We start from the raw sequence: 144,179 nt of genomic DNA, 5'->3' as shown, positions 1-144,179 counted from the left end.
CCATGCCTTTGAGAGGAGCATCTACTGCTACAGCCTAAATTTCTCATCTGCAAACAGGACCTGCCACAGAGGGCAGGGAGTCGCTACCTCTTACCACGTGAAAATGATTAAAGAAATAATCATGATCTGCACTGTCCAAGTTATGGCCCTTCACTTCCCAGATGAGTTAAATTAGTACAATTGCAGCCTGATTAAACCACATCTCCTGCATCTTAATTTCCTTCTGGTGTATCTGGTTCAATCAGGCTCCTTTCCAATAGATTCACATTTCCATTTAGAGTATCACACCAGCCTTGCAGATCAAAGTGGACATTTATCAGAGTCCTTTTCAATGAATAGTTATATTATAATGTAGCTCTCAAAAACTAATTTAGGATACAGCAGCCTACATAGATCTTGTTTTCATAGCAAGTTGCTTTTAAATAAATGTCTGATAATGCTAAGAAAATGAAAAATGGATTTGCATAAGATGGGGTTTTTTTAAGTCTGGTAAATGTATGCAGAAATATAGTTATCTGATGGGATATATGAGGGAATTGGATGAACAAAAAAGGTCTCTTCTATCTATAAAGATATGTGGTGGTAACCAATTTATGAGAAATTATATATAGTTCTGTGTACTTACTGATGGAAACTTAAGAACATAAGTCAATGATAAAATCACAATTAAAATCTCCTTAGATTATTTTTCAGGGAAATGTAATTGTATTGTTAAGTAGGTTTTAATTTCCACACTACTTAGGCACATAGCAAAAAAGAAAAAAAAAGAAAGAAAAAAGTTATTAGCATATATAGAAAGATGTAGAATTACCTTAGGAGGGTGTAGAATTTTTTTTTTTTTTCTAGGACCCCGGCTACTTAATTTTGTTGGATTGTTGAGCATTTTTTACCAAAAAAAGTCACAGATGTTTGATATGGGAAATTATTTCTTAGTTTGTGAAAGATATGTAACACAAATACCTTAGGTGTTTAATAGCATGAATAAAGCCAAGGAGACACATAGCTCCAGTGAAGATTCAAGGTTTGTTTCATTAGTTTGCTCCTCAGATAGGATGGGGTGAACCAGAACTTCTCATGAAGTGTGAGTCTACTGTAAAATCTTGGTAAATATAAATCTCCAACAGCAAGAATATTCCAATGCTACTGTCATTAGCTTAGTTCTGAAACAAGCAGAAAAGGATGCTCCAGGATAACAGGAGAGTATAATTAAGTTGCACAGATTTAACACACTAATTACAAGCTAATCATAATGATTTACCTATACCGTAGCTGGAGGCTCACAGAGATGTTAGAAAATGCATTATTGTTATTTTTACTACTACCCAAAAAATCTGAAATATTCTGCATCTGCTTTTGAAGGGTTCTGAGTTTTCTGTTTCCTATTTCAAAATCAGGATGGGATTTCACAAATACAAATACATTGCTAACAACTAAAATCAGTTAGAAAACAGTTAACAGAGAAATGTGTTGTTAAATTTAAAATGTATTTTTGCCGTTATTGTATTACTACTACCTTCTCTGAATTCCAGCTGATCTTTTCTGTTCCCTTCTAACTGCAAGCACTGTTTCACTTCCAATTGTTAAAGAACAGAAACTGGGCAGCTAAAATTAGATGTTCAGTGTTAGAAGTTGAGTTTGTTATACACCATCAGTGTATGCTGCTCACATGGTGAGAATGGCTTTGTTAGTGATGTATCTCAAATGTAAAACTGTCACTTTCTACACAGTCATATAATGGGTCATCTCCAATTTACAGTTTCACCCTGTTTCAGGGATTTATAAATTGAAAAGTTGAATGTCTCTCAATGATATCTGTCGTGTTGATTTCTGTTTTTGTGTGTGTCCAAGTCTGATCTCATACTAACCTAATATTTTTATTGAGTCTAAAAAATAAACAAATGCTTTGCAGTTTTTGTCTTAATTTGTTAAGATTAAAGGTTGCACAGCTTTTTACCATGAGGCTGAAATTCAGTTTCATTTCTAATAAATAAGTTAAAGAAGTTAAGACCATCTCCGTGATCCAGACAACCCTTTAATCAGAAACATCATACACAACAATTAAAAAAATTCTACCAATTTCAGCAGAAGAAATCAGAATCTCCACAATCCATTGAGGTCATCCAACCAAAGTGAGTCCCTTGACAGGCTGTTTATCCCATCGTATTCCTGACTTGTGTCTGACCAGCAAGGGTCAGGGACATCCAGGATTTACTAGAAACAGAGGTCATTCCCTAAAGTATACCACATGCTATTTTCAGGCCACTTGTGCTGAAATAGAGAAAGATATTGTCTCAGGTGAGTCAGGGATTTAAAAGCCAGCTAATATGTCAGAGAGGATCTGTGAGGTTTGTCTCCACTGAAGAATTACTGCAGGGCTAGAAGCATTTGCTTGGTGTTATGGCCAGCAGTGAACATTACTGAGATCATCTGAAGATACTCTTTGCCTTCAGCAGCAGTTCACACCTTGCTTCTCACCTAATATCACATTTAAAATCAGTAGACCTGGGGAGAATCTTATAATGAATTGTTTGTCATGGTCAAAACAGCCTCTGGTGAAATATCCAAGAAACATCAGTAAGTAACTCTCCAACAGAACCACAAGTTTTAATGGGTGGGAACACGTGATGGCAACCAACTGTGCCGTATTTGACAATGACTGCCTTAGGTCAAGCTCTTTGCCTATGATGTGTATAGTATTAAATAATTTGGCTAATTATACTCATGCCTTTACATTCAAGTTCTCATATAATTAAGTAGTTCTGTCCTGAACTGATTGAGTTTCCACTGGGCTATTCTTCAGATAAGAACAGTTTTCAGAATAAAATTGGCACATGCATCTTTTATGAACTCCAGAGATTTCCTTTTAAGAGAAAGAGAAGGAACTAATGGTTGAGTTACTTTTTGTTTGCCAGTAATTATATCCATGAGACCAGCTTTGTCTAAGTATTAGTGCTGGATACCATAGTTCATTTCTTTTCATAGGTGACCTCATAAAGTACGTGTTTCTGGGATGCTGAAGAAATTCTATTGCTTGCCTACAAGAAATTTGAAGATGTGACTCAAAGATACATTCCTGATACACCAGGGAATGTTGGGAATTACACTAGACATTAACAAGATGGTGAAGGGTATGTTGAATGACTACCCTGTGCAGAATAATTTTTAATCACATATATTTATGTTTTGTCAACATACATTTCCCCTGACCTTTGTCTCTCAGACACACCTAAGTTAATAATTTAATGTTTACTGATATTAATATTGATGGCATCATACCTTCTACAATCAGGGGATAAACCAAGGTCTTCCAAACTGATAGGCAGTTTGTGCTTTCAAGAAAATTTAGGGAGAGCTGTCCATCAGATGGTAAGTGCTTACCTCAGGCTGTGTAAAGATGACTAAATTAAGCATCCAAAGAAGTACTCAGAAGTACTCAGAAGTACTAAGAAGTACTCCTTTCTTAAAAAATCCTGACCCCCATGTGACTGCAGGGTAGATATCACAGCCGGCAAGGTGCTAAAATGTGACGTACCTGAGCCTCTTGAGAAGCCCACGAGGTGAGAAGCAGTGACACCTGATTTTACTGGGCAGTTCTGCTGTGTATGTACACATGCACAGTACTGATTGATGATGATACACTCTGTTCATCTGATTAGTCACGATACAAGAGCCACAGGGAAAAATGTGTGGTCATAGGGATGAAGTGTTTTACTTTAGCAGCATTAGTGCAGATTCAAAAGGGAGTACTCTTGAATTATTGCAAATGCATCTACAGCATTAAAGCTGAGGGTCCAACACAAACCAAAGGAGTAAATGTACGTTCCTCTAATATCTACACAAACATAAACCCATAAGCTTCATCCTAAATTCAGTTTTAATTGTAAACTGTTCAATAACCATCTGGTATTTCTACGTGTCCAAGCCTACATATCCAAAAGTTTATATATTTGGCATTCCCTAAGAGCAGTGTCTCACCCTGTAAGAATATCTGAGCTGTGCAAGAGGAAAAAAGAGCTTCTGTTTTCAAACCTTATGTGCTGGCATAAAGCACTAAATTAATATTCAGACGCTATATTTATTATACCTGACAAGAGATAATGAGGTGTTATTAATACATAATAAGTATCATACATTAGGAATGTAATGAAGATGCAGTCTCTGACTTTAAACCAATTATATCATTTCATTGCTTTATGTTGTGAAATTTGCCCAATTTTTCTAAAGAGTTCAAAAGGAATAGAATCAATACTTCTTGAATATTTTGTTTTGTAGATCTGATCAAAATGCTGCCAGTCTTTCTTGTGAGTCTCAGTAGTATTTTCTAACTGAACTCAGAGAGAGATACATGAATATATTGCAAACCTATTTTTGCTTTTAATGGAAGGAGTTTTTGCAAAAAAAAAGAAAACTGAATGTGGGACAATACATTCAGCCCAGAAGGTCTGAAAGCCAAATGGTGAATTCGAAGCTACACACAGTGTCTTATGGAAGCCTTATTTCTGCAATTTCTGTGCTTGAGAATGGCAGTATTGTGGATGAGAGAGAATACCCCATTTCCCCACTTCTTGCTCCTTGTGTAGATTTTTCAATATTTTCTTTCATTAACCTTTAATTAAGATTTTAAGACTCCATAGCTCATTGGGGCAGCTCCAGATTCCAATAGTAGGTAAATATTAATATGATACATCACTGTCATTCAAACCTAATATTCTTTCCTACCTCTGTTGGTGTCCATATTAAAAAAAAAAAAGCATCCAATTGAAAGTGTTATATTTAACCAACAAACAAGCTTGCCTGTGGTAGTTCAAGCTAAATATTGAGAGGAGGATTTGTCAAGCCTACTATACTGAAAAGTTGCTGGAAAGGAAGATGCTGCTTGAAATAAGACCAAGAACAAAAATGTGTGATGGGCTAGAGTTGCTGTTAATAATTATTTTTACAAGTGTACATCAGTGCATCACACAGTTACAAGCACAGTCATGATGCCATGACAGCTGTGAGGAGCAGCAATGTCTCAGACTGTGGGCGAGCTTTATCTCCAAAGATTCCAAAGTGAGAGGGGGTAAAATGAGAGAGAACATTGCAAGACAGAGAAAGCCAGGGCATTTTCTGTCACTGAATCAAACTTCTCAACCTCCTTCTGTACCTACTGCCTAAGTATCTGAGGAAAAAAAATATAAATAAAAAACTGTGCTAAGCAAAGTAATCTCCAACTGATGCTGAAAATGTCTGAGATGCTGCAAAGCTTTAGAAAAAGAAACATGGTAATTTAAAACAAGCTATACAAGGAGTATGGAGTGATTCAGCAGTCTCTTGTGAATCAAAGGTCTCACTCTTCTGAATAAATGATTTTCATTAATTTTTTTTCCTGCATGATTTTAAAATGAATGAGTCAGCCTATTAAGGTCAAACAAGGGAAAGGAGGTACTGTATGCTTAACTTTCTCTGCTATCTATGCAGTTATTAATCCAGTGCAGAAAATAAAATCTTCACAAAACCTAGAGACACACACCATTTGACAACACCATGTTTTGAATTAGTAGACAATATTCTATTATTAGACAATGCCATTTTGAATTTTTAATATTTTTTTTTTTTACTTTTGATTTAAAATTTCAGCAGAAACAGTTTGAACAACTGAATAAATGAAATGCTAACTCATTCCTAGAAGCTATTGTCCTGCACAAATAGAAAAAAAATATATTTTAAAAAGATGTGAATATTTGGGTTCCCTAAAACTTTTCTCTCAGTGAAAATTTCAGTGGCCTTCAGTGGAGTCTGTCCACAGAGCAGTCAAAGAGTTCCAGTATCTGCTTTTCCCTCCATTTGTGGAAATAGATGCCTGGGGACAGCTTCTGTCAAGGGAAATAAACCTAACCAGCCAGATAAAAGTGGGCAAGCAGGAAGCACATTAAAAGTAGCATCTTGCACTGTGAAAGGAAAGTGATAAGAGCTGATCCTCGCTTTCTATGGCAGATGATATGTCTGTAAACGAGCATTTGGTTAATAGCACCTTATCTCATCTCCAGAGAACCTGTCTGGACAATATGATTGCAGTTTTTTTTAGTTTTGTAGCAAAAGGAAAAAGAAACAGTTTTCTGCATTGGCAGAGCTTGGACTACTCTTTGGGGAAGGCTGGCATCATTGCATTTAAGCAGTGGTTTTATTTGTGAGGGCTTGCATGTGCAGGAGTTCTTGCTCCTCCAGGCAAGCTCGACCAGCCTGGGTGGGTACCTGCTGCCTGAAGCCTTGCTGCCTGCTGGTACACTGCTCTGGGAATTCAGGGGTGCTCAGCATCACTCTCCTCAGTGTGGAGACAGACCACAGCAAAGGTTTCTGAACAGCCAGAAGTGTTTAAATGGGAAGAAAATCTCATACCACTCCGCATGTGGTCAAATATGTCCTGGTCAGTTATGCAGCCGTTTTTAATTTGGCACCTTTTGAATACAAAGCAGTGGAAATTACATACAAAAGAAATGTGGACCTTTGTGTCCACATTTGTGTGCCATTGCCAATTTGTAGAGCAATCCTTGCTGCCTGTTGTAGTTTGAACTGCTGAGGCTCTGTACTCTGAGCCAAGGCAGAGTGAGTGGTCCTGATCCCCCCCTGCGGGAGCCCCAGCAACAGCTCAGCAGGGCACTGCCTGTGCAGGTAATTCTGGAGTCTCTGAGTCATTGGATTCATAACCCCACTGAAGTCTTCTTGGAAAACAAGATCTCATTTTATAGCACATAATATGCCTAAGAAGTGGGCTGTTGGGAATTCATTAACATTGTAAACTAAAGGGGTTTGCAATGCTATAAACAGGACCACACGACAAATTTTAAAACCATTTTAAAGCTTAAGTTCTCTTGAGTTTTCCTCTTAGTACTTTAGAAAAAGCTCCTGATGTCTAGGCAAAGAACAGTGAAGTCAGATGACCGAGAGCAGCCTTCTCTATTGCTGAAATGAGCCAGAGGTATATAATATATGGCTAGTCAGGGTGTCTGGCTTTTAAACTGGTACCAACAAGAATTATTCTTGTCCCTTTGGAGGGATAGATAACATCATAGCTGAGATTTTTAAATCTATCCCCTGCTCATCTCTCAATACAATTTGTGCTGCTCTGGTTTTCTGTCTAGACCCTTGTGAGCAGAGTCCAGCTCACTGAGCATTAGTCAGTTAATGTCATCCCTGTCTCTCTGGACTGTGTTTTATCTTGAACTGCGTGTGAAAAAGTAGACAGCGTGAGCTAACCCGTACTTATCAAGGCTGACAAAGCAAGAGGAAATTCTGTTGAAGGAAGACATGGAAATTTAGCATGCAGATGACAGACAGAAGATATATTAAATTCCCAGGGTTGTGTGGCCAGTGATGTCTCTCTTTCTCTGACAGATCCCCATTTGTTATTTTGCTTGTTGCCCTTTTGACGGTAATTTGCTTCTTCATTTTGGCCATTCTCAGGCCTCCTGATGACAGGTACATGAGGAGTGCAGAATATTTTTCTTAGCCTTTCTGGACTCCTAGGCACTTCTCAATGAGTAAAGAGTAATGAGAATTCAGTCTTTTTTTTTTTTTTTTCCCTTCTGAAAGTGCTGCTTGAATACTGTGAGGAGGAAAAGCAAGAGCCTGGTTTTAATTTCACACACTCACATATGTGCATGCAGACACACACACAAACCCTCACAGAAGCAAGAGAGTTATGCCTGCAGGGTTCAGGCTGAGCTGAAGAACAAACTGTTTTAATGAATATTTCGATCAATCTTGCCAAATTGATTTAGAGTGTGAGTACAGTCTGGGAATTTTTCTCATTAGTAGTGAACTTCATGTTAGAGGAACATGCAGTGGTGAGCTCATTAGTATCAGCCCGCCTGTGTCAGACGGCGTACACGGTGACAGGATGACACAAGTGATGGGAGACAGAGGCTGTGCTGCTGCATGTTAAAAATATCCCTTGCAGGGCGGCTCTGAAATATTAATTTTACTAACATAGTTCTTACAATCAGTTACCAAGAATTAATAGAAGAGTGAGTTGGGTTGAAAGCACTTCCCTAAAAAGAAATCTGCTGGCTCCTTCAGCGAAGAGTGAAACAAATACTGGAATACCTGCCTTGGATTAGCGTCTTGTTTGCTTCAAGAAGAGGAACATGCAGCAGATGTGTTACACAGGAAATCACAGCTATTTCTCTTTACTGAGCAGAAGCATACACAAAATTGCCAGGCTGGCTTTGCCTGTAATACACCTGTGCTAGCAAAATAACGCTGCAAAGAAATGAATGAATGAAAAATAAAAGCAGCAGTAGGAGCAGAGATGAAACAGGCAGACCTGTGATGCCATGATGGAGTGGCACTCAACCTCATTTTCCCTTGACTGGAGCCAAAGCATGGCAGCAGCTCCAAGGAGCCCTGGCCATGACAGAATAACCTGCCAGCTGAAAACACTCCCTCCTAACCCCCCTGAGTTAGTGGTTGCCTTATGGCCTGAAGCATTGGACTTTATGTCCTCTATAAAAGCATTTTATGCTCTCTAATGTAACGAGGTAACTTCTGATTGTACATAAAAATGTCCACTCTTTCTAAATCCTGCTGCAGTCTTGACCCCAGTGATACCACATGGCAACAAGTTCCAAAGGTTAATTGTGAGTTTTGTAAGAATGTCTTCTTACACTTTAAATCTATTGCATTTAAATACTTTTGAATACCCTCTTCTTCTATTGTAGAAAAAATGGATGTAGAAGTACAGACGCCCTACAATATACAATTCTTACATATATCTCAGTATTTTCCTTCTGCTATGGTTGAAATAGCCCCAAACTCACCATGAATTGAGTATTTTCATCTCACCACCTCTGTCCTGTCTTTGAAACAGGTAACTCAGAAATCAGTGCATCATCCCAAGAAAAGTTCTTTATTTTAGCCATTTTCGTCACTGGCGTTATATATAAAGGTGGTCCCTTTTTTGCTACATCCTAATATTTATGTCTTCCCTTTCACTGACTAAGACACTTAGAGCAGTATTCAGGATGTTGCTTTATTTATTTTTTTTTCTTTCTTTTTTCCTAAATACATGTTTGGAATTTTGATATTCCAGGTGTGAATTTATGACAGGTATGCAAAAATTATTTTATCAAGGTTAAGGCAGTGTACTGATCTTTCTGTTCCAAGATCAATGTAGCAAACAAAGAACAACCTTTATACTTCATGTCAGTGATGAAAATGGTTAAAATATGTGGAGGTATTCTGTCAGAGGTAGTTGCTTGTTTGGGATGACAGCCCGTGGGTCTCAGCTTGTCATTGAAGAGAGACTGAGAAATAAACCTATGTATTTTCCAAACATCTGCAAACCAAAGTTAGCTCTTGGTCTGAATTGTTTGGATGGCACTGATTTCACTCTTCAATTAAATGCTTCCCGATCTTTCTAAAATAATATTTCTTATACTTTAATAATCAAAAATTAATTATTGCTATTGAGTGTTCCTTGACTATTATTCTGACTTTTTTGGTTTTAACTTTAATAAAAATGTAACAATGTCACCATTTTCTGGTTTTTCACTGTATAATAATCCTCATTCTCTTTTATCTCTGTTGCTGCATTGTAATGCTGTGCGGTTTTGCAATGTTTTACTACTCATGTTATTTGCAATTGTTAGTGTCTGAGCAGGTTCTGGTGCAACTCCTTCCTTCCCCCTGCAACAGACAGGGATTTTTTTTTGTGTGTTATTAACTTTGCATTTGTCTTATTTTAAGAGCACCATAAAAAGTTATGTACTAGTTTTCAACAGTAAAATATTTATGCACACTGGAATTATTTATGTACTGTTAATTGACATGAAACAATTTGCAATTCTTTTTTTTTCATCGTCAAATCAGTAATTATGTTGTAAACAACCGAATCATCTGCACTAATAACTTAAACATTACTGTACATAATTTAATGATCAAAGATTTTTTTTCATCTAATTTAATTCCCTGTGATTTTAGATACTTACTTTCAAATACAACCAGGTTTAAGAGAACACACCAATAATTAATTTTGAGACAGGATCCAAATCATTAGCTTTGATTTATAAGTAAAACTATCTGGATTTAAGGATATTCAGAATAAATAATTTTCTTAATAAAGTATTTCTTTTCTAGAAGAAGCATACAGGGTGATTTTTTTGCCTGTGTACTACTTAATGTGAAGTTATCAGTATGATTTCAGACATGCTCTGCATTCTTCTTTCACCTGTCAACAGACTAGCTGATGTGTTTGCTCAATACAGATATGTCTTTAATCAGGGTAAAAAGATGTAGCTTGACAGAGTGTAATTATTTTAATTGCTTTGGAAAGAACTAAATTATAGAAGAAATTTGATTTTCAAACTTAAGTGTGTTCTAGAACTGAACTAAGATTTCAGACACCTAGCAAAATTTTGAACTCTGAGGGTTGTTGTTTCAAACACAATAAACTTTTCTAAAAGGACCCATCCAATAATGACAAACAATTCTTACACATGTGAACACTTCTTACTTTGGAAAGATTTGGTTTCCAAGAACTTTTAGGGTTTCTGTGGTACAGAATAAATGCCAAGAAGCTTGTTCATGCAATCTTTCCATTCCTGTTTGTCTATCCTTAAACATTTTGTGTCAAAAGGGGACCTGTGTTCATTTGACAGTCACACTAAAATGAAAATAGCTTTGATGACTGACATCCCCCACCCCTCCAAGATGTTTTAAATTGTCAGAGAAAAACAAACTAGAAAGGAGTCTTTGGGCTTCAGGTTGCAAACAATAATTGTTGAATGGTGGGATTTTTGATAAACTTCATGTTTATTTCATACTGGGACACACTGGAGCCGTTGTCAGATAGCCAAAATTGTGCACCACTTTCCTGTGTTTGCTAGGAGCAAAGTCATCCTGTTGCAGGCCATAACTCAAGGGGTTTCTCAGGTATTTCTGGCTAGAGCATGGACATGTAAGAGCAGAGCACACGGCGGGCAGCAGCCTGCCACGCTCGGGGAGCGGCTGAGTTACACCCCAGTGCCCCAAAGCCAGCAGCCAGGTAGAGCTGCAGCCCTGCAGGGGCACTTGTGCCATCTTTGTTTCTATTCTCATACCCTAAATGAATGTGTATCATTTTCACTTTTTGACAGCTTAGAAAAAGCCACACTTTAAAACAAGACACAGCTGTCCTCAAGGCCTGGGAGGCTTTTCCAGCCTGCAAATATTTGCTCTTAGCTCCTGCTCTCACCCTGCCCACAGAGGGCTTGGCCCTCAGCTAGCAGGAGGCTTTGTAGCTCTATTAGTTGGCACCATCAGAAGACACAAACAGGTTTTAGTTTTTTGTCTTTTCCACGCTGTTTTTGTGTGAAAAGAGAAGCTTGGGAATTTGCTGTTTGACATCCTCGGATGCCAGGGAAGGCACCATTTTTAGACTTTATGGCACATAGTTCAGGCTATCACTTAGGTCACACAGCTTAGCATTTTAGTAGTCTTTTCCTCTGAGAAAAAAAGAAAAAAAATTGAAATCTCTGCATTCAGAAATAAAAAAAGAGAAGCAGGAGAGCACAGAAATCTATCCCAGAGAGCTTATTCCCCTAAGTGAAATGGAGTAGGTGAGAAGTATTTTTGATTCTCTTTGACACTTTCCCACCAATTTATTTGATTTATCGTCTATTCATGAGAAGACAGGACCTGATACTGTGTTAAGGCAGGCTGCACAGAACAAAGATTTACTTCTAAGTAAAACTGACATAATTTAAATAAGTACAGTTGGGAAAAAAACCAAAAATCAAACCAAATCAAAACCAGACAGCTTTTTAGATGCAGTAGTTTTAGTCTGGGGTTTTTGTTTGGTGGTGCTTTTTTTTTTTCCCCACATCTATATTTCTAATCAATACTACTTATAGAAGGGCTGTAATTTCTTTATATTTTGCTCCAGATAGTTAACAACTGGAAAAGTTCTCATATGCTTGAGGGACTATTTCCACTATTCCGTGGACTGAAATTGGCTGCAAAAATAATCTTAAAGTCATTTGAGTAATCTTGCAAGTGTTAGATGATTTCTTGGTACAGAGACTGATGGAAAAGGTAGCACTTTTGTTCAAGTTGTCAAGTGACATCTGGAATCCCTAAAGTACTTGTTAAAAATCAGTTTCACTGCAGATGCTGCCATATAAAAGTGCTTTTTTTTTTTTTTTTTTTCCAAAGAGAAATTATAAACCCCTTACATATTATCCAGTCACAGAAAGAGTCACTTCTGTAATTATTAGCTTTTCCCTGCATGGAAACACGGTATGGAATGCTGAGGCGTTAGAATTGTCAGTGCCTTTTTGAGTGACACAAGCGGAGTAATCTCAGTAGAGGTTTTTGTATGTGCTTTGTTTGTGGTGGGAGGCAGGAGCATAAACAGGTGAAAAATCAGCAGATGGGGAGGCCCTGTTACTGGTTGGTTAAACCCTCTGGAGCCCAGCTGGCAGAAAGAAGAGCATTTCTTCATGAAGGTGATTTTTCAAACCAAGATGCATCAAACTAACCTGGGTGGTGGTGGTGAAGAGTCCAGTGTCCTTCATGGAAATACAGTCTCACATCATGTGATGGGCTCAGTCACTGGGTGAGGTGTACACTAATTGCAGAAAAGGTCCATTGTAACCAATTAAACATTAACAAGCCGCTGTTCAGGCCTTAGCAGGGCTGAATCAAATAACTGCCTTGAAATGAAGTAGTTGTCCTATGACTAATGTTATTGAACAAAAGTGTTCCCTGTCTTTGCCTTTCCCTGGCTCTTCCACATGTTTTCTACAGATCCTTGGGCATGTCTGGCTGAAACTCATCGAGGATTACAAGTGATTCAGGCTGTGATAAAACTTTGTGGAAATGCACTCCTCAGTGAGCCTGGCAGAGGTGCTCAGGACAGGACACCTGGGCACCAGACCAGGAAAGCCTGAGAGGAAACAGCCAACAAATTACTGCCTCTGCAACAAGTTTGAAATGTCTCACTCTATTTCTTTCACATATTAATGTTGTATTTAAGGCTGCTCAAGCTTACAACATATTTAACTGAAAGGTTAAACGAGAGGCATGGAAAGATCCCAAGAAAAGGGTTATCTCTCTTTACAGTTATGTCATATGAGTTTGTGTTACCCAGTTGCAAATGTTTCTATGGTGCAATTTATTCACAGGAAATACTTAAAGCGTCATATAACCCTTACTTCCTTTTATTTATGCAAGACTATTCAATACAACATCTGCATCCATGCTTCCTAATAGCTTCATTTGTGGATCTCTGTAAGTAGTTATTTTTTGCATTGTAAGATGTACACAAAAGGCTTGTTGTTGACTATACATATAATTTCTTATAAGTCAACATTTCTGTAAAGAGGTTCTATAGCAAAACATATTTTGAACTCTTTTTTTCAGGCACTAATTTTCCTTTCTGTTTAAGACACATTTTTAAAATTATAATGTGTCATCTGTTTGGGGTTTTTCTTAAAAAAACCCACCTAAACAATAACAAAGAAAAAGTATACACAATCCTTTAGATTTAATGAGTAACTGAATAATGTGGGTCTGGAGTGGAGCTGAAATACTATTACAGAAGAATTGCTTGCTCTCCCATCCAGGGTCAGAGCAGCCATCTGAGGGTTTTTTCCATGCAAAACTATAAAAGCTAAAGAAAATAGCAAAATAAAGGAAAATCCAACACAAATTATGTTTTAGAGCAAGCTTAAAGTAACAGTTTTTCAAAATATCACCCATTTTCAAGTAAGGACTAACAAACTGCTGTTTTTAAAGCCCAGACAGCCAGTTTTGGTGAGACAGCTGTGAGAAGTGCCTGGAATCCCACACTCAAAGTGCTGTTCTTACCTGGTTTTTGCAGTAGAGCAAGAGATAAGCCAGGGTTTAGGGCTGATCTAAAACTCGGGCTTAGGGCTGACCTAGGTCAGGTGTAAGGACAGGGAGATGAGAGGTGGGCTGACTGGGAAAGAGCTCTGACACATTCAACGTTGAGGTAAGCATGACTGTGGGGAAGGTTAGAAGGGAAAATAAATAAAAATAATTACCAGCAGAAATGTGATGTGCTGGGAGAGAAAACAAATTCCAGGTTTCTTGGCAATCCTGGCTGCAGTGACCTAAGGGTGAAGCTCTCAGTGCCCCTCATGACCTGTGTGCAGCCAGGACAGAGCCTGCTTTGAGTTTCAGCTGTGAAATACCGTGTGGTGTGCCAGAGTTAACTGGGGAATGGAAGGATAGGGATTTCAGGGAACAGGTACCTGCTTCTTATGGAGAAGAGTTGAGAGACTGCAACTTAAACCTTCATTTCTCCTTAAGTGTGTGTGCAGTGGGATGTGCTGTTCTGGGCACAGCATGGGAATTAACAGCATCCTTGCTGTCGGTTTGGAGACTTCACAGTGTTCCACCCCTACCTTTCAGAACATTTAATTACATCTCTCAGGCAATAGAAAGGACTTTTTAGGATTATTAGATATGCTATTATGTTATTAGATATGCTTTTGAATATATGGGCAGAGCTGTCATTTTGTAAGTTTGTCAGATATCAAGAAACAACAGAGAATGAGGGGGAAAACATCAATTCCTACCTCCATATCACTCATACTGCTCAGCTAATTACCCACCACTTGTAACTAGGAATTTAGAAGCATGAGTATTGTTAAAAATCCTTGGGACTGTTTGGAGCAACCTCCAGTTGCCATTTGAAAGCTGTGGGCAAATCAGGACATCCTACACTGGAAGTTTGATCCCAAAGAGAGATCCCAAAGAGCCCTGGGTTCTGGATTTCCAGTTTGCACTCACTGCTGGTGAATGGATATTTGCAGAAGCGTCTTTATAAGTTAATCAATAAATAAAAATGTAATTCATAATCTTTTAAAATTGTCATGTCTTTCCCAATTGTACAGCTTCTACTTCTACCACAGTCAGTGATGTTATATCACTATAGAAAGACTTCTCTTACAATTGTATTTTACAAGGCAACTGAGTGCCAGTGTCACTGTTCAGAGTCCCTTGAGACTTGTAGAGTCATTTTCCTCCAGAATATTGAAATATTTTCCTGTCCATGTGCATTTTCCTGGAAGCTTATCCCCTGTAACCTTCAAATTAATGCTCTGTTCTGATCACCAGGTGTACATTTTGGTGATGTCCTGTTGTATACATTGAGTGTGAAGGCACACCAGTGAAAATGTGACTCCCCATCCTGTGAAGAAGAGTTCTGTGTTTGAGATACTGGGACCTGAGTTAGTTTACACCAAAGCAGACCAGAAACCTGTCAGAAGGTGACTCAGAATAGATTCTGCAGGGTAGAGCCATTTCCACCACATCTGCTCCACATCTTTTCCACACTAAGCCTGATAGCCATACATTGCAACACATCACTCACCCCAAGCAGTGCCATTTCATTCTTGAAACATTCCATCCTGCACTAAAGGATGGCACTGAGAAACTTCACTGATGGTCCTTCTAAATTTCTCTTTTTATTCCATTGTTTTGCCATGTTGGTTTTGGTCTCCTTAATCCCACCTCACAGATTTATGCAAGTATTCTTTTACTCACCGAGAAGTCAAATAGGGGGGTAGTTTTTTGCAGGCAGTGCAAAAGATGAGTTATAAACATACACTAGAGACATAGTCTGAACCAGATATTCATATCAATAGCAGATAAACATGCATAGACCCTAGATCAAACAAGGGGTTCAGGGTACTGGGGGTTCACTTGTTTTGGTTTAACTATCAGCTTGTCTATAGGAACAAATCAGCTGTGAATACTAAAAGTTGTAGCAGAGTTTGGTTTTTTTGGGCCCCTGCAATGCTCTAAATTTATTTTTGTCCCTTACCATAATATTTCCCGTAGCTTGACCAGACTGTATCACAGAAACTCCAGGCAGAAAATTGATGAACAGCAAGAATCCATGGATAAGGCCTCCCTCTCCCTCAGCTCTGGAACCACCAGACATGATGTTGATACAGGTTTTTGCAAGGAACGGGCATGGTGCCACCACAGTGATGTTTCCATAACCAAGGTGCAGATGTGAGATGCATGGCCAAGATGCAGGCACTGGACTGCCTCAAGAGTAAAGTAAACTGCAAATCACCAGGGAAAGAAAGGGAAAATACCCAGGTATGTTCGTGCACAGGCACACACACTGATATTTCTCAAGGTGGACTGGTTTGATAAAAATTATGACCTTTTTTCCTCTATCCTATTTTATTTTCCAGTACTAAAAATATTGCAAATGCCTGAGGCGTAAGTCAGAGTAAACCTCCATTATCACTCCAGAGACTTGGCACTTTGCTCGTTAGGTTTCTTAGGATCTAACTGAGTGACCTTGTTTGGTGGGAAGGCACAGATGGAGGCTGTCAGTAAATCTTGTTAATGTAGCAGGTATTCCTACTGCTAGATGAGGTTTGCACCTCATATGAGCTTTTCTACAAGGAGTAAACAACCACTATTTCCTCCTTCCAATGTCAGCCCCCTTACTTCATGCCACCAGGTACTCCAGCATTTGTTTTTACTGTGAATTACAAAAGGAAAGAACATCTCGCTGTGAGCGTGGGATGATCTTTCCCTCAAAGGCAGTCCTGCACCTCACTTCTAGAGAAACTGATGTTTGCTTTTAAATTTGGATGTGTTACCTGATAAACACAAAAGCTTTCTTCTGCTGTGGATCTTTTCCTGAGCATGAGAAATACTTTTATGATGGGAAAGCAGTTTTTTTCCTAAAGTCATACTCACACAGTTGTACTATACAATATAAATAACTAATACACAAATAATAAGTAAAAGGCTTATCTATGAACCAATTTTCAGTGGTCTGAATTTTCAGGATGTAGTCTATTTAGTTTTGGTGATAAAATAAAAAGCTGTTTTAAAGGGCATTCGGCTTCTAAAGGGCAATGCTAAAAATGTGACACCACCTTGGTTCAATGAATGCCTTTGGGTAAAAGAAGAGGGATACAACACTAACTGAAATACTAAAGTAAAATTAAGTGTCGTGACCCTGACCACCAGGACAAAATCCACACTGTATAAGCAGCCATATTTTCTAAGTGTTTTGCACTGCTGAAGTATAGCAGCAAAGCTAAGAGTGGTTGAATTAGGGACACCTATTTTCCAGTTCTGTCTTCAAATTTATTTACTGAATTTTCCATCTGAATGCAATTGTGAAGATATCATTCCAAAGCAACAGCTTTGCATATTTTGAAATTATATTCCATCCTGGTTTGCTGATGAAAGAATCAAGCTTGAAATCAGAAACTGGGGTGAATCTCTGTTATCTCTTCCCTAACCACTTGGTTCTACAGACTAGTTCAGGGCTCAAGCACCCAGAATTTTGAGCCTGAATAAGTGAAAAAGAAGCGTCCTGCTTGCCTGTGCCTGCCTCTGCAGGAAGGGCTGGCTGCAGTGGGATCTGTAACACCTGATGGCTTGGATTGCTGAGAAGGAAGAAAAAGAGCAGGCAGAAGCAACCACACAGCTTTTACTTCTGCCTTTCCACCCCTCATCCCTCTTCTAAAAGCCAGCAAGGTTCTGCTGTGGAAAGCCAGCACTGGTCACAGCCCTACTAAGGTTTATAGTATCTTCTGGCTTGTTTTTAAATATGATCATTTATCTTATCCTATGTGTATTCCGCCAAGTTCTTGCTGCTTCCAAGGTTCCAACACTTTTGTTACTTAAAACTCCTCTGTGCTACTTGCTACTGTAGGGATTATAAAAAGAAATTAAATTTAGGACACCAAAGATCATCACAGGCAGAGGAATAAAACCTCCCTGCAAGCTTAATTAAAACAAGAAGATGCTCTGATAACAGATAATATGTTGCTACTAGGCACCAAAGGTAGGAGCAGGCCTGCAGAAAAGGACATACTATTATTATTATTATTAAAATCTCTCAGATGCATGGAAGCTGATGTCCAGATCCTGATAGCACAGAAATGGTGAAGTCTTCTCGGGATCTGACGGGACAGAAATGAGCAGAGTATGTTAAACAGATAAATGGGACAGAGGAAGCTATTCTAGGCAGAAAAATGCTGGAAATGTTTTGAAGCAGAGTCCTGGCAAAGTGTTTTCAACTTTGTTGTTAAGGTTTGAATATGCAGGCATATCTTGATCTTGGCTTCAGGTTTTTATGTGAAATTATGCACTGGTGTGATCCATGACTTCAGAGATGTGTCACTTTCCTATGCCTGTGCTAAGGGGCTAAAAAGTCTCCTAATCTGTGTTGCTTGCTCATTTTATACTGTTCAATAGTGTAAGAGATAACTACACCTATTTTCAGACAGTACAACTTTAGATAATTCCTTGGGTAAAATCCTCCCTTAGTGTGTGCATGTAGATAATCTGCACACTTCATAGGAAATATATGCTGGTCAGCATAAATTCTGTAAAGTAAATAATAATAATAATAATAATAATAATAATAATAATAATAATAATAATAATAATAATAATAGTAATAAAATGTAGGAAAATGTATTTTAGCTTTGCCTTTTCCTCAGTGAGGACTAATTGGGACTTACGTGCTATGAAGACTTTTCAAAGACGTGAGCTGATATTTGTGCCAATTTTGCACACTGGAGTGCAAAGTCAGATTTGTTATTTCTGGGATTGGTAGGTCAGGATTATCAAGCCCTTTCTTTCACTTGTCCACTCAAGCTATTTTCTTGTGAGAGTGGCTCTGTATTGCAGTGATCAGTGTATTCCAGGTGTCCTGTCCTGCATTACTATTACTGCAGGTGCCTGCAGTAATGAAATAGCAGGCCTTAGCAATTCTTCCTGGTAATAGTTTGTTCTCATAGTTAATTGACACAGCCATGGAAGTAGAGCCTCAGATTGCCTCTGCATCTCTGCGGACACATATGCAGAAAAATATTCTGGTCCTAGGAAAACACCATTCCCTTCAACTGATAGCCCTGCAATGAAAGCCTGGGGCAGCTGGAAGAAGTGGAGCCTGAAATTCAGATTGCCTTCATTTTATCAAAGCAAAACTACTTTACTTTTTCTTTTTTTTCCCCCTCAGGAAATTCATAAGATATTTCCATTGCTAGTTGATTTTACCCAATTCATCCTAAACCATCCAGATTTTTTGGTGAGGTGTTGTTTTTCGTTACATGCAAATGCAATTTTCCTTAAATAAAAGTTCTCACTTTGTACTGTCTTATTATTGTTGTTTATTTTTTCAGCTAACTTGATAAGTTTAGAAATGAAAACATTCAGCAATGAGTAACTATTCTCAGACCAAAATCTTTTCATGCAAGGACTATACTTTTTATATCTCTGTTGAGTTTCTGTATTGAGCTATACTTGAAAAATACTTGAATGATTGAGATATTGGTTTTTCAAAACACCAGAGCAAGTTTGCCACCGATTATGGTCACCTGGAATTTTCCTGGAGCACCATTTTGCTTCACAAGACTGGATATACTGCTAACAGTACAAACTTATTTACTGTTTATTTGTTGAAATAACTGCTTATTTCTATGAATTTGGATTAGGGCTAGTTTATTTCAAATCAGTAATTGGTAGCTCACAAAATACCCATAAAATGTTTTCAGACTATTCAAAATACCGAAGGGGAAATGAAGAGTTATCACCACATCATTAATTTAACCATCATTCTTTACTTTCCTACAGGCCACTGTCAACACCTTTAAAGCAAGCTCTGAGAGCAAAGTCAATGAGTTGCTATTTTGGAAGGTTTCTGATTTCATTTAAATCCATGCAAATCCAATGTAACACTGAAGTGTATTGATAATTGAAAACTTTCCTCTGAAACTAGTTTTTTATATGAGGAAAATATTTTTTTTTATTAACCTAGTCCTTCTTCCTAAAAAATCAAAGGGAAAAAAGAAAGAATGGTCTGAGTTACATAGGAAATTTTATCAAAAAGTGATCTAATATCACTCCTCTGTAGTCTCACATGATATGCAAAATAATCTTAGCATCAATCTAGAGCTTGATAATGACTGGCATCAGCTCCAATGTCCTTGATATATGTCATGGCATGGATTATTGCTCAAATCAATACAAAGCAATTTCCAATCAAGGGAAACAACTGTCCATTGGTTTGTTCTGATCCATTTGCAGATAGTAGCCCTACAGCCTCCCATGGATTTGCAGCTGCTCAATTACAGTCTAATTGCATGACCCCCGTAGGGTGACACCCAAGGAGTGCTCATGGTACGTGGTGACATTCAGAACAAAGCAAAAAAGCAAATACAGCGAAGATTGCAGTTCACACCAGAAGGGAAAGCAGATCATGTGAAAATAAAGATGTCATGGTAAGATACAGTTTCTTGTTTACAAAAACATATTCTTGTTTACAAAAACTCTAGGACATTTGTATGGCTCTAAAATGCCCATTCTGCCCCATCAACTTATTTTAAGACACACAGAAATACTGTTTGTTTCTTATCTATAGGAAAAAGAACAAACCAGAAGAAAAGAAAATAACCAGTAGTTTTCACAGCAAAGTTCCTGGAGAATCTCTTCATTAAAACTAAGCAAACATCTTCTAGCAAGGCTAGTGTGCTAGACAATGTCATGAGTCATTAGGGAAATGGAAAGGCACCTTCATTCTTCTAGATATTTCAGATTTGGAAATATTTACTATATTAGAAGCTGGCCAAAAGTAGCAATTTTATGGCAGGTAGCCTTCAGACCTCACCATATACTACCAAATACACCTGGTGCAGGGAATAATCCTTTCTGTCACACATAATTGTATTGTGGAGTTACAGGAAATCAGTTGGGCAGAGAATTTCTACCCAGTACCCAGGTCTGTCTCCTGTGATGCTTCAAATCAGGTTTAATTATTCCATTTGTTTCTGGCAGGATGTTGTGATGTTGTTATGCCAAAAGGTTTGAAGAAAGCTCACTTACAATGCAGCATTTATGGTGCAGCTTTAGATATTTTACTCCTGATTTGAAACAATATTTGGACATCTTGCTATCCACTTTGGAAAACCATTTTATATACATTTCATATTACATCCATCTTAAGGAATGTCTTATTACATCCATCTTAAGGAATGTCTTGAAGCAATTACTGTAACTTAAGGAGCCAACAAATAATATATATATAAATGATGTATGCATAAATAAGAAAATGGAGAGCTAAGAAAACCATTCCACCAGTCTATATCATCTTTTTCCAGACTAATGTTTTAAAAGAGAAGCACATTTTTCTTTGTGACAAGGCTTTTCTCCTTGCTCAATAAGATTCTCCTGTGTCCTAGGGGTAATCCATGCAATTTGAAGAAACAGGTGAAACACAAGAAGATAGTATAATGAAAGTCATACACTGACAGGGAAAGAAAGAGTCTGTGAAACAGAGTTGTCAGTGACTTTTATCATCATAATTTCTATCACTGACCTAATATAGAACATATTTCTTTAAAATATTAACCATAAGCCACATTTTAAGTACATGAGCCAATCTTTCTTTCTTAGAAAATGTGTTTATTGCTTTTGTAGTTACTAAGATTCAAGCATACACTTCAGATGCTTTCCTAAGTGAGATTACAGTGGGAAACAGTATATTCTAGAGATCTTGCTTCGAGTGTTTCCACTTCTGATTATACCTTCACTCCCTCTCTTCAGAAACCCTTATTATTCAGAAATAAATCCCTCCAGAGATTTCTTGGAGGGTTTTTTTATGATAAGTGTTATAGAAGGGCAGATGTGTGCCATGGCAGATTGTTGTAAAAGCATCGCTGCCAGAAACTGAAGTGTAGAACAAGAACTGCATCCTCAGGTATCACAGAAGAAGACTTTTTTGCTATCTGGGTAAATTTATTTTAAAACTAAGGAAGCTGTTTATGTAAAAAGCACTAAAATACTATAACTTACAACAAAACACGCTTTCTTATATTAAACATTCTGAGCCAGCTTCAGATTTAAACAAAATTTGCTGTATGGAATATGACAACCTCAGTGGTGCTGGCCACTTCCAGTCACCTAAGAGGTACAGGAAAAACAGATGGGATCATGATTTATTTTTGCAGGTGTCACCCCATACCCTAAGTTTGCAAATGCTTCAAGCTTTTTAAAATAAAAATGATAATGTGTCTTATCTATTTCCTTCTCGTCCTGCAGCTAAACCAGTTTGATTACCTTATAGGTTTTTTGCCTCTTTTCTCCTTGCTTGCAGTGTGGAAGAATGAAGAAATGTGGCTTCCTTGGGGCATGGAAATGTTTTTCCTCTCCAACTTGACCTTATTCCTAGAAATATTCTATTCCACAGTCACCTGGGGGACAAGCTGAGTGTCCCTTTGAGCCCCCAGGGTTTCTGTCTCCTATCAAGAACTGAGACCACACCTGAAAGACTGGAGCACAGGCAGCAACAGACGCCCCCAAACTGCAGTTTGAGTGTTGGTGCACTGTCCTTGGGCAGGGTTTGATACTACAAGAGAGTGCAGAGACTGGAAGAGAGATCTGAAGTGATTACAGCAGGCTGCACTGCTAAACAGCCACTCACATTCCATGAGCCCTCACTCTTGTATTTCCAGTTAGTTGATATTACAATTCCTATGCCTGGATTACAAATGTCTTAACACAAGGACAGCGGTACAATCTCACCATGCTCTGGAGGCACCTGGCAATAGCGTTATTCTTTCCTGTGCAAATGTTCAGGTTAACCCCAGCAAGCATGAGCTTTCAGTACCTGATCTGGGAGTCCATACTATCCATGGAGATAAGGAATTCTATTTAAAATTGTACTGTGGGCAGGACATACTGGATTCCTTTCCCTCTGTGCATGGGCTAGGGGAAATGTGATTTGACCACTTCCAATTTTGGGAACATAGTTAGGATCCTAAGTCAGAAATCATCAAGCCACTCCTGAATGCTGCTACTGATTTAAAAAAAAAACCCAAAAACCCAAACATCAGGCTGCATGTACATGGTGAAATGAGTTTGTAGTTCTGTCCAGTGACAGAGAACCTGTGGGAGCTCTTATATCAATTGCATTTGGACAAAGAGAGGAACACTCCTTCCTAGGGACAGAGAAGCCATTTATAGCCTCCATCTGCTGCTGAGCACACAACCCAGGCTCTCAGCCTTTTGCTCTCTCTGTAGGGAGCTGTACAAGTCAGTTACCTTAGACTGAGACAGATCAAAGGTGTCAAAGTCCAGAGTCCTTTCCATCACTCTTCAGGAACCAGCACTGAGCCAGCCAGGAGTTGACATACAGTGCTTCCAGCACGTATGCAATTCCAGTAATCCCTTTTATTCTGCATAAACACACATAAACGACCATACCTGTATAAGTCTGGCTTTGACATATCCATTCAGTGCTGTGCCTCGTGTTTCCTCTCCCTCCAGTGTTCATGGGCAAAGCCCCATCTGACTGCCTGGCATTCTGCAGAGCCACACTCACCAGCCTGCTGAGTCTGTTAAAACAACTCTGTTAAAAAAACTCCAAAAGTATGTTTTTTTCTCTCCACTGGGAAAGTCTCAGAGACATGAGGCAATTTCTGAGCTTTAAATTGTACTAGGTACAGGAGGTTTTGCAGAGGGTCACCCACTACTGATTAAAGAAAATAGCTTTTCTTCTATGCTATCATTTAATCCATTGTTCCTTGCCAGTCCTGTACCTCCACTTGCCAGGCCTGTTATTACCTTTTTCCCAACCCTTTTCTATAAATCCTTCTATCTACAGATGGGAATGCAAATACTTTTGCTGATGACATTATATGATTTTCTTATGAAGAGGGAAAATGTTTTGATTAAAACCCTTGACATTATGTTTAGAATAATCTACCAATCAGTTTCTCAGATGACAAGCTGATAGAAGACAGCATGTATCTAAAGAGTTTACAATCATATCCCAGTGTTATCCTAATTAATGCAGTCAGAACCGTACATATAATTCACTATTTTCATAAGATATTGACAGCTGACCTCATTTCTCTGTGGCATTTTTAAAATGCATTTATTGTGCTCCAGCCAGTGTGCAAACTGAGAGAAGTCCTCTATTACAGAATAAATTAATATATTGTAATATTTACTTACAGGAATTAGTCTCAAGGTGTTCTGAAAGATACAAACCAAAGGAATAGAATGAGAGTCCATGAAGACAACAAATGAGTGTGGTACAAAATGTTATGCTAGTAGTATTTAACAGACTTCTCATGCATGAAAAAAAATAAAGGCCTTCTACGTCAACCATTCCTGTTGCTAGTCCTTTCTTAAAATTTGTTTTCCTCTGGCCAGTGGTTCCAGTTTGGTTAGTATAGAAAGAAACAGAAGAAAGAAGAAAAGGAAGGAAAGGAAGGAAAGGAAGAAAAGGAAGGAAGAAAAGGAAGAAAAGGAAGAAAAGGAAGAAAAGGAAGAAAAGGAAGAAAAGGAAGAAAAGGAAGAAAAGGAAGAAAAGGAAGAAAAGGAAGAAAAAAAGGAAGAAAAGGAAGAAAAGGAAGAAATAAGCAGAAACTTCTGCTTCTTACTAATTCAAAATTTTAGTGAGGAGTCCATAGCATTTTCTAAACTAAGGTGACACACACACTTTGAATTGCATAAAAACACATTACTGTGGACACTGGCAATTCATTTAATTTTAGGGTTGTAAAAAATACTTGAATCTAAGAAGTTAGTATTCTTGCTATAATTTATTGGTTTGAATAGAGATTTCTGCTTCAAAATGGCCATTCTACTAGCCAAAGTTCTGATCTGACTGCTAACCAAAGAAACAGAACAAGCTGTTTCAATATCAGTAAGATGGCCTTCTTTTGTTTTGTCCTTTTGTGGGGTTTTTAGCTTATCCAGTTGACACACAATCACAAAAAAAAGCTCAGATCCATTTAGTATCATTGTATCATCCACACAGACTGCTGGAAAATCTTGTAACTACTCTCTGGTACTAAGAATAGTAAAGACATTAGAGAATTTGCCACTTTACTAGACTCTTCCCATCTGAGTCAGATAATTTGGTGTGGAGAAGGGCAGCACATCCGCAGGCAGTGGGCATGAAGCAGCCCCACCTGTGAAGCTCCGTGTGAGGCACAGGTGGCAGTGGAATTGCTCCCAGGGTGCTCACACAGGCTCTGGCTTGGCTTCACAGGGAGCTCCAGCTGCTCCTCCCTCCAAGCTGAGCACCAAGATTTCAGGCTAGAGAGCTGTTCTGAGCTGTTGTTTGTGGCCAGGTGGAGTTTGTTTGTTTAAGGTGGGCCAGCTCACAGCCTGGCTGCTCATCAGGTGCCTGATTTTCACAGGTCAGCTTCTCTTCATCTGTCTCTTGGGGCTCTGCACTGGTGCTCTCTATTGCCCTTCATGCTTCGCAGAGGGACGTTTTTAACATGGCCATTAACCCAAAGGCTGAATCAAAACTTGTGCTTTTCTGTGGAGCATGAGAAGCAGCAGGGAAGAGCAAAGCAGCTATGGCTGCTGTGGAAAACCTGGCAGGTGGTGAAAAGCCGAATCCTCTGTACACTGAAGTTAAATATCTCAGATGGAGTGAAAGGACAGATGGAATGAGATAGAAAAGCAGTTCCAATGTTGTATAGCACTGAAGTTTAGAAAAGACTGATACAGAATTTAGCAAGAGGCAATCAATGTGACTGGAGACACCAAGGGAGGGACAGCATTTTAAATCTACATCCTCACTCAAACGAGATGGTGTCTCTTGAAGCCAGTATAAGTCTGAATTCTTCTACAGTGTAAGTTTCTAAGGTGAATCATACCATGAAAGTGTCCCTTAGGACTTGAAATTGTGACCACACATGGACTGAAAAAATAAGAAAGATTTTCTCACATCTTGCAACGTTCTGCAGGAATCAGCAATAACATTACACAAGGGAAAAAAAAGAGAGTACACCATTTCAGCCAACACCTCGTCCTCCATTTTAATTTTACCAGCCTCCCAGAAGATTTTCTCTTTAAAACTCATATTTTCATGCAATTCACCACACACTCTTCATATTTATCTCACAGCTCTCTTCTTCAACAGCTTCCTGAACACTTAATAATCTTGACTCTTGACATTTAAGAATCTGTTTTTCTTCAGAAAAATGCCAAACCCACCACAATAATCTCCATTTTACCCACCTTGCTGCTCTCTTTCCCACTTATGCTCCAGATGGGCCCAGGAAAATTTTCTCTATTTTTTTATTTCTCCTTTTTAAGTTTCCTTATTAAAAAAAAAAACCCACAACCAATTTTTATAAGAAAATATCAAATTTTCTCCCAATTTTCAAGTTCCAAATTGTGGGCCATATACTATTGCTTAAAATTGCATTTAATTTCCATTTTCACACAGCTATCCTCCAAAGCTGCTGTTCACCTGTTTCTCAATCTTCTACATCACTTTGCTCTCAGCTTTTACAAGTCTGGATGCTTTTCCATAGTTTCCCTCATTGTTATCTAAATTTCTCGGGCACGTTCTTTGATTTCTCCTCCAGCAAAGTGCTGACAGTGGGAAGAGAGAAAAAGAAAAGGCCAGTGCAGCTGTTCCAGTCTCCTCCCACCCCATTCCCCTGGTGATATTCACACCTCCCTCTCTTCACAGAGGAGACTTTCAAGTCTGTTTTTTTTCCAAAACATAATCAGATGGTTGTTTGTGAATACAGGAAGACTCTGTGGAAAATCCTACAGGATATGCTGAAATAAGAGTTTTCTCTATTCTGGGATTTTGGAAGCTCTCCATTGCCACACAGGATTTTTTTGTCTATTACAAATATGGTTATGAGAAATGTGCATGTGCTTCTGTGACTGAAGCTGCTAGAGGTCAAGCAGACTTATCTCCTGAGCTTCAAATAGTAGGAATCAAGACCAGGACAGAATTTTGAATCATCACCTTTCAGGATGTTTTGGTCTCAATCCATGCCTGAATCCAGTCTCTGACCCATTGAACTTCTAGTTTCAAACAATAAATCCCCATAACCCACTTCACCACTCTTGCAACTTGCACAGTAAATCAGAGAAAAATAATAATAGCAAAAAAAAAGAAGGGAAAAATGTTACCTCTCCAAACTCTCAGATATTAAGCTGCCTACTACTGAAAATAACACCCAGTTAGGTTGTTAGTAATACTAAAATACGATATTTATCTACATATTCATGCCTACACATAAATCTAATCATATGTGCTTTGTGTAAATACAGTTGCACATACAGACACTCTTTATAGGTAAAATAAACCTATTCTGAAAGCATTTTATTCACTGGTTGAAACAAATTATTGGGGTGTGCCAGAGTCAATACACAGAGCAGGGGAAGCTGTGTGCTATGTTGAGGGAAGATTTGTTCCTCTTTTGTTCCTGTTTCTTGTGGGAGCAGTTATTATTTGCTAGCTTATCTTGATCCCACAAGAAAACAAGTGAAACTTCTGAAAATGAAAACAAACAAAAAAATCTCTATAAGTTTACACATATTTAGTTACTTGTGCTCTGTTGACCAAACCAAGTTGTAGATTAATTTTGCCAGTGTTTGCAGGCTCATTTCTATATTTGTGTTTTGAAAATACAATGACAAACCCCAATTCACTGGCTGTGAACATTTCATCAAAATTTTGGTTTTCAGAAGCAGTTAAACCATGGCCAGAACTTAATGGACTCCAGTAGGAGCTGTGAAGGATCAGGTTCTAAATTACCATACGGCAAAAACCAAACTAGGTACCAATAGCTCATTGCCAACACTTAGTTTTTCACAGCTCCCATTTTAACTAATTTTGTTTTGATATATTGTGGATGAATAAAAGCAATATTGTGTTTTGTACAGAGGTTGCCTTCTACTGGACATGCAAGTGGGGAAAGCACAGATGATATTTCCCTCATTTATTTTGGAATTGCTGTGAATTGCACAACTGAACTTTACGTGTTCTAAATACAAATGAACTAAAATGAGCCAAATAAACTCTTTTGGGATACTCCTCATCTTCATGAGCTGGTTTTACAGATATACAGGCAGTGTGGTGCTGAGACAGCCACTGGAGGTTTAGGAAATGTTTAGCCAAAAAACTTAAGGAGAAGCCAAACACCACCATACATTTATTTAACTAACTAAAGGTTAGAAGGAGATAAAGCTCCGTAAAAGAACATAGCTCTGTACCTATTATCCTACAGCCTACAAAAATTAGTAAAAGGTACATTGTCACCTAAGGAAGGAAAAGTCTTTTTAATTTCCCATTCTCCCTGACAAAACTAAAATAACTTGCTACTTGCTACTGATAGCTTTTATTTTAGGGAGGGAGGAATTTGCTCTCCTGCTGCTAAGGTAGAATAATGTCTGTTTCATGAGATCAGAGTTTGCTGTAGGCTACCATCCCTGCCCTCTCTATAGGAAAATCTACAAGTAAATAGACATAAAAATAAACAGCCATGTTATTCTGTCTGTGTGTCCCCACCAAACCCTCTTAAATGGAAGAAGCTGAGGAACATGGTTCCTGATTAAATAAAGCTGCAAAGCCCGGGGCAGACTGAAACCTTCCTTCTCCTTGTGTTGCATCTACTGCAGCAGTTTTCTTTGAAGCAAAAAGGCAAAAACTCCAAGCCCAGCGGTTGTCAGTGCTCTTTATGAGTCACTGAGCAGCAGATGCTGAAAGTGCTGTGTTTCTAAAGGCAGCACCTGCTGCTGAACCTGAATTTCCAAGCCACAGCATTATACACATACACAAAGAGCAACTGACCAGGTATGTGTCACTAATAGCCATTCTTAGGGTAAAATCAGAGAGAGATTGTCAGCAGGAAATGGTAACCAAAAGCTCTGGAGCCACTACAAAATTTGCTGTAGTCCAATGGCACAGAATTTTTTCAGAAAGCAAAAGAATTGCAATTATTTAACTTATTTGAGGACCACCCTTTTTAAAGATGTATCCATGTCTCAATTCAGACTCAAATTCAGTGCTCTTGGGCAAAAATTTCAGAAAAATGCTGCTTCTGGTTGCAAAAGCAACATATAAAAGAATTAATTCCTCCCTTCTTTATGTGCCCAATGTGTTTACATGGTTATCATATAAAACTGTTTACTGAAAAATTCAGTGTAAACCCAGATATTTCTCTCTTTTTGAGAGGAGAGAAAGCAGCAAAGATTATTTTTGAACTGGAATAATTTTTTTCTTTTGACCTACAGTGCAACATTCAAAATATTTATGTTAATATTATGGGTACTAAATTTTTATTATACTTTTTTATTAAACAGTGTAGAAGTAATTAAGTTTTAGTATCTGGCAGGAAAAGAAAATAGCAACGCAGGCACTGCTTTAAGTGACCCAGTTTCAAAGCACATGGATTATAACTCTATGGCCCTGAGTGTATGTACTCCTGAGGGTGCCAGTGTCCACCTCCCTGCTTGCCTGGGGACCAAGTGGACAGGCACAGACTTTCCAGAGTGGCTTCATTTTTCAAATTTTCCAAATGTTTGTGGTATTTTTGGTTACAAAACACTACTGCTACCTAATCCTGGCAGCTGTGCACATCCAGTATCTCCTGGACAGAAAGTACAGCAGATAACCAAGTGAAAATGTGTCACCACATCTTAGGAAACAAGCTTGGCTCAAAATACTCCTAGTCCTCAGGAAGATGGTTCCTCGTGATCAAAGTAGAGGACAGTGGAGTGTCACAGCTAAATCTCACCACCTTTCAATACCATGGGTTGCCTGCATCTCCTTTTTTTCTCAAAGTAGTTTTCTCCCCAGACTTATTCTTCCCTTCATCACTGTTGGTCTGTAATGTTCCAGTGCTTTTTGTAGCTATTTACACCTGTGTGAAGTATGTGGCCAACAAAAATGTGGCTGAAGGTAAAGCTCTCCTGGTACAGGCGGTGGCTTTGGACATTCAGCATTATCCCTGCTCCGTGCCTGCTCCCAGGGCATTCATTGTGCACTCACAGCACAAGAGGAACAGACATGTACCCATGCAAGAAACTGAATAGAAAAATATAAAACCAAATTTTTAAAGTTGTCTGAATATGCTGCATTCATTATCCAATCCCAGCCAGCGTAAGGTGGCATTGTAAAACCAGAGCCAGGCAGAATGTGCAGGATTTAGCAAACGTGATATGTTTTCTCACCTCTGCATGCTGGGAAAACTCTGACACTTATCACATTTGTCTCCTGAGTGCTGTGTGTCACCTTTTAATATCACACAATGTGGTAACATACCCGGAGTTGCAGTGTATCTGCACTTATGTTTACTTATGTTTATTTCTCTGAAATATTTTTTGTATGTGGCCTGACATAGTAACTGCACCAGTTGCTCAAACCTGTAGTCCCCAAAAAAGAATATAATTTTCTTCCGGGTTTTTTTTGGTGTGTTTTTTCACTTTCAGTGTTTTTCTTTTCCAGTGGGGAGGATCTTATGACAATCTCAATTGTAAATTATTTTCTTTTTTTCATAAAATTTATCATTGTTAGTGCATGTAGCTTTAATCATATTCTTTTAATGCTGTAGCCCAGTTGTATGTTCCTAAAATCTCTACCTGGATTTTTCTCTCCATGCAGCATTAAGCACAAATAGGGTGAATTTACAGACCAAAGCCATCCCTCATAAGACAAATGTAATGAATCTGACTCAAACATTTTGTGGGAATGTGTCCCTAGTTCTGAGTGCATTGCACATAGTGATTTCTGCCAGATCGATTTCCTGATTCCACGGAAGCAGCCTGTATTGTTATTTCATAAATTCAGTTTGCAGGTTTCTTTCAGCAGGTTGTTCTTGTGTTGCCTACTTACCCCACAGCAACAAACCCCTGTACCAACATCACCTGAGGCACCAATTAAAGCATCATGAAAGGCTAAAGTACACGTGGGAGAGTGTTGCTGAGCAGAAGACTGGTAGTTCATGTGGTAACTTGATATATCTGCTCAGCTCTCCTGTGAACCTTGAACTTTGTCCATCTGCTGATTTACCGCTCTAAGAAGTTACAATACAGGTTAGGAAGCATAGCAGCACTGCTCTCATACACTCTGTGGTGCACTCCTGACTTAGGGAATGTTAATTTACTACAGCAAAGTGGTCTCTATGGTAACCACGAGGTTTATCCCCCAGTAACTACAGTCCATTACAGTCAGTGTCTGCTAAGACACTTACCCTTACTGAATGGAGCTGTTTCTGTGAGAAAACAACAGCAACAGACATCCCTGTCTCACTGCTGTGCAGTTGTGTTCCTCAATTCCTTTAAAAAATCATGTCCCTCCTACATCTGATAAATTATTTATTTCTTTAATTCAAGCTTTAAAAACACATGGTAAAACTGAACATGAGTTTTCTGCTTCTGTAAGCAGAGAAAAATCAGATGTCATAGATCTGATCTGGAGGCAGCTGGAGACACAACAGTTTTAAAACCTTTTCCCAATTCTGGCCTCTAAAAAGACATTTTTGAGAGCTAAGAAGAATGCTTATGGCATATTCACAGACATGGGTGTCTATTAAAGTCTTAAGTCTTGCAGAAGTACTGAAACAGGAGATTAAATTTGCTCTTTTTCATTTGCACATTTCTAAAGGGAAAAGATGAGAATTTTAAGCGAAGAGGCTGGTTTCCACAGAAGGTTAGTAACTCAACTGATACTCTTGTTCAGTTTTTACTCAGAGGATCCCCAGCTACAAGAAGGTTTCAGTGACCTGAGATGACTCCTAAGCTCTCAGGCTCAGCTCATTTCTGCCCACACCCCTTTGTGTATCAGCTCCTTTCCCCTGTGCCCTCATTTCCACACTGGACACTCTTAAACCCACGGGCTGGGAACATGGTCACTTACAATTGCAGGAAATACCACAAAATTGGGATTTCCTCTCTGACTGAGAGGTGGCTTTGCTGCTGCTAAAAGAGAACTTTGTGAGCTAAAACTTAGATATGCTGTCTCTTAAAACCTCCTCTCCTGGTTATATCTGGGTGACTTCTGAGGGTGGAAAAGATTTTTTTTGGGAAAATGCATGGTAAATTCAGCAGCAGCAGGTGAATGCCTGCATGTCCTTCAATCCCCACACGTTCACAGCTCAAAGTGTGGGCACAGGAAGCCACAGTGCATTAGGTTTCAGAGCCTGGTTGTGACTATTCAGCCTCTTTCCATGTCTGTTCAAAAAAATTGCACAGACTTCAGTCATTTGCTGTCATTCAAACCTGGCCATGCAGCTCTGGGAATCACAGGGCACTAAAAGGTTACTCTGGGCAAGTTTTTTTTTGGTTTTGAAGCATTTTAGGGTTTCTTACAATCTCTGACAAATGTAATGATCCAAAGCAGTAATTTCTACAGACATTCCATGAACTCTGTTTGCTAAAATGTCTCAGCTTATGGAGTCACTGCACATTGTTAAAAAGGTGACAGTGCCAAGGTGGCTTTTTCCAAAGAATCCTGTCAGCTTTAAGGACATATGGGCCCCAGAGTGGCTGCATATGTCTGAATGGGAATATGCAGCTTCACTGTGGCAGCTGTAAGATTATCCAATAGATTTTTGTTCTCAGTTGCTTAAAAACATGAGTACACAAACAGAAGCTCATTGTGATGAGCTAATTTCAACTTCTGTTATGACATTTCTGGGCTTATTTTTAATTTTCAGAATGAAGAACTGTGATGCCCCAGGCCCTACTGGAGTTACACACAACACCACAGTCCCATAGCTCTGCTGGGAGTACCTGAATCCTGGGAGAAGCTGGCATACCATGGCCCTGATAAGAGTCAGAAAAAAACTTCCACCAGTCTGACATAAACAAACCACTCTCCTGCCTCAGCCATTCTCTCTCAGTTTTTCTCCCAGCTAGGAGCTGTGAAGTTACAGTGAATTTTACTCTCAGTAAAACCATAAATTGTAGAAAGATACAACCTCTTTTTGCTAGTTATCAGCCAAGAAATGGCTTAACAGCTATTTGTTTGTTTAATGATTTTATATACATTATTGTCAGGCTGAGTGACAGTAACAAAGATAAAACAACAAAGAAAAGATAAATAACAGGAAACAGAAAATGAAGGAAATAGTACAAACACTATTAGGAGCTCCAATGGACCACAGACTAGGACTGAGGATGATGAATGTGATAACCTGAATACAAATGAGTTCCAAATAATTCTTCCTTGTTGCTCACACTTGCATTAATCTACTTGATTTGGCTAATTTGTATAACTGGAAGGTAATTTCCTGTTAAAAAACATGATAAAATGCTTTCATTCCAGCGTGTGTATCTCCATGCATGAGCTAGTCTGGAAAAATCAGAATTACAGTAACAAAGTGAAATCTTGAAGTCTATGCACAAATAAGGAATAAATAAAATAAAGGAGAGAAAGCAAGTGAGACTGCTACTTTTCAGGAGTTATCCTCTCTAAGAATCACTGGTGAATGTAACTCCAATGCATAAAATATCAAGGACAAAACTAAAGCACGCTTATATTAATCCAACTTTTGAATAAGTTATACAACCAAAGCCTTGACCAAGAAAGATTATTAAATAATCCATGATCAATTTGGTAAGTGATACTTTTTAAATATGAAAGACAGTTGGAAACAGCTTTTGCACAGAGGGCACAGAGGCCCTGAAAAATACCCCACCATGCCCAGTTTACTAAAGAAGAAAGGGCTAAGCTACAATCTGACCCACATCAGACAGAGTTCTACAGTGGGTGAAGGCCACAGTCTCTCTTGCATTAATTTTCATCAGATTTATGCTCTCTTTTAACTGCTGAACCTCGGCATTACTAAACTGCAATCCCTTACAGATCTATCTCAATTTATGTTACATAGAGAGTCAACTGCTTTGTGCAAGTCTGATGAGAAGAGGAAATGGAAACCTACTGTCTCAGAACGAGCAATATAAATTTGTGTTTGTAACAGCTGAAGCTGCCTGATGCTCAGCTCCAGGTTTTTTTTCAGAGGTTCTGTTTTCTGGCCATAAATGTTCACAACTATTAGTCACTGAAATCTCAGCATGGTTTAATTTCACAAGCGTCAGAGCCACCTCTGGTCCTGATCAGACTTTGTGATGGGCTGTTAAGCTTTTGTGCAGACTGAAGTCCATGTTAGTTCATCACCTGTAAATTTAAAGGAATTCCTAAAACAAGTTGCCTATCCTGGGCCCACTGGCTGTGGGATACCTCTCACCAAACATTAAGAAGCAAAATATCAGCTCATATTTGTCACCCTCTTTATGGACAGATCTTTCAAGGTCACCTCAGACCAAAGGCACAGCAGTGGGACTAGTTCCTCTCCTCTAACAGCAGGGAACAGTAACTTAGGAAGATTAGCACTCAAGGATCAAGGGAATTTAAACTGGGGCTGCCCTGAAGGTTCCTTTACTGGAGATAAATAGTGGCTGTCAATCTCCAGAATGGCTCTCTCACTTCATCAACACTAATTCCCTCTTTGGGTGCTTAAAACCATTGAGACCATATTCCACAGCTGGAGATCCAATCCATAGGCTAGTGATCCAACAGCTGAGCAAACTCTGTAACCTGTTCACTCAAATGAACAGATACTGCCTTAGGAGCTTGAAATTAAACCTGGCTTCACTGAAACACAAGTTAAAGGTCTCATTGAAATCAACGTTCTAATTTAATTTCAGATGGAATTTTCCTGTGTAAAAAGCACAAAACTCTTTCACCTAACACTACTTCTGCTACATTACTGCTACTATGTTTTCCACTGCAAAAACAAACACATTTTTTTGCTTTTAATTTATGGCACCAATGAAATTGCTGTCATGCAAAATCTGTATGTATGAAAATAGAACGAATCACATGCCCAGAATTTCCTTTCTTGTCTGTAGGCTTGCACAAAACTCTGAAGTTTACAGAAGAAATCTAAAATTTTCTAAGGTTGGTGTGATTCTTTAGACCAGGAACCCATGGTCTAAATATAACCCCTTAGGTTTGCTTCAATTTGACAAAAGGGTTTGATGTTAAAATTACAATAAAAGTGAAAGAAAATCCAAACTTCAAAGTCAGTTTAAATCCCTCAAAATGTGTAATTTTTTCTAAAAAAGATTTGAAATTAACATTAATTTAAAGAAAAAAACCCCAAAACTATAATTTTTCTTCAATTGAAATAGAACCAATTTCATACACATACATTTCTGGTGCCAGTTCAAAAAAAAAAAATAATTAAAATATGGTAACACAAAGTAGTTTTGTTTCTGCAGCTCTGTCTTTCCTATTGGTTCTTCCATTTTTCCCTACCCCTTATTTTTGGCATGGTAAAAATGATATTTTTGGAAGTAGCCATACAAGCAGTGAATATATTATGATCACTTCCCAGGAGCAAAGGAAACGGATCTGCTGAAGCCATAGTGTAAGGGACATTACTGTGGCTTTCTTCTGTCATAACTGTTTCAGTCAAGAGCAAAACCTCTTCTTATTCAAACAGCAGAAGGAAAAAGATGAACTTATTTTGTCACAAATGAATCTGAAAGTCACTGGAAGTTCCCTGTTATAACTTTAACTGGCATATGTTGCAATCCTTCCAGAAGTATGTCAGCCTTCCTTAGGTCAGAAGATTCAGTTGTCTAATAAGGACTCATCTACATAATAATAACAACCATTAACTACGTTACAGCTTTCATGTGATAGCTTAGAAATACTTGATAGCAATATGGAACTATTGAAAAAAGGAGCAGTTGCCCTAATTTAACTTTAGCATTAACACAAACTGAAGTTTACACTCTTGCAGGTGAAAGCTCTTGGTGTATGGAGAAGTTTGCAGGTTAGCAAGACTGAGAGTTTAACTGAGATATTATTTATTGGCTGAAGGCAAATTAAATAATAAAATATGATCTCATTATAATGGAGTGCTAACTTTCACCTGAAGTATTCATATGTTTCTGTTTCTATGAAAGTACTCAGAGAATTTGCAGAATGTTTGAAAAAGGTGGTCAGCTGTTTGACAGAAACAACACTCTTACTAGAGATGTGTTGGTAACTCATAACCACAGCTCCACAAAGTCATGTCTGCACTGACCTTGCCACTGACCTGCTGGCCAATAAACAAAACAAAACCTGTAGGAAAAATTGCTTCCAGGTGTCTGGCAACTGCAAAGGCATTGTGAACCTTCATACCTCAGATCTAGTAGTCTTGTCAAGGGAGGTATGCCCTGTCCAGAGAAGGTTTGTGAAAAGTTAAAGATTCAACCTCCTTTCTTTCCAAGCCAACTTAATGGGTTAAGTAAGTCCCAACCTCCCCACACAGGACCTATCTTGAGCATACACCCTGCCTTAGTCAGGATTAAAACACATAGTGATGGCTGAAGTCTAGAAATCGACCAAGCTAACACTTTCTGTAGTTTGTTTTCTCCAAAGTAGGTTTAAAAATCTGTGGATCAACATTATCATGTTATGTGGTAATCACTTGATGTGTATAATTTGTACAATGAATATAATTCCTTAAGGAAACATTTCCATGATTTAACTTCTAGCACATTACACTTCAATACTGGGAACATTGCACTTTCTTGAAGGAGAGGCAGATTTCCCATATTTGCTGTTTCTGCTGAAGTTGGAAATCATAAGAACAGCTTCTCATCACTACCCTTGTTAAGCTTGAGGCGGGGAATTTGAAGAATGAAGTGAGTTTTGAGTGAGAAAGGAATAGAAAGGAGAATTAATTTTATCTGGCTGCCTCAGGCTTTGGCAAACACTGGTTGGGATTCATTGTGAGGACAAGCTAAGATCCTTATTTTCTTTATTATAAAGCTGTGAACCTGCCTTCATTTTATTTACCTGACTTTTCAAATAAGGAAACTACCCAAGCACACTGCATCTCACATGAGTTCAGCAGAATCAGACCAGACTGTTGACTCCATGAAATAAATACCCAACCCATGGAGCCACAATAAATGCAGGGGATGGCTGCCAGCACTCACTGATGCATTACCATTACATGCAGTGCAGTGAGGGATCACATTGCACGTAGACAAATCATTTTTCTGCTTTACGTCCTTTTGAAATCTCTGACTCAATTGCTTCCTTCTCCTGGGAAGTACAGGGTTTTCAAAACACAGCCAGCATACTTTGAGGCCATCCAAAGAAGAGAAACAATTATTGATATTTCACTTCATTCTTTGTAAATAAAATGCTATGCTACAACTCACAAGAGCATGCTGAGTACACACTGGAGAGCAAAGAGGAAATGTTGCCCTGTTTATTTTTCATAAATGATTGAATACGATATTTCTTTTATGTTACTGTACATTTTTCTCTTTGAAAGACGTTCTAGCTGGCCATGCTGTAGTGCACATTTAAATGGTCACTATTGCTCCATTTTCACTGCACAGACCTACTGGCACCAAATCATTTGCAGCACACTGAGCTTAAGCCTAGCAGGCTGAGCCGTGGCTAACATAGATTAGAAGATGACACAAAATTGTGGAAGAATGCATTTAATAGAGCACATTTCTCTATAGAGCTGATGCTAAACAAAATTCCTAATTTTTACTAGTGAGGGCTGTAAACCTGACAATGCTGCTGTTCTACTGTCATACAAACTATAATTCCATGTCAATAATTCGTGTTTCATTAGCAATACTAATAGAACCTGCAACCATTACCAAAAATAAAGTCTCTCAGTCACTATATTAACATACAAGTAATAAAGAAAGTCCTTGTTTCAAAGATTGTTAAATAACTACTTATATTTATTGAATGTAGTAGTAGGGGTTTCAGCTAAAGCCTGTCTTATATTTGCTAGTTAAAAAAAAAGTAAATCTGATTTGAATTGTGCTGGGTCACACAATAAAATTATAAATCCATCAGTTATAGTAGGTAAGATTAGCAACAGGGCAATGTTGCATTCCACAAGTTCTCCTCTGTCATATTGGGTTGAATACATACAGTATATGCTTCCTGAAAGCATTTTGGACTGTTTCACAATGAATTTAATATCTTGTTGGCTCTAATTCAGCTAAACTCATAAACAGAATTTAAGTAGGTGAATAATCCCTCTCAGCTTCAGTAGGATTTCTAGCATGCTGAGAATTAAGCACACAGTTAAATCTTTATCTGTTTGGAAGTCAACTGCCACAGAACTATCTGCTTGGTGTGCTTACTACAGTGCACAGTGCAGTTTTAAAATGGTCAAGATATTCAAAGGTGGCCAATTTCATTTTATGAGGGAAATCAATCAGTTAAAGTAAAGGACACTGAATGACTGGAAATTATTTGAAAGAAGAAGCTTTTTCGTGTTTTTCTCATTTATCTTCTTTAAGTTCATACTGTTATTATCATCTTAAAGGCTATTCCCCAATTATTATTGCTAACAGGGAAAAGCTGCCCCTATTGCATGGCCATCTGGTGAATCTATGTGGTAGTATTCCACCTAAGCTTTGCAATTTCAGGAACTGATAATAAGTTCATAAATACCCCAAGACCAACAAAATTCATTAATAGGCTAAGTTTCAAAACTGATTTTACCATCTACAGCACAGGAAATTGAATAAGGAAATTTGATTCTCATTTTTTAATGTTCTAGGAAAAGAAATGGCAAATAAAGAAAAGACCAGCATTACTTAGGATTGTCTGAAGGGTTGTGAGTAGGGAAACACAGGCTTGAAAGAAAAGGGAAGTCACCTGGAAAGCTCCCCAATAGGCCTGTTGTGTACATACCTGTATTTCTTTGTCTTTTTCAGTAATGCTGATCTGACCAAACTACTTAAATGCAGACCGAAATACGCTGTTATAATTCTCCATGAAAAGTTTGACTTCCGATTATTCCGGATAGATTTCTTTACAAGGTTCAGTGTCTCCTGTCTGGCAGCAAGCCCACAGCCATGGCAGTTCACCTGAGGCTGCAAGCCTGTCAGAATCTCCTGCACTAAAAGAGGTCGAGCCAGGTCTCTGCTTAAATAAGAGAACATGACAGATTTGAGTCTCTGTTCTACTAACAGTGTCATCCTTTGGATGATGCAGAAAAAGCGTTTCTTCTGCTACTGACAATCCCATAGCAGTTGTGAAATGAAGGTCTAATAGCCTCTGTGTTCTGGCTAAATTCCAGTGAAGATCACTGCCTTTACATTGTGCAAAAATCCTTGGGATTTCAATTTGCTATGGCTTCACTCCCTGTCAGTCCATTCCAGTGGTGGGTGAAAACCCTGCATACAGAGGTCAGAGACATCTGTGAAAGTGAGGTTATTAGGTGAAGTTATTTATTTATTGAGTTCATTATTAAGTTCTTTCATCTTAATTTCTTGTGAGGATTTTATTTTTTTTATTTTTTCTTTCCTGAAAAGCTGCTGAAGCAAACTGTGTCTGCAGTATTAACTCTGGGAGGAGGATAACAGTTCTAAATAAGCTTCTACATCCATTCATTGAATTGGAAAATGTTAGGATTATATGTTCTCATATTTCAGGAAAATGTATGTTCTGCTTTTCAGGTTCTTATCCATTCAACCTCTAAAAACACATGCCAAATATATACCATTCAAGAGCTTTACTCCAGCTTTTTTTTCTTTTCTCCCTTCCTTTCTTGCAGACTTTTTTGAACATGATTTTGTAACCTTATGTTGAATTATCTTGAATATTCTTTCCTTTCCTTCCACATCTCCAAGAAAACAGGCAGACATGATGGAGTTTTCATGCATCAAGACTTTGAAGTAAGGACACAGAACTCTCCTTTTAACAACTAGCATTTAAACTCATTTTTAGAGAGTGTACCAAGGGCAAGAAATGGCCGAAGGGGGCATGCCCCAGATATCGCTCTCAGTCAATGATTTCTTGTCATCTAGGTTGTAGCGAGACACAAACCTGAGGCTACTGCAAATTATATCAATGGCCAGGTTTCAGATGCTTTAGGATCAATGAAGAATAAAGATTAGTTCAGGCTGCCCTCAAGGACAACAGAGGCTGACTTGAGTATTATATCAGCAAGCAAGGTACAGCTTCCTGCAGAGGATCTGGCACTAAAATTTGGTTTAGTTTTCTCATTCTCCCACAGATGTCCTGTACCACATTCAGCACACCACCCTCCTGCCTCACCTTTTCCTTTTCTACAAGCTGGTAGAAGAAGTTTACTTCATTTCATACCGTGCAACTAAATGGTTTTGCTACCCTGATTGATGCCACATCCCTAATGTACAGAAATGTGAGCTTTTAGGAACTTGTAGTTATGCTGAGGAGTTTTCTGTAACCTTATTTTTGTCACTGTTTTTTGCTGAGACACTTTCAGCCAGCACTGAAAAGGAGTAACTCTCCTCTGGTGTTCAACACCCAGCCCCAGCTCTTGCTCCCAATATGACTGGAGGATGTCTTTGTGGCCTTATCGAGAATTTAACACAACCTTGCAATTTCTTTACATCCTTTGTATGCTCTCATGCCCTATTGAACGTAAGTGATTTCAGAAGTGGCTTTATAAGGACTTCCACAGGCAAGGAACATTTGACACCATGAAATGATTGCTTACCTGAAAGGGAAAATATGCATCTGGAAAGAACCATAGGCATTGATCATGCCAGGATGGAACAACACTTACACCTAACAGCAAAATGTAATCAAAAGGAACATTTGCTCTTGAGAGATTTAGAACACTCTCTGCTAGCGTGAATTACCATAAATTCATTAAAAACTGCAGAATATATTGATTTTAACTCACCAAGACTCTTTAAGTACTTCAGCTTTTTGTGTATGTGAGAAAGAAAAGTAAACTTGGAACTCACATATGAGTATCTTGCACTTTAGTGTGACAGAATCTGGGGAGCAGAAATATAGAAAAAATATAAAATGTTTTCTGCTGAGTTGTATTTCCTTTCTAGGAATGTCAGAAAGAAAAGAAATACACATTTTCATGCTGGCATTGGCAAATTAAAAAAAAAAAAAGGTAAGCTTATTTCTGCAGTACCTTAAAGACATATTTTGACAACTCAGAGTTTTCTGGTATTGGGTTCTAGTACCTTTAGGTAAGAATGTGAATTTTGGTGGCTTTGCAATTACATATGACTTTATTTGCAGCAAACAAAGTTATTGAAAAGCAGATTAATTTGATTGTGAGCTATATAGCACATATACTCAACAGTCAAACTACTGGGTAATCTCTGGAAAGTTCTTGCATTTATTTATCTATTTGAATCTCAATTATCTGTACAATTTTTCAAAAAGAGACAGAGCCTCTAAGAACAGGCAAAATGCTTGATGGATTTATCTGATGTACACTTTGCTTCTCAGCTTAACTTCTTTACATATCAATCTTAACACAGTCCCAAGGACTACATGAGGGGTGGGGAAGATTGGATCCAGCCATTCAGCTGATGCTGAAGAAATCACCCATGCAAGACAGACACATAATAACTTAAAAGTTCAAAATGCCAGCACATCATTTTGCTGATACAGGTGAGGTTAAAGATATTGAGAGAGATGGAGAAGGAACTTAAATATAAGATGGGAAATCCCACCAAAAGCAATATTAAAGTTGTGATTTAAACCTTTTTATAATCCGAACTTTTTACTTCCTTGAGATGAGAGCTAACTTTATCAGCTGGATATGGAATTTAATAAAGTGCAGAAAGGACTTTCATGGGAATGGGTGGAGTTTGACATAGAAGAGTGTTGTGAGACCGATTAATCTTCAGGCAAAAAGTAAAACTAAATCGTTAAATTAACATCTCTAGTAATTTGAGTAACAGCAATTACTTCAGCCTAATTTTTATCTCTTTAAATACATGGGAATAAGAAACCATCATACTTTTTCCACTAGAACAACGTGTGAAGTTCACTTGCCAAATCCTTGCCTTGGTTAGGGTAAATCAAAAGAGAAAAAGACCCTCTTATCTGGAGTTGTTCCTCAGTTTACCAGGTTCCTTTCCATTCCTGTTCACTGTTCAGAGGAACTCTAAATCCAGCAGGCTGTGTATGGCTTTGCAGTACGACTCGGTATCAGATAGGTCCAGATATTGTTTCAAACTCCAAAATTCTCCTAATTGATGTGGTAAACCTTCTATTTGAACCCTTTTAAATGATATTTCTTTTTTGTGACATCCCCCTTTCTCTGGTACAATGGAGCCCACTGAGTAGAAAAGGTTCAACAATCAGTTCAGATTCTTGCTAAATTCTGCTAGACATTTGTCCACAAAATTGTGACTTAAGTCTGGTTTTCCTTTTTACACATAGAACCAGCCAAACTGCCTAAACACCCCAAGCCATGAGGGAGCTGCTTTGTTTGACTGCTCACTACTTGCTATTTGTGCTGCCACATCAGAGAACAAGTTTTTATTAAAACTGAAATAAAATCAACTCCTTTATTTTATCATAACAGAATCTTAACCAAGCAGCTGTGTAGTATTTGTTCTCATGCTCTTTGAGCACTGGGAGGGTTTTGTGTTTATAAACCTAATAATTTTTTACCTGAAAAAATGGAAGTGTTTAGTAGACCTTTGCAGCAAAAATGCACAAAGCCACTGAGAACTTTAAAACTCCATGGAAAAGGACACAGTCATAACCACTGAGGCTCCATTTGATATAACAGAACTGGATTTGAATGGGTTTGACTGCAGAAGTCTGGGAAGGATGAGATTAGTACTGTAGGAAAATTACAGAGACTTTTATTTTATTGCTGGTGCCACAGAAACTCTTATAGGGGTGGGATTGCTTCTTTGAGAACCATGCCTGAAGCAGGGAAATGATTCTTTCAACATTTTGGCATAATGTTTGGTGATACATTCAGCTGTTCTGTTTGATGAGCTGTCACCATCTTTATCTTATCCAAGAGGAACATCTCAATGTGATTTCAGCAGTGCTCTGGAAAGGAGGATCCCATGGGAAGCATTCAAGTGCCATCAGACAGCACCAAAAGGACCCCAGCTGGAATGCTGTTGTTGATGTGGAACACTGTAATTTAGAGACATGGATCAAAGCACAAGTTCAGAAGAGAGTCATGAGAAGTGATCAGCAGCCTAGAAATTTGTACTTATAGACATTAAAAGCCATGGGACTGATTAATATTTTTTAAAAAAGAAGAATGTATATAAACTGCTGCTAAGAAAAAGTGGAATAACCTTCCTAACACATCAGGCAAGAAATTAAAGTGTAGATAGTTTTTTAGAAATCTGCTTTCTCCTATCTCAGCAGCAGAAGGAAAGAGACAGAAACTTTAATCAGAGGAAATTTAAAATCACAAGTTAAATCTGCCAACATTCCCATTGCTTAAATTAATTTGGGGAGGATTGCATCATTGATTTCCTGAAACTCTCAACCTTATTTTCGATAATATTAGCAGCAGGGTGCTGCTAATCATTCCAACTTGGATTAATGACTTCAAGGAAGAGGATGCCCCTAATTCTTATTCTGAGAACAGGATGGAAAAGATGGAGAATACAGAAATTTGCAATTCTTTAGCAAAGCAACAGAGTACCCTTGCACTGTGCTAAATAATAAACCTATAGACCTGAATGGCATGTTGCTTCTTTGCCTTTATGTTCTTGTCACTCAGCAGAAAAGCAGAGTGGAAACAAGAGCTGAACCAAAGTGAGAATCAGAAACACAGAATTAATAAGGGAATTACCCAGCACTTTGCTTAGGTCTTGTTGGTTTCTTTAACCTATTGGAAGCTTTAGCAGTTTATTTCCTGCAAGAAAAATTTCTTCATAAAAATTGTTAAGAAATTTTCAAGAACTAATATAACTTAATGAAATTTTCTTTTCAGAAGATAGAACAAGGACATTTCTATTCCCAGTTTTGAATCTTCTCTTTTCAATGACTTTATTAAATTACTTTCCCTATGTCTATGTGTATCAGTTTCCACTTTGTATCGATGCTTTATGGAATGCCACAATAAAAACTTCAAAGGCTACAGGATGTCCTGATGAAAGTCAAAACAAGGCAAACCATTGACAATAGATAACTAATTATTATCATCCTGTAGCAGCCAGGGCCTATTGGCTGCCCTCCTCCAGAAGCAGACAGTTATTTAACATGAGATTTTCAAGAACTTTCAGAATGCTTTTGTTTCCAGTGACTGAAGCCATCACAGGAGAAAGAAAGGGAGAAGGTAAGGGCTTCTGATAAAATTTGAAAAGCCTGATCCCCAGCTGAGCTGGAATGGGTTTCTCAGGCCCATGGGCACAGCAGGAGATGCCCAAGGAAATGCTGCTGAGGGCATTCATGGCCAGAAGGGCTGATGCTGAGAATTTAGAAAACCTGTAATAGTGTATAATTGCTGCTACGTGTAACCAGAGCTTGGCTCACATATTTCAGCTATGATCTTTTCCTCTTAAGGGGAATGCTGTGCTCTGGGAAACTGCAAGGTTCCTCAAGGGCATGAGAAAGCAGCTATCTTAGCTGGATGAAGAAATTCAGAAGAACTGTAATCTGGACCATTAACTATTTTTTAATACTTCACAATGTTTTACCGATGCATTTGGGTTTTCCATTATAAGAGTATCCTCCCCTTATCCCCTCTCCAGGATGTGAATTCAGTTTTATTAGAGCATGAAAAATATGTCCTCTTCTTGCAGTGATGTGGCTGAGAGGAATAAAAGATGGCTCTGATGATATATACTCTCAATTGCACTAATAACATCTCATTTTTTCCCAACTTATCCTGTTGCTGCTGATAGAAGTGTTCCTGTTACTGCTGTGAGGCGTCACTGTGATTATTGCTCTTCCCTCAGTGTCTTTTATGCTCTGGGATCCAATCCAGAAAAGCATTCTGTTAGAGGAGATTTACGTGGCCAGATTGCACAAAGAAAAATGATAACGTGAACAGCAGCCCTATTTTTTACAAGAACATATTTACAAGTCTAAGACATCATGCCAGAAATAGCTTTCCTTGTAACACATAGCTCACTAAATCTAAAACATTGCCCAGCCTTTGGGTTTTCTTAACTCTGAGTTCAAGAAGTTTCAATCTGGTCATACCTACCAATAAGCTGAAGGCAACAAAAAATTTCCAACCAACCAACAAACAAATAAACAAAAACAAACAAAAAAACACCAGCAAAGCAAACAATAACACCCTCACATACACACATTCTTTAGCATTTTGACACATCTATCCTCTCTGCATCAGCTGGCACAAAAGTCAGTAACCTCCTAGATAAGAATGCTGGAGCAATATTAAGATGTTTTCTCTGAACTTACTGGTTTAGTTATTATTTTGCACTTTGTTGTCAGTATTTTGGTCAGAAACAGATTTAATACATTTTTAAAAACTTTTAATAGTTATGAAATATATCTGAATATTCCCTGTCAGCCCTTGTGATTGCAAAGCCCAGTCTTAAGTGCACATATACCATTCACATATATCTGTCACTTCACACCTGGCTTACATTTTTGATCTCATTTTAATTACTTCAGACTGCTTTGGTAAACAAATAATAGTGATCTCATTCCTTATAAAATGGGTAATATTCTTATGTATGCACAATGCTATTCTTTTTCTAGTCCTTCACAACTTTTAAGATCTTTTCTTACCAATGGTTTGCTATAAGATTCCATTTTGTGCTTTGGAAACAATAAATCTCATCAATATATTTTCATGTTTCAGTCTCAGACTAGAATATTATCTTGGCCAGAACTAGACTATGATCGGTATTACAGCCATCAGTATGCTATGCTCATCTGAATAAATGCACCTGTAAACCACTTGCTTCTTGCAAATAGTGTACCAACAACTATAAAATATATTCCAAATTCTCATCCTAGTCAAACTGGTGTAAATTAGAATGAACTGAATTGACTGCACCATTCATCATTGTTGCAGAATTAATGTCTTTCTTTTTACTGTCGTAAAACCAAAGCAATGACATTAGTCCTTTAGCATTTTATACTTTTGCATAATATAATAGAAAAGAGCACAACTAGTTTAAATGGTGTATAGTGCTTAATCAATATACCAGTCATCCTTTAATATGTTGTGTTCCTGGGTTATTTTAAACTGACACTGTCAAAAATCTGTCTACAAAACAGCAGCACCAGCAGCTGGGGTAAAAGAAGCAGCAGCTTGCCCATCTGATGCAGCCCTAGCAAATGTAAGTGAAGCTGAGGAGATTAGGAGAGCGAGACCTGCATTAAAGCACATCACCATCTGTGGGACTGCTCTCTTCTTTGTGTTCTGCCCCAGTGATACATTAATTGTGCATCTGTATCCTGGCCTCAAGGAAGGATTTAAAAGATCTGGTACATATCTGATAACATACCATTTGTAGCACCAGCTTCAGCTCAGGGGCTGGGAAATGCCCGTGATCCTTAGTTTGAGATGAAATAATGTATTTCACACGGGTGCTGAGGGGCTGTGTGCTGAAGGACAGCAGTCCCTCTTTAACTGGGGCCACACTCACACAATCAGCACCTCCTTCCCTGGCAGCTGCTCTGCTTCTTCATTCCCTGGAAGCTACTTGCATCTCTTTGAGGGGGAGCTGTGGAAAGAAATCTGCTTTCAGGATAACGTTTCCTCTGACTGGTTTCCTTGTGAGTTTACCTCTCAGCAGCTAGCAGGACTTGGAAAAACTCACAAGGCCACTGGCACCCCAGGAATGTGCGATTAGTTCTGATTTATAATAAATTATCTATGAATTCACGGTAGTTAATGTTATCTTTACATTCCTGGGAGTTGTTATTGCTAATACAGACACAGTTGGAGAATGTATATTTTTCCTGTCCCTAAATAATTGCATTGAATAACTCCTATAGTGTCACTGTAGGTGTACGAAAAATCAAATATAGAAAAAAAAAAAAAAATCTAACCATGGAAATCTCCCCTTCATTCTCCAGGAAAAGAAAAAGGGCAATTTTAACAAATAATTATTCTCCCTCTCCTTTTCCAGAACTAATTCTAATGAAACCTAATGTGGCTAATAAAGTAATTATAATTGAATGATACATTTCAGGTGTGTCAGAGTCTTCCCAGAAACTCAGACAACGAATTCACATTTAAGTCTCCACGTTTTGAATTACTTCTTTAATCGGATGTGCTGCAGCACGGCCGATTTGCAGCATATCATTCAGGATGTAATGGAGATGCAGGAACATGTGTGATGGCTTTTAAGAGAGCCCTAGAGAAGTGTTCTACAAAGGGTAGATCAGTGAAGCAGAATAGTGCAAATTCATACCTGTCATACCAGGTTGCTCCTCGGTCTAGTGGCCCAAAGGAGCCCAGGGAGCTGGTTTTGCAGAGATAGTTCCACGTACGTGTTTCATTAGCTGGACATCCTTCCTCAGCAGGCTGGCTAAAGGACAAATTAAATGGCAGCCAGAAAGTCAAAACTCATTTGTCTTCTAAAGGACCAATATGTATATCCTAAATAAAACCAGGCAGCTTTACCAAAGGGTAGCTGGATATTAGAGATTTGGAAACTCTCTCCATGGGTACCTGTTGTCTGAGATGTTATTTACATGTTTTATATAGTGACTATGTGTGTCAAAAGCACATGAGACAAGGAGGGAGCAGAACCTGGGACTTTCTCTTGCTCACAGATCACTAGGCAATAAATTGTAGCTGGCTGGGAACTTTCCCTGAGACTCCAGAACTCCCAGAGAGCAGAGCGCTTTTCCCCAGAGCCTGGAATTAGCTGCAGCTTAAAAAGTCCTGCTACAGGTGAAGAATTGACTGTGATTCTTCCCAAAGACAAGTGGTAATTAACTTCTGCATCCTGGGGAAGTGCTCAGCAATAAGTTATTGTACAGAAGCACAGCAGCAGCAGCAATGCTTCCTCTGGCCACAATTCAGAAGGGAAAAACAGCTACTTCCCACTTCTTCAGTGTTCTTCCCAGCTTTGTTCTCAAAATAAAATGTCATCCCAATGTTGCCAGAGTTCTAAGATTCCTGGATTAAATTTTATTTGGGAGCCTCAAAGTTTTATATTAAACAATGCAGTGCTTAGGTCCCTCAGGTCTAATCCTTCACATATCCGCTAAAAATAAAAACAATATGTAATATGCTACAAAAGATAAATGAGAATCTTCTGTAAGCAAAATTCTGGCTGGGATGAGTAAACTTCCCAACCTAGTTCAGAAAAGACAATGAAGCAAGCAGTCTAATTTAGTGCTCAGAACTACAGTTACATTTTACTGTTTACTCACACATCTCATTCTGGACCAGTGTAAAATACAGAATGATAAACTTCACTGGAGACACAAAAGGAAGAAGGGCACGAGAAACATTACCCTGGCACCAGAACAGAAGCCTGAATAATGGAGCTGGCTATTTCAGGGTGATCTACTTAATGGAGTAGAACTATAGGAAATGAATGAAGATGGAGGCCTAAGGGTAAAAATGGAGTGATATCAGGAAAATGGAGATGAAGTGTGAGTTTGGCAGGCTCTTACAGGATTAGGCTACAAATAGTAAGGGATTGTCTGCTAATCCCTAATTATTCTATTATGTATGTTACCTGTTATCCATCAGGTACTACTGCTATCATTAACTTTTTCATCTGAGTGGTTATTTGGACTAGCAAGATAACTAGCAGAAACTACAGCATCAAATGCAATTTAAAACAGAAGGGCTAAAGGAGAAAGTGCTTCAAGTCTTTCCTTCACAATAGAGTATTTATTCCCAGAGGTTTCAAAGAATGAAGATTTTATCCTGGCTACAATTTGGTTTTAAGCATTTAGAGCAATTTCTCTGGTGCAAACCAAGTGTAGCAAGGCACCAACATATTTTTTTCCACTAAATGTATTTGTATCAATGATCCTGTAGGATAGATCAATGTAGAAGATGTCATTCACTTTGAAAAGTAACAAGCATTTATTATACACCAAGAAAATTCTAGTAACCAGTCTAACATCTCAGTTTTATAAACCGTTAAGGATCTACCATTTTCTAGCTGAAGAAAGCCAAATAACTGTTCCCTCCTTCTGCTTAAAAGCATATTATTCACAGTCCTGAGATTCTAAGTATTAGTTTAATCTCATATTACCTTAGTGGAAAAGGGAAAGTATGTTATTAGAAAACCTTTGAAAGCAGGCACTTGTTCCTAGTCTTTTATAGTCAGGTTGAAGCTAAATACTTTTGGGTTTGGAAACAAATTTTAGGTTACTTTAGACATTTCCAAAATGCATTACTTAAAGTGCTTTTCCTGTATGAGCTTATTTAGTTACCTAGTAAGCAGGGCTAGTTAGGCAATTAAAAAATAAATATTGTTACTGTTCACTCCTTTCTATTGATAACTAATGAGCAGAAAAAGAGAACAAGAGGTGGCATCAGCAATTGAAACTGTGCTCTGTATGGCTTCAAGCAACTACAATAGACTAATTTAAAAATAAGCTCATGTATTGTAATCTGTTATGGTTAGAAGTATGTTACTGTTCATTTTAACACATGTATATGTGTTACTTACTTTACTCAAAAGCACAGAAATAGATGAATTTCTCTGTGTTTTGTGTAGAGCAGCTTTGATATTATCCTGAGGAGAATATATTGCTTTAATTACTCTACCTTGGAAGGACTTCATCTGTGCATGTATTCCAAGTCCATAGAAGTACACACTGAAGTTTTCTACAATGCTAAAGTCTGCTTAGGTGGTGCAACAGAAATATAAAAAACTTTCCATTCCTGCTGTTGGGCCTTAGTAATTATGCAAGTTGGAAGGAAAGAAACTTCAAGAAAAAGAGGAACAATGAGAGAAAGAGTAGGATTGTGTAGCCATTTCTATCAGGTAGGTCTCTCACATCAAATAGTTTCTGGGGAAGGTGTAAAAACGTGGGCTTTGCTGCAGAGCCAAACACACTGGCATGCACTGAGTTTCTTCTATTTCAAAACACTGTTAATTCTGTCCCCAATTTTATCTATGAATATTAATTTTCTGTGTATTGGGGAAAAGGCAAACCAAAATAACAGACATTTTCCTACATTCCTTTGTAGCATAACTTCTCAGGAATATTTTTCTCTCTCATACTCTGCACGTAGCCCCTAGCACACAGAACAAGGAGTAGCTTCTTAAAGTTCTGCTTTGAGCAGTAAAAAAATGTATCCAGAGGCTTTCACACTGTGGAAAACCTTGTCATGAGAACGCTGAGATGGGCTTGGTGTAACAATTTATTATTTGTTGTGATCCCATTGGGCAAATTATGGGCAGCATGGTTCCCCTGCAACCTGTGAAGGTCTCGTACAAAGACAGAGAAGAGAAGACTGATTTGCAGAATCAAAAGGAAGAAAAGTTAGTAGAAAGCTCTTGTGTACTCTCAAAAAGAAATGCTTTCCATTTGAATGCTACAAATTACCGATTCTTTTGAAGCTACTTTAAAACATTTTCTTGAGAAAGAGCTAAAAAGTCCTGAGTATTTCAGAGGTAGAATTATTGGGGAACTCTTCTATGATATCTGCAAGCCAAACTTCTGTTAGGCTAGATCTCCGAGTCAGAGCTCCAAGGGGGTGCTCTCAGTGACATCACTGTGGGCAGAAAAACCCTGTAGCTGCATTTCGTGCTTCTTTTACTTCCTGGAAGGCTGCAGGGAACAGACGGAATTAATTATACTCTGTAAAGCACAGTTTTGTTAAAATAATCTGTGCTAGGAGTGTTTTGCCTAGATCAGCTGCAGTGCCAGTTTGATGTTAATCTAAGTCTTAGGTTAAATCAATTTAAGGCAATTCTTCAATTTGGTTGAAGGCTTCTTCAGCACAGTGCTGGGTTAATGCCACAAAAAAACCTTTTGTATGTATTTAGTTCAGCTAGTTTTTAAACTTTTGCCTGCCTCTCCTTTGAATTACTTGTGCACAAAATTATGCTCTTTTTAGTTCCTTCTTGGCTGTACAAAATAATTACATGGATCAGAAATCCTTACATTTTTGTTTGTCCACTCTCACAGCAATTGCAGCAGCGCTGGTGTGAAATGAGACACTTTCTGACAATTTCAGACTGGATTGAAAGTGACCTTAAAGATCATCCAGTTCCAACCCTCTGCCATGGGCAGGGTCACCTTCTGCTAGACTGGGGTGCTCAGAACCCTGTCAACCTGGCCTTGAACACTTCCAGGGATAGCTTATGACATACATTTTCTAAATGTGGCTCAGGCTTCAAAAAGGATCAGAAGCAGTCTAAGACATGATAGGTTGCATGACAGGAATAATTGGTGATTATTTTCCAGAAATTATTTTTTTTTTCTTTATATTAGATTTGAAGTGGACTATCTTCTCTTTTGAGAAGTAGGCACAGCCTAAAAATGCTTTGGTTGCCACTGTCATCATTAAAATACTAGTAATACTATTACTAATAAAAATGGTGTTACTTTCTTAATATATTACTACCAGATTTTAACAGCATGTCTAAAGTTTTAAAGATGAAGCAATAATAAAAATGTGATGTCATAGTTTAAAATTAGAACTTCTCAAATTCATACACCTTTGCCTTTCCCCTGTACATTCACAGAAAGAAAAAAAACCCCACAAAATGTATAGCAGAACCAATAGAACAGAGATGAGTATTGTCTATATTTGTATTCAGTTGTGATTTCTAGACTATCTGCTTATCTAATCTAGTCCTAGATTACCATTGCCAGCAACAAATTGTGTGGATGGATGCATGTATGTCTGCATGTCTATATGTAGCAAAATGTGACTGACTGGGTAGAGTGGCTCCTGCACTCATCCTGAGCATGAATCTGGAACAAGGGGCTTTGATTTTATGTAAAAGTTTTACATAGAACACTTACTTCTTATACTTGTCATGCTGCTATAAAAAAAAAAACAAAAGGCAAAGGAAGATGTAAAAGTTCTGAAGCAAAGGCAGGATGCTAAGGACCTATGTAATCCATCACTTTCACAATCTCCTCTAGTTAGGCTCAATTTTGGGTGTACTCCTTTTGATTTATGACCTCCAGGGCAGAAGCCTTGCAAAAGAAGTCTGACTCAGTAGGGGGGAGTCATCCCTAATGAATTTAATTATGGTTTCTCAGTAAACAATTCTGCTCTTTTCCCGTGGCCCAGTGGAGCCCAAAGGATGCACCTGTTGTATCCCCTCTTCCTGTAATTCCATCATGCTGTGCTCTGCAGCCTGGAACTGCGCTGTTCATTTATCCATAGCTGCTGGGCCCTGAGCTCACCAAACCCACCTGACACAAAATCAAGACACAAACTGCTGCCACCTTTTTTGAACCTGTCTTGTGATGTACAAATTCCCTGGGGAGCAGGCACTCTAATAAAGGTGTCTGCATTTTTATCTCTGAGAAAATGACAGAAAACAGGTAATTTTTCTTGTCATAATGACACCCTTAAGAAATGAAAGAAAGATTAAATAACTATAACCATACTTCAGCAATGTCGTGCCTTCTGCAGCTGAGGCACTCATTTTAATTTCCAATTGGAATAGAACACAAAAACTTTAATTGCTAAACAATCATCTGGAAGGAATGAAGAAAGGTTTAAAGGACAGAACCAATATAATCTAAATACTACATAGTTATTTTATACTTTCAACTGTACAACCATTAATATGAAAATTCACTGAAATCTTATTTTCCTCAATTTACATATTTCTTAATTATATACTTTGTCCTCAGGTGATCTGCATAAACAACTTGTAATGTTATCTGTCTACTTTGCAGAAGCCTGAGTTATGGACTACCTTATTTATTTCAGTTGAGGGTTGGGATTTTTTCAGGTGCTTGAGTTTGTTTGTTAGGTTTGTTTTTTTTAGTTTGAAAATTGTATCATATAATGAATATGTTAGAAACACCAAACCCTCATCCTTGAATTTTTAAAGGTGGGAAAAAAATGAAAATAATTTTGCTAGCTAGATGATTTTCTCAGATTTCTATTACTTTTAATACTATATTATATGTCTTCAGAAAAGGCTCTTTTAAGAAAGAGGAACTACACTTTTTTTCTGAATATGAACAGAGTTGCTCAAGGGAGCTTGGAGCTGAATTAGGTCAAGCTTGACCATAGGTGATAGCTCATTATTGCCTTGAAATTCTGATCCTGGGCTTTTAGGCCATGGAGTCTTCAAGGCTTTTAGAAGAAGAAGAAACTGAGACATAAAAAAGCAAGTAAAATGCTTTCAGATTTCAAAAATAATTAAAAGTTGTAAAGGCAAAGAACTTAAAAGTGTAGAGCTTGGAAATGTTTCACCGTCAATCTTAATAATTAGTGGTTGTTATCCTGCTTTGTTTGATAATGATGAACAAAACTAAAGCCCCTCTGTCCTGACAGGATTTGAAGCCTCATTTCTGAACCAAAAAATAGCAGAAAAAAATCCAGATCTTATAAAACCCTGTGCATAGTGCATTGCAAATTCAAACATGGGAGGTGTTTCTCTCAGCTGTCTAGCAAATCTTCCCAACAGGAGATGAACAGCTGGAGACAAAACTGAGAACCTCTCCATTCCCACGTGTAAATTGGGGTGGTTGGGAACGCTGCCCTCGTACCTCCCTGGATGCTGATATGGATTCATAACCCAAATCCAGCCAAAACAGCCACATCAAACCCACGTGATCTTGCCACTCAAACTACCCAAAGCACTTTCTGCAGAGAGAACATGCTCTCTGTCCTCTAAGAAGAGGACTGGGACAGAAGTTGTAATAATTTGTGGCAACTTTAAACTAAGAACAATGTGCTTTGTCTTTTTGATGTCTACTGTGATTTCTTCTTGGGTGTCTACTTCTTATGGTAGAAATTAAATAAATATCAGCCTAGACAGTGCTTAGTGACAATATATGTAATTGTCTTGCAATCTGAAGATTTTTGATTTGATCTTACACAGTTTAAAAAGATTGTGTTGAATTTATAACATCTGTTGTCATTATTGTTATTCAATATAACATGAACTCCACAACACAGTTAAATGATCTCAGTTCTGAGCATGATACAGACAAAGTGCAGTGAGGAGTTCCTAATCAGAATTAGGCTCTTCACAGATGCAAAATGAATGCATTCGTAGTCAAACAGTAAAATTAAATTGCAGGTTACCAGGGGAATTAATCTTGATTTGCAGCTATTTATGATAAATAGGACTCAGGATGCTGGTGTCAATGAACTGCTCCTTACTGAAGGGAGAGATAAACAGCAGCAGCAGGACTTTAGGAAAATTAGCTACCAGACTCGTTAAAATAACTGAATGATGAGGTGCACCAATTAAAAATCATTTAGCAATTTGCATATAGGTAACTCACTAGAAGATCACAGATACTTCAGTTTCAAATTTGCATTTTATATCTTTGAAGCATATAATAATTAAAATGGCCATTAGTGATAACAAGAATTAATCGCATAAATCCTCTCATTCATTTATTTGACATAATAGAACCCAAAGTCTTCTTATGTTGTTTTTTCCCTTATTATAATCAACTCTGTAAATCTACAAATTATGAAAATAAAATGCCTTAAATGCCTGGAAAGACAAAGGTGTTATTTATACATCATGCCATGGGGATGTGGAGAAATGCCCATATGTGTATGAATGTACCTGGCTCCTAAGAGTACACAGAGGATAGGGAATTTATATTTACACTATGTCTGAAAGATACACCAGCCTGGAAACCAGTACCAAATTCTCTATCTCTGTTATAAAAGATAATTAAATGGCTTAATTAAGATTAATTCTTCAAGGAGACCAATTTATTATAAACCACAGAGTTCTGATGATTATCAGAAAGGCAATATACTGCTTTTGAAGATCCAGAAAAGGAGGACAAATGACCTTAATTTGTGAACCAAATAATACAGTACCAAATACATAAGCTGGTTTTAGGGTAGACATATATTAGTGAATAAAGTCTTAAAATGTGAAAAAATAACAACAAAATAGGAGTATTTTAAAAGGGTAATGATATAGAGCACAGGCTTGAAACCATCTCTTGCTTTCATGTCTGAATACAACTTTCATACTCCGAGTAAACAACAATTTTGCCTTTCTTTTGTGCATTCCTACAATGCTTCTGCTGCAACTTATGACGGGGGACGGTATTTTACTAGAACACCAGAGTTCAGGAATTTAACAGCCACAAAAGTGTTCTCCAAACTTTGTTGCATTTGTTTCAGAATTTAATTTTCATGGGAAAGGAAGGTAGCAGATGTTGAAGCACACATCCTTAGTAAACAAGAATCTTTAATTTTAAAGAAGAATATAAAGGCAACACATAAGGGCTGGAGTAGCATATTTCCAGGTACCTGCTAAATTACAGTCATTTAAAAGTGCTACCAGAATTGAGTTCTATTGCACAAATAATTGAAAAATGAAGTTTCAGTGAGACAAGACTAGAACCAAAACTTTACAGAGCAATCTACAAGCAGGGAAGAACACCTTTCCTCATTAAAGAGTTGAATCAGATGTATATTTAGACAGGGATGAAAGTTTCATACCAAAATAAATGTTTGTGTGTTCCTGCATGTTGTATGTATGGCTCAGGAACGTTTCCATACAAGTGAGGCTGTATTTTAAAACTAAGTCCATTATTCAGATGTTTATGTGAGCTCCTAATTCACAGCATTGCCTCTTCCCCTTGAAGCAGCATTTTTATTGTTGTGTCTCCTCTCTAATTTAATTGAGTCCTCCTCTCTTGGGTAGACTACTTGCAGATATGCTTAGAAAAAAGAGAATTGTGTGTGCAGAGACTTCCATGCCAGAGCTCAGCCTGTGAATGTTGTGGCCTTTAAAAGCCTCACTAACTGCATGACAAAACTTGAAATCTTTCCTCACAGGTAAATGGTTGACAGTTGCTTAAAGGCTACTTGAAAATTCTGGTGGAATGCTTGGTACTGAGTTTAGAAAGAAAAGCTCTTTACTTCTTTTGTGATCAATAAGAAAATTCTTAATTGGCAGTCTTTCCCACTTCAAAATAAGCTTTGAAACACAGGTAAAATAGAAACTAAAAAGATGCAAACTGCAACAAAATCTGTGTGTTAAAAATACAGAAGGCTGAGGGGGAAAAGCTGGGGCTTTAGTCAAACCTTCTTCTCATAATAGACTAATATTTAATAAAGATGAATGGGTTGAAGAAATTATTAGTGCCTTATGCTAAACCCCAGAGACACTTGGAGTCCAAGAGCACTCTGCACAGAAAATATCTACTAAAGTAAAGCTTATGTTGTGCAGGATTCAGAGTAACTTTCCTGTGGGAGAAATTATTGTCCCAAGTTCTGCATGTACACTGAAAGAAATGAACTGAAATTTTCCAACTTGAATACTTGAAATATTTTTTGTATGAATCTTGCCATTGCTAAGCTTGTCACATGAGCATGATGCTACAAAGAACAAAGCCCAGCCCCCAACTTTTTGAAAATACATGTCAACCTTCTGCACATTTCTCCTGCATTGGTGTCTCTTGTTCTGACTTCAGTTAGGGTCAGGTAAAAGAGGTAATGCCATCTCAGGCAAAATTCATGAGTTTATGTCCACCACCAGAGGCTACAAGCCAGGTTTTGAGCCAGGTAAGGGAAGAGGCCAACAAGCAGATCCTGCAAGGTGGGGGAATACATTTTATCATGCCAATGTGATCAGCACTGTGACCACCACTGGCCCACAGACACTGAAATTACAACCATCAAGACTTGTCACTGGCTCCATGGGTGGTGGTATCTTTCCACCCTTATTCTTTTTCTTTCTTTTCCTTATACATTTTCTTAAGGGTTATTTTTATGCTTTTATACTGCTATATTTCTATAGATAATAACCAAAATGGCTATGTGCCATAGCACAACAGAATATTTTTTATTAAAAAAATATTTTAATAGCTGATGGGTGATAGACTCTGTGAGGCTGATCCTACATTTAAATTGTAAACCCATCAGATTAAATGCCCTGGTGCACATCTTGGCTTTAAAAAAATAAAAGAAAGAAAGAAAAAAGAACTCTGGGCAGTGGTGTAAGTAAAAGACATAATAAAATATATTCATATTCTTACAAACATCCTCAGAGGCGATTTGCATCAGTAATGGCAAAGCAACAGGTACAGAGTGCTGAAGTGGCACAGACAGGGTATTCAAATACAGACTCTATGCTTATATTTAATAACCTCAGCAGGTGAACAATTGGATTTGAAAGGGAAATTAAATAGGCTGACCTAAGAGCAGAGGCATTTATTGTCTAGCTCTGTACTTTCTATTCCATGATTACTGCAAAGCTCTTTTGTAAACCAATATGAAGGAACACATTACTGTGATTGTGCATCAGCTAAGCTCTATAGCCACAGTAGGAAATACAAAAACATTTTTAAAAGTCAAATTCAATCAGGTTTTACCTCCAAGCTTTTATAGTCCCTTTTCTTTTAATTTTTCTTGTATGATGCCTGCTTTAAGCCTAACTTTGTTTGCATGAATGCTATTTCTAAATGTCTGACAACAAAATAAGGTATCAAAATTAGCAAAGAAAAAGAGGGAGACAGAATTCTCATCCTAGCCCCCATTAAATTAAACCAGAAATTACCATTTATCTGGAACCATAAACAGCCAGCTAATCTAAAATTGCAAGATTAGTTCAAAAAGAAATGAGGGCCAAAAACCTTCACGAGTTCTACAATTTTGCAGATGAAAAATAGCTTTATGAGTTGAGACCATCAGCATAACCCCAAATATGAGATGCAGCCAAGGAAAACAATTATGAAGTTTCCCCTACCTGAAGGCCAAGCTCCAGAAACCAAAAAAATAAAAATACTTAAACTGGGAAAACTGGTTAAAGTTCTTGTGGAAGTATTAGTGGCTAGTTTTGCCTTCTCTCCTGAATAAATGAGTTGTAGCATTTAGCCACTGAACATTACACATTTTGCTGCCCCTAATGCAACTGGCAGAGACTTCCATGAGGAGCTCCCCAGACATAAACCCACATTTCAAAACAGAATGCAAATCATTGAAACCACAAACAAAATAGAACAGATTATCTAAGTGAGGAACAGAGGATATGAAAGCAGGACAATGGGTGTCACAGGTAATTATAAAGATGCATCTGGTCCCTAGTTACTTTTGACAAAGCTGGTTTTGTGATTTATGGCAGGTGCTTGTTTATAAACCTATTTCAGCACAGACACACTGAAGCACATTCATCATTCTGCCTGGTCTTCATTATTGGATAAACGTCATTTAAACAGAACCTGAATCCAGACTTCTGCTACCTTGACATAAACATCAGGATCTCCTATTTGCCTTCATTTATTTATATATTTCATTGACCTACAGAGGTGGGGTGTGTTTGACACAGCTTCTACACTTACCCCACAAGGAAAGCAAATCAAAGTGAGCTGAACTTCAGGAAAAGTTGCTGGCAAGAGATATTTCTTTCAATAGTGACATTTCTTTTTGTGCCCTGCAGTTGTGTTTTTTGGAAATGCAGGATAACCAACGTGCAAACTGGAGCAACTACAACTCTGACAGAAAATCAGAATGCTTCTGGGTTTTTGGGGGCTGGGGTGGATGGGGAACATTGGGTTTTTTGGGTTACTTTAATGCCTTTTTAAATGCACTTTTCAAACTGTGAAATTTGACATAGTCCAAGGTTTTTCTTATCCCGCTCCAGGAAAATCTGGACCTGAGGAATTCCTTCATTTCTGTGGCATAGAGTTGTGCAGTCATCTCATGTGAACAGCAGAATTTTAGTTTCTTGATTTTTATCTCATGGAATATTTCTTGCTGGAAACAAAGCTAAACAAAGAAGTCCAGCAAAAACCAGAGAACTGGACCCCTTGCAGATTGCTACAATAAATACCTAGAGCCCATCTTGCTAGGAAAAGCAAAGTTATACAACAATGTGGCCTGGTTTTATAAGTTTAAACTGTCAATAAACAGTTAAGCATAGAAAAAGGAAGCTGAACAATTTAGAAATTGTGAAAAACACAAAGCATATATTGAGATTTTTAGGAAAAGTTATGGTAGTCAAGAACATTATTTTTGTTATGGTTATGAGTTTAATGCATAAATTTTGAGGCAGCATATATTCATGGAAGGAAGAAGAAAATATAAGGGAATAAAAGCTGAATGTCTAAAACTCAGCTGCATCATATTCTTCCATTGCTCAGTGCATTAAGCTATAAGTCCAAGTAGTTTCCCAACTGTTTATCGTTACAGAACTTAAATAAATTATTATGGAAAAAAGACGCTAAGGAATATATTTCTAAAAGAACAAACAAAAAGCCTTTTAATCACAATTAAATCTTCAGAAATTTCTCATTGTGAAAACAAGCCAATATAACTATATTTTTCAACTTAGAACACTGTTTTCAATAAACAGAATAAAGATATATTTTCTGAATGAAAACAAAATATATCTCAAATACTGTCTGCTGTGAAGAAAGTCTCAGTCATCAAGTACACAAAAATCAAAACTTTGAGAGAATTTTTAGAAATAGTTATATATTTACAGACCATCCTAGATATGGAATGAAAGACATGAATTATTGCCTGGCTTGGGAGCTATTTTGCTGAATGCTGACAGATTGACAACATGACTACTGGAAACTAATAGGAATTATAAAGAAACTCACAGGAAATATAAAGTAAAAATGAAAGACTGTATTTCATTTTACTTTCAAAGTAACTCAATGTATTGGACTAACACAGAAAAAATAACTCACACTATAAGGCTTAACAAAAAACCTTGCTGGCAACAATGAGGCCAGATATTGCAAGATTAATTTTTGGTCTAATTTCTTCACTTCCTATTAAAGACTGTCCATAAGTTTCAGCTGTTATCTCATTCCTCTGATTTGGCTGCTGAATACAAGTCAGCTGGAATACTGCTTACCTGTAAATAAAGATATGTAATAATTTCTTGTTTCATCAACACAGCAGAGTCACATACAACATTTATTTATCATGAAATTGTATATTCAGCACATGAATGCACATTTTGTGATACTGATCTAATGACAACCTGTGCATTTCTCAATAATTTAAAGTCTATTTAACATAACATTATTTTCTAGCAGATATGAACAATTAATCCTTTTCCTGTGAGTTGTTATTCAACTTACTGTACAAGTCCAATGTTTGAAATTTGTACTAAATCCATATGCTTTTGAAGGAACACAAGGCCTACTTTTGCACAGCACCACTGGAAAGAGAGTCACTGAAAGAGAATCAAGAATTGTTGTGGGCTCTTTCCTTCCCCAGCACAGGATTAAATGTATTTATATTGTTCCAGAAAGACACTTATTCTTCCTGCCTGTAAAAGACCTTTAGTGTTGGTGTGAAGTGGCCCCAAGCCAAAATTAGAGTCTTCAGGCCAGGCTATATTGCTTTTCATTAAGGAGAGCCTGTCATCTGGAAAATTATTTCCAATTTCTACTCTAAGGAGGTTTTGTTGTTACTATTATTGCCTGGAACAACATAACCCTTGAGACAGAGAAAACTTAAAAGAAGAGGCTTGAAACAAATCTTTCCTAAGTCCTTTGTGTCTTTACAAGGTAGGTATCTCCCTTCAGGTTTGCCTTTAATCCAAGAACTCAGTCTTTTCCTGAAGTGTGCAGTCTGAAATGAAACTGAGCAGCATACAACCACTCTATCCCCTTTTTCCCGGTCAGGGGCAGGCATTGCAGATGTATTTTCCATTTTCCTGATCCCTTGCCAATCCTCCACATGTCCTCAAAAATGACAACTGCAGACCTCAAGTATCCGCAGACAAAATTCATCGGGCTCACCAGATTTAAGAGCGGTTAAGGATTTTGCTTTTTATTCTTTCCTTCTTCAAGACTGAAAGGCTTTTTGGCTGTTGGTTTTCTCCTCCTCTACTTTCCTCTGCTCATTTTACTTTTTGGTAAATGATGATTTGGTTGATGTGGAAAAATAAAAAATAAAAAAAAAGCATTCAGTGCACTAAACACTTTCTTAGCATCATCTGTCAACAGCCTTCATTCACTCAGCAGCAAGTGCACAGATTGCAACTTTGAGTTGGCCACTACATGTGCAGTGCCAGGGGGAGGAGGGTTTCTTCACTTTGTTACACTGCTGTACATCCTTGGAAGAGCCTGATACTCCAGCCAAATTTTACTGACAAGTTGTACATACCAAGCTCCCTTTGGCATTTACTGGCAGCACTGATTTTTACATTGCTGACTAAAATTCGTGTGCCCTCTGCAACATTTCTAAATAAAGAACGGTAGCACGATGACCTTTTTTCCAACGTATAGAAAGCCCCAGAACCACTCAGTCACAATTCTTACCACAAAATCCAGGTACACAAGGAATTTAGTCATGTGTTAAGATTTTGTAAATCCTGTTTCCCACATTTTTCAGAGACAGTTGTTAAGGTGATGGACAAAGGCCCACATGAGTAAGAGCTATAGACCTGTGATTACCATTTTATTTGCATTCCCTCTCTCCTTTTTATATTTATTTTTTTCTACTTATTTCACTGTATTTTAAAAATTCTCTTTCTTTTCAGGTCTTGCTGTATTGGATATTTCTTTAGGGATTTCAGTTTCTAGGTTACAGAAGGAGCACTCCCCTTTCCTTAAGGTCTCATGTCTATTTTTAACCTAACCTCTTTCCAAATCACATTTTTCACTTTCTGATGTGGAAAGAACCTTCTTTCTTTCAGCTTTACAATGAAAAACAGCTCAAAAGAAAATTCCCTCATCTTTTAGTCATATTTCAGTCATCAGCAGTAGTTACCTGCCATTATTGCTACGGTGATGGACGTGAAAGGACCTAAATAGATTGTCCTGCTGTTACCTATTTAAATTCTTATATAAGGCACATCAGCATGGATATAGCCTGAGTGTACCACAGCAAAAAAGAATGCAAAAAATTACATTATTCTGCAAATGGTTTGTGTATAGGAACACTGCTAAGGATGAGCTTGCGTATTTTCTATGCCCAAAAGAGGAAGGAAGGAGAAGGAAGTGAGGGACACACTGTGGGGATGGGGACCTTGTTGTCAGGGAACAGTTGTGAGGTATTCAAGCCTGGAAGGGAATGGCCTTGCATTTCTTTGTTTCAGCAGTGCAGGGTGCCTCAGCATGCCCACATCTCAAACAAACTGTCCAGATCAAAGGACACCATGGGACATGGCCAGGATTATTAAACCAGATGATCTTAAAACTTTCTGATAAATTGCAAGAACTGTGAATTGGAGAGGTATCTGTTTTAAAATATTCAGGAATCCTTTCAGAAATATTCCCACTGATATAGCCAACCAGGAGCAGAGAACTAAAGGCAGATGTTACAAAGGGGAACAACAGAAAAAAACCCCTTAACAATCCAACAGTTCACTTAATCTGCTTGAGAACCTGATCCTCGCCAGGAACCAAGAGTTAGCATTAACTTTACCCATCCAACATGCTGGGAATAAGAGAAAAAGGTGCACTCAGGGAATTTGACAGATAAAATTTAAAAAAAAAAAAAAAAAAGGCAGAAAACATGACCTGCTGCAGCAAAAGTGTCAAAAGTTATTGTCAGGGCAGTAATGAGTCCTTGTACCAACCTCTCCCTGAGGGACTGGGTGTTCAGAAATACTTAGATAATTCACACAACTGTTTGTTAAGTAAGATTAAGCCTGGATGAACAGTTCAAATCCCCCTTTGATGACTCAAGGCGTCCTACATGGCCCTCATTTTAGTTATGGAGTTTATATGGCAATATTATTTTCAGTTCAAGAAGTGTTTAGTTCACATTTAAGCTAGATTTAGCAGATTCTTTGCTCTGTTTTTGCCACCTTTGAGGTGCTAGCATCCTTTGTGTCTGTCAGGTTGCTGATTTTAATGATCTGCTCTCTGGTACTAGCCCAGGAGAAAAGTTGTTGAGGTGATGGACAGAGGTATCAAATGCTCAGTGTAATACAGGTCATCCTTTGTCCTGGACTTTCTAATTTTAGATTGCAAGGACTGAGCAACTTCTATAATTTATCTGCCTTATAGATGCAATTCAATCCTTTCAAGATTGCCAAAAGAAGATGAATATTTTTATGCAGGAATAACAGGAAATATCTATTATATTTGGGAAATATACATTTGTAAAATTGCAAACTTAAGTGTATAAATCAGAAAAAATATATTCAATATATGACTTTAGAATACACTGCCATACACTGGCTTTCATAGATGTTACTGAAACCTCTCATAGTTCTGCAACAGAGCAATCATCTTCATTATAAGACTCAAATTACTTCTAAACCTTCAAGGAAAATGGATGTAGTAGCTCTAGATGTTGGATATTAGTTTGTACAGAAAATTGGTTGCTGGTGTAACTTTCAGAAGTGAATGCAAGTTATATTAATGGACAGATTAAATCAAGAAATAAAAAGAACATTATTAAATTCAGATCTGTTTAAATACAAAGATTTTTTTTACCAAGATTTACAGGAAATACTGTTTGTAAAATATCCCTAGATACTTGCAGAAGGTTGTTTCACTTCTCCCTCCCCACCCCACCAAAAAAACCTCAAAATGTGGAACCTGGGGAAATTAAAATTTGAATCCTCAGCTGCTTTATTTGTACTCTAAGGTTTTTATGTAGAATAATTTGCAATAATATTAACCTGTTAAAAAAGAATAGGGAATTTAGACAACTCTAACTGCAGAAGTTCTATAGAAATTCTGTAAGGAAAGTATTTTGTAGTCAGAATTCCCCCAGTCATTTATATTTTCATTTAATGATCCAAAGGTGGCTTGGTGACCTGGTGCTGTCCAGCCTCAAGATATCCAAATTATCCACCCCAGTCGTACCAGAGAGGTCCCAAACAGTTTGTACCCCATCCTAGCAAGCAGGACATGCCCACACTGTGCATTTTGTGGCACAAAATTTGTCACAGCTTCTCCAAAGGGACTTGTATCACATCGTGACCCACCACACAGGGAATGGCAAGGGGAAAGTCCCAGCTGGCAAGATAAAAAGATCTGGCCTTTTCAGCACTGCCCTTCTGGTCTGGCCAGGGGGGAATGTGTAAGTGAGGCAAGCAGGAGCTGAGCCATTAGAAATCTTTTCCCTAAACAAGCTGCCACCATCTCTTCTCTTGTTTGTAGAGATTTACTATGGAGACATATCTCAAAAATTAGTTTAAAATGTTAATGGAACTGAAATTGGACAATAAGCTCTGTTGGCCACACCAATTACTGCCAGCCTCAAAGGCAGGATCAACAACTCAGGATCAAACCACCTTGGAGAAATAGACATCTCATAAAAAAATTAATTTATTTTGAAAATTAGGCTGAATGAACTTTGTGAACTTCAGAATGCAGTCATAATCTGGACTACTTTAGCAAGCTATCCTGGATGCACAACCTTAGAATCTATATGTGGCTATAAGGGAGGGTCAAGAGGAGGAGCCAGCTGATAAAACCTGAATAAAATGTACTGTAACTCCAGCTCAACACATATTATTGCAATGGTGCCTTAAACAGGCACTTTTCTGAGGAAAACCCTCTATATTTATAAGCCATAGCTTGTAATCAGACTTCTAAAAGCTGAAAGCATTAAGCAGTTTGCCTGCAAGCCTGAGAGAAATTAACTGACCGTGCAAACACAGCCACAGCGCTCACGTGCTTCCCTTACAGTAAATTCTGAGAAAATACAGCAAGCTCTCTTCATGTAAGCTTAGCCTCGAAGGCTTTAATAAATGTGACTCTGTGGCATCTTAAATAGCCTATTAACAGGAATAGAAGATCAGAGAAAGCCTTCATGCCAAACAGCCTGTGTGACAGGCAACAATACTGTGCACATGTTCTGAATACTCAGCTGGAATTATCATAAACAGCTTCAGGAGAAAAGGCAGGCGAGGTGGTAGAGTGAAATCTGCTTATTGCAAGCAGTCACACAGCAAACCTGCCTCAAGTAACCCATTTCGTGGAAAACGTCAGCCACAGGATGAGGCATAGGGTGGAATTGGGAGGAAATGCACTTCATGCCTGTATACATCTATTTTACTTGGACTGATAATCCACATAATCTAAGATATAGCTCCAAACTAGCCGTCTACATTAGTAATCTAAAAGGAATCATAATAAAACAAGATAATTTTAACTATTCTTGGGCTGCCAGAAAGCTCTCTAATTGCTCCGTTTAAATTGTTCCATTTCAATTAAATTGAGGAGGAAAAAAAAGGTAATAGAATTAAGTGCTTCACTATTTACAGTCCTTGAGTGAATACAATTTACGTAATCTGTGTAGGATCCCTATTAGCAGGGCTCACAGTAAGAAACCACAGTGATTAAATCATTAAATCATATCTAGGAAGAGAGAACATTCCCATTGATAAAGGAAGCCTTGATGAGATGTTAAAACAATTAGAACCATCAAGTGCTTTTATGAATAGCAAGGATTGTGAAGGCAAAAAAGGTTTTCAAAACTGGGCGACTCACACTATTTTTTTTTCCCTAATACATTTCACTTTCTCTTTGGTTCATTATCACTGATACAATTTGCATCCATTTTCAGTCATTAAATAGTAGTTCAGCTCTTCAGTATTTCAAGCCCCGGTCATTAACGTGAATTCATACAACTTATTCCCTCTGCCCCTCCTATCTTTTCCTCAAAGAGAGCACCCTTTTCAATAAATGACTCTCAAATTGCTGTTAGGATAGTAATTTCTAATTTCCATGGTTACACTTCCCAAAAGAGCTGCTGCTGCTAAGAAAAACACATTGGAGGATTGGAGAATTGGAATAGTATAGCTGGCTCTTAGTTTTCACTCAGACGGGGGGATAGAGGTGTTGGCTGCAAGTTCTTAATTTTTTTTCCCTCTTTTTAGTAGCTTGGTAGATCACACCCAAGGTCAGTAAATGCACTCATCAAAACATAGATCTTGCTCCACAGATCTTGAAGATAGTGACTTATTCTTTTATTTCATCAGTTTTGGAACTATTAGAATAGATTGAAAAGTTTATGAGGAGCACCAAATTGTCCAGTGCCTTGCCAAAAGGATCACTGTGAGATCAGGTTGTGGTGTCACACACCACAACCAAGAGCAGTCTCAGCAGCAAGATCAGCTGTGGTCATCTCACAGGCACGAGGTTATAAAGCACCCAGCAGAGCTGTTACTTTCACAGGATGTATTTTATAGCACATGGGCATACTGGACAGGTGTTACACATTTTAATTCAACTTTTTGTCAAAACAAAATTAAAGATGTACAATTGCTCACACTGAATGATAAAAGTTACAAAGTTATTTTGTATAGAGGTTTGGGTTTGCATTATAACATCCTTACTTTCTTTAAAGTCTTAGACCAATCCTGCAAAAGTCTCTCTAATTTAGCTTTGAGCTTTGCTTTTACATTTTAAGCTGGGCAGCTCAAGCTGTTGGTCAGCCAGAGGATAAAATAAGATATTGCTTAAGCTACCATTGTAAAAGATCACACTGACTTCAGGTTTGGCACAGAAATTATGCAGCTCAATATGATGTGTCCTGTTAAAAATTACAGCATTATTTCAGATGTGCCCGTTGACACAACAGACAAAAAGCTCCTTTGAAGCATCCATTGGCTTGTTTGGAAATCCTTCCTCGTTCATGGATCATTGAGCAGAAAGACAGGTTTAGCAGAGAAATACTGATTTTCCCCAGTGGCATAAAAACACTGCTATAGTTTTAGAGGTTCTCTTTAGTCTTCTCGACAAATTCATGAGGCTTGAAGTTGTGGCCATTAATAAATAAAAGTCTAAGAACAGTGGCACTTCAGAGTTTTTTTCCTTCCTTAGCAGAGAAGGATGCTATAGTGATTTTGTAAAATAAACCTATTTTAAACCTAATGCTTCACAGACATTATGGAAAAGATGCCTATAAGGAAATATTTTATTGATGATTTAATTTTCTTTCCAGCATAGCTGGAAATTTCACACCTCCATCTTCATTTAGGACTGATTTATCTATTAGTGTGAATTAAATGAAACCAGCATTTCCTTTTACTTAGCGGGAGATGATTAAGGAAATTATGAAAACTTTATAAATTGTGACATTGCCCTTTTAAAAATGGTCAGAGAAGCAGCTGGGGATATTGCTATTTTTGAAAAAACCCACTGAATACACAATGTGATTGTGAACTTTGGAAAAGAGAGATCAAATCATTACCATATCTCTTCTTTTCCTTTGCTTCTACACTTAGAGTGCCAAAAGGAGATTTATAAACCATGGCTATATTTTGTGATCAGGTCCACTGCTTCAGTTTCCCACCTGTCCTTGTTTTTTTCTGTGACAATCACTGTTCTGGCCTGGTGCTTACACTGCTCATCCCTGCTTTCAGTGGATCCCTCATTAAGTCATCTGAGTCTGACTTCATGCTGAACTGCACCTTGGCCAGCTGCACCGTTTAGAAGTTTAACTATGGATAATTCTCTGAAGTCCAAGTGTCAGGACCTCAGCACACATTTTCTGTGTTTATTTGCTTTTCTGAACAAGCCCAGTGAGTTCATTAAGACCAGCAAAAATAAAAAACAACTGTCTTGTAACACTGGCGAGTTTCAGCCAGCTTAAGAGCTGAAAAAGTCTTGTGCCTTTGATCATCTCCAGCAATAAACTTTTCTCATAATAGTCTGGTTCTTCAAAAAAAAAGAAAAAAAAAAAAAGAAAGAAAAAAGTTTTCATGCCATTGCAAATATTTCCTTTATAGCAAGAAACTACCTAGAATGTTCAAAGCATTTGTCTTTCAAGGGGAGCTTCACAGACATATCTAGGTGGAAAAACACATTAATGGCAATAGAATAACTGCAAATATTGGGAGAAGCAGGAGTATTTTTGCTACAGTTTTGTGAAATTGTTCTTAAATCTCTTTCTGTAGCAGAAACTGGCTGTATTAATGAGGGCTAGTGCCTCTGGTGCAAGGTTTCATGATGAGCTGATTAAAGCCCCAGTAGGTTCCATGAATAAGGTAAATAAATGAGCATCTGAGCATTTCCACAGCTTCTTAAATGGAATCAGTGCATGTGAAAATGTACCCCAAAATCCCTGCACTAATATACATATTACATAGGGTTTGAAGCACTCGTTTTCAAATGTATTGATGATTTTGTTATCAGTTGTATGTACCTATTAATGCAGAAATACAGTTTCCACCTTTTACTACCAACTCCTGCAATTTCAAACTGTTGCCTCCTCAAAAAAATTTAAGATAGAATCTCCAGAACAATAGGTAAAATTGACTTAAACATTTAATTATTTGGCCATAATCTCTTTGCCCTACACATTCATTCAGTCTTACAAAATATTAATGATTTTGTAAATATAGCTATTACTAATCTAATAAAAATGCTGTGCCAAATGGAAAATGAAGCCTGCATAAAAATGTAGATGGGTACTCAGGAGAGATGCTACTCGTCGATCTCCCAAAAATATGCTTGCCTGTATAAAAAACACAGCAGTTAACAGTGCTTTATATAATTCATAAGAGATTGTGTGGCCATGAAAATAATGCTTGCAAATGATGCTTTTAGGCAACAGTAAGGTTAAGGCATAATGGTTCCTGCTGGTTTAGAGGACAATAAAACAAATATTATCATATTCTCCACATTTGTCATAGGGACACCTTGAAAGTTAATCCAAATTAACAGGAGATATCAATTTAAAGTGCATTCATTAAACAGTATTAAATCTTGATATCGACACTCTAAGGATTAGAAATATGGCCATGTTACTGCAGCTTAACCAGCTATGCCCAAGTAGCAAGCTTTGTATGTACTCATTATTATAAAATGTGAGGTGAGATGAATTAATTTAAACCTCTTAGGTGACTATATTTAATATATTTAATATCACAGTTGCTGTGTGCTAACAGCATATGCACAAATACATATCCCAGTTAAGCTCATGCCCAGGAACTAATTAATAAATGCCTATCTGTGAATATTTAGACCCACTCTGACCATTGCAATTAACTCTTTTTGTATGTAGCCACTGGAATATATTTAGAATATGCGAGGATTCCAAAGAGGTAACTTCATAGTCCTCGCCACAAAGTTTCATCTGTAAAATTAATGTTCTTCTGTCATTAATAATGGTATTTACATGAAATGGTGAAACAACCTCACCACCTCTGCTTTCCAGCATCTACATCTTGCTCCTCCTTTAAGTCTACTGGTCTCAGGACTAGCATATGCTGGTGGAAAGATGTGTGGAGTTACCCAACAACCAATTCAATTAATTCTGGAATAGTTTTGAATAGTTCATCATTGCCTAACATTGCTTCTTCTAAAGCAAGATGCCTTATAATGGGATACTTAAATCTTTAACAGAACAAAAAATAAAGAATAGTGTAATGATTAGCAGTACAACCAGCAATCACTTCTGAGCAAATCAATATTGAAAAATTATTTCAGGTACAATATCTCGTAAATGCAACGAAAAGTGAACAAACTGGCACTTCAAGCTAAGAACTATACTTCACTTACTACAAATCTGAGTCATTAGTGGAGGAAAAAAATAATGCATTCTGACTGAACACACAGCTAAAATAAATCTAATCAATGCTTCATAGATGTTTAAGACCCTGAGTCCTTTCTTTAAAAGCATCAGGCTATTTTCACTAAGACACATGCTTAGAGGGAAGGAAATGCCTTTTTAAAAGGTCTCAGGCTTAATTTTAGGCATACAAAGTTCTAAACATCCAAAGAAAAATCATTGGTTTTAAAGTGACTCATTTGGTTTGTACTGAGTGGCTCTAAGACTTCCTAAGGCTTTTTGTGGAAGAGGAAGGGAATTAGGCAGATCACAAAATTAAGTTCTTTCCTAAAATTCAGACAGGTGCACCATGCAACTTCTGAGGAGAACAGCTGAACAACCTCCCAGTATTTCAGCTGGACCCAAGGACCACCCCCATCTTCAGAGACTCCACAAGCAATGATCAGTCAGGGTTTTTGAAGCCTCCAAGCAGATTTAAATCCTGCAGTCTGGAGAGCATTCTCTTACATCAAGGTTTTCAACCTGTTGTTGTTCTGAGGCTAGAGACAGTGCTTGGAGCTGCATGCTTGTGGCCTTGTTGAGGACTGAGATGTTCAGCATCTTCTCCCAGGCACAGAAAAAGTTTTGCAGTTAGATTAATTTGCAAACAACTATTTGTGGTTTTTTTGTTGTGTTTTTTTTTTTTTTCTTGTGCAGTAACACACTGACCACTGAGAAAACAGAAGATATTTCTTTTTCTTAATTAACTTTACCCTGTAGGATCTCATTTTCATAGACACCCTTATACCAATCAATAAAAATACCATTATTTGGAAGGAGCAAAAGCTCAGATTTGAATATAAGATGTTTAGTCCAAAGAAATAGGTATCATTTCAAAGGCCTTATAATCCATGCCATCATTATATTAGTTAAATAAAACCATATTTTATGTAAGATTCATATTATCTGCATTCTGAAATATTACATCTGTTTTAATTTAATCCCATATCTTGGCTAAAGAGCATGTGTGTGACACACCAGACAGATTACATAGCAGACTCTGCTACAAAGCATCCTAATCATACAGATTTACCTAAGCCATTAATTAGGGATCTGAAATGCTTTTCAAAAAAAAGTCTTTTGTAACCTTCCCACCTTTGGTTGTTCCTTGAAAAAGGAGAGGAAATAAAGAATTCCCAGAGTGAAAAGCAAAAAATATTGTGAAATTTAGTAAATTCTTCTGCTTATGTATTTTAGGTAGAAAAGAAATTACCAATACAAGAGCATTAGTAAATTTCTCTCCTAAGCCTGCTTATTTTGTAAATCATAATCAAAAATGTCTAAGTTTATAATTCCTATGAAGTATTTTGAATATTTTACAAGTAATTATTTTATCCCAAAGCAACATATTTGTTCCCTAATAGATTACTTACCTCTGCAGACAAAAAATGAGTGTGAAATGACTACAGATAATTGATTTATTTAAGTCAAAAATGGGTCCATCAAAGGAAGCCTAAGATGGTGAGTAAACATAAAACCAAAGAAATGTTCACATTTAGCAGTATGGGTTTTTCATTCCACATGTAAACCTGTGTGTTTTTCTCGACTGAAAGTAAAGCTCAGAGGAACAGTATTTTTTGACAGACAAAATAATTTTTTCCTTTCCAATTTCCATATGGAACTGACTTTGCAGGTACATGTGTGTTTATGTACTAATTTATACATATAAAGACCCGTCCTTGTAACTGCATATTTCTAACTCTAGACTTCAGTGGACAATTTATTTTTTTTAAAGCAATTGACAGAATACCTGTTTAAGATGTAATGACATATATTCTATTGAAGCTCTTCAGTGTGTTGTGAGAAGAACATCCATACCTGTGTAAACATACATCAGTGACCCCTTCTCACCACCTTCATGTGTATTAAAAAAGCAAATTTACCCTTATGTCAAGTACTCCACTGGTAGTCACACAATAATAAAGCCTAAGCTTTGCTAGATTTCTTAAAGTATCACAATTTCTCTAATAATTAATTTTTTTTTAATGCCTACAGTGCAACTTTATTAACTTTTAAGATTAAGTCAGCTTCAAAACACAACCTCTTTAACATAGGTTTTCTTAAATTTTGAATTACAATCAAATTAGGAGATAAATTATTGTGGATTTGTGGTTTTTAAAATTAAGATACAAAAATAGTTAAGCAAAAGAATCCTAAGGAAAGTAGTATTCATCTCTCTCACGTAGAATGAATATCTGATCTTTAAATGAATATTCTGTGCTTAAGGGAAAAAAACAACTTGAGAAGAAATAGGAAGCACTAGCAGAATTGTTCTTAAAGAGCTATAGAACCAACTTCAAAATACTTTACATTTTCTGAGCAGCCAGTAATTTTTTTCCATACAAAAATAAAGATGGGGTTTGTATACTGAGCACTTGAAGGAATCTACTTTTCTAACTCAGTTTTATCAAGTAATGAGGTTAATTACAATAGATTAAATCAAAGCCTGAAAATGCTTAGCAATTTGCTTGTCTGAATGTTGAGATCATTCCTTCAAAAGGCTGAAAAATAAAACTGTGGGAAATCAGAGCAGAAAGTAATTCTCAAAATGTGGTAGCTTAGCAGAAAATACTAAAAGAAATGAAATTTATAGTTTGAATCTTGGCCTGCAGATAAGAAACATGAATTCCACTGGAAATAAGCAGTAGACTAGATATGGTCTGAGAAGAAATTAAAGTGAAATATCGCCAAAGTGAAAGGAGTCCACAAGGACAGACACAATATAGCACAGAAGAGAGGTCACACCGTGCTATAAAGGCAGAAATGAAAGATTAACCATTAAAACAGCACAGACAGCAAAACACATACTGCTGCTCTGTACAGGGCAGAACCCTGGACAGAAACTCTATCTTGTGAAATTTTAGCAGTAATGGGTTTAACTATGAAAGAAAAGTAATAAAGAAGGCAAACGCTTTCACCTGGAAGCCTTAACTAAGGATGGCTTTAAGCTGTCAGGGGAAGGCCATTGCCAAGAGCATCATCCAGCACAGCTGAGGCTGCTCTTTACAGGGCTGTATGGCAACACCAGTGTAGAATTCCCAGTCAAAGGTCAAGCCTTCACCACCAACAAAATTTCCAGCTGTTCTGGAGCAAGACACATAGAAAAGCAGGCTCGTGTTTGCTGAGCCCTCCTCTCAAAGGGTCAAAAACAAACCAAACATTCTGAGCCTCTTTTCCATCATCACAACTCCCTGAAGACACAGAAGAGGATGGACCCTGACTCTGTCCACCACCTCTCAATAAACTGGACCAACATTGCAGTAATTGTAGATCTAAACCCTGTAGACCCATAAAAGCTGCAATTCCCTAGAAACAGCAGTCTCTCCACAGTGATGAGGTAGCCTCACTACCAGCAATCCTCCAAAATAAAAACTTTTACAGATTGAGAATTAATAACCACTCAAATAAATATTTTTAAATTATTTAGAAAAATGAACCCTGTCATTCCACCAAACAAATGGATTTCCTATAGCAAGTATAGCCAAACAGATCTTCACAGCTGGCATAAATCATTACATTTCCATTAACTTTAATGGAGAAACGTCTACTTCCATTACCGGGATCAAATATAGTTAATATACTTGTCATGCATGATACGTCTCCTATACACTTTTCAGGTAAAAATGCCAGATTTCCTGTAAAAACATTAAAAAAATCTAAGTCTGCAATTACAAAATCAAAAAGTAACATTGCAAAGAAGTCATAGAAGAAAATATGAATCACTTTAAAAACTGAAAAACTTTTATAATGTAACATGTAATTAATAGGTGTCAAATTTAGAACGTAACAAGCGGCAAAAGAGTAGAAAACATATGGCAAGTTCTTCTTTGATAGATGAGAACAAAGAAAAGAGCTATGTCTGAGCCTCTTTTTCCTCTGCTCTCATCTTCCCTCATCCAAGGTAAGGCTTGACTCACTTGTCTTTAATTACCATGATGCCAGATGAAAAAATCCTCAAGACAAGAGCAGAGCAAAAGGCAAAGGCAGCAGAACTGTCAGTGGCAGCAGTGCCCCCAGCCCAGAGGAAAAGCTGCCCAGAAAAGGCTGTGTGAGCCCTGACTCACCCTGTGGGAGATCAGCCTCTGCCTCAGGACGCTCGGGACACCAAGGAAGCGCTGCACCCTCACCGGCTGCAGGAAAGCACCCTGAGGAATAAACAAAACAAACTCCGAGAATAAGGTCATGCTAAATTAAGCTTCTTGCATTGAAACAAACCAGTGCTGTAAATGCCTTTGCTGTTACTGATCAGAGCAGCGTAAAATTTTTCTGCACACTAAGTGGAAAAAACACCTAATTTTTGTTCCTCACTCCCTCTCCTGCAGTTTTTGTTTTGTTTTTAACTTGCACAAGACTGTAAGTTTTAAGAAGGCCTAGAAAGATGCAGCAGTGGCGAGCTCCTGCCAGGGCTGGGTGCAAGCTGAGGGAGGGAGGGATGGAAGGAGAGGTGCCAGGCATGGCTGCAGGGCAGGGTCTGGCCCAGCACACCTGGGCACACAGCAGGGCCCTCAGGGCAGCTCCGAGTGCCATCCACAGGCACCTCCATGCAGAAGGCTCAGCCTGGGCTGTGTCCTGGCAGCTGGCATCAGGATCAGACCCCGTGTGGGGACAGCCACAGCCGGGATGGCCGGGCACGGCCGTGGGGACAGGGCCTGAGGGGACAGCAGCAGAGCCATTGCCAACCCAGGGCTGACTCGGCAACCTGGGGCTGCTTCGGAAGTCCCATGTACACCACCACCTCCTCCTGTGGAGCCAGAGGACACCCATCCAGCCCAGCAAAGCCACATGTACTCATCAAGAAGCTGGGGAGAACCATGAACAAACTGACCTAAAGGAGCACAGCCATGCTCCCAACCTGGCAATCCCAGGGCTGCAAGACTCCCTAAAGACCATGGGCCCAGCCCTGCAATCCCAGGGGTGCCAGGATCCCCAAAACCCAGGATCCCAGCCCTGCAATCCCAGGGCTCCCAGAGTCCCCAAAACCCAGGATCCCAGCCCTGCAATCCCAGGGCTGCCAGGATCCCCAAAGCCAACAAATCCCTGTCACAAACCGTCCCCTCAGCTAAACGCCACAGAGGGGACGGGTTATGCCAATAAAATTTCTTAAAACATTTTCAGAAACTACGTATCTGTAAAGCTGTAAGCATAAGGAAAGAATGCAGGAGGAAAAAACCCACTATTTTTTAGCAGCTGACTTCCATTTTATAAGAGGAACAGATGTTTTATTGTAATTAAGGCTCATTTTTTTTTGTACAAGGTGACTCTTGAAGCACATATATACTCCAAGTAAACAAGTTTACTGTATTGCTTTCATATGATGTTGATGATTCACAGTTTTCCTGTAAATCTAGCTCATACTCAAAGAATTACTTTATAAAAAAAAAATCTCTACTTCAGCTCATATGGCTTTTCATTCTATTGCTTACACTCCCTGCTAAGCCCTATATAATTACTTTTACTTAGTCTGTCTTCAACATTTATGGAAGCTTCCTCCCTATAATATAAAAATGAAGCATAGACATCTGAGATTAGTAACCAAATGAACCCAATGTTGAGTTGATTAAAACCTTCTTAGCAGCAGTGTACCACATTGTCACACTCATAGAAGCAATTTTACATAGTTAGAGCTATCCAATTACTTTTCCAAATATATTAGTAAAGCGTTGTAAACAGTGCAATGTGCTACTTTAAACAGCACACAGTAAAATATGTGTACAATTAAGTAAATCACTCTGTCAAGTCTGGCTCTTTTCTAGTAATTATTGTATCAAAGTCAGCTCGAGGTCAAGTCCATGTGGCAGCTGTAGGATTGCAAGTGGGAACCCACTGGGTCGTGTTTGTAAGTGCTGGTGCAGTGTAAGAAGGAAACAATGAACTTCATCTCGTAGGACAAATCCTCTGTCCCAGCAGAGAATTAATCAAGGCCATGGGCTACTTGCAAACTAGCAGGACTTGCCAGGCAAGTGATAAACAGTCCCATCTGGAGACTGGCTGTAGCTATCTGACCTGTACAGCAAGATAAAGATGATAAAATATGCATGCAGTCTGGGAGGAAAAGGAGGCTGAGAGGTTACCCCTCACCAAAACTACCAGAGAACCCTACAAACCTGCACATTTCTGCAGCTGTGGCGTGCTGATGTGCTTTTCCCCAGCTGAGGACAGCCCTGATTACAGGCAATTTTCTGTAGACAATGTCAATCTGTTGATTAAAACCTACGTGTCAAAGAAAGTGAAAACTTGACTGTGAATGTGTGAATGATTCATTATCCAGATGAAAGGAGAGCTGCGCTTGACTGGCTACAAACATCACCAACTTGTTTTCTTCCAGTTTTATGACTATCTGCCATTTTATTTTAGCAAGAATAGCGCAACAAAAAGGACTGGTGTCCTTTCTTTCTTTCTTCTTCCCCCTTCATTTTCAGCTGGAAGACTCTGTACATGGCTGACAGTTTTCAAATGAAGCATTTGTCACATTTAAGTCAGAATAACATTAAAGTCAGAATCCAACTTGCTTTTGTGATAACAGGAAAGTCTCCACCTATGTTTTTTTCTGTTGGAATATGAATGCTACTCACGTTATGTGATGGTTTATCTGAAAGAAAAAATGCAACAGACCATTTCAAATTCCAAAAGTCTGCATCTTCAAACTTTCCTGCTGTTTCTGTGTTAGTTGTCAGTCTGAATTTTATACATCTGAAATGATTTAAATGCTAAAAGATCAAAAAATACATGTCAAATCATAAGTACTTAAGTCACTTCTCTCTTGTGTGCCTCAGCCTTCTTATTTTTTAATATCATGGACATTGGCTTGATGTAACATACTTCAGACTGTAAAGATTTGGCTTTGGCTCCAGTGAATGCTGAGAATGCTCAGCCCGGTGCTTCTGCAACTGAAGTGATTTCAAGTGGTTTTACTAATGAATTCTTAATCTAGTTTGGTGGAAATATGCATTAAAAATAATACTAAGTTCTGGGATTAACATTTCAGAAAGAAATAAATGGAATGTTTGAGTTCAGAGGAGAGTAACAAAGGTGACCAACGTTTTTACTTATAATGAAATATTAAAAGAACTAGTGAACACAGAGCTGCTCTGAGCAATAATTCAGGGGTGATAATGGTAGTGTAACTTTTCAATAGAAGTCCTCGGAGAGTATAAGATAGAAAGGAGGTCAATGAAGTATTGAAATCAGCTGAATCTAGTAGTAATGAGAAAAATCCAAGTAAATGAGAGAATGCTGGGGAAAAAAAAAAAAAAGCCAGAGTGGTCTCACTCAGGCAATAATCTTCTAGTGGAAGGATGAGAAGAGTCATAGAAACCCCACAGCAACAAAGCTTTTAAAAGCAGCTCTGAAAAGAAAGTATAATGAAAAATTCACTCTAAGTGACATTATCAATATATTAAGTCACATTTGTACCTGTTTTGTGGCTGAATACTTAGGTCTATTTTTATTTTAATACCATTAGTCAATGGTGTATTGTAATGCTTTACCTTATGGGGATATTTTAGAAAACATACTTTTTACAAGCATCTCTGGGAATAATAGCCTCCAAAACATTTGCAATTTGTAATCTAACATAGGCACAATTTAAAAATAAGCTCTCTATTAGAAAGTACTGTATAGATTTTAAGAGGTTATTTTTCAGGTTTTAACTCCAGTCTAGTTTTCTTACGCTCTCAAAATATCTAATTCCCCAGCTGCAAAGGAAGGTGAGGAAAAGTTGTGGAAAAAGAAGAGTAAGTTGCTGTGTTTTTTAAGGGAACAGAAATTTTAACCACTTCTATGCTGGCCATTTTGTTTTAAGCCATTACACAAGCACATCTTATTTATAGTTATTCTGATCAACATCATCTAGATAATTGATTTTACTTCAGTGAGCTGTTCTGGAAGCTATGGAGCAGTCTCCTAAAATCTGATGCATTCTAATTGTGCATTGCTATAAGTATTATAATGAATTCTGTAGGCTGACACAGGACAGCAACTGTTGGCAAAACTTTTACAGTCAAGGTGTGCAATGGAGAGGCAGGGCCCAGCTGGAAGTGTTTTACAGGTAACTGCTTATTGTGAGTCCTCGTTAATGCTAAACTGGAATGGAATCCTTCTGGAAACTTGTAAAAACAGTTTTAAAATAATTGAATTCAAAGTTATGGGGCATTTAAAACGTTCTCTAGAAACCAGTGGGCAAGAATACAAGGAAGGATAGAGATGAAACAAGTAGCTTTTTGCTGCCTTAAGAAGCCATCACCTCTGAACTGGCTAGATCCACTTGAGCATGCTTTTAGCTTGATAACTGTGAATTGCCCATAATTGCACTAATGCCACCATTTACCATAAAGAATTCAGTTTCAAATGGATGACTCAACGCTTAACACTAAACACCTTTTAAACTGCATTTCATATATGGGTGTTTAAATAAAGAAATGGGACAGTTCTATTAATACTACTAAAATTCAAATGTTAAAAGTTAACAGCTATTGTAGATACATGCTGTTTTGATTTTACTCTTCTGCAAGAATAATGAAATTGAAAGGATTTGAGCTATCGACTTGGAACGTTATTCAAAAACAAACTTTTTCCAGATTCTGACTCTCTTTCCTTAATTAGAGATAAAGTAAATGGTATCTGTTAATAACTCTTAGTTATAGCAGAAGGTCTTACATAGGTCTCAAACACAGAGGGGTAGTAATCCCCATCAAGTTCCTTTCTTCTTCTCGGGGAGACCAATAACATTTTGTGTCTGATGAGGACATGGACCTACAAAGCTGTCAAAGCTAGTTCTGTCTTACAAAAATAAATTAGTTCTATAGAGCCAAAGTCTCATGTTTCCCCAGGAATGACTGTAGAAGATGTGCCAGTGCAGGGAAATTTATACCCTTTATTTCTATAAATTTTTATTTTGGAGGAGTATTACATTATCATGAAATACTACATTTTCTATGAGATTGGATGTCAAATCACATCATAAACAGAACACTCTGAAATAATATCACCCCTGCTTAGTTTATGGGTGTTGTGATTAGAGGTGGTCCAGAGATAAGGCGAGTACCCAGAAATAGGCAGATTCATGCTGAAATGCACACTGAAGAGCAATTCCTGGTTGTTACTTCAGCACACTGAGTGGGTATCAGAGACCAATGTTTGTCTGTTTAATAATGGCCTCTGTGGTCAGCAGCTTCGTTGCTGGATCATAATAATGGATGGTGTCTAATAATCATCTCTTATCTGCCACCCAAATGGCAATTACAGCCATTTCCTCACTGGAAACTGCAATCTCTTCTTTATTTGGCACTAAAATTATTAGCTCTTTTAAAGAGTTGTAACATGGATTAATCAATACAAAAGCTGTTTATATAGTCCTGATAATGATCCATTATCCGTTAATCTGATTCCTGAACTTCCTCAGGGTACGAAGGCATTTTTTTTTCCTTTTTAAATGAATATCATATCTTTAGTAATGGCACATGGAAAACCTAAGTAGGCACTCTCCCCAGGCTATATTACCCAAATCATTTTGTCTTTCAAGACAAGATTCATTTATGGCAAATAATTACAGTCAGGAAAGGGAAGTAATAATGCAATAATGTATCTACCTAATACAAACAAGTTTAAAGTGAAGTCTGAACTAAATGTTTGCTGAAATGCTGGAATTATAAAAAAAAAAGGAAGTTCTGTTTGGATGTGATAAATCTTATCATCTGTTAACATGCCTGAAATAGCGTAGGGAGTGTTAGAATCTATTCCTAGACACGACTGTGCAGGGTGTGGATTGCAATCAGTACTACAGATGTGCTCTGGGATAACTTCAATATGATGGTTTGTCACTTTAAGTACGAAAGACAGCTCTTGGCACAGTTTGGCTTTGACTTAATGTTTGTTTTAGATTTGCAATTCTGTGATTAATAGTGTCATATCAAGTAATAAAATAAAAACAAAGCAAAGAACCCCACCCAAGCCCTCAACACAGCATGGGAGGAAGAAAAAAGTGATTAATAAAGAAACTACGTGACAGAAATCATACAGCAGTGACCTGAGCTGTAAGTTTGGATATCTAGGGATGGCTGTAAAAAACAAACTTAAAAAAATTGAAATAAAAATACTAATGCAAATTATTGTTGTTTTTTCTTTCAGGTCCTTCTCATTGCAGCATCAGTATTGTGCTAACTGGGGTAACTATTTAAAGTTTCACAGGTCTGCTTTTGAGCAGAAAAGAAATGGACTTATGTGAACATGACTCTCATGTTTAAACATGAGATTAAACATGATTAAACATTTATCCAGAGAAGAGGGAAAACAGTGTGTGAATTATCAATTCTTTCTGGAAACTCAGATCTGATTATTTAAATCATAAAAAACAGTTTATTCTTTAAGAATTAATTCAAAAAGGAAATGAAAGCACCAAAGCAAATTCTCCTTGTGCTCAGATTCTCATACTTCAAGGTTCAGTGCCTCTACATAAAAGCATAAATATCTTTATCTCAGACTGAACACTGCATTGATAAATAGCACTGGAGGTTGTGCATCCAAGTGTAACATATGACAGAGCCTTGATTTCCCTGGAAAACTCTTTTAAAACCTTTTTTTTTTCTTTGTTTGGGTTTGTTTATCCCTAAAAAGCTCCTAAAGGTGTCATCTGTTTAATTAAAAGAGCTGCTATGGGTTTTTAGATGAAGAATGGATTGGTGAGTCAGGTCTTGCAGCAGAATTATTTGAGACAGGTGGAATAAACCTTACTGGTGAGAGATACTTTCTGAATTACCATGCAACATTAAGGGTATTTTAATCAAAATTTCACAAAATCAGAAAATGGTTGAAAGTAGAAAAGACCTCTGGAGGACATCTTATTCTTGCTATAGGAGAGCCACCTAAAGCTCAGGATCTCAGGATCACGTCTAGACAGATTTGGGTATCTCCAAGGATGAAGACTCCACAGTCCCTGTGAACAACTTTCAGTGCTTGACCAAAATGTGGGTTGTGAGTTGGGCTTTTTCCACTACATCTTTCCTCAGTTTATTGACACAGTTTATTTAGAACAAGTGCTCTTTCAAAGGCAGAAAATCAAAACATGACTGCTATGGTTCTTCCTACTTGTTGATACAGAAAGTGGAGTTAAACTGTTGCAACATTAAATATGGAAATATATGTCTATAACACAGTCATCTTTCAGTGACAAAATATATACTGTTTATTGTGATGTTAATTTATTCAACCTTTCTTCTTTAATCTAATAACTTCATTTGACATTCTAATAAATTTTGTCCAGGACACTGTTGGGTGATTAATGCACTCAATAAATTAACAATGTATAGTTATTTTTAGTGATGATAATCAGCTGTGATTATTGACCAAGTCCAGCCCTGACTATGTCAATATCAAACATGGAAAGACACAATTAAGGCCAGAATAATATACTTTGCAGCGAGTGGGGTAATAAGATCTGAGTCAGTATCTCAAATCAATTTCTACTAATAGCACTTTAAGAAAATAATCAAAATTGCTTTACTCCTATTTGGGATTCCTTTGAATTAATTTATAACAGATACTGCACTTTCACAAGCCATACTTACCACCCCCTTCAAAGGAATAATTTTGGTTTTTTTATTTGTTCCATCATAATTCCATAAAATTTCACTCACAAACTTCAAAAACATTGAGTTAATTTGTCATGAATTAACTAAAAGGACAGTTCACTATTTCACTACTTTTTCAGTAGAAATAAGTAAGTCTCTTTGTAGGAGAAAGAAAACAAGAGTTGAAAACAGACCTTCTGAATTCAAGGCATCCTGGGACCCCATTGCTCCAAAGAGTCTATTTCCAAGCGTTTAACTTCTGTCTTTCTAATAAGAAAAAGATTCAGGTATTTTATGTATAATATATATATGTATTTAGGTATATAAACATGTTTATATGAGCATAAGTGAAAAAATCCCTCATTTCTTCTCTGCACTATCCATACACAGTCTTAAATGTGCAAAAGCACAGTTGGGATCTAAGTCTTTGCTTTTGCTCTCTTTTCACCATACTCTGGTGGGGTCTTTGCTTAGAGGGACAGAAGAGTTTATGGTGCATTTTGTTCACAGCAGGAATATTATTTTGCTTTTCTAATTTCCAACAACATTCACACTGGACACCCTGAGTATCCCCAAGAAGGAGCACGAGCAGTGGGAGAGCAGCACCCAACTCCAGCCCTCGTGAATTCTGCTTGGTGCAAACAAACAAATCAACCAAGCAGAGCCTGGGTACCTACAGAAGACTCATCAATTCACTCCTAAGAGATGAATGAGCATTTACATCTCTGCCTACCTTTTCAACATTAATGAATCTTTAAATATTGTTTCTGGACCTCTCTGACCTTTCAGTGATTAAGTAGCTGATTCCTATTGCACCATAGAGTCTTTAATTACTTCAAAGAGCATTGTTAGAAATGGTAAAAAAAGTGCCTTGCATGTCTTATACACATCGTATTTAGATTGTATATGGATTCCTGATAAATGTGGGATGATACAACTGCTAAACTCCTACTTTATAAATCTAAAGCAATATTTCTTATCCAAGCTTCCAAATCTGCAGCATTTGTCAAATGGCCATGACAGGATGGCATGAATATAGTGTGGGAAGCACTAATTACAATAACTCTAAGCTGGTAATTTTGCATTTAAGATCTTTTCAGAATCGTTTTCCTATGTAAATAGAAATATTTTCCCTCTCGTTTTTACAAGAATGAATTACCTGGAAATGAATAAAATAGTCCTTCCAAAGTATCTTTCCAATCACTATGGAGATTATTGCTTTTCAGAGCAGAAACTTTCTTATCTACATTCATCTAAGGAAGACAAGATGTTTTTATCTCAGTTATGTGAAATAATATTTCACTTATCCTAAATTATTGGTTTAATTGTTTGGTGATTTCTAGGGGAGATAAAATTGATAGAGGTAAAAATGAAAGTTTCTGGCCAATTCTTTCCCATATTGATATAAAAAATATACAATCAAACATTCCAAATTCAATGTATAAACATAATCCTCAGGCACCTAGCAGGTAGTATATTCTGGGTGAAGTCTGCAGTGCTTTCACTATAAATTTAAAAATCACAGAGCTATTTTATTAGGAAATGATCAGCAAAGACTTTGTGATACACCAAAGGGAATCAGAGAGGACAGAAGGGAAAGAGGAATTAAAGGTTAAAAGAACAACCTAATTGATAAAGTCTGGGAAAAAAACACCCAGAAGCAGAATGTAATTTTAGGGAAACATAAGTGGTGGAGATAATGTCAAAGTTGGTTATTGCTTTTTGCACGGCACAGGCAATAGGACAGAAGGCACATGCAGAAAATGGAACTTGGAGCCAGTCAGAGTCCAGGGAGAGGAAGCTCTTCCTGATTGCACTTTAATCCATTTCTGGAAGGCGGAGGTCACTCTTTTCATTGATTTCTGTTTGTTTCAACAATCAGATGTTCTTTGGCAAAAGCAGGTTGTAAACACTGGCTGAAGCACTCGAGAAATCACAATATTAACTTGCAGAACTACAATCATCTTTGATCAGCACATCTTACTGTGATTTGCACCTAGAATGACAGTTCATTTGGGAAATTACTTCCTAAAAAACTCCAGATTATTACAGTTAGATTTAGGTCACAAGATGCTGAGTTAGGCTGCTTTTGAAAAAGCACTGTAAGAAGAAAAGTCCTTATCTATTTGTGCCATGCCATGTTACTTGGTACATTGTGTATGTTAGTGCAGAACCTGGAGTATGCCAAGAATTACTTGGATATATCACAAAACACAATTGCCATTTATAAAAGCTCTCAGCCTGTTGGGAATAAAGATTTTGTGTTCCTTTAAATTCCTTTAGCTGCACTCACTCTTCAGCAGCATGTTGCCAGCCAAAACCTGTGCTGTGTTTGGGACTGGACACCACAGCAAACCCAGTGTTTGGGAGAGGCAGCAATGGTCTCACTGAATCAGCTTCTGGCAAAAAGGAAGAAAATTTCTTTTCCCAGAAACTGCTCTACTTGCCTTTTTTTCTCAGAACATCCAATGGTCGTAACTCATACCCTAGAGCAGGGAGAACCTAGTTTTCTCTCACAAGTCCTGTTCAGTGTTTTAATATTTCCCATTATAACTGTGGGGTTTAACTCTAACTCGTAAGCTGCTGGTCCTGGACCTGTATAAACTCTTCTCTGGAGCTGCTGTTTCTCTTTTCCCCTTCTGCCTTTCTTGTGCAAGCCCCGTGCTCAGGCTCAGATCATCAGCCCTGCTGTGGTCATTGATACCAGCCAGGAGGGATTTCCTTGGCACCATGAGATCCAGGAGACCTGGAGGCTTTGGACTCTGCATGCTTCTTTAGTAGACAGAACTGCATTAAGTCATCTTAGCAAATACATAGGAAAGAAGGCAAATTATCCAAAGGAAAGGACACCCTACTGCTCTGATGTATTTGTGACTCTTGGCTACATTCCTGTTGTACTGGGGATAATATTTAGCTGTTATTTGCAGAAACTGTGTGAGGAATTTGCAAAGATGAGCTTCATATTTTGAGCTTTCAATCTGTTAAGAGTGTTCCTAGAAGAAAAGTTGCCAGAGAAAAAGCCAAGGGAAATCTTTATTTAGCACAGAGATTTTCTGAATTAAATCAGACAACAATCTAATTTTTATTCAACCCTCACTAGCAAGCATTTTATTTTGGGTAGAATTAAGCAACATTCTGTATGTTAAACCTGGTAGTACTCAGAATGAGCCCCAAAAGTAGCACTGTAACTTAACATGTCAGGATGTATTTGTTTATGCGTTTTTGTACTGTGCTCTACATTGGAAGGTAGAACACTGAATGATGCTGTGGTGTAAAGATCAAGAGATTGGAACCAATGAATTATTTGTTTTAAAATACCTGTGCAACTCATAATTATTTTTTATTTTTTAAAACGTTTTAGGAAATTATGACTATTATTTTAATATATTTATCATTTTTCTTTTAGTGATTTTACTAAAATATTCCCACTTCATTAAGCTCAGAAGATTAATATCGTATATATGTTATATTTAAAATTCCATTTGTTTGCCTTGCTCTTGGTGTTAAAAAGTCTGCTGTACTAAATTTTGATATACATTAGTAATTTAAGATTCTATTTAATTTTATAAACTTAGGAAGAAAAATTATATAAAATGGAGATTTAGGGGGAACAATTGAAGATTTATTATTGTTTTGTCTTCATGTTTTTCATTGTGTAATTAAGCCCACAGAGATGTTTCTGAGAGGTTCACCAGGAACTAAATAGAAGAGAATTTATTTCCTCAGGTTTTTGCTAAGCTTACACAGTCAGCAAGACATTCTACAGAACAAATACAGCTGTCACCTTTTTATAAACAATTTGGTGTTCTTGATCTCCTAGATTCCCGCAAATTACTTTGATTTGTAAAAAATATTGTCTAAAAAAGATAATCAAGAGGCTTTCCAGTACTTGCTTGGATTATATCATCACATATAATTGTATCCTTTTCTATATAAAATAATTCTAAATGCACAATGAAAAAAATAAAAAAGATAAAAAAATTCTAATACTTATGCCATCCCTTCTGTTTATAGGGAAAAAAAGATCAAAATGCTCTTCTGATCTGTTTAAAAGTACCCTGTTTGTAAAACCACGCAGCTGAACCTTAAGGTAGATGCTCCCACTCACGGGATGTAATCCAAAATTACCACTAATCTTTAAAATAGTTTTTTTGGGTTTTTTTTAATTTGTAAGATTTGTAATTTGTAAGATTTTTAATTTGTAAGATATGTAATATCTCCTCTATTTTTTCAAAGTAGGCAATAGGACTTTCCACAACTTATTCACTCAACCAGCATTAAGAGTTCCTGGATTTTTCTCAATTTTAATTGTGGGCATTGTCCCAGACACAGACTCTGCCTGAGATGGTATTTCTTTGGTTTGACTGCCCCTGTGGCAGAAGGCAAAACAGAAACAGTAATTCAGGCTACAGAATTCTCCTCAGGATGGAAAAGATTTACACTCGGCAGAGAGCTGTCTCTAGTCAAAAGTTCTGTCCTATACTAATGAGTGACAAAACCCCAAAAACTCTGATTAATGCAAACCTGAATGATTTTATCCAAAGCAAAACATTACTGAAGTCATTACCTGCCAAATTTACATTTCAATTTACAGAGGCATTACTTTAGGACCATAATAATGAGTTCACACTGGGCCTCAGCTGATCAAATTTCATCTTAATTATTTACTTGGGACAGGCTGGAACTTTAAGGTTTGAATGATAGAACCAAGCTGTGATAAGACAGGAGAGCACTGCCAGTTCTGAGGATCTGGGCAGAAGTGCCACAGCTGCCACCTTCCCTCTGAAAAGGAGTTGCATCAGTGATGGCAAAAAAAGCATAAAAATTCTCAGCAGAATCTTTACGTGCAAGATTTCCACATGGGTTTTAGGAGTGATATAGAAAGCTCTATTTTTTTTATATAAATAGAAATATAGAAGAGAGCGTTCTGCCTAAAAGTTTCCACAAAGAGAGGTGATGGCTGCAGCTCAGAGATCCCAAGCTAGGCACCTGCTGGAGGGAGGTTAAAGCCAGAGTCTTTCATTAGACAGTGAAAATTCTGGATTTATCCTGACATGTGCAGTTACAGTGCTGCTGGGGGAGCTGGATCTGAGCACTGCCTGCCTTTTGTCTTCACTCTAGCACAGTGCCTTCATTGATAAAACTGGAGGGCCCCAGATGAATAAATCATATTATTAGTAGATTTAATATCATCTTAATAGCAATTAGCACCCCCTTTTTATATCCTCCTGAAACAGAAAATGGCCTAATAGTCAGCTGTCACTGAGGTTGTGCTAAATGCCTGAATTATAACATAATATACATTTCAAGATTTGTTTATTTGAGGAAAAGCTTTGATGAGTTTAGGGGCAGGGCTCTGTTTATGTTTGAAATAATTATTTACAAACTCTGAAACACACAAATATTAAAAAATCCCTTTGTAGCTTTTAGAAATAACTGAAGGACAGTCCAGCAGGGTGTACCTCAAGGAAATAATTCCTATGGGGGAAGATATCCATCCTAATAGTGTTTAAACAGGAAAACCAGGGCAAGAGGGCAAGGTAAGATTATTCTGCTTTATGTAATTTTTTTATTTTTTTAAAATCTGGTTTACCAAGAGACAGTAATTTCATTTTAAAGGATCAGAAGTTCAGTGAGAGGAGTACACTTCCAAGTGTTTAATAGAAGTTTAAAAAATAGGTGAAACTCTTAGCTTATTCAAAGAGTCTGTAGGAAATCAACAGAGAAATGTCTGTGTTGGACTTCAATTTGTTCTGAAGGTACAGAGGCTACCAAAATGCTTGGGAGATGTCCTTACAGTGGCCAGGAAGCAGAGATCTGGTGCAAGCAGAGAGCAAGGCTGGGTTTTGTTTCCTGCTACACCTGGCCCTGTTCCCAGGGAGGGGCTGGATGGGGTCTGGTGGTCCCTGCACACCTCACTGAGAGCCTGTGCTCTCAGTTTTGTCTGCTGAATTAAAAGCTGCTGTTTCCTTTGACATGAAGATATGAATCAGAAGTTCTGTCTTGGATCTTTCACAGATATTCTTATCCATGACAACCTTAGCTTGCACAACAGTGTGGACTGTTCTCAAGGAGATAGGTCAACCTGATGAAAATCGGATTATTTCCTCCAGATAGACCTGCATTAAGCAGTAAGTGATGCCATTTCTGTTCTGCTGAAACCTTCCCATATCTCTTTTTCTTTTCCATGTAAGCCCTAAAAACAGATCCCTTTTTTCCAGTATTAATTTCTCAGTTTGCTCTGAGCCACAACAAACAAATATCTTGCTTTGCCACTGTATTCAGGGAGAGCCATTTGTATTAAAACACACTTTCTGAATGCTAAAACTCTTGGACTCCTATCATAGAAGAGGTAGATTCATGTCTACAGCAGTGGGTTAGAGAACCAATTGGTTGTGAAAGAAAAGGACTGAATGACACTAGAACAAAGCAGAGTAAGATGAAGTTATTACTTCAAGGAATTTTGAAAAGGATTGCAAGGAGTGTTGCCAGAGCCACAAAACACCTTTTTCACTGGCTTCTCACTCAGATCCTCAGCTATGTCACTTGGGCTCTCACAGATATAAAAGCCTGTCTATACCTATTCCCTACCTCATTTTGGATGACAAGAGGGCTCTGATTCAAGTATGATCTACTCAGGAACAAGGAAATTAGAACAGTCCTGCCTGTAAAGAATTTGTTCTTCCATGAAAGAGTTTCTTACCAGATTCAACCCAATAATTTATTCTCAAGGGTCTGGCTAGCCATGTGTGAAATACTTGTTAATTACAGAAACATGGGATGGTTTGAGTTGGAAGAGACCAAAAAGATCATCTCATTCCAAACCCCTGCCATGGGCAGGACACCTTCCACTAGACCAGGCTGCTCAGAGCCCCATCCAACCTGGCCTTGAACACTCCCAAGGATGGGGAGTCTGCATCCCTGGACAACCTCTTCCAGTGCCCCACCACTCTCACAGTAAAGAATTTTTTCCTAATATCTAATCTACACCTTCACTCTGTCAATCTGAAGCCATTCCCCCTGTCCTGTGATTACATCCCCTTGTAAATCTCCATACTTCTTGGAGGTTCCCTTCAGATACCAAATCAGGTCTCCCTGAAGCCTTCTCTTTTCCAGAAAGGTCTTAGACTATTGTCTTGGTCTGAATTCATATGAACATGAATTGCATATTCCAAATCCCTAAGAAATCTAATCAGATGACATGAGAAATCCTCAGAACTGCCCTAATTGTTACCACAGTTCTCTATCTTTCTGCAAAAAAAAATGGGAAAAGTCCTCTTATGGAATGTGTAGTGCCATTTTCAGCCAGCAAGTTACAGCATCTCCCTCTTGTCCTCCCCAAAGCTGGGGCAGCTTTGCCCAAGGTGCACAGCACGTCTTACCCAGGAGCTCTGTGATGCCAGTGCCTTCTGCCAGAAAAGCACATGCAAGCAACCAGAAAATCACTGCTTGTCTAAGTGTAGCTGTGACTGTCATGCTGATGAAAACTGGGCTTGAAAGTATTTCAGATGCAAAGCAAATAAAGAGATAGGTTACAATTTCATTTCAGATCTCCATTCTTTGTGTGAGATGCTGTACACGTGCTCTGTGAACTTAGAATCTGCTGTACCGTGAACAGCTTACACACAACAACATAACATTTTACACAACAACAGAAAATAATTTGACAAGCCTCTATTATTTCTCACCCACCCCTCCCCCTGATTTTTGTGCTGTTTTGTGCTATTTAGAGTCACCAGAGGAAGCAGTCACATTTTCTCTTCCCACACCAGAGCTCTACTTCCTTCTAAACTGAAGATACCTGAGCTGTATCTCCCCCTGCTCCTCAAGTCTTTTACCCATGACCAGAGAGCACAGACCAAAAGTCATGAACAAGTTCTTCATTCAGACTCTCTGAGCTTGAGAAAAAAAATTTTTCCTGCACCTAGCTACAAAATAATTTTAATTTACAATGTATGCCACTTTCTCAATAGAACAAATTTAAAATATATACGTGCAGGCTTGTGAATATTTTCTTCCTTATTATCCTTTTTCTGAAAATTCCCATCCCCAATGAAAAAAAAAGATTGGACCTTTGCCTCGAGTTATTTGTGGAGTTGCAAAAAAAACCTAGCAAACATTGGATTACTACTTCTCAGTAATAACCAACAACAAATACAAGCAATGAATATATTTTATGACATTGCTGCTCTTGCATTCATCTTGGGAGCATTAGAATGTATACATGAAATCTGCAGTCATGTCTTCATGTGAAGAAGTAATTTGTGGCCTAGAGGAGCATGTGAAAGTGATTAATAAGATCCAGATCTGCTTAAACTTCATCAGAAGAAACTGCAAATATTTAGTACAGTTTAATCTCTCACTTTCTGGGTACACATATGCATTGGTCATTATGGTGGATTAGGATGGAATTTTACTTTCAGTTATTCCAAACATGGATTTTTTTACTCTTTATGTAGTATAAAGGATTTAATTTTTTTTATAAAAGCAGTAATGTTTAACATTAAAATGATTTGGGAAGAAATATGTCAGTTTATTTTTGGGGAAACTGTTAGCAACTTGTACATTCTTTGACAACTACGTGCAAAGAAAAAGCCTTTAGAGGCTATTCATTTTCTCACTTATTCCACTTTGGTCAAATGGTACAAAAGGGCTTTGGCTCAGCTTCAGCCATAAACTCTAAAAACAACTATTGTTTCTGTCTAAATGTAATAACGCCCTTCCAAAGGACTATTACTACTTTGTTCTGTTTCCTCAGTTCTGCCTCCCGCATAATTCACTCACCTAATTCCTATTTACAGCAGCTTTTGCAGGGTGGAATCCCATCTTCCTGCTGCACATAAACCCTGTGAACTGGGGTTTGCTGAGGATGAAAAGCAGAACATGAAAACTCTCACAAAAAGAACACCTCAGTTAAACAGCTTTTTTTTTTTCCTCCAGTATTTAAGTGAACCACTGATCCCTCCTTATATAAACACTTGAGAAATAACAGGAAAGATCTTTCCCTGTACACAGCACGCTCTCCCTGAGCACAGCTTTATCAGACCTTGCTGATAACGTGCACGAACACCCTGCTGCTGCCACACAGTCAGTGAGCCCAATGCCACCCAGCCAAGACACCAGTTCTCTCTTAGAAACCTATCAAAGGCAAGGCACTCCAGCACTGCTGAGGCTGCTGGCCCCTCTCTCTGCCCCCTGCAGCACACACAAACACACCATTGCAAGGCACAAAGAGTCAGAGCATCCCCCCTGACCCTCATTCAGAGGGGACTGCAGTTACTCCAGCTGCCTGAGGGAGACCACCGAGGAAAAGCAAGCACCACCAACAGCACTAAACTGGAATTGAGATGTTAGCAGTGGGAAACTCTCCTGCAGGATCCAGGGCAGAGCATTCAGAGCTGAGGAAAGTCATCGGGAAAGTTACCAGGGATTGACATCCTCCACAAGGAAAACATTAAATATAGCCCCTCCACAAACCAGTAAAAAGTAAATTTAACTGTATTGTTGCCTAAAGTGCATCATTCTTTCATGGCAGCCAGCAGTTCACAGGTTTCTTTGTCTTGTACATATCTTATGTGTTGTAAAAACCACAAGGCCATAACACTGCACTCATTGGTTTGGCTTTCTGGAAAGGCAAAAGGGTGAAAGCAAGGCTGATCTGCTTGTCCCATCCCACCAGCACGAAGAACCCCACCTCCTAACCAAAATCCCTGCAGCCCCAGGCTCCTCTGAAGCCCTGAGAGGGTGGAATTGTCTTCAGGCCGCAGGTGTTCAGCATGTACACCAGCCAGAGAAACCCAGCAGGAATAAAAGCACAGGGGCCCACAGTGATGAATTACCCAGAGATGGCAGGGATGGCTGCACTGTTGCCCTGAGTGAAAGCGTGCTGTTCTACAGAGTCCTGCTCTTTTCCTCAGACACAGCTTAGGCATCTCCACGTGGACTTTTTCACTGCTGTGTAGGCACAGCAGAGTGTCAGAGGAAGTCTGGATGTCCCTGGCTGGTGCCCTCCTGTGTGATTTCAAGCAGAACAGTGGTGCAGCCACACCAGGGAGTGCTCTCCACTCAGAGAAAAAGCAGTTTGTGGGCAGAAGTGCTTTCTCAAAAGTCTTGCTTCCCCCTCTGCTCCTCACTCCGAAGATCTTCCACAGGAGATTTTGGTGTGCAGCAGAAGTGGCTTCTAATAACCAATTTTCTTCAGTTTCATTTCACTGGCTGGTGAATATCAAACCACTCAGCTCAGAAATACAACTGTGACTTTTCCTTTTGGGCTGTCTTCCAAGTTTTTTGCTGTATAGTAAATGGTGAAGGTAGTGGGCCAATAAAGTCAGATGTTAAATGAGGCTTAAGGGTTGTCTTGTCATCATGGTGAGTTATTATCTTTAAACAAGTTTCATTATTGCCATCACTTCCTGGGGGTATGCTGGGAAAGAAAAGGAGTATTGGTAATAATGACCTGCCATTGCTTTTGTTTTCTTTCTTGTCTACTGCATGTGAACATAACTCCTGACCATGACATTTCTTAAAGAGATCCCATTCATTTATGAACATCCCTGGTGACAGACCCAAAGGATCAAAAAAATTTCTTCTTCCCCTTGGCTACAACAGAAAGAGGTAACAGGGGAAATCTACAGCTAATGACATCTACAGGAAATTAGATTTTAGAGATGTACAGGATTATTTTTCTTTCTCTAGTTGTAGAAAATGTGGCACTTTAACAACAGAAGAAGCAGAGGGTTCACACTACCAAATTTTACAGATGTCAACAGAAATTTGAACTCTCTGTTCTGCCCTGTTTTCTCATAGTTATACATAGGGTGGAGGGAAGTGATCTCATTTCCCCAGGACTGATATTGAAGATTTGCTTCATCCTGTCACCAATTAATGGTGCAATGTCTTCAAACAGGCTGGACCATCAGTGTGGACACTGGGGCCAGGTTTAGTTCAAGCCTATCAAGAGGCAAAGGGCTCCTGAACTCTCTGTGTTTTATTACCTGCCTTAATATACCACTAACATTTATAAGTTGAAACCATTTTATAGCAGCACATTTTTGGTAATAGTGAAATTGTCGAAGAGGTCCTAATGGTGATTCCCTTTTTCAGAGAGAGGAAGCTGTCTGCTTGCTACTTTAGCCATTTTACAAATTCCCAGTGTCAAATGTAACAGCTTGCATTGCTTTTAAAAAAGGCAGACTAGGGCATTAAACATATACAAGTGGTGGAATGGTTAAGAGAGCTTATGAGAACATACTTCAGATGTCCCTGTTTATTTTAAATTGAAAGTCATTATTCATAGCTATGAAAAGGGGGGAAAAAAAAGGATTATCCCGTTGTGTTATAATCCCTATTCAAGGATTTAACACACAGAAGTTCACAGGGGGAAATTTATGCCTCTCATCATTTAGACAGGAGTAAGAATTGTGGGAGCAGTGAGTATAAAACAGCACAGTTTAGAGGGTTCAGGATTTATGGGTTTCATCAGATAACAGAAAATGGGAAGGAGAAATCAAGTGATGTCACAGGAAAACCAGTGTTCACAGAGCAGAGGCTAAAATACACATTAGAGGGGCATAGATCACATGATGGGAAGCATGTATAAATATATCATTCCCTTATATAAAACATTCTAGTGTTTTGTCTTTACCTCTGACACTTCAGTGGATTTCTATTAACTCACAGCTAATTGGCTGACAGCCCTGTGCTTTATATTTTGTGCCTACCATTACAGTAGCTATGAATTATGACAACTAACCATAGCCTGTGTCATATCATATCACTTTGGTCTGACATAAAAATCATAATTTATTTTTTTTCCCCATTTCCACATCCATGGCATATATATATATATATTTTATTTGTACTTGGCCCTTCACAGCTGGCAAGCAAGTTCAGTGGCACTTGACTCTTATTCTGTGGTTAATTCCTCCAGTGAAAGGCTCGTTGGCTTTGCTGTAACAGAGCCTTTCCTGGTGATGTTCTAGCTCAAGTCCTGGATGAACAGTAAAATATATAAATGAGACTAAATGACACTGAGGTTAAAAGCCAGATCTTAAGTTACAGCTGGAAACACAGAGGCAGGAGGTGTGCACCTCTTAGGGCTTTTCAAAAGTTCTCTTTTACGGTGACCTAACTTCTCATACACAATGGTTTCTAAATGTAGTAGTAACTGTGAGACATTTTTAAATTGCAGTGTTCATATAATCAGACTCAGCAGAAGATACCCACAAGGTCTGCAGATGATTATGATTCCATGATTCCAGACTCTCATTTTCAAACAGCTTTTTGGAAGAACAGAGGACCACATGAATCCACGAGGGTACAAACTTTGTCAAACTGGGCCTGCCATTGAGAATCTCTAAAATTTCTTTTTCCACAGCTTCTTCCAGAGCTGTTGTAAAAACATACCTTCTCTGTTCTCCACCCAAAAGAAGAGTTCTCAAGGGACATATCTGCACCATCCCTGCATGCTGACTGCTGAGGAGGGACCCAGGGTGCTGTCACAGCCAAGCTGGCAAACATGCTGCTGTCTGGGTGTCTTCACACAGCTGCTTGCAGCACTATGGCAGAAGAACTAAAATAAAGAAGCCTGTTACAAAGAGCAAACTTCTGCTTTTATCCTGCATACCCGCCACACAAATCTTTTGGCACAAATCACTAAAAAAACTGCCTACGTTATTCTGCACGGTATCTAAATCTCTTTGTACAGCAGCCCTGACAAATTAGAAAAGGAAAATTCATGTGATCTACTGAGCTTGAACCCTGAACACATCAATCCCAGGCTTGGAACATCAGCAGGACAATGTCACCTGCAGCTGGACTTTATCCTTCCTTACAAAGGCAGACCAACAGGAGCAGAGGCTTTTTGCTTTGCCCATGAATACTCTCCTAACCCACAAGTTATGTGTCACAGCTTCCCTACACGTGCTGCTGCGTGGCACCTCATATACACTTAAACAGAATACATGGAATTTGACTATAGTGGTAATCTGACTTGCAGAATACTGTCTGTCACAGAGGAAAAAGAAAATGTTTGTCATTGCTGTGTGGGAATCAGACTATGCTGACTTTTTAATGCCTTCTTTTTCAACTTGTTCTAAAAAACAAGTGTACAAAAAAAACCCCTCAAAACAGTATTCCTGTGTTAAACAGAGCTGTGATGCTTTCCCCCAGTGCTTGCAAGGTAGTATTTAAATTGCAAAGAATGATAGACATTATTGTGAAGGAAATATACAGAGAAACATAAAGGCTTCCTTGCCTACATTTCATTTCTTACCCACCATAATAATAATAAAATAATAATAATAATAATAAAAACCTTTCACCTTCAAACCAGACAGATAAATGCATGCAACTGCAGCCTGAAAGCAGCTTAATCATACAACAACAACTGCTCTGCATCTTTGAGTTTGGAAATCATTGTCTTTTCACCTAGATATGCACACAATGGTTTGTACATATATAGTGCTCTTGAGCAAGCTTTTCATCATGCACCTTTCCTTTGGAAAAGGCTGTCCAAAGCTCTATATTTAGCCATCACAAACATGCTAGTCTTAATCTTCTTGGCATAAATCTAGAAGGCTGTCATCTCCTGAGAATCAGCTGGGATTCTGTCTCAATGTTTTTTCAAGCGATAAAGCAAAACTCTGGCGTCTTATCTAGTGTTGAACTAACAGAGTGTTAGTCACATGGGGAGAAGACTTTAAACATTCATTAATGTTTTAAAAAAGGGTCATGAAATGCAGTCAAATAACTGTGCCCGAGGTTAATTTGTGTTTTCACAACTATATACAGCAGGATGACTCGATAGTTTGTCTTCACATTCTGGCTGTGAGAACAAATCTTGTGCTTCAGTTTGAAAACCAAGTGTTAGAGAAGAACTAAAGCATGCAGGCAAAATGCAGCATTGAGTTCTTCAAGCACCCAATCAGCATCACTCTCTCTGAAATAACAAAAATGCAGTATTTTATACAAATTTTCTGTATTTACTGTTATATTGTAATTTCTGTTGTAACGTTGCAAGAAAAGAACGGATTCTCAGTTGACTTAGAAACTGGCATAGATTCCTTGAGACAAAAATTCCAGAGAGTTTAGCAGTGTAACACCTACATGACAGCTGACATGCTCCTTGATTTCCTGGGTATTTCTTAGATAACCCTTCTCCAGGTCACAAAGAGCATTACAGCCACCTCAGCAGCTTTTCACAGGCACCAGAAGTGCTCTCTTTGCTGGGGCATGCCACTGTTGTCTGGGCACACCTCAAACCAGGAGCTGCTACAAAGCACAACCAGCCCTGGCAAATCCCAGTTACCAGAGCCTAAAATCCGTGTGAGAAAGCTGTTTTTCTTAAAACACACAATTCACACAGAGCTTAGTGAGGACATTTGTTTCTCAGAGAAAGAAATCTTCTTCAGTTTATCTTAAACTTTATCCTGCTCAACTCCAGACATACCTGAAATGGTGCCTAAAGCTCAAACTGGCCCTGAAGACAACACCAAACTCTGTCAGCACTGTGGCAGGTGCTCAGTAAGGCAATGTACTTTTAGTAGACCCCTTTACATGAAATACTCATTTTCTTTTCCTCACAGACATTTTCCAATTCTTTGATGCTTTTTCTTTTTTTTAAGGAATCTCAGATTTAGGAGAATATAATCCTTTTAAGTACATCACCAACTATGACACAATAATTTATATGGAACATTAAGCAATAGAGAACTTATAATGGGAACTTCTATTTCTTTTGTCATCTGTTCTGTGAAGCTGGAAGACAGTAATTTTAAAAACCCATGAAGGTAAATATGTCACTACTCAAAGAATAATAATCCTACGAGATCTTATGGATTAAGTATCATTGAGACAAAAAATCAGCCCAATTCTTTAAAAGGGAACAGATGTTTATTTCAATGACAAGAACTTCTAGAGATGCTATAAAAAAAACCTGAAAAGTAAAGTTTTGGGAAGTATTTAATGCATTGTATGATAAGATACGGTACTCACAAGTATAAGTGGCAGAAAGACAGATTTCCTGTGAAAACAATTATCACAGTGTTTCTCATATCTTCTCCTAAAGTAACCAGCACTGGCCACTGGAAGAGGAAGATATTAAATTAGATTGATTTCTGTTCTGCTTTAGCACAGCAATTTCTTCATTCCATCTCCCTCACCCTTCTCAGCAGTGAGGATTTAACTCAAAAGCCATCGTGTTTGCAATGGTAAGCAGTAAAGCTCCTGTTCCCCCTAGCTAAAGGATGCCACAATTTTGTCAGGGAAGTACACAAACAAACTTTGAGTTTCATGAAAAGCACTTTAAAAATAATATTAAGATATTTATATTGAGAATGACAGATACTAGGGCGGTTGGACTTATTTTTAATTTTCTGATTTGTCATATGATTAGCAGCTCATGTAGACTCTATATTTGTCTGTGTTATTTTTTGGGAATTCAAACTTTATCCTTCATATCCCAGGATTTCTAAAAACTGTACAGCAGCCTGATAAACTGGACTGGGGCACAGAGTTTATTGCTGCTGATTATTCTCCACTCTCACCTGGGCCATGTGAATGCATGGACAGCAGGAGGATGTGGCACAAGAGCAGCAGTGCTCTGCTAGGGATGGGGAGGGACAGGACTGTGCCTTTCCATGGCAGCTTTTCACAGTGGTGGATCATGGATCAGGTATTACCTATGTCTCTTGGAGATGTTTAGTCAAGTGTCTGCTCCCATGGATATCTAGGTGAAAAGCCAGATGCATTTACCACTGATGGACAAAAACATGAGTGCTACGTGCTGCCTGGTCAGCACATTATCCCAGTAAGAGCTGGAAAACTCCAAAGACTGTGGCCAAAACAGGGAAGAAAACTGACAAAAATGGATCCAGGTAACAAAAGTTACCTTCCATCCTCTCTCCCAGCCATGCACAAGATACCTGCCCACCTCTGGATGCCTTTAATCCCAGTTCCAGCTGCGCAGCCACAGCTGTGGGAGCTGTACAGGGCCTGCTGGGTGACACCACATCCCATGGGCAAGTTCACAGCATGGAAAAACTGTCACATCACACTTGATCCTGGTCCTGCAGGAAAATCCCTTGAAATATTGGGTAAAAACAACATTTTCTTCCCCACAGTTTTGATTCACAGGTTTCATTTCTCAGGACAAGGATTTGAAAGCAAATTTTTTTTTTGTTCACAAAACCACAATAAAAATTTGCCACTTGGACAAAATAAACATCCCTCTTACTTCTGCACCCTCGCATACCATTACAGCTCAGGGTTATAACAATCAGACCTCAAACTATTAGAAATTTCTTCAACCCTGTATCCCCTTGGGGCTTCTTTTATATGAACCCTTTGTGTGGTTGGGTTCAGCAGCTGAAACAGCTGAAATCACTCAGGCCATAGAGAATAATATTTTCATTTTAGTCTTTCAAAAGGTCAGTAAAGCTGAACAGGAGTAAATTACATTGCTAAAAATGCATTGTCTGTCAACACAGCACACCTTCCCAACAGCTGCTTTCCTCAGTTCTGCTATCTATTCAGTGCAAGAATTTTGCTGGGTGGGACATAATAGGCTTATTTTTATTTAGACAATATTTCAGAATTTGTGGGAAGCAATGGTAACTCTTTTGAAAGGGAGACTTCTCCCTTCCTTCAATAATACATAAATATTTTTATTTACAGTAATTCTAGTAAAATGCCTGATTTCTGTCCTGCCTCACTGCCAAATGACAATCAACAGCCCCAAGCAAATTACTACTATGGGAAAATCTGTGCAATCAGAACAGAATGGAAACTGAGACTGGCTGCTAATCCAGTCTGCTCTTAAGCACCTGAGCAGCAGCAGCAGAGGTTGAACCCACAAACCCACATTTTGCAGGAGGTGTTTTCACTGCAAACAGCTGCCCAGCAGAGCTCTCGGCACCAGCCCCGCAGTGCAGGGTTTGGTGTTTGTTTGAGCTGCCCTCAAAGGCTGCAGGGCAAGCAGGCAGTAAAAAGGGCACCTCTGCCCTGCTCCCCTTCCCCATCCACAGTCCATCCCTCCTCTCACTGAGCCTGAGGAAGAGACAATCCCAGTTTAGCTGGCTGATCTGGTAGGACACTATCCCTGGCAAAATCCATAGCAGCTGCCCACTAGAGCAGCAAACTGCAGCAATCCCTGGGGCTGCAGGCAAGGGGCAGCAGCAGCTGGAGCACCCCTGCCAAGTCAGCTCCTGTCAGAGACACAAAGCTGCCCACAGGAAACACAAGGCACCTGCTTTCTGTCCAGTCCCAAGCACACAGCAGCATGCTGCAGCCCAGCCTCAAGTGATTTTCAACAATCCTGCACTGTTGTTAACTGGAGATAAAATGATGCAGCTACACTGCCTGGCAGAATACCTCTTTCCCCTCCCTGTGCATAGTTGCAATGAAGAAAAACTTAAAATAGAAGTATTGGTTGTTTTTTTTTAATATTTGTTATGAGACTCTCTAATACAAACAATGTTTTGTCAGTTTATACTAAGTATGATGGCAACAAGGGCTTCTTCTGTCCTGGAGACTCAGCATAAAGCTATTAAATGTCATCAGTAATGAAAATCAGAGAACTTTTGTTTACCAGTTAAGATCAACACTTGTTAAGGCAGATATTTCTGTATGAAAGCAGCTGTGAAGTTATGTTCTAAAGAAGTTTTTGTTTTGACAGATCTCTATCTGATGATATATTGGTATATAAGAGAATTTCTAGGCTGTTTCATACAAATATACCTTGCCAAGGTATGCAGTAACTTAAACTTTTAAAGAAAACTAAGAAGCTATCTATACTGAAACCTGGAATTATAAAGTTTGTAAGGTTTGTCTACATTCATGCAAAGCTGTACAAAAAAGTGCACAAAGAGGTTTGAAAAAGGCCTTCAAAAGTTGACATGTGAAACTTGTCCTCAGATTTATACTGCCATTGCCATATAATTCAGCTGCAATAACATGCATACAAATGCATTTGCTAATTAGCAACTTCTTTTTCTCCCTAAGCCACTGGCTTAAAAGCTGGTACATCCTTTAGACACGAGCAAATGAGGTGATTCATATTCCCACGGAAAAGTGTCTTTGCATTTGTAATGTCACAGAAGTAGCTCTGCTCTCCTGCTGCTTCTGCAATGTAAAAGAGTTTAAACCCTCAGTTTGAAAACATCACTGTGTCTTCTGTTGTTACAGAAATTACTTGAATAAGTAGAAACTACAGAAAAACAAAGAATTCTTCTGTGAGCCTTTCACTCATCTGTTACCATGCTACCTGAAACATGATTCAATGACTATTGAATCAGTATTTTAGATTTTTCTGGACAATGCACCTTCTCATAATTGCTAGAAGCAGCAATAGGTGTGACTCATCTGTGCTGAGCTCACATCCCCCAGGACAGGGCACACAACACTTGTAGGACAATTTAACTTGAGGACTTGGACAGGAGGGGAGAAGCATCCCGAGACCCCAGAGAACCCCAGGAGTGATTCCAGCTGAACAGCCTCACCTTCAGTCCTAGCAGGGATTTTGCCTCCTATCCCAGTGGGAAGCACTTCAGCTGGTTTCCCAGCTCCAAAACTCCCACCTGCTTTTTAAAGTAATAATAATATCTGACAAAATTTTATCAAAACAAATTTCTAATACCTCGGGTCTCAGCATGAGAAAGCAATACTTCACTCAAATGTGCCTATTTGTCTTTTTTGGTTTTAATAGTGTTTGTGGGCATATTTAGTTTCTACTGTGCATCTGAAGAGACATGCATATTTCAGGCTAAATAAATGGCTAAACTACTTAGTGATAAGCAAGGCCAAATGGAGTATCTAATTAGCACCTAAAGAAGTGAAACTTTCTCATTTAAGAGCTAAAATTGAAAGGAACATTTAAAAATGGATCCTTTCCTAGCTAGAAATATTTTTATGACATTCTATATTTTGTATTACACACTAGGAATTTACATTGTCATCAAAGATATGTGTAGACTGCCTAGATAAAAGTCCTTTTCTATGCATGTATTTATTCTGTACAGTAAATTAAGTTAATCTACTTGTCAGGTGCTATGCATTACAGAGTAAATGCTTTTAAAACAGGGAAATGTTTGGGTGGATTTGTATATTTGTTCTCTAAAGTTTTTAGTGCTTGAGAAAATGTGACTTGAAGAATTACATTAGAATATCACTAATCTAATGCTCACATAAATAACATTCCATAAATTGATGTTGTCACAAGTAACCTTCCTGTCTCTCTGGTTTTCTAAGAAAAACCCCCCTGACATTTTCTTGTGCTGCTTCCTAACAAACAGCAGTGAGCCAGCACAGCAGCACGGTGAGCAGGAGCTAAAACAACTCCTCTGTCATCAAAAACAGTAATTGTGAGAAACCTCTCTAACTCTCATGGCAACGAGATTCTTATAACCAAAACAAGCAAGTTCAGCAGTGGGAAAGTGAAGTTTAGGGAAGGACTTTGCTTGGAAGGTGGGTCAGTGCAGGGAAAGGCCCTGTTCCCCAGCAGTGCTCAGCAAGGGCAGCACAAACGCAGTGAAATTTGTGTTTATGTTTGATTTGCTGCACTGACAGGCTGCAGAAAGAGTCCATTGACAGCTATCCTTTGAAAGCTTATGTTTTCACTTTGAACTAAATAACAAAAAGGCTCCAGAAAGTTTTCTTCAGAATTCCTTAGGACTACAAAGTCAAAAGAAAAATACAGGGTTTTTTTGTTGTTGTTTTTGTTTTTTTAAAGTTTGCCAAGAATTTCCACTTACATGTACTATTTAGTCTTATCTGTTGAGTAAAATAATAAGACCCTCTTGAAAGATTTTTTTTTTCCACTAGTGCTAGAACACTTCAACATTTAATAATTTTAAAATCACGATTCACAATAGTTCACAGAATTACTTGAAATTAATAACACTACCCGCTGGTGAATTAGTGCTGTTAAATTAAAAACTGTGCCATGCCAGCCCTAGAAACCTGCCTCCTGCCTACATGGGAGCAGATAAGGAATTACTTCATTTAATCTAATTACAGTGCTGTAAAAGAAAAGAGAAATGAGTTCTAAATATTGCTAAAAATGCTCTAAGTCTCCATTCTCTGATAGATGGAGACATAACAGGAAACTGTGTTTTTATTATCTCAGATGTAACTTGCTTATTCTCCTTTCCTTGAGCCACAGTAAGATAGCTCAGTTCGTTTCTGAGATGTATTTATTAGAAAATTGCACCTACACCATTCTAATGTTTTAGAATAACTGGATTTTTTAGCTCTTGTTTCAGATTTTTATGTCATTTTAGCCAGCACATCTTACCCCAGTGCATCAATTCAGGCACAGCTCCCAGGGAAGGACTGTGATAACAAGATACCTGTGTCAAGCTCCAGGTCCATTCTGGTTCTAGGAGGTTTTGCATGCAATTCTTTAATAAAGAACAGCACTGGGAACTCTTTTTGCAGTTGTTTGCCTTGTGGGTGAGCTGCATAACAAAGGTAACTGTCCCTCACAGTAGTCTCATAACTCGTGTCCCTTCTAAATTTAATTTTTTTAATAAAAATGTTTCAATTTTATCCAATCTTCTTTCCCATTGTGACCTTCAGAGCTTCTTTTTTACTGGGTTTTTTTTTTCCAATCTATTCCTAAATGGGGCATCTTAAAATGCAAGTCTACTATATGGCTATCCTGGTGAGTCTAACTCAGGGTGCCAAAAGCGTAATAAAACCAATTTTGAAAGTTCAGTTTTCAAAGCTCTGGTATTTTCACACAGCACCTTTTCATTTAGGTGAAATGGTGGCAAACTGCAGAACTCACCGTGTGCTACACAGCCTCGTTGGCCACTGGTATTACAGATGAGCCATACTGACTTTCCAATTATTTTTTTTTTCCTTCTAAAATAATTGGAAGAGCAAGATCTCTCAGCTGACATCAGTTCTGTCTCACAAGAACCTGGCCCACAAATACCACTGGGACACCTCACTTGCCAATTCCCAAGCTTCCTTCCCTTGGACTCTTCATCCAAACTCCAGTGGCGTGCACAGAACATGGGCATTGAAACTGCATCTCCTAAGTCAAAAGCTTAAAAAAGATGAGTATTTTTCTAGTTCAGAGCTACACAAAAACAAGACTATAAAAGGCACCTTGCTGATTTATTGCCATTTAATCTGGCCTATTTCTACCGAGAAAGAAATATCATTTCTCTGCAAGCGTTTGTTCTTTATTTAGGAGCACACATTAAAAGGAATGCTGGCGGAGCCTGACATACAGTTGCTATGCTATTTGCTTATCTACCAGCTACCTCTTTTCTGGACCAAAAAAACCCTTTTCTAATGTGTAGCATACGGGTAAAATTTCCATACCAGTCCTATTATCCCCGATCAATTCTCTCTTGTACCCACCTTCTATAATTTTGATAGGGCTGATAAATGTGTCCAAGTCTTCCCCAAAGTATTGCTGGGATTTTGAGTCTCTCCACCAGTCATATTTGCATACTTATGCAGATCTGAGTGCTTTTTCTGCTTTCTTGCTCCCTTTTATGGCTCCCTCACTTGCAGATTGCAGGCAATCTGCAAGGTTGTGTGCCAAGCATTCAATCTTGATAGATACCAATTTGGTGTAATATACACAGAGGGCATCTGTCATGGCTTCTCCATATAAATTACATCTAAATCGTGTGGAGATAGAACATAAATCATTAATTCAAAAAAGTCACAGGTGAATATCTGTGTAGTTATTGACAATAATATTTTCTCTTTGCTGAAAATTATAAAAAAAGTATGCTTATATATCACCCACAGACAAAAGTTTACATTCAAGCCTAGACTGAAATATTTATTTGGAAACACACTAGTGTTTGATGTTAATTTAGTGCAATAGACCATCCATTTGGTTTGTAAGTACTCCAGATTTCACTGCAGAAGCATAAAGGAACTTGTGGGAGCAGTGCATCACCAGGAGAAAGGCAGCAGGCACTATTGGTTTTAGCTGCATGAACATGAAGATGGCCAGCTGATTGCTAGTCAAATTAGGCTTAAAGATCCAAAAAATAATATCCTGCAGGACATTGATTTGGTCTAAAATTCTTAAGCTATGAATTTCATTTAACAATAATACAGGTTTTCAGCTCCAATTCTACTTCCACATTCACACTCCACCAAAAAGTCCACTTCAGATAGTGCATTCTAAACAAGAGGCTTATTTTTCCTTTATACTTTCACCTTTAGCAAAAATCAGAAAAGAGCAAAACTCCAGATTTTTGCATGTAAATAGGCTTCACTAAATCATCTCATTCCTGAGGAACCACACCAATATCCATTACAATAATTAGATCAAACTTTAATGCTGAAAATCTAAATGTGGCAACCTAGTGATGCAATCTAACATTATTACTGCTGGCATTCTTCCTCCCATGCCCCTCAAACTCTCCTAAAATGCCATTGTACATGTGATGTTTCAACATTACAAAAATGCCTGTTTGATCTAATTTCCAGAATTAAAAATTACTTACTGTTCTCATTGCTTAATATGCTTCCCTAAAGAATAAAATATTTTAATGCAAAGACAGTTCTAAGAAGCATTGTCAGATTTTTTCCTCTTTTATTAACATTTTCCATTAAAGACATGCCTGGTCTCCAGTTTTACAAGAGCTGTGTGCCACTCCACTGAGCCCACATCCTGCAGCAGCACACGCTGTTCGTGACTTAAGTACCTCTTTTATTTCTAAAGCCATCAACAATTATTAAACTCTGTGAGAATAAATCTCCTTATTAGCATGAAGATTAGAACATCTTAGGTGCAGAAAAATGTCAGCTGCTTGTCATTTTGAGTGTGCTCTCTTGACCCATTCCCAATTTAAAAGCCTGCTCCTGTGGAACAGGACAGATAATGAATGCAGCATGAAAACAGCCAGTAAATGAGCAACACAAGAAATTTGTCTTTCTAATTGAAAGAGCATAAGCTAAAATTATAGTACATTAGCTAACTATCCAAAGTGCTGGAAATGTCATGAGAAATAAATAACTTCATCTTGAAGTGTCTTCCTCAGAGGAACAGAGAACACAGCATTGCAGGATAAGCCAGAGGAAAAGCAGCAGAGTGAGCCAAGGTCACTTTATTTCTAAAAGAGAAGCCTACACAGGATGCTAATTTGGTTTGATTTGTTTAAGCTTTCCTGAATCATCACACAGATAAAATCTTAATGATTCTTTCATTCAAACAGACTTAGAACTACAATTTTAATTCAGAGAATCTTCCACGAAGGAATTCTGTCTCATTGGACAGTTCTCAGGACAAAACCACTTGGAATTGAGTAAAGGGATCTACTGGCTTTGGATTTATTTCTAAACTTCAGGAAGACATAAAAGTTGGGAATGAAAGTAGTGTATTTTAACAGAATTTTAGTAATTGCAAATCTACTAATAATGGCAGAATGTAAACATTCATTAAATTTGATGGTGCTGCACAAGTTTCTGCAGCAAGGGAAGCTGTAAGATTTGGTGAATATGATACTGTTCTACAAGACTTCCTGGGAATAATTATGCTGCCATAAAAATGAGTGGCAACAATAGCACTTAAGTGTACTTTTAAGCTAAAACCTAAATAAAAACATTGGTTGCATCATATTTATTTACTTTTTAGGCTTTTCCTTCTTAAAACAACAGCCTATAAAACAAGTGTGTCTGATACCGTAAGGGAATAAGCCATGCCACAGGTACCTTTTGTGATGTTATAAATATGTAGGGAAAACACTATTGGAATGACTTCCAAAAGCAATTTTAGAGTTATGAAATTATTTAGGGGAGAAGATTTTTGACTAGGAATGACCTGAGGTCACAATGGTAGGAAGTGGTAGGGAGGTACTGCTGATACAACCATCATCAAGGTCACCTGCTTCTCCAATTTTAAAAGTGGGTGGCTCACTGTTCTCTGACAAAGTTTACAAGTCCCTACCCTTAGGGACTTGTCTTTTCAGATTTTAAACACTCTTGGATTTTACATTTTTAATATTCACTTCCTAAAATAGCTTCCCAGGTGTTTGAGCATTGCTTTCTCAGGATTGTGCAAGCTGAATATGTTTTTCATACGCGTTCATACCAGCCCCTTATATAACTGAAGAAATGTTTTGCTCAGTACTAGGATAATGTTTATGTTGAACATAGTTATTTTTATTTTGAAGCTTCCAGCAAACCTGTAAAATCATTCATCCACACAGCAGTAGCACTTTAGTGCCTTACCTCTTTCCTGCACCCCATTCATCTTCTGCAAGGCTGATAAACATGCCTCCTCTCAAAGATATTATCAGATACTGCCTAAAACACCCCAGGATTCAGCCCAAACACAAAACATGGGGAAAAAAAAATAATTCTGAGTAATCAATTAAAAATGCCACTTTATCTCTAGCTGGCATTCTGAGCAGATACAGCTGCAAAGAGATTGGAGAGAGAATCATGCCAAACTCTCCTGACAGCTCTGACGAGACTGCCTGGGATGAGGCAGCTTTTTTAAACTCCTTGTGCAATAACTTCCTTCTTTGAGGACAGCATCTGAGAATGCTCAGAGGGATGCACTGGGTTAGACAACCTCAGAAGGCCTGGCACCCTTTCTGTAACACAGCTCCTGTTCATCCCTTCCTGGAGACCTGAATTCACCATTAACATCCCAAAGGCAGCAGACAAAGAGCCTTTCTTTAATATTGAGATACTTCCCTTTGCATTAGTTCTGCCACAGAGGCCATGTAATTTTGCAAGTACTGTCTGTCTGCACATCTGACATTCACTGCAATCATATTCATTGTCAAGCCTCTGTGATAAAACTGTAGGAGTAACACAAAGGATAACAAAAATAAATATGATTGAAGAGGTTGCATTGACGTGCAGAAACCAACAAGTGTCCCCTTCAAATATGAGCACAAAGAGCTGTTCTGCATTTGGTGCTATCTTGTCTAAAGGAATAGTAGGACTCTTTCCCCTAATACTTGAAAAAATATTAACAAAGACTTGGAATCAGAGATAAAATTGCTAAAACCTTGTCACTCCTAGAAAAGTCATGACTTTCTGAAAGCTCTGAGAACACTAGTTGGATTCTTATTTTCTTTTTATCTGGTCCCTCTTTCAGCTCTAATACCAGCTCCTCACAGGAGTAGGACTAGGGACTTATGTGTAAGTTCCAGAGCTTCTGCTGCTATTCTAATCTGTAAAACCAGCATTATCCCATCTAAAATACTATTTTTGGGGTGCTTTCTTGGGACCTCCGCTTTTGTGATTGCAGTTTGATATCACTGCATTTAAGGAGATTCCAGAAGAAATCTGAACTCGCCTCCCAGCAGCTGTGTAAGGTGTGTGCCTGTTTTTTATGTGAAAAAAACATTACAAATAGGTGCTACCTCCATCTGCTGAAAATACTAAACAACAAAGGCCTCTCTATTTTTTTATTGTGTGGTGACAATGCCATTACACATTCTGGGCTGTGTTTTGTTTTTTTCTGTAGGACCTCGTTTACATTCTTTGAAACTACACATAGCTTTTGTAACCAGTCAAAAACAATAAAACTGCCTGCCCTGCAGTGAAGCACGATCTTGTCAAGCTGAATTTAAGTGCAGAGAGCACTGCCTGGCCCGAGCCCACCTTCCCAGATATTACAGGAATATGTGGTATTCATGCCATTGATAGAGAAAGGACTTCATTTTACAGAGGTGATGCTAAATTTTCTTCAGTCTCATTTAAAAAGACCTGTATTTTATCTTTAAGTTGAGCATATTTCTTTGCATTAATTAATCTTAGAGCAGCAGGTACTTGTTTCAGGGAAACATCATTTCAGATCCCTCAAAAGGAAAAACTACATTTTAGTATATGTTCCATTAACTGCAAGTCTTTGGGTAGCACACTGTACGTATGTAATCAGTAGGGGAAACAAAACTGGAAAACATTAATTCAACAAGCATTATATTATAGAACATTAGTAAATGAAAAAAAAATCCCAAGGAAATAATGGGAAGTGAATAGCTAATGATAATTACAGTACTCACACCACACCACCATTAAGCAGAAACATATCAATAAGAAACTGCAAGATAACTATTCATTTATGAAATACACTCAGTGTTTTAATGCTATAGTTAGCATATAGCAATTATCTTAGCAGTTAAGGTGAATTTCAGCTACTGAATATCCCTTAGTTAAAAATTGTCATTGGGTCAGTTTTAAAGCAAACACAATTAATATAACACCTAAACTTTCTGTTGTAGAGTTGCTAGGAGAGCTCCAAACACGTTCCTTTTAGATAATGCAGGCAGTTTTGAATTAATAACTCAGCCATTTCACAAAGGCCAGCACTCTACATTTACAGAATGCATTAGATTCAATCATGCTGGAACTATGTAGTTACAGGTGATTTTACAGTTGTTTGTTTCATTTCTCAGACCATGATGGCACTCAGAGTAATGTAATTATTCACCTAATTATATAATATGGCTGTAATAAAGCATTTGGATTGCTCAGCAATGACAGCTGAGAACAGACATGTGATATTATGTACAGCTTTAAAATTATCCTACAATAAAGGAACATCTCTCAAGTTAAAAAGTTATCCACATCTCAATCATCATGAGACATTTGACAAAGGCATAATTGGATTAAGTAAAAGCCCAAACCAGATTTGTCCATTTTGAAATAGTTTGGGGTTTTTTTTTTTTGGTCCTATTTTCATCTCCCAGTGATGATCCTGATTTAGGGACTGACTCATTACAGCTCAACCCCAGACAGGGCTTGCTGATGGCAGAACTCCTCCAAGATACAGGAAATATTTGACCAGGCTGCTGTAAAGGTCTACAAAGGTTCAGCATGGAGAGTTTTGAACTGTGCTGGACAGTTTTTTTCATCTAGCATCCCACAATGCTATTTCTCAGCTCTGCTGAGAAAGGTGATGTTAAACTGGGCAGAATGCTGCTTTAATGTGACTGTGCTGCTTCCCCTCTCTGTGCTAACTCATTTATTGCCATTTATTTATCCTTTAGACAGCCCCACAAAGCCTGTAGGAACAGGGTCTCCATGCTGGGGAACATGCTGCTCTTTCCACTTGGTAGGAAAAAAGGTTGCCAGTCACACCAAAGGTTTTATTCACAACTCTAATGGATATGAGTGCTCTGATCCACACAACTACCCAAACAGGCCCTATTAATTAGATTTAACTGGCCAAAGCAGCCTTCAGGGGAATGCCATAGTGGTTAGCAGCTGTGTTTTCCTTTTGGTCCTTCCCTTGACTGCAGAATCTGTAGGCTATGAACCACCCTTCTCCCAACACACCCTTCTGAAAGTACAGCACAACTACTAGACCCAGCAGTATTTTTGTATTTGCTTTCTGTCTTCAGAGATCAGTTGTAACAAACCATCAAGCAGGATTTGGTACTTGGAGAGATTTCTTTACAAGTGTTTGTCCTTGATATAATAGACTCATTTTTTGAGAGAAGAAAAATAAAAAATAAATCTTTCCAGATGCTTTCTGCTTGCTGACCCATCTTCCCCTCGTTAAAAGCCAACACACATTACACTAACAAGGACTCAGAAGCTGCAGCTTTGTGCACTGCACAGTCCTTTGGGTGGGTTAGTCAGGAGTGTATGAACAGGGTTTAGAGCTCATGTGGTTACTTTATGCATTCCCAAAGCTACTCAGCATTTTTAACACGGTTGAATTGCAATATCAGATTCCTAGACGGTCCCAGTGGTCCAAAAGCAGTTTAGTCCTGTGCTCAGACTGAAGTCAACCTCACTGCTTTATCTCTACATGGTGTTTTCCCACCCTGCCTACTGCATGAATTTTGTTTCCTACATTTCTTTGCTTAATGTGAAAAGAGGTGTTCACGTCTTTTCTGCTGGTTCTCGCTAGAATGTGCTATTTTGAAATTTTCATTGATCACAAGGCAAAGAAAACTCCCCTCAGCTGCCCCTCTCCACAAAGTTCACTTTTGTGCTGCTGCAGGTCAGCTGTTCAACTGGAGTCCAGCTAAAAATGGAAGATCTTCAAGGCAACACCCCAAACCAGCACAGCTCACAGGACTCTTCACTACCAACATGAGCAGTCAGATAATTCCCAGTGACCTCAGCATGTGAGCAGGGCTAAGGTGCAAGATGTTTCACCTGGCCAGGACAGCAATAGAGAAAAGAGTAAAACACCACAAGCAGTGCACTGCAAATTCAATATGATCTCTGAAGCCTGAGCACTGAGAACATCATCTGTCATTGGGAAAGCAATTTTCTCTCAGCAAACTCCAAAACACAAAGAATCACAGTGACTTCTTGGGATTAAGGCAAATTTCCTTCCTCACAGGACTGTTTGGTTTGTCAGGGTAAGAAAGTGTAAGATATTGTCAACCAATAGGTGAATTATCCTTCATGAAAAAAAGGCTACTGGTTGGAAAAGTGAGATAAGTTCAAAGGAGACTTAATTCCTAGCAAAGCTCTAAGCTCTTGGATCTGCTCAAAAGAAAATATTTTGGCCAAAAATGATCTGGAAGCAAAAAGAGAATACACAATTGGAATGCAACACAATTGGCTGATCCTGTGAATGTCTCACTTCTTTCAAGAATTATTTAATTCCAAATCAAACTCTTACATTTTGGACGTCTTTCAAATGCATGTCAAAAATGGCTGTAAAGGGCTAACACACAGTGGTTTTTCATTCTGAAAACAAACAGAACTGAGACATTTATAACCTTATCAGTGAAAGGGAATTGCCAGCTGGGGAGAAGTATTTGAAACTTACTGCAACAGCATTCTAACAGAATGAAAAACCAGAGCTCCCACCTCTGTACATGATTTCATAGGGTTGTCTCAATCTAAGTAAGAAAGGATTCCTTTCTAATTAAAAATATGTTCTGCATAATTGTGATAAATGGGAAATAAAGTGAGATTGAATGTGTTTAATCAAGTTAATCATTCACAAGAGAAATACAAAGCTTCATATCAAAATGATGGGTTTCAACTCCACATCAACTGTTTCTGATGGTGATAAAATATTCTATGCAATAAACCAGCTATTCAAATACCTGGGGAAAAAAAAAAAACAACAAAAAGAGGCATCATTAAGCCCAAACTATGAAAGAATAGAGAAAACTTGGGGGTTTTTTGGGCTACAGGATGGGAGTTTTTCTGGCTGGACACATTTTCCAGCATTCTTTGGCCCCAGTTTGGTAAAGGCAAATGTTTGTGTTCCTACTGAGCTCCAACTCAGGCTGCATTAGAAAGCAAGTGATGAGCACAGGCTCCATATTCCCCAAAACATTGCTAGAGAAAGCTGATCTACGAGCAGGAGAAGAAAATTCGTACACATGTGCACCTGCACAAACATAGTGATGCATTTGACAATATTCTGATTTCAGAGGAAAACAAAAATATAAGAAAAAAATTTTCCAATCAATAATCTTTTGTAAGATGCAACAGAGACATGAAGATTATAAGAATAAGAAGCATTCCCTGACATTTTAGGGAAATTTACTTTTATCTAGGACTGTAAACCACAAACATCCAACCAAAAACCGGGCAGGCAATCCAGATTCTATTCTCCCATTTAGAACTGGGAAGAAACCCGAAAAAGAAATAACTAAAGATGTGGCAAACATATTTCTAAACAATAATACAGGCAAATAATACTTATAGGACTCTCACAGGAGGGCAGGGGGAAAACCTGCATAACAGGAACTTGACCTTGAGTCTCCTGCATCCCAGATGACTGGTTTAACATAAAATTTATCTCCCTCTCATACATGTTTTATCTTTTTTTTTTTTTTAACCTAGCCTTTTTCAAAAAACTGATTTTCCAAATGAAAGATTTCCACTGGAAGATTTCCAAGAAAGCTACACTGGAAATCAAACAGATACACAGTTATTTTTGCACACACACATGAGCACATGGGAACATTTTCCATAAGGCCAAGAGGCTGAGCAGAACTCTGTGCCACAGGTAAAAGCTGCACTGACCATTCTCCAAAGCATCTGATGTGTGACAAATGTCTGTCAACTCCAGATGTGATACTGACACAGCAACAGCAGCAGAAAGACACCAGGAATTTCAAAGCTGTCACTGATCAAAGGAATCCACAAGTCTGATAGACCAGGTTGTTTTCCTGGGGTTCATTGATGCCAGAAAATCAGTCAGGGTTCAGGATTACTCAAAAGTATCTGTACCATAAGAGGAAACCTTAAAGAAAAGTTTAATTTGGGAAAAATAGAAAAGTTATCTTCTTGTGTGCCATGTTGGAAGGATAAATCATTGTCTCAGAAGCTAAGAGTCAGCCAGGTAATTAAAAAAGGTAACAGAAAACAAGAGATGCCTTCAGCACTGGTGTTTCAGTGTGGTTTAGAGCACCTAAAATGGTGTTCACAGCCCTGCCTTTGGCCAGGATCCAGCCCCCTCAGATGGGGACTCACCTTTCTTTCCAAGGAGAGAAAGTCAACCCTGCACTAAGCAGTGACCCCTCTCCTCCTTGCCCTGATTTTCTCGGGTGCACAAGTCCCTGCTACGCCAGCAGGGCTTTAAAGAAAGAGCCTGCATCTGTTTCTGCTGGAGATGGTATTGATTTTTCAATTTTTTTTCATTAAAAATGTATTTGTAATGGAAACTGCAATAAATCCATAATTGGGAAATACAGTTTGATACCACCATTTTTGCTAGTTTGAAATCCCCAATTTTTTATTTCTAAAAATAACACGCTCCTGTAATATTTGCCAGAATTTATTTTGGTGTAAGGCTGTGAAGTTCAAATGGTAGGTCCATCTGGCTCCAGGTTTATTACTCCAGGACAACATTTTTTTAGTACAAATTTCATAGGGGAAAGGGAAAACCACAGTGAATTATTGTTGTCCAGAAGGAACCAGCCCATCTGCTCCTCTCAGGATGACAATATGATATTGCTTGCATGCAGTGACATATGGACAAAGGGGAGTAATAAAAAGCAGCCTCTGAATCGCCTTCCACCATATAAAGAGAGATGCACATTAAAGTTGGAATGTTAAAACTTGGACTCTGGTATTCCAGATAAAGATAAAATTTAGATAAAGATAAGATTCAAGATAAAACCAGTGGCAGCACTGAGATGAAGAATAACTCACGTAGTCCATGGTTGTCCTGTCCTTCAGCCTACTAAGGCATCACTTCAGAAAGGACACTGGCATGTCTCTTCATCAAACATCCAGATTTCCACTTTGTTTCCATATACACAGCCCTAATAAAAAAAAAAATAAAAAATATTTTATGAATTGGAAAAACTGATTTGGTTAGCTACTATCTAGAGGGCTTTCTGGCTCACATGTAAAAACCCTCAATTACTATTTCAGGTGAGCTCAAGAAGAAAAAAAAACGATGGCAAACTAATACCAGATGGATGTTGTATTTACAAAAAAATAAAGAAAAGGAACATAAACAGTAGTTGCTGTTTAACTGGGATGTAACAGATGTTAAGAGCCAAAATGGAATTTCCTTTGCTTAACAGGAAATTTTCTTATCTGGAATTTAATTCACATTTCAACAATTCCCATTTCTAATATGCTTTAGGCATAGCAGAAAAGGTTTGAAAGTTTCTGACAATATATTCCAAATAAGATGATCTTGCTTCACACTGAGAAATATCATTTTAAGAATATTTTTCATTGCTGAATAACTTGCAAAATTTATTTCTAGCAATGTTTAAGATGTTGTATGTCCTTCACACTGGGGAGAAACTGAGTCTTATTCTCAAGATGAGTAACAAAAAGTTTCTGTTAGGGATTTCCCTCTAAGCAGAAGCTGAGCATTCAAAAATTTAAGAAGGAATACTATCCATGCTGCCAACATTACCAAAGGCAGATTCCAGAACGTTCTCAGCAGCAAAGCTAGAACAAGTGTCCTTTTTAAGAGAGGACTCAAATTCAAAATACTACAATGCAAAGTCCTTTTGGAAACAAAGTTATGTTTAAGAGCAGGAACAGGCTGCTGCAGAGGAGGTTTTTACACAGCTGTGCAGAGCAGGACAGAGGAGCACAAAGTACACTTAAATTCACATCTAATTCAAATAAACGGGGTCAGACCTACAGCACACCCCCAGTCAGTCACAGGCCTCCCCTGAGCTCTCTCAGCCCCAGCACCATCAGCACAGCTGTAAAGCCCAGAAATCCCTAAAAAAGACAATTTGCTAAACAGTTTATAAGCACCTGGCAAATAGCAAGGTAATAAAGCAGCAATAAAATTGCTGAAAACAGGCCACATGTAGCTGTTTTAGTTTCCTTGGCAGGGTATCTGACCTGGCAGACCTGTGATGTGTCCTGAATTCAGGAGGGTTTTCTGGCACTGCCTCAGGTGACAGCTTCCTAAGCAAGCTCATGAGACAGGGCACAGCTCTTGGAAAATTGTACTTTAAAGTGCCATCAGTAGCTTGCTGTTAACTTGCAAGACTCACATTTGGTCTTGAAAATGGTTCAGCCTCAGGCCCAACTACCTGCAGCAATTTCTTTATTGGCTAACATAATAAAATCAAACAACTATAACAATTAGAAGGGTCAAAATACTGGGAGTGGCTGCAAGAACTTTCAAGGACAAGCTCTGACTTCAAACTGATTTTGAGAAATTGAAGGAAAGGGCTCAAAACCAAAAGAGATAAGATAGTTGAAGGCATGCTTAGAAAATAAAAGCCCCACAGTTCACAGAGATATTAAATGGAAAATAGCAATCCTGACCAAGAGGGCTAAATTGTTATCAATGATCATAAACTTAGTGACCAACTGCAGGGAAAGAGTGCCTGCTAAAAGGCACAAATAGCTGAGCCCAGTTTTTGGCATAAGGTTTTTAATAGCTTTCTTGGTGAGTTCAGAGAAGGTGAAAGAGAGATAAAAAGCTGGAAAACACCACTTTAAGAACAGCTGAAGGAAAGCAGTTTTCTGCAAGGGAGGAAAAATAGAATATCATGTGGCCTTGCAAGACAAAATAAAGGGCGCTAAGAGGACAGCAGCCAATAGCCTTCCATTTCCACTTGGAGAATGCATTAGCTCAATTTGGACAAAAGACACTTAAACATCAGGAATGCACCAACATGGGAGGAAATTAAAACAACACACTTCAGTCACTTGCAGAGACTCGTGGAGTTCAGTTTTTTCAAAGCCCATTTCTATCAGAAGCACCAGGGAACATTTAATTCCCATCGCCCAAAGATGGATTAAGTGATCCCCTGGCTTCCCCCTTGCAGCAATTTCTAACAAATCCAGTACAAACTTTGGTACCATGACCGGTATTACGTGGAGGATGCAAAGATACTGCACTAAAAGAAATATATCATCTCATGTTTCATACCTGCAGGCCTGTTTAGCTTGCTATAGTGATCTGCAAAATGACATTTCTAGTAGAAATTAATCTGGATTATATATGACACAAACAATTAGCAAATAATGCCATGGATTCATGAGGGGTTTTTAAGGCTGCTGCCAATACTGGAGTGTAAGCATGAGGCCAGATGATTTCCTCCCAAGATGTTATGGCTGCATCTGGAAACCTCTTCTCTAGTGCTGCTTATCCTTGCTTCAAACTGGTGAACTAAAACTAGCCAAGGAAAACCCCACATGGCCTCTTCAGGGAATGCATGGATTAAATCAAACTTTGAGGGGAAAAGCTGCAAACCAGACAATGGGTTTGCACCTCTGTGATTGATGTAAAAGCACGTACAAAACAAGTTGTGTGATCTGCAGCGTAAGAGCAGCTAGGAGGAGGAAAACCTCCTCTAAAATCATAATGCCAAGAGACAATAGTCTGAAGAAACAGAGGTTTGCAATAGTCTGATGATGTGGACAGGCACTGAAGGCTACAGTAGAGTTTTGTTCCTCCAGCCTTTGTGGATTGTGGCAAGAACCAGTAAGACCAGCGAGATGCTGGTGCTTCAAACTCCCCAGCAAAGGGCCCTGGCTTCCTCAGGTCCTGCTCAGTTCCAAACCTCTGCTCTCAAGTTACAGCCAAGCTGCTCATTTCCAGCTGAAGCCATTCTGTGATTCCATGACTCTGCTCCAGGGAGCAGGGTGGCACACCCAGGAGGGGAACCATGCAGTGGGACAGATGCTGCTGGGAGCCCAGCACTCACACTGCACACATTTCAGGGCACAGGAGGGCAGCAAGGATCACACCACAGCCCAAGCAGCAGAACTGCACTGGAATCCATCCCACAATCCATCCCGGGGGTGCTCCCAAGGATTCTTCTAAGAGAAATTGCAAAATCCACCCTCCTGATGAAGACATTTCCCCAGGGGGCCTCTGCATAAAACATGGTGATCCAGCTCCATCTTTATTAGCTCGGGAAAACAAAGACAAAAATAAAAGAATGGCGCTACTCAGTTACATTTACTACAATATTTGGGTAATTTCCTTTCATATTAAAAATCCTATTAAAGCACCTATTAAAACACAAATTGTGCAATAAAACTTCTACAAGCTGTTTTTATTTTTAAAGCCAACCGCAAATCATGCAGTATGCAGTAAAAAAAGAGCATTGTTCTGCTTTGAAATTGATGAAGACAGATTTGTCTCCTTCCTGCTGAGGAGCTCTGGAAGCTAGGGGGTGCCCTGGTAATGCACACAGCAAGAGATGCTGACTAGCTCAGAATCTTTAATGCAGTTGGGACAAGAGTAGATGACTCTTATTCAAGCTGTTTATATACTTCCTCAGTCCACTGTCTTCTAAATTCTCAAGAAGAAATCAGATAAAATTACTTGATCAATAAACTGGAAATACCTGTAGAGGATTTTTTTTTTTTCCCTACACTGACATATTAGTGAAATTCATTTCAAAAGGATGGGGATCTCAATGAGAGGAAAGAAAAAAACCACACCTCTTACATTTCACACGTGGTCAAAACAAAATTGTCTTACAAAAAAATCTTCTGCTGTCCTTCCTTTTAGAATGTCTTTAATTTCTTTTGACTGTTAATGTCATGCCAGCACCAGATTAAATTCACATTGCCCATCAGCCTGATGTCATGCTGAAAGCTGCCTCCCAGAGAGGCAGTGTTACACAGAGGGGTCCTTTCAGTGATCTGAGGCTACCCTTCTCAACAAATGTACTTTTTCTACCTTTAAATTTCTAAAGAAAAGTGAAAAAAAACCTCTGAGGGAATAGTCTTTGCAAGGAATATAACTCCTGCAGGGAGTTTGCACTACTTTCACTTGTGGAAAAGCTGGTTGGTGGCTCAAACTCTGTGCAAAACTGTGTTTGGAAGTGTTGATCAATAAATAAAATACTGTACCAAAATACCATTTTGGTTCAACTGGTGTCTGTTATTTGTTAAGGATTTAAACAATCAAGTTGAACTGATTGTTTTTTTTGGAGTAAAATTTTTACAGGAAATGCCTTTTCAAGTCCCTCCTATGACAAAGTTGTTAATATTCCCAATATGTGGTGGTATTGTTATTTCTTATCAAAATAGTGTTAAGTCGATGCACAAGTCTGCATTTTGTAGAAATGAACTGACCTAAAAATTACTCATAAATTTCCCCTGATAGATACTCAGTGGAAAAAAAAATCCAACATTTTAAGATAAATCCAACATGAAAACCCCTAAGATTATTTTTCTGATGATCAGATAAAAGAATTCTATTTTTTTTACTATCTATATCAAACAAACAAAATTACACAAACTAGAACTTATATGTACTTCAGATAGAAAACTGTAAAACATGAAAATAGTGAAAAATACCCCCAGTTTTAAAAAGACACGTGCAAAATGATTCATTTTCTGTTAACTGTGGCAAACATGGGAAAAAAGCAAGTGGATTTCTTTAGAATTAAAAAATTTATTTGGTAAAAAAGCCTAAATTGAACCTTTCTTATTCAGATCTTCACTTCTTTCAGAGTTCCTCCAACTCCAGACTGTCCCACCACATCCTTTTGAAGCAGCTACAGTAACTGCTGCTCTAAATGCAACTTTCAGCAGTTTCTGAAGAAGTGAATCATTTATGTATTTAACAAATTGTCTTCAAGCCAAAACCCATTGTTTTCAATAAAAGTTCAAGCCAACCAGTTTCTGTTGTTTTCTGAATAGATAACATGCAAAACCAAGAAATTAAAATGTTTTAACTTGCTCTCTACAGACCATGTGAAAGATATACTTGAAAACACTTCTGAGGGATGCAGAAATCAAAAAGATTTTCCAGGAACACAATCTGACAGAAAAGCCTAACCTCTTCCTTATACTTAGCTTTTGATTTTTCATATCCCTTGATGGAACTGTTCTGGACATGGCTTGACAGCATCCTCAACAATTTCACCAGGGCTTTTGTTTTTTAAGAGAAGTCTGGACAAGTCTCCAGCAGTCTCTTCCCACCTAGAATTTCCTCTGGTTGCACATAGGTTTCAGACTCAATAACCTCTGGTCAATAAACAATAACTCATTTTGTACCCACTCAAAACCAAAATCAATTTTATCTCAAAGGGAAAAACAAACAAACGGGTCAGGGGTCTCTGAGGAAACTCCACATTTTGCATCCATGTAAATGCACAATAGGAAAAAGTACATCTTTCTTTACAACTAGTCTTTCCTTTGTGAAGAGCTCTAATCAACACACTAGGTTGCTCTTTTTAAAATTAAGCATTAGGGTAAATGGATTAAAGTATTCACGGTTTATTTTACCAGGCAAATTTCCTGTATTACTTCATACTTATTAACCACTCTAACTTAAAAATAACAAGGCTAGATTGTGTCTGTGAATCCATTATTGGATTTGTGTCAGCAGGTGTGCTATAAACACCTTAAAACTCACAGAAAATATTGCCAAAACAGCTCCAAAACAGCTGAAAACAAATAATTTTTCCACTAAGAAAGTGCTTATTGTACACTGGGATAGCTGCTACCTAACAAAGGATTTTGATTCAGCTGTTTTTGCAGTATTGTTTGTGTTCTCAGAAGTTTCTTGAGGAGCTTATCTGGTTCAGGCATGCCTCATTACCCAAAGTCAGGTTTTACATATCTCACATTTTAATTTTAGGATCTCACTTCCAACTTGCACCAATACCTCCAAAGAACCAGAGGCCTTACGTGACTGTGGTTGCCAGAAAAGGGAGAGGAACAGCTCTGAGGAGAGAAAACTCACATTTGTTCTTGCTTCTCTGCTTTAACCCAAACCCACATTCCTCATGTAAACCACAGAAAAGCAAGGCCTGACATCCCAGAAAATAATGATTTCATACAAGTATCAATGCTGACACTGACCACTAAATTTATTTGCACGATTGCAAACACGTTTCAGTGACAGAGCACACAAACTCTGTCTGCGGCAGGAACTGTGTACGCACCTAAATCTGAAGGGCTCCATTGATTTATTTTAGACCAGAGCGCCATGAATTTTGCTAGAAAGGGTTCTGCCATCACCCAGCGAGGTCACTGCACCCCCTGAAGTCTGGTTGAGCCCAGAAACACACAGGCTGCAGCAGGGATGGAGAGAATTCACAGCAAAGCACCCAAGGACACAGGAGCTTGCCTGGCCACAAGTGCCCAAGGGATCACCTCCCCACAACAACGCTGGTAACTGGGGGCACCCTCAGCTCAACAGCCACCAGTTAAGTTTTCTCCCTGCATTTATTGCCTTCTTCACCAGGAACAGACACAAAAATCCCTAAAAAAAATTACTTGCACATAAATGTGCTGAGAGCAGCCAATACAAAAACCTGAGTGTTTTACATGCCCGGTGATTCCTTACTGCCATTTTCTCTTGCTCTCTAGCAATCCATGAAAGTTTAAAAAAAAAAAGTCAAGGTTGAAACACAGAACAGAAAAGTAGCATTTTAAAATAGTTAATTAATAGTTATTTAAAACTATTTTGAAGTTGTTTTGGGGTTGTTTCTCACAATGAGATATTTGGTGCAGCCCATTCAGAAGTCCAGACCACAGCTCAGCTGGGGAAGGAAAGATGCATTTAGCAGAACATGGGGTTCCACTGGAAATGGGCTGACTTGGACTAGCACAAATTTTACACACAATCAGGACCCCCAAATCAATTTTTTTTCATGACAATTGCTGAATCACAAATCAAATGTCTTACTTGGACCCTCAACATATGAGTAATGCTGTTTATACAAGAGAGTGAAATTTATTATTAAACTATCATGTAAATATCTATCTAAGGGTGAGAATAAAAAAAAAATTGCAAAAGTTGAATAATTTTTTTTCTTTGTGTATGCTTGCTGAAGCAATAGAAAGTATGCTTACAAGGCTATAAATACCTGTGGTTTGCAGAGTTCACTGTAGAGTTTCAATAATTACAGAATAGGAATGTAATGGGAAAATTGTCTTTCCCGAAACAGATGGCAAAATAATGTATTCTATACAGTTAGCACATTCAAAAGCTCTCTGGGAATTAGTTCAAACAAACTTGGAAAACAAGAATGCAAGCACAGCCAGAGAGAAGAGTTATAACATTCTACTAATTTGGAAAAAAAAGAATTGATTGAATAAGAGATCTGGGTCAGTATTACCTACTGCAAAGACTAGAGAAAGTGAAAGAAATTAAAAACTCATGGAAAACTCTGCTGACTCCTGTCCACAGCACACACACTGCTGTAAGAGGCGGGAAGGGCACAGATTTAACAAGGAAACTGGAGCCAGTGGTTTGATCTGAACGCTATCTTTCCTCTCCCTTTGGTGAAGGGATTGTACAAAAAGTTCAAGTAGAGGTATTCGTGTTCTGATTGGCATTTAAAATCCATTTTGAGGCCACCTGCAAGACCGAGATGCAAAAAGGGATTAATCTTGTCATAAACATTTTTTCATACATATTTATGTAACATGTGGAAAGCTGCTTCAAAGCTGCTCTACTATATGTAGGCAAAAATGAATTTCCCTGCACAAAGATGAGAGGAAAATAATTTCACATCCATCTTTGACTAGGTCAACCATTTCCAGCATCATCACAATTATTCATTCACAAACTTGGTTTCTCCCTTCCCAATCTGCGAGTGGTGTTTTCTGAACCACGCTTCCAAATGAACTCAATTACCCAACTTTCAGCTTATTCCACAGTTAAACAACTAGAGGCAGAGCTCTTCTCAAGCACACTAATTCAACCTGAATCAATTGTTATTCAGGAGAGCAAAAAGTTCTGAATGATGTCCTCAAAAAGTGAACAGTTGATTGAGAGGAGAAGGAAGGGTTTGTATCTTTGCTTTCTTTTTTCCTTTCCAACTTTCGAGACATTTGGTAAGCTCTGATGCAACCTGATCTTTCAGCCTTCTATTTCTAACAGTTTGTATTTCTAGTTCAACTTCTCCTTGTTCTCTTCTTCTTGCAGCTCCCTGCCAGCTACCACAGCAAATGCTCTTTTTAACTCACAGAAGTCGCTTATGTCTCTCCACTGGCAACACAGCCTCTCTTTTCCTACTTGTTTTGAAAGCACAATCATCTCTGCACACTTCAGCCTGAGAACAAGCAACTCTGCAAGCTCAGTGTCATATTTCCTCTCTCATCTCCAAACCCAGAGATGCAAAAGCCTATTTTTATTTTTAATGGAATCTTTACCACCAAAAACGTCCCAGAAGAACCATTTTACTGCTTTTGCCTTATGCTCAAAATCCTTTTTCTTGACAAGTTAAACATGTCATTTGAATTGTGTACACAGCACATGTGATGTGTTCCCTTACTTCCAGAGCTGTGTTAGAGCTGTAGCCAAGCTAACATCTGTGGAGTAACTGTCTACTTCAACAACTTAGCTGGATTTCTTCTTATGAAAGAAAACTCAGAAATATGAGCAATTCTGCTCCAGGGACACTTTTGCAAGTTTTATGCTTCCTAAAGTAGTGTGCCATGACTTACACACTGGTCTTTTTTTTATTATTTTCCCCTTGTCCTGTGACAGCTGTTGCACAATTACTCGTGTTCCTTTGTGATTTGTCCCCAAGCATGAAGTCAAAATTAAGTTGTCAGAGAGTTGTGAATTTGACTTACCAGTTCAGCTCAGGGCAGAAAAGCTGCTCTGCCAAGCTTGACTTGCCATTAAACACTTGTGGCCAAGAGCCAAAAAATATGATCCTCTGAAAGTTAATTGTGAGGTTTTGTCTTTCCTCACAACAAATTGCTCAGCAGCTCTTCCCCCACAGGGTCACTTAACAAGCAGGCTCAGTTCACCCACAGAGATGATGTTTCATTTCCCTGTGCAGGAACTGAGACTTTGAAAGGTGAGAATCACCCATTCCTGCCTAAAAGAAGCACTAAAGCTCTGTACAATCAGCAGCCCAGGGATTACAGAAATCCGTGGTGGATTGCTAATCCTACAGAGCAGATAACAAGACTAGAAAACCACAGAAAACAGCAATCTTCTCTTTTTTTTTTTTCCTTTCCAGAGGCAAGCTTAGTAAGTTTTCCCCTAGATTTTCAGGAAAATAAAAGTTAAAACCAGAACCAGAGCACAGCTGACAAACACATGGTTTCATCAAATAACTTCTTAGCACTGTGGGAAGGTGGCTCTCCCCTTTCTCCCAGCCCTTGTCATACTGTCCTTACCCTGGCAGTCACTAACACCTCTCAGTTCATTCAAACTCTCTGCACTATTGCAAAGCTTGGGACAGGGAAGGTGTGTGCAAAGAAAAAGCCAGAAGAGAAATAAACAGAGGGAGCCAAATCTCTGGTATGAAAGACACGTTAATTCAGCTTCAAAACCATCTGATATCTATTTCTAGGCAGTCACTGTGAAGTTTTCTCAAAAATCCATTGGAAGACTGGCTCAGAGAACTTCCAATGAAGAACTAACCAGTGAAACTGGTACTTGCCTCATGACAAGAGAAATAATTTCTAACTCAGTTTAAGATTTCCCTTAAAAGCTCCAAAGCCAAGGGAATATTTCCTCCTGATCAGCACAAAATGGCTACTAGCACTTCCTCCACGAGTTTTATTTGATTAAATAAAACAGACCCAGGCAGCAGCGCAAACCACATAAAGCTGTTTCAGTGTGTGCATAACAGTCCCAAACAGAGCACTGAAGATTCTCAGAAAGCAGATGACTGAATTATCTCAGGCTTGCTGAAACCCCGAGTTAAAAAAACAATAGAAGTTCTATCTCTCTACCAGCCCCCAAAATCACTCAAACTTTTTGGACCCCATCTTGCTTTGCAAGTTCCACTAACACATGGCAGCACATTATCTTTGAGAAGAGATCTGCTCAGCAGGTCTTTCAGGTCTGCTTCATTTTTTTCCCTGAGATGGTGAAATGTAGATTGATTTGCATTGATGCACAGGCCAGTCCCTGTCTTCCCATTTGCTTCTTCACAGATTTTATGAAAGGCATGAACTGCGTTGGCTGCCAGACTTTTATGACTTCATCTGCAGCATTTACAGTGTGCCTTTCCCAGTCTGAGCTTGTTTACTGCAGTGTCAGGCTCCGCCAGGAAAGGTGAAGGTTATTTTATGGCTGCACAGATGATTGCCTTGCGCTCTGCTCTGCCAGTACCGTCCCCTCGTTTGCCATGCAGCTCCCTGAAATGCCCTTTCCAGGGATTCCTGATCACTTCCCATGCTGTTCACACTTTGCCATCTGCTGCCCCAACACCACTGTCACAAGGCTTGGGTCTTGTGGTGACATGGAGCGAGAAAGTCCTGCTTTTGCATTTAATGACCCCTCTGTTTCTGTCTGCCTCCAAAGCCACATCTTTTTTTCACATTCTGCAGGCTTTCAGAGGATGTGATACAGAAAACAGCTCCTGTGTCTATGCTGCCCAAGTTAAAAATCTTTTGACCAGCACACACACAAAAAAAAGAGAACAAGTGTCCAGGAAAGAACAGGATGTAAATGATGAAGGAAAACATTCCCCAAAAGGGGATAACATCACAGAACTGACATTCTAGCAAGGACTGCTGTACAGAGGGGAAGGCAGCAGTACTTGTAGCAGAAGAGGCACAGGTTACAAGAAGCCACCAGGACCAGTGAGACAGGAAAATGCAGAGTCTAATTGAAGAATTTGGAAGGTTTCCACAGCCAAAACGAAAGAATTTGCAAAGCATCAAAGACAGAACCCAAAAGCTGCCTACAGAGTCACTGCAAGCAGCTCCAGGGCTGTGCTTGCTGTTTCTGCCCAACAGCAAAAGATGAGGTGACTTTGGCAGTCTCCACTCCCTTTTTACAGCTTAATGTCTTATATTCATCTGTGTTTCACAACTGCAGCATTGCATGGAGGCCGCAGCTCCTCCAAATTTCTTTGCTATAATAATTAAACTGATTGTGGTAGATCCCTCCTAACACCTTGACTGAGGTGCTTGTTCAGGGAAAGCGATTTTTTTCCAGAGAAATGAGCTGCAGGTCCCAAAGACATTGCCTAGCGGGTTCAAAATTCTTTTGAAAATAAATATGGCCTCCAGATTCTAAGTAGCACATTAAGCAAAAAAAAAAAAAAAAAGTGCTTAAATTTGCTAGCTGTACCCCACAGTCTGTAAGCACTTGGGAGAACACTGGAGTTCTCCAGTCCTTACTCAAGTCTGCATCACTGCTCTTGTGAGACTGACTATCAACTGATTTCCCCCAAAGTGCTGTCCATAATCACAGCTTCCTTGTCACACACTGCTCAGGCAAATCTGGCACATGAATGGAAATACATTAATCATTTACAGAGTAGAATATGTTAGTGTCAATAGTGTGGAGACATGTTTGTGCATGAAGAGATGTAGTTTAGATGTACACCAGAGAAAATGGAGTGCCATAAGCTACATTATTTCCTATGCCCATTCTTTTTAATTTGGGAGAAAAAGTAGGTTTGAGTCTCATATTTCAGGTGCTATTAAAGGGAAAGGTGAAAAACACTGAGCACTTACAGCCACTCTCAGGAAAAGTTCAAATAAAATAATCATGAAAGTGCATGAACAAAGCATTTTCTGAGGTACCACCTCTCCTCCTTTTAAGTACATTCTGCTGCTTCCCTCACCTGCTGTGTGGGTTGCACTTTATCACACCACATCTTCATCTCAACTGTTTTAAGTTATGATTGCTGTAAAAACATACAGCAACTCAGAGGAGATGAGTGGTGACTCTGAGCAGGTTACAGCTGCTTGACCAAACACTGCCTTTATGATTTGTACAACTTCTGTGTAAAAATATAAGCTAACAAAAGATCACCTTTGCTCGTGACCATATTGATGTGAACAGCTTTTGGGTCAGAGTGATCTCTGTAACACACTTGCATGAAAAATAAAAAGTTCTAAATTAGATTGCCTTTTGCAGCAGTACCTCAGCATGCATTTAACTGCAGCCACCTCCAGAGATTTCCTGTCTCCCTGCAACAAACCCCAGCCCATGGACCTGGTGAGCCTAGGAGAGAAACCTCAGCGTGTTCTGTGCACCCCAATCCTCTGCCCAGAGCTCAGCAATCCCCCCTTGCTGTGATCTGGCACATCTTCAGGTGTCCTCTCCTTCTGAGCACCTGAAACAGGGAAGGATGAGCCTCTCCCACTTCTTTCTGATAACATCAAGTTACAAATATCACTCCCACAGCAAGCAAACTACAAACATGGGATTTTTAAAGTGCTTGCCTTTTTTTAATTATTGTATCAGAAAGTTTAACAAAGTGATAGATAAACCAAGTGAACATCAGATTTTTCATACAGAAAATTGATTTCGTGTCTAGCAGTATGCCTCTTGCCTCCCTTCCAGGTTTTCCATCACTTCCATTAGAAGAATGTTACTGTGTAACCTACAGATTTTAATTTTTTATTTTTTTTTAAGTGAGGACTGCAAAGTACAGTACCAGTAGTACTACAGCATCTTTTTTTCAGATCTAAAAAATATGTAGAAATTAACTTTAAACAATTAAAAAAACATTGCAACTCCACCACAATTTCAGTACTGCTGTACAACAACCAATGAATATTTACAAAGTTCTTATATCTTTCTCCTTCTGCAAACAAATATCTCAGGATGGAGTGGGGGAGAACCATGAGCTGAGTTATCAAGAAATAGCAAACAACCATTTCCTCTGCCATGACTGAACATGAAAAGCACATTAATGTTGGTCTCTGCAAGCATTCAGAGTAAAGGACAGACAGGATCTGTTTTCCTCTTCTCTGAAAAGCAGCCTGGTAAGTGACACCTTGATGGGAAACTCTTTAAAGTTTTAACTAAGATGGCTTCATCCATGGAGCAAAGATAAGGAAGAAATCAATTTGAGAGCAAATGCACAGCTTAACACCAGGGAAGAGGCTTCTTTAAAATTAACTCACATTCTCTCACTGACCATCCACCTCCTATTCTCATTTTAAGAGGAAACCTGAAGAGGACAGACTCATACTCTTGGACATTCCCTGACCATGTTACAAAAGCACACAGCCCCAGCATCTGCCCAAGAGGAGAGAAAAGTGACCACTGGTATGGAAAATAGTAAGAAAACATGAAAGCCTGCATGATTTCTCAGCCTTTTCTCCTTGAGCCTTCTGAGGGCTTCAGTCTCCCTAAGGAAGGTGGCCTAACTTAAAAATTTCCCCATGCAAAAAGAGAGGTCCCCCAGCCTTTGATAAATTTTGCTTAGACCTTGTTGCATTCTACTGCTGCTCTAAGCCATTGCAGTACCTGTACCAGTGTAAACCAGAGGAGTTAACTAATCTTGCATCTCAGAAGGAAATCCAGACCATACTGGTGTTATAGAACACATTTTTCACTAAAACCTGTATGATTTTCGCTGCCAAAATATTGATTAGGTGCTGAACATTGGAATATTTTACAATAATTATTTTGATGGCATGCAGGTAATCTCCACATTTTTGGCTAAAGTGGCCTGTCATTGTCAGCAAGAATCACTTAGCATCAGCTGTCCCTACAAAGGCAGTATAACTTGGGACAGCTATAAAAACCCTTTTTGTTTGTCAGTTTCCCCTCAGTCTGGAATGAGATTTTCACATTGGCTATGAGGTCCTTACTAGAAAAAGAACATGACACCTTCTCCTCTTAAAAGAATTGATAACATAGTGAATGTGATTGTTGTGAACAGCACAAACAGGAGTGACAGACAAATGGGGTTTGCACCTGGAAGTTCTCTCCTAAGCATGTTGGAGCTACTCTTTTCTGCACAACAAGGGTGAGAAGCATAGTGCAAAAAACAGAGCTGTGCATGCATGGCATAAATCATAATGCCAAGTATACTCAGTCACAAGGATTCTTCTGTAAAAACTCTGACACTGGTCCCTTACCTCTTGCTGAGTTTATCAGAGAGCTGAAAGTTAAAGGCTTGGTTTGTACTGGAAAACACAAATTTTTCTATTTATTCCCAAATTATAAATTCCCCGTGTCATTCTGGAAACATAATATTTAAAGTATATCTCCTTTCTTACCCTGTGAAATCAATACTGATATTTCTGACTAAGGCTATGCTTTGGATGTGCCTCCAAGTATATCTTGGTTCATTTATGAAATAATCACAATGTGATCACTGAATAAGAGCTCAGATATATAAAAGTATGAAGACTGTCTAACACAGGAATTGTGAATACAAAACTTGACCTAAAAAATATTGCTTCTGCTGAGAAGAACTAGGCTTTTCCCACAGCTTCCAATTTGTGATGGACTTCTTTTTAGGATCACAGAGACTCTCAATTGCAATTCAGGCAGACTTCTTTCAGTTATTTAGTGATTTTCAGAGAAGCCATGAATAAATGGGTTGAGTACTCACATATTCTAACTTTTGTTCAAAGCCTGAAAGAACTAGAAAAAAAAAATAAAACTAAATAAAAGAGAGGCCCATTGACAAAAGTACCTGGTGATCATTGCAGTATGCCTTGCCTGGAAAAAACACCTGAGAAAGTGATATTTTGAAATCATGCTACTTCCATGGTTGGAAAAGATTTCAGAGCAAAAGAAGTTTACTTATACTTCTTTGCTCTGAAGTTTTATTGCAGAAAGAGAAGAGCAAGTTCTTGCAGTTGCCAATAAGTCCTTAAACCCACGCATAAACACTTATCTAATTCTTGGATTCATACATAAAGACAGGATAGTTTGCAGCTGTGAATTGTCAATGCTTTTTAATAAAACCACTCAATTTTTCCTGAGACAAAATCCTAAATTGACTTGTTATGGTTTACTATAGTGCATATATGGCTGCTAAATTCATTACTACATTTGGTGCAGCTCCACTTACAGCAGCAGCAATTTAACACCCTGTAGTGGCAATCCTAAATAGAAAATTAAATTATACATTTGCTTCAGTTCAAGCTCTGGAAATTATCTCTGCGTACAACAACATAACAGCTCTTTGAACAACAGGATCTAATTATTTCACAGGTATTAAAAACAGGTCAACTTCAGCAAGGTAGGAAAGGGGATGAGAGAAATATCTGTATCTGGTAGGTATTGAGTGTGATAGATAAAGTACAAGGGCAAAATTGTACAGAAAAGGGTGACCTAGGAAACAGAGAGCCACAGCAGACACACTGAAGGTCAGGAAAGGAAAATATTTTAGGGGGGGAAAAAGAAAATACTTCAGGATTTTCAACCCACAGAATGAGATAAATCTCAAAGTCTGCAGCTGAAGCTTTTATCCAGCTTTACAGAAATTACAACTGGGAGGCAAAATGTTGTTATTTAGCCTGGTATAGTTTCTAATGCAAAAACATAAATGACCTTTTTAACAATTGATCATGAACTAAAAACTTCAAGTATGCTCCTGGTAATACTTCCCTGGCATTCTACTATATGATGTTTACAATGATCTCCTTCAAGCTCTTCCAAATCGCTCTCAAAATGAGTCTAACAGATATCCTGGCAGGTTAATAGGACAGCTCTGCTCTCAGAAGCTCATGCCAAACAGGTCATCCATGGATATTAACAGCTAGGAACAGTGCTATTAGATTAAATTGCATATTTACCAGAAACACATTAAGCATCTTGCCCTTAGTAACAGGGTTTTCTCTTTTAAAGACAATTAGTTTGTAGTCTATTTATGGGAACTCGGAGACTAAAGTCAAAGAGGTTGTTAGGCTGCCTGTGAGCTTGGCTTTTCCTGTGTTTTGTTCTGAGAATCTGATTAAGGACAGCGAGTAAAACTACAGCAACAAGAGACATTTCCCTTCACTGGCTACATCTCTGTAGTTTCAAGGAGAAAAGGCAGCATTATCTCATTTGACATCCCCCCTAAACACAACCTAAAGAACACTGGTCTGAACCTGAAATTCAAAACAGATCATCTCCTGTTGCTCAGGGTGGAAATGGTGGGAGAAAAGACTCTGCTGGGCAAAAGCAGAGGGGGACAACCCAGAAGAGCAAGAGCTGCAGAGGCTGCAGGGATGCTCAGCCCAGCACATCTGTCAGAGCTCATCTTGAATTTAGACTGAATCAAGTGCCTTTTACACCATATTAATTGAATGACTTCTGTTGAAACAAGTTCATTCAGAGAAAAATAAAAAAAAGACAGCAAATCCAAAAATAAAAATCAATATTTACTGGCCTTGAGACCTGCTGACTAATCTATATCAACCCAGTTTGAATCTTGCATATTATATATTATGAAGCATTTTAATTATATAAGAAAATAAACCACCCATTGAGTACTGAGATCGACATGCTTCTCCCAAACATCTTTTCCACTCAATGCTGTTCCTGTAGAAAGGCCACTGAGGTAAAGGTGTGTGGGCAATTTTACAGAGCCTCATCCTGCCCTGAGCTCAGTGAAACCCATGCCTGAAGAGCCCCACTGATTCCTGCAGAACAGGCAGCTTGCACACAGATACAGGACAGCAACAGCCAGGATGTATTCTGAAGATAGAACTAGAGAGAAAATTCTATTTGGAGACCAGAAATTGTGGTGTTTTTAATCACAGGACATCTCTCCTTTTTTTCAATACATGGACTGCATATGAGCAATGCTTTTTTTTTTTTTTTTCAGTGGCACACATTCCTCCTCTGCATGTGTGCTGCCAGGCAGGGAGGATGATTACAGGAAGGCTGAGATGAGGGAAAGCCTCCCCAATATTGCCAAGTTTTTCACATTACCACCTCAGAATTAGCGAGACTTTAAAGCCATAATGAGGAAAAATCCATATACTGTCTCCAGAAATAACCTGCCTATTTTCACACCTTAGATCTCACCAAGACAATATTGAAGAAGAAAATTGCCTCAACCACCTGTCTACATGCAGTTCAAAAATAACAGACTAATGGTGTGGTGCCCACAAATCCAAAGAGCTGATGATGCTTTGATTTCACAAGTGCTCACCTCTTCTTTCCCACCACAATGCAAAACATCACAAATAAAAGCCTTTTTGCCCTCAATGAAGAAACTTTAGGGAGAAAACCACTCCAAAATTTTCACAGTACTTTATTTAGAACAGCTAGAGAAAAGCTATGTGGGAAAGACAGTGAATGATCTTTTTAAGAGCATCTGGAAAAGTACTGGAAGATGCTCTTGGTCTGCTTGAAAGAAAATTCTCATCAGGTGCAAGTTTACTTCCCAAAAAGTCAAGCTGAAAGCTTATCGGATTGGCAACGGATTACCTTACTTACAGCCATGTAAGTAATTTAGTGACACTGTGTTGAAATAAGATAAGACTGGGAGTAATTAGATACTTATTTAACAGACAAAACAGCAGAATACTGCACGGAATACAGACCTTGCACCATCTGCTGCAGGCCCTTTAAAGGTCGTCTGGATCACCTGAAGTGCACTTGTGCCTGGTAAGCTTAATTAAGAGCTCAGTGTAGAGTTTCACAAAGAAACAAATCACTAATCCTCCAGTCAAAAACAGGCAAATACGTATGTGTTTAGCCTAATGCTTTGCAAAGCTATTCTTGACCTGAGGATTTTACCTCACTATAATTGTGCAGAAGCTTGTAGGGGTGCTCCAGAAGATGCTGGTGTATTTTCTCAGTGTTCAGGTAATTATTATTTTTTTTTCCAACCATGTCAGGACTACAAGGTTTCTCTCAATATTTCTGGAAATAATTGCTTTAAGAAAAAAAAAAAAGTGGTTGATCTTTAATAATATTTCTTTCAACCCTGTAAAATCTGGGCTGACTGACATTATGCCAGAAGACAGCATATTTTTATTTTGTTTTCAATGCCATTTTAGCATCTCTTGCTAATTCAGTTGCCTCTGACCTCCAGCAGCCCTTCCCTACACCAGGGACAGAATGCAGACTAACAAACCACAACAACAAAATGCCTTCTTTCCATCTTGACAGCTTTGTAGTAAAGCACAGAAATGTTTGCCAGCTTTGGGAAGCAGAGTCAAATTCTTGCATTCAAAATGGAAGTGAACTGTTTTGATCTGGCCAAACCTGAAAAAATTAAAAAAAGAAATCTATTTACCCAGCTGTAGAGCAATGATTCTTGGACAGGAGAGGACAGAGCCAGACTCAGTGTGGCTGTAGCACAGCTCAGGAGGTGCTTTGGCTCTGGACCGTGTTGTGCACCTGTGAAACCTCAGTGCAGCAACCCTGCTGCACCTCAGCTCCTCTGAAGGCAGCATCATAAATGTGTCACTTTCCAGTGACATCTTTGTCTCAGAATACTAGTGAGAACAACCCCACCAAAACAAAACCCAAGCAGACACAAATCTGAACTTTGTGGACCCAGCAGTACATCTCCCACTGGTGGCAGTGGTGAAAGGACATTGGAAAGTGTTGATGTCCTGGTGAGTGTGTTTTAATTCTGCAGCACAAACTGGCATCATATTCTTTCCTTATCATCCTTTTCAATTGATCTTTTCACTGGCATTGCCAATAGATGTGACTGCAGCTTCTACCAGTACCAGTGACAGCTTTTCTAAGTACCTCCCTAAAGCTGCACCCAAATGATGAAGGAATTATTTATCAGCTTTTCTAGTGAATATGGAGCTCAGGTCCTCATATACCCCGTGAAATACCACATCAATCACTAACAGAAGGAAAAAAGAAGAGTCCAGCTAAAACAAAGTGGTTTTTTTTTCAAAACAGCCCTGTTTCTGTAAATCACTCAGTGATAGTTCAGGAACCACTTGGCAAAAAAAAACCAAAACCAACAAAACAACCCCATTAAAAAACCCCACGTGAATGAAGAACACATGTTGCATACAGCCAGACAATAACAGGGTGACAGATCTACACACAAAAAAATTTAGTCTTTTGCTCTGTTCCATCTTAGAATAGCTTTTCCAACATCTCAGAATGACAGAAACAGTCAAGCACCCTTCTAAAAATTATTTTTAGGAATATACCCTCGATTGCTTGACATTTTAAGTCCTCCATCTTTTCAATGTTACAGCACAGCAATATTAAAATATAAGCCATTAAAAATGTAAAAGCAAGCAAAAGGGATCAGTGTGATGTTCTCAGTAGAAATGAAGACCCTTAATCCATTTAAATATAACAGCTCACATTATTCCTTTACATCTTCCTTGAATTTAAAGCAAACATGAAGTTTATTTGGGATTGAGCCTGATACAGCTCAAGATCTGTCATAATGACAGGAAGAGTAGCTGGTAATTTAAGAAAAGCAGTTTTCCTGTTGAAGTAGGTGTTTTGTATGCAAATGCAACAGCCAACTCTGTGTGAAAGGGCAAAAAAACCCCTTTTCTTAACAATTCAAAGTAGACAACTTCAAAACCTGACTGCAACAGCTGTAATGTGTCACAGTATCTATAATTAACAAATTCAAGCTACGTGGTATAGGTACAACATGCCACTCAGGAAAACACTGCTTCTCTGCAAGCCCCTAAGAAGAGAAGACTGAGCATGGCAGCACTGCCAATTACCTTTTTTCTTCAGGACACTCACACCTGAGTGCTCCCATGGGAAACACATCACCCTCAGCAGCCACATGCACAAACCTGAGCACAGCAACACGGTCCCTTATTCCTCCTCAGGTGTCACTTCCTGACATTTCAACACAGTCATGGGCAACAGAGAGGGCTTGCAGGCATCATCTGAGGAGTGCTGACATACATGGCACAGCTGGGGCTTTATTCTGTCCCTTGCTTTCATCCTCTACCTTCAAATTACCTCCTCAAACAGCAAACCAGCACTTCAGCAAAATGGAGACAAGGGATTCTGAACCATTTCCTTCAATATGTTTAGCAAGACATACTTTTAAAGAGCTTTTCGTAACTATAATACTGATTATGTTTTTAGATTCTTATTTTATTAAGAGAAATATTCAGAGTAATAAATTCAAAAAAAGGTTTCTGCTTTCTCCACTTCAGGACAGGCTAAGTAGCATAGAAATGAACACTTTCAGAGAGTTTTAAGTCTGCTTCCATTAACAGAAATTTCTCTTTACAACCTGTCTTTATGTTGTTCCAAAAGATGCGGAAAAGCGTTGACTCATCACAAAGCATGTGAGCTGTAAATGGAGAGCAAATGATGAACAAATCTTTTTGTCACAGTGAAACCCAAACTGAGGGATCTTAAAAGACAAAATTCATCCCTTGCAGTAGATGTTGAGCATATAACCCTTTGACTTCAGTCAGCAAAACTGGGATTTATCCTCTGCACAAAGCTACTGCTGGCAAAACACTGATGTGTGTGAGCTCAAGGGGCAGGAGCATGGCAGTCTGTACTTGTAGTGAACTCTGGCAGAAAGGAAGCAGAGCTCAGGGAATAACCATCACCTGTGTATGAGAGCCTGAGTGAGCTGATAGCTGAACAGCTCTGGCAGCAAAACTCTGCATATTATGAAGCAGTTTTGCTTTGTGGGAAAGGGAATAGAAAATAACAGGTGGAGGTTAGCAACAGCTTGTGGATCTTAATAGCTTCCCTTCCCCTTTTCAAAAGGGATCCAAATGTTCAAGTGGTCATCCTTAAACTGGAAATTTTGATAGCTATGAAAGAGTTGGGAAAGGATTTTTTTAACCACACATCTCCCAAGAATATTGTGGAATGTGCCCCACCTTCTTCAGAGACACTGAGATGTCAAGTGCATTGAAATCTCTCCTGGTGTTACTATGAATAAAGGTGATCAAATGCTTCATACACCAACATAAGCTTATTTTACTGTAATTATGTGAAACTGAGAAATACTTAAAATACTGTGAAAAACCTTCAGCCTCCCAAGCTAGATCCTTGCTACATTTAGAGAGCTATGAGTCAGGTCTTCCAAAAGATAAAGGTTTTTTTCATATACATTGAGAATAAGCTGTAAAGATCATCTTTTTTCCATAATTTTTTTATTTCATAAAAGCAAAATAAAATTTACAAAAACCAACCCCACATCCCCCTCCAACTTTTGTTTCTTAAGCAATGACATGGAGGTATTCAAAGCAAATTACAGTTGATATTAAATTTTACTAGAAACAAGAATAACAACAAAAACTACTCATTAGAGGCAACATTGAGACTTGCCTCTCAGCTGCCAAAGTCAAAGCAATATCTGTGTAAAGGTGAGATGAAATGATGGCCCTCTGCACACAGGAACAGCCTGGCTGCCCAGGAGCTGCAGCTCCTAACAAGCCAGCAGCAGCACCATGAAGGTGTGCAGACAATGAAAGGAAGCCAGCAGATAATTCTAAGCCTAGCCAAGCCTGAAAGAGCTGCTTTTCCCTCCCTCCCAGAAATTATGGAAAGGGGGCTTAATAAAGCACTTGGATTTTTTTTTTCAGGCATCTCTCTCTGCTGCCTTCAGTTTTATGGCACTCATCACAGCCCATCCTTCCCACCCCTGCACGCACAAGTTGCCACAGACAGCTTTGAAGGAATGGATCAGTGCTTCTGCAAAACAGAAAATGCCACTAAAATGTTGCAGGTCAAAGGAATTAAATCATCTCCTTCCTTGGGCTATTTTAAGGATACTGAAGTTCTACATAGTGTCAGGTAACAGCTTCAGCCATTAAGTGCCAGAGTGTTTAATATATGTAATCTTGCAGAAGGTCACGTAGGTTTAAGCAGAGAAACAAAGCACTTTAATTTTTATTTGAGACAAATTAAATAATTAGTTACCTCTTGAAAACATCTAAAAAAAATATTGGTATTCAGCAAGGTACCTTTCCAAAGGCAGGCTCATTCAGGTCTGTATTGCTACTGAAAGCTGGGATCAGTAGGATCAAAAGGATCAGAGTTGAAGGAAAGCATTGTCTGCTCTGCTTTCTCTCCAAGTGGCTCTCAAAAGAAAGGAGAAGCCACATGAAAGGCATTAAGGTGCTGTCCTCTGCCTCCATTCAGCGAGCAGCAAGTGCAGCTGTGTGGTGGTGGCTGAACTGACACCAAGGAAGTTGGAGGAAAGGAAATCCCAGCATGGTTAAGAGCCTCCCAAGTAACTGCTCAGTAAAGGGTGACCAGAAATCCATATATCATCTGATCTGCCAAAGCACTGAGGAGTCCTCAAACTGTACCAAACATTGTGTCTTTCCTATATCTAGTTAGTGACAGAGTAAACTTGAGGTAAGCTCATCTCAGCATTTAGAACCTGCAGCCTTTTAAAACAAACATCCTTTGAAACAAGAAGGATGGACCTTTAATATAGCTGTATGTAAAAATAAATCACATAATTGCTGTCCTCCAAAATTACAAAGCTGTTTCTCACATATATTGCCTTCATGGTTGGCATCAGTACAATTTTTGCTTACAAAGGATGTCTGCAACAAATTACAGCCCTCCTCCCCCTCCCCTTATTAATTACAATTAAAATATTCCTACAAAAGAGTTTCTTGAACAAATAAAGCAATCTATCATTTTTGCATGCTTAGAAATTCAGATTAACCAATGTTTGTTCCAGCAGGCAACATTTAGTCAAGGAAAACAAACAAACAAAAGAAAAAAAAGAAAGGGCAAACATGAGCAGGTCAGTCTCCACAGAGACTCAGCTGGAATGATAAATGGAGCCCACACATTTCACACTTGGACTATTTGGGAAACAAAATTACCTGCTGGCACTTGTTTCTTTTTTCAGTCCTGCCATCCATAAACCACACAAAGAACAGCCCCAGCCCCACAAAACTCTGGACAGCATTATGTGCATTATGCACAGACTTATTTGCTCCACAAAGCCCAGGTGAGCTCTGTCAGCTCCCATGGTGGACTGGAGCAGGAGCAAAACTGAAGATGCAGACCAGGAGAGGGGCACAGGCACCAGGCAGCTATTCCAGCTTTGCCAGGTACTTTTCATCTGCACTGACAGTGATTCATTCCCCCTCTTGTCCCTCCCATCAGCTAAAATGCCACTCATCAGTAAGACTGTAAGCAAGGAAATGCTCTCCTTAGCATCCCTCCCAAGAGATCCAGCTCAGGTGGAAGAATGGGACCTTACCAGGGAAAAAGAACAAATGAGGGCAGTGGGTAGGAAAAGCTGATGGCAGACAAAGGAAAAATGTACATGAGGAAGGCCAACAAGCAGAAAACCAAAGAGATGAGCACCTAAAGGCAATTGCTCACGGCTGTGATTGAAATTTTAATGGTGAGGGATTCCTTAGATTAGTGTCAAAACTTTCTCCACGCTTCCCTACATTTATTTGAAAATAAATACAAGCTCCTCACTGAAGGAGTTGCTTCTTAATAGAAGCTTAGTAACATTGACCAAGGAAGGTGAAGAAATACAGGACAAGATAAAATTAAAACAAAAATTCTGATCAAATGGTACTATTGTAATGCATTTAACCCTACACACCACATTTCTTGACAGAAATGTGTACAAATCAGTTCTTGCCAATTTTTAAAGACACACTAAAAAGGGACAAAGAAATCCAGGAGATGTCTTTCCCCAGCATTTATTGATCCTAAATTTATCAAGTGATATATCAGATAAGTATTTTGGGAAACAGTTTAGCTCTTACAGCTTTGGGGCCAACATATTGGCACAGCTGCAAGAACTTTCTTCACAAGAAACCTGGTGACAATAGCACATCACCAGAGCAGGTGATTTAGAACCATCCTGGCTCCTTTCTGGCACCTGAGGGAACTCTGGTGAGACCTCTGCTCACTCATCTCTGGAGTCTGTCTAGAGCACTCAACACCACAAAATAACATTGAAGTGGCTTCTGCTGCCTCCACAAATTCCTCTTTCACAGTTTATTGTGGAAGATATCAGCCCCAGTAAACGCCAGCTCTGTTTTATGACACAAGAAGAAAAAGTTAGTAATGATCTGTCTAATGATACCACCTCATCAGAAGTTTTATATTGCAACAATAAAGTACCTGTTTGTTTTAACTGTCTATTACTCTCTAGGGGCTAATTTTCATTGTACTGCATAGAATTCACATGCACCCCCTGATGGTTTCAGATCTGTTTTCCCCATATTATTATTTCATAGATTATTTTTTTGAGTGCTTTTCTCCTCGCTCATGACACAGTGCAGCAGGGCTGACAAAAAGGAGAAGGAGACAGACATTTTTACACTAAAATATCATGAGAATGAAGTTCCAAGCAGCAGCATCCATTATCTGCAAGATAAGATGCTTTTCATTCTTGGCTAACACAGGTAGTGGAAGTGGTTACTTGTAGCTCAGTCTGAAATGATCAAAGTCAGGAAAAAGGATTAGATGTCAAAATACTTGAAGTGTATCCCTTTGATCAGGATCAGAATCAAGACTGAACTTTGAATATAATGTACCAGTACAATTCAGTGGTCCTTTGAAGGGGGAAAAACTCAAATTCATGAGCAAGTAATACTGTTGCTACGAATGGGATAGGAAAGCTGACATCTTACTCTCATCTCCTAATTTGGCAAACCCACCATGCTTACAAAATTCATCTCTTTCTTAAGAATCTGAATTCTTGCTTTTCAATAGGGCTGCATGACTCATGTCATCTTCATGCACAGTGGTGCTGGCATTGACATTTCACTCACATTTTCTGCACAGACTCAGGTTCACTTACTCATAGCCAGGTACAAAACCATGCCTGTCTTTCATTTTTATTCAGTATCTAGAGTCAGTTCTGTATCATGCTCCATAGTGTGACATGCTATTAAACATAGTAAGGAAAAGTCCCTTCCCCTAGGGGTGCATACAGGACATTATGCAAGCAAAAATAATGAACAAAACAAAACCAAAAAACCCAAACCCACCTAACAAAAAAAGCAGAGCAATGGTAAAGGACCAAGGCAATGGGATCACATAGCAACAAGTTTGTCACAGACAAATTGACTACAACAAAAAAAGTGTACAAAATAAAATTAGTAATTCCTGTTACCTCTCAGTTATCAGGTCACTGATATTTTGAAAAATGCAGAGGATGAAATTCAAGAGGAACAAGTAGAGAGGAGAAACTCTCCTTAAGGTCACTCTCCATGAAAACAGCCTGGCCCAGAAAACCTTACCAGATTAATTGCTGCCATGGCAGGGGGCTGGAACTAGATGATCCTTAAAGTCCCTTCCAAGCCATTCTGAGATCTGTAATTAAATTGCTACTCAGGCCTGAAATGCAGAATTATGAGGTAAATAACAGAAGAGGTCTGAAGGCATATAAGGGGTGTCCAGACCTTAAGAGTGAAGAAGCAAATAATTCCATGCAAAACACAGAATAATGCACCAAGGTCACATCAGGCTGAGCCAAATTCAAACATCAAAGTGGCTACGTGGGCTCTTAAGGCAGTTGTAAAAATGAATAAACCAGTGGCACAGAAAAACCAGCTGGAAGTCAGCACACAGTAATAAACAGGACTGGGGTGCTTTTAGCCCTGTATCAGCTCTTTCAAAAAACAACTAAGGGAAAATTACAAGGTTGAGCAGTCAATGGTAACTTCACAGTAACTTCAGTTCAAAGCCTGGATTGAAGCTTGCTATTTAGACAAAAGAAAGATCTTCTTTGTAGTCAATCAAGATTTTTTCAGGGAATTCACTGTGAATATGCACAGATTTTCTTTAGACATTGCGAAACAACATGTGAGCAAAAAAAAATAAATGACTGAACTATTAACTGAAATCACAGTATTGGCTAGAAGATAAGAGAGCAGGGACAAAGATTATAAAAAAAACTGTTATAGCTTGAAAACAAAACAATGTGAAGGATCATTACAGCATGTCTGAGTCAAAAATAATGCAGACAGCCAGCAACACAATGTCAGATTTTTATTACTCTTTAGTCCCTTTTATGATTAGGAGTTTGTTTGCTTGCTTCATGTTGAGAGATGAGAGTGTTTTTTGACTTTTTAAAATGATGCCTATTATTCACATGGTATGTCCTTGCCTGCCATCATTGTGATACCAAGGTGGTTTTTGACCAGGAAGATAAAATGCAGCTAATTATTCTACAAAAATCACTTGCACTGGAAGTACTCCACCCCTCATTAAGATACAAAGTAAGGCTGGAAACTGAAAATGCCTTGTGTGCCCACCTTCCAGAAAAACATAGTTTTAATTTCTGTTCCTGTGGTATACAGTGCTACAAACTCAAATGCTGGAGAAAGCTAACTACCCTAACTGTTGTCAATTTTACTTGTTTTATTTCTCTGAAGAGAGAAAACAAGGTTTCAGAATTCCTAGCTAACACAAGTTTTGTTAAACTAAAATACATTCTAAATCAGCAGCTTAGTTCAAAAAGAGCTCATGTGTGTTCCATGGATTTTTGGTTGGAGACAGACAACATGGGACTCCTGAGGGTCCTCAACAAACAGCCCTGAGTTTATTGTGGCTGCCCCTGTTATAGGGAGTGGTTCTGCTTGTGAATGTCCTGAAAGAATTAGAACTTTGTACCATATTAAAGCCTTCTGCCATCCAACAAAAAGAAAAACCAAAAGAAAATTTAATGTAAAATTAAATTTTACCAGGTAGATCACAACTGCATTTTTTTTCCATCACATATTTAAGATATTGTCAGCCATTGTATTTCAACAATTAATGGTGTGCTTGGGTATCAAATGACAGTGGCCATTTGTGAAATCCCTATGATGAACATTCTCTCAGCTTTGAAATAAACCCAAAGATAAACACTCCAAGATCAAAGATCTGCTTTCAACAATTTGAATCATTATACAACAGCCAAAATTAGCATTCAATATAATCCTGATTCATGTAATGAAAAGTATGATATATCTCACTCATACACATAGAAATTTTTACATGTTCTTCTACTAAGAACTTTCTTCACATCATGACTTCACAAGTTTTAAGCTTGTGAAAGCAATTTTTTCCCTCTCTGCCATGAATGGTTCTTTGCTAGGTGCAAAAAATGGACTTTGGTATCACAAAGACTCAGACAATACAGTCAGCAGCTAAAGAAATTACTGTGTTCTGCATTGTTACACTCCATAATTATATAATTTTAATCCTCAAAGTTTGCTTTTGTCGTAGCATTTTCCTTTACAATATTAGAATTGCCTTTTGACTGAGTCTGAGATTTTCCTCATTCTGGCCCACAGTGCTATGGATAATGCCTTTCTCATCAAGTTTTGAAATCCCAGGAGCAATGCTATCAAGAGTGAGATTAAGTCATGTTCCCAGACCAAAATTAAGCCTTTCTGAAGAAAAATTATTAGCTGCAGCTACTTTCAGCCTCTTCCCCTGCCTTCTCTCCCCTATTCCAAATATCTCTCAAGCTAGAACCCTCCTTCTATTCCTTCTGATAAACTTCAGCATAAATCCAGATAAAAGCCTCAGCTGAGGATTTACACCCACACAGTCAAACAAAAACACAGATAAGCAGGGGCCAGCATTTTACTTAACATCGCTTAAAATTTGAGGTTTAAATAACTTCAAGTCGACTGAATCCATCAGGAATTAAAGAGAAATCATTTACAGGTAGATATGGATCTGAACTACTCACACAATTATAAAAAACCTCAGATTCACTAAAATATATGTAGTCAATAATGACACAATGAAAGAATCCAGAGCATTCTAGTCTAGTATCACTTGTGTCTACATCAGAGTCTGTTTTGGGCTTTGCATTAGAAAATCATGATTACAATGAAAGTAAACAAGATGAGATAAGAAGCAGCTTGAATAGTGGAAATCAGCTTTGAGCCGTGTGTTTACTCTCCTTTTAGTCAAGAGTTTTAATTTCATTGTAGTAATGTTCTTCCCTTATATTTATATATTTTTCCTGATCATAGTTGAGCACATATAAGTCACGTTGAGAACATGTACATATTAACTGAAAATGTGCACACAGCTGGATTTTAGGGGTGAGAATGATATTAACTTTACTGCTTGACCAACAGGCAAGCTCTCTGGGAAATACTTGTCACCCCATTTTCCCAAAAGGATCCAAAATGTAAATAAAATCATTTCTTAACAGTAACTAGATATTTTTTTTTCCTGTTCCTAAAACATTCAGAAGTGCATAATTGTGTTAAATATCGTGTCATACTACCACAAATAGAATATATAAGGTAAAATCAAATGAAACATTAAAATTATAATTAGTAGTTCAGAACAGGGGATTTTTAGTGTGAAATCTTGTCTGAAACTCTTATTTGATACTGCTAAATGTTCTGTTGTGAAGAAAAGCTGATTAGCACAGAAGTTGGGAGAAGGTTATTTTAGAACATTCCAGAAACAGATCAGTGTCTTTTAGGAAGAGAGAGCTATGTCAACAACAGACATGCATAATTCAGAAAGATAACTTTGAACATAGAACAAAAACTTATCTCCTTCAGGAAAAAAGAAAAATGCAGAAAAGAGGAAAGGATATTCCTCACCATATAGAACTATTTTCCATATATTTAAAACACAATAAAAGCAGTCTTAGTTTGGAGAAACTCACTCTTTGGCTGAATTCTTCCCCCTTCACACACTGAGCTGAGAACCACAAGGCACTGATATTTGATATTTACACTTGTTAATAAGTATAAATAAAATATATTTTATTTGTAAAGACTTATATGAAGAAATGCATTTTATTACTATAGATTTCTGAAGTGTAAAAAGCAAAAGTATCATCACTGTTGGTGTTGCCATAACAAATGACCCGAATCGAAGTGGTTTGACCTTGAATCACCATAATGTATTAAAACAGGAATTTTACAGCCTTTTCTCTTCTGTTCAACCCTCCACAAGGTTACATTATCCTAGAGCTGTCAGAGTTCTGCTTTGTTAGCACCGTTTCATTTCAGCAGAGATTCTAACAAGTCAACTTTATTTTTTCCAGTTATGCTTCTTACAGAATATATTCCATTCCTATGCAATTTCTATTGAAGAAACTGAAATAAGAATTTCAGGCTTTTTAGACTGAAAAATGTACCAACTCATTGAGAAACTGAGCAAGTGACACCTCAGCACAAGCCCAGGAATAACTAGATCAGATCTCACTGAAGGCAAACACCAAGCCAATACCTTCACGCCTCCAACAGGACATACACAGGGAGTATCTGACAAAAGCGGCAGATACATTGAATTAAAACACTTGGAATGTGCTCTCCATACCAAAGGAGAGGGCTAAGCACTCAAGTCATGTTGCCCCTTGGCTCACAGAACAAGCAGGGCATTGTACCATGCCAAAGGGAAAAATCCTCAAGTTATTTGTGACCACCTGTCCATCACCTGGAGGGCACTGTGTGGAACAGTTTCACTGGGTGCACTCAGCATAGCTGGAGTCACGCAGCTTTCTGGTTTAAATGTACTTGTACTAGTCCCCAAACTCATAGATTGCCATCTCCAATACAGTCTTGGAAGAGGGAAAAGAAGGTCTGTAAAAACTGCCCCGATCTCTGAAGATCAGGGCTCTCTCTATAAATTCTGTCTAGGGAAGAACCACTCTGGTGGCATCCAGCCTACACATACAGATATAAATTAGGCCAGTTTTTCCTACCAACACCTGCCAGGATGAAGCAGAATTAACACATCCTGCTACAGAAACTCAGATCATCAAGCAGCAGTGCACAGAAGAAATTCAAGCTGTTAACTTTACCCAGCTATGGAGAACAAGAGTGAATAGTAATGATTTGCTACTTTAGACACTTAAGTGGTAAATGTACATAACAAAACTTTAAAAAGCTGGTCACAGCAACACTGACCCTTTCAGCAGCTACTTACTCAAGCAGTAGAATGCTCCAGAGGCTCCTTACAGGAGTAACTGGTGGAAAGCTGTGTCAGCTGCCATTATCACACTCGGCCAGCAAATCCTGTAGAATCTCCTAATAATATATTAGCAAAAAGTGAAATACATAGTTGAGACAAGCCAACAATAAATCTGTTTCCAAATACAGTATCTTAATTAAAATTGTTCATTATTTTCTTTTTCCCAGGTGAAATTAATTGCCTAGAGATCGTTCCTGAGATACCCCAAAGCTAACCTTTCATTGATGGCCACTTCTCAAAAGAAAAGGAGCCAATAAAGCATTAAACCACACAAATCCCACAAACATAATCAAAACTTCTGCTTATTCCCCATCATTGAAATTTTTGTAATTGAAATTTTGCTGGGTTTGCCCATATAAACTCACAAAGAGCACAACTGACCAAATTTTCACAGGGTAGTTTTGTTGCAAAAGCTCATTTGAGCAATTAACCATAACAATAGCTTAGTTAATAACAGGAAGACCATCTTCTGCTTTCACTGGGCAAGGAAAACCTAAAGCTGAGCTTTTCAGAGTTTGCTCAAGTGCAGTTCACTCAGGTAGGACAACAAACAAACAAACAAACATACAATCCAAGCCCAGGCTCCTCCCTGTGGCTGCAAAAGGACAGGCCACAGATCCTACCGGGGCCTACCAACCTCCTCACATTTCCAGACCTTCTCCCACAGCTCTTGGAATGCCATTAACATATAACACAAACTACATTAGACTATTGCTTATCATGAGACTGTCTGTAAATACCACATCCCCACACCTAAGGGGAAGCGGCCTGCCTCACATTAGAGCTGCTAAAGCCCTTCACATCCCCCCCCAAACTCCCCTTCCATCAACTTACTTCTCTTCCTCGCTCCCAAAAACTTCCTCCATCTCCAGCAGCACCATCCAAAGTAAAACACAACCTGCAGCAGCTCCTGCAGATATGGGCTGGCCTGGCCCTCCTACCCACAGGTGTCTCCCATTGCCACCACTCCCAGTGCCATCACTCCTGGTGTTTCCCATTGCCACCATTCCCATTGCCACCATTCCCATTGCCATCACTCCTGGTGTTTCCCATTGCCACCATTCCCATTGCCATCATTCCCATTGCCATCACTCCTGGTGTTTCCCATTGCCACCATTCCCATTGCCATCACTCCCAGGTGTTTCCCATGGCCACCACTGGGTCTGCTGCAGGTTGAACCCTGCCAATTAACCCAGTAACCCAGCACTGCCTTACACCCAAGTTTTTGAAGGAAGCAAATCCTACTAGATCCCCTAACTAGAATGTGTGTCCTGCAGTAGCTCAGGATTGGCAAAATTCCTCCCCACCTTAAGGACATGAGCCATTATACCTCATATATATTATATTCATATTCATTCATATTATATTATGAACTATTATATTTCCTTTCATATGCCATAACCACAACAGAATCCTCTTCTGCTCAAGAAAAATATTTATAATTATTTAAGAGTGGAATCCTACCCCAGCACCTCACCCACAGGCCACATCTGAGCTTGATCTCTCCCATCCACTGAAACCTGAGATTACTGGAATGGTGTAGAATGGTGTAGCCAATGGTATAGAAATAACATCCTGAAAAATAGCAAAAAAAAAAAAATTACAAAATAAGTTATTATAATAAATAGAAAATAGTCTGTGCTCATAATATTCAAAATTTAAATAAGATCTTTAATAAGAAAGAGTTAAAAGAATAGGGAATAACTGGGTAGTGTTTTGCTTCTCTGCAGTGCTTGATTTAACAATAGATGCAATAAACAATTACTCAGATTAGCACCTCTTCAACACCTTTTCAAAACTGTGTAATTAAAAAAATGAGGGTGAACTAGGGGAGAAAGTTTTTTTCTTGCTATTTAATATTAGGTGTATGTTATCAGACTCCAGATTTGGGATTTGGGGAAGGCAGATTGGCCCTTTTCAATATTCATTCGAGCATTGATGGTGCCTGAAGCAAGCCAAGGGCCTCGGTGTCCCCTGTGCTGGGGGTCACCATGGGGCTGTCGCTGTCCCTCGGCTGTGTCTGACCAGCTCCAGGCCAGGCTGGTGGGACAGACAGCAGGAACAGGCCTCACCACCTCAGGATGGGTTCCATTTTCACATTGTCACAGCCTGAAATACCAGTGATGGCAGTTCTCAGGAAGGGCAGTGGCAGTGTGTGCACAAGGGATGCTGGCTCCAGTCAGGGATGCCGGACCACGCCGGGCCACCCGGTCAGGGTGTGGGAAAGCACCTGAGTGCCCAAGAGAAACACAGTCTCTTCACTGGTGTTCCAGAGAAACTGGGATGCTTTTGAGGCTGCTGTAAGAAATCCTGGGGGGAATTCTTGTCAGCAGGGCTGTGCCCTGCAGGGAGGCACCACCCTGTGCAGAGAGAACTTTTTATTCTCCCTATTTTTAAATGTCTGGGGAGACAGGAGGGGTTTTTGTTTTAGTTGTAGAATGACAATGGTGGCGTTTTTTTCCCTGTACTTTACAGCTCTTTTTCATATCCTTTCTGAAGAAGGGCCATGTGAATACTGTGCTGGATTAGGGCATGTGCAAGCACTCAATATATAATTATGTATTTTATAATAGTGTAATGCTTATTTGTTTGGACAGTTTTCCCAATGCCTGGTGAAAGAAAAAACAAAGCAGAATGGTTCAAAGCTGCGCTTTTTGAACTTATTGATAGATTTTAAAGTAATGG

The 144,179-nt window shown here is 38.4% G+C and overlaps 2 long non-coding RNA genes across 6 annotated transcripts; both read right to left on the bottom strand.

The window, feature by feature from the left end:
* Window positions 1-41,825: 41,825 nt before the first annotated feature.
* On the bottom strand, window positions 41,826-74,117 carry LOC147652195 (uncharacterized). The gene is made up of 4 exons (XR_015289409.1): window positions 73,909-74,117; window positions 73,148-73,228; window positions 46,912-47,028; window positions 41,826-46,218 (listed from the first exon to the last, which is right to left on the bottom strand). It is a non-coding gene; the product is annotated as an uncharacterized LOC147652195 (long non-coding RNA).
* A 5,969-nt stretch (window positions 74,118-80,086) lies between these two features.
* LOC111944428 (uncharacterized) lies at window positions 80,087-142,704 on the bottom strand. Of its 5 annotated transcripts, XR_015289408.1 has the most exons (7): window positions 142,329-142,688; window positions 141,450-141,550; window positions 111,719-111,831; window positions 93,053-93,218; window positions 90,487-91,070; window positions 89,432-89,510; window positions 80,087-80,914 (listed from the first exon to the last, which is right to left on the bottom strand). It is a non-coding gene; the product is annotated as an uncharacterized LOC111944428 (long non-coding RNA). The 5 variants fall into 5 exon arrangements; XR_015289405.1 differs by lacking the exons at window positions 80,087-80,914; window positions 111,719-111,831 and adding an exon at window positions 82,397-88,916; XR_015289406.1 differs by lacking the exons at window positions 80,087-80,914; window positions 89,432-89,510 and adding an exon at window positions 95,642-95,730 and having other exon boundaries at window positions 90,128-91,070.
* Between the last annotated feature and the right edge of the window lie 1,475 nt (window positions 142,705-144,179).

Source organism: Cyanistes caeruleus, chromosome 7 (assembly GCF_971803275.1).
Source record: "Cyanistes caeruleus chromosome 7, bCyaCae1.hap1.1, whole genome shotgun sequence".
NCBI classification, from domain to species: domain Eukaryota; kingdom Metazoa; phylum Chordata; class Aves; order Passeriformes; family Paridae; genus Cyanistes; species Cyanistes caeruleus.
The sequence above is the reverse complement of the archived record's forward strand: the minus strand, read 5'-3'. Positions and strand labels throughout refer to the sequence as shown.